Source organism: Anguilla rostrata, chromosome 2 (genome assembly GCF_018555375.3).
Source record: "Anguilla rostrata isolate EN2019 chromosome 2, ASM1855537v3, whole genome shotgun sequence".
Lineage (NCBI taxonomy): Eukaryota > Metazoa > Chordata > Actinopteri > Anguilliformes > Anguillidae > Anguilla > Anguilla rostrata.
The window spans coordinates 60377371-60506713 of NC_057934.1; the positions used below are offsets into that span (position 1 = coordinate 60377371).

Genomic DNA, 129343 nt, shown 5'->3' on the forward strand with positions numbered 1-129343 from the left:
CTCCCTCTCTCTACTTTGCTGAAAAGGTGGGTGCGATTGAGCTGATAAAATGAGGTCACGTATTTCTGCGGCAGGAGATTGCGGGCGTGCTGGAGTTGGGGGTGCTGCTCCCCAATGAGTCATTCATTATCGCCAGCGGCGCGGGTCAACAGAAGTCAAAGGGTGACCTCGTTTCGGGGGGGGGGGGGGCCGGGCCAGGGGCAGGCCCGCGATGCTCAGGGGGTGGGGGTTAGAAAAACCCGGGTACTCTCACTGGGGGCCCCTTTCATCAGCACGGGAGGCCAGAGTCTCTCAGACACACCCCCCCCACCCCAAAAAAAAGCCCTGAGTAAACATACTGACAGCTCGCCCTTCATACCTCACAGCCACAACCTGAGACTGTTACATCTCTCTTTCTCCCTCTCGCTCTCTCTCCCTCTCTCCCCCTCTCTCTTTGTCTCTGTCTCTCTCTCCCTCTCCCTCTCTCTCTCTCCTCTCTCTCCCTTCTGTCTCTGTCTCTTCTCCTCTCCTCTCTCCTCTCTTCTCTTCTCGTCTCTGTCTCTCTCTCCCTCTCCCTCTCTCTGTCTCTGTCTTTCTCTCCCTCTCCCTCTCCCTCTCTGTTTCTCTCTCTCTCTCTCCCTCTCCCTCTCTCTCTCTCTCTCTCTCTCTCCCTCCCTCAGTCTGATTTTTACCTTGCCCCAGTAATGAGCACATAGCCTCAAATTAATTTGACATGTTCGACATATTGCCAGCAACATGCCAAATGCCTTGAATGATATGGGAGGGTCTTCAAGCTCTGGCTTCTCATTTGAATTTGCCACGCTGATGAAGCTGAACCGAGCTTACAGCATCCGGTCCTTTACAAAGGTTCAGTTTTGGGCAGGAACTCAGAGTTTTGAATTTAAGTTCAAAAGAAGTTTTGCCTGTGCCTTAAAGCAAGACTGTAATTGTTCAGTTCGCAGCGAGCCCTGAACCAAGAGCCCCGTGCCGAGATGTTTGGTACAAAAATAAGCACGCCCTTACACCCCTAGTGAATGTCCCGTTACATTACCCCTGCCCCACCCTGTGTGAGGGCGGACGGGCCTGCGGAACAGCGCACCCGTAGCTGACAAACGACAGCAAGCGGCTCTCCTCTCTGACATGGTGGCCTGAGGAATTAGTGCCGTCTGGAGGGCTGAACAAACACACCCAGACGGGGGTGCGGGGGCGGGAGGGGTGAGTTTGGGAGGGACGGGGGAGACCCCGCTGTCCCCTGAGCAGGGCTGCGGGAGGCAGCGGGTGTGTTTTTACAGCTTGCGCTCGTCAGAGACAGAAAAGGCTGCTGCTGAAACCTCCGGAGGGGTGGCAAATGTCACCCTTTTGTCGCCACAGGCGCCCGCCAGCCGGGTCTCCACACCTGAGGTGCCCCCCCCCTGTCCCCCACCATCCCCCACCCTCGCACACCCCGTCCCGTCTGTCTCTGAGGAATTCACACCGGGCCGGGGGTCAGGGGGTTAAAACAACGTCTTGATTTGCGTTCAGCGTCCGACGCGCCCGCGGACCTGAGCTCTTTGAGCGCGGGCCAAGCGCAACACGCCGCTGCGGCGCTGCGATTCTGCGGCTGAACTTCCCCGTTATTTCTATTTATTTATTTTTTTCGTTCCCCGAGGGGAAGCGTTTTCAGCTTTTAAAGTGACTGCGTGTTTATTCCTCTCCGGCGCTGCCACGCCAGAGGGCCCGCCCGGCCTGGCCGTGTTGAATTGGAGCCACGGTGCCAGCACAGCGAGCCCGTTCGCTAGCCTCGGTTAGCCGCGGTTACGCCCGTATCTCTGCCCGTCCCAGGGGCCCCGAGTCCCGTAAGCACTCACCCTCCCAGAGACGAGGCCGGAGCAGTGCTGTTTACTCCAGAGATAAACCCTGGGGCTGGAGAGGCCGCATCCTTCTACAGGGCATGTCATGGGAATGCACACAAAGAGAGGCCGGAGATAAGCCGGAGTGCGTGCTTATGCTTGTGTGCGTGTGTGTGTGTGTGTGTGTGTGTGAGTGTGTGTGTGTGTGTGTGCATGAGTACCCGTCATGGCGCTCTTATCGGTCAGTACTCCTCCCAGTCTGTCAGAAACCCCTCTCCTATCAGGGCCCGGAGGAGAGCAAACATCTGTAGCTGGCTCTTGCTGGCACTCGCTGGCTCTTAATTGCTCGTTAAACTGGGATTAGGGCCTGAGTCAGACACCAAGCAGAGGCCTGATAAAGCCCTACGTTAGGTTCTGCTCTCCTCCCACGGTGTGTTTGGGTTCATTGCTGATAATAAGCCCCGGTAGTTGGCTGGTTGCTGGTCTGGCTAGACCTCTCATTGGTCGGTGGGGAGTTGCAGTGTGAGCGCCAGTGAGGGGTAACGGATTGCCAAACAGAGGGTTGTGAGTTCAAATCCCAGACAACAAGCAGAAGTATTTGAATCCAATTCACACTGCACTGGGGTAACCAGAGGGTTGTGAGTTCAAGTCCAGGCTGGATACGTTTGTTACCCACCCCTCCCCATGGTTCTTCTCTTTGGATCTTAAATTCTATTGGCTGACTAGGCAAAGGGAGGTTGAGCCCTTGAAAGTAGATTGTGGGTTTGGATCCAAGAAAGAACCCCACTGTTTCACAAAAACAGCAGCCCGTGGAAGAGATGTGAAATGTCGTGATTTGCGATGAATCTCGTGTCTGCTGCAGCCGCAGCTGGTTCTGGCGGAATTCACATGTGGCTTTGCTGACAGTGTATTCCGTCTGCATGAAGGTATGCAGCTTTGGAATGTCCATTTCAGAGTTTGCTCGATGTGCTTAATAGGAAAAAAAACATTACGTGAGCGTGTGTGAAAATGAACATTGATTGCCTCAAGGAAATCAAGCTAGAACAGTCCACAATATAACCGGTCCATTATAATAGGCAAATGGAAATGGTTACAGTTCAGCACTGCACCTCGGCTAAATTCAGAAATCAACCATTTTCATATGTGACCCATTAACACAAGCCATCACTAAACCAAAAAAAATAATAATTAATAAAACGCCGTCTCCATTCATTTGATACCAGTTTTCCCCTAACAGACGAGTGTGAAATCACCGAGGTCTCCTTGGAGCGTTTGCTTTTTTAGCGACCCTAGCAGAAAATTTGCTCTCGCGGACTAATGAGGGGGTCCCGGTGCCGGTCCAGGACGCCGGTCACGGGTTGCTGACGTTCGCTGTTACCCGGCGCGGATTTTTGTATAAATTTATTTAACCCGGTAGGTCAACGGAGAGCGCGATTCGGGTTTGCAGTGAAGACCTGGGGAATCAGAGCGGGAAGGAATGCAAAGGGCTCGCACAGCCAATCAGAGGCAGGCGGTGATCAGGAGGCCAGATGTGTAGAGAGGCCGTTTCTGAGGGAATTTGGCCTGGATTCCGGGGTTGACACCCCTACTCGCTGCAAAAGTGCCGTGGAATTTTTAATGACCGGTCCGCCAGAATCTCAGTTGAACGTCTCATCCAAACGATTGCACTTTGTACAACACTTTGTGCAGGCCTGCTGGGTTTCTGTTTGATCCAGAGGGTAGAGTGCCCCCTACTGGCCCATCAGTTCTTCTTCCAGCAGCATCCTAGGTTTCCCAGGAGGTGTCCCATGTAAGTGTTAACTAAACCCAAACCTGCTTAGCTTCCACAGCTAGCCATGAGAAGGGTACAGGGTGGAATGGCTGCATAGCTTCAGCAGTTAGCCATGAGAAGGGTACAGGGTGGTATGGCTGCTTAGCTTCAGCAGTTATCCAGAAGAAGATATTGCTGCTATCAGTAGATGAAGGCAGTAGATTAATTCAGTGGATTACACAGTAAATCTCTCCTGGTTTTGTAAGTCTGAGTTGGTAACTGACAACCACCAATAGACCCTTGGGTCACTGGAATCAGGACTGAGAACCATTGGTAACATGAAAAAAGGGGTTGTAATGTGTAATATAGATACAATCCACAATTTCGGCATTTTGCAGATGTTTTAACCAAAATGGACTTGTAAAAGTCATGTTATATTTAACATGGGAAATCAGACGAGTAAGGCATTAAGACTTGGATTTTACCAGGAAATGTAGAATGTATTTTCGGAGAGAAAGCAGTACTGAAGAAGTGCCCCTGCCTCAGGACTATAGGCACTAGCAGCGCCACGGGTCTGTCTGTTTCCACAGTGCCCGCTCCCAGGGTGCACCTCTTCAACTGTTATTTTCTAGTCTTGCAGACTCACATGCAAGCTTGCACTCTTTTTAATTTGAAAGGGAAATGCTGAACATGTGAAAGCTTTTGTAAACACTCCTGCAGAGTGACCTGTATCTGGGCCGTGCTTTTGTGGTATGGCCTTTGGGGCGGTGAAGGGGGGGGTGGGGAGTGGGGGGGGTTGTGTTGGTGAGCCTGTGTGTTGTGTTGCATTTCCTGTTCTGGAGTGCCCGGAAATGGCATCTCTATACTTTCTTGGCAAATCGGTCGCCTGTCTCATCCTGCTTTCCTGTTCTTCCCCTTCTCCTTTGGCCATTGTTGATCCCTCCATCCTCCCCTCTTTTCTGTTTTTTGAATAAAATACCTCTGACCACCCCCCCCCCCCAAGCCCCCCCCACACACACACACACACTTTTGCTCCATCTGCCGCAAATTCATGGAGCATTTATATTGTCGTAATCACATCGGAAATTCTTATACGCAAAATTGCTCAAGCACATGGAGTATTTGCTCATATGAAGATTTATCTTTTTTATTAATCAAAGGAGAGCCAACAAAACTGGAAAAGGGAGGGAAAAAAAGAAAAAGGACATGTTTGCTACCGCGGGTAACGGATTTGATGAGACGACAGAAAGAAGACAGAAAGAAGAGCGAGGATGTTCTGTTCTTATTCAGCAAAAAAAAAACTGGAGCAGTAAATCCTGCATTTCTAAAGTAAGGGCGCTAAGCATGCGGCAGGTTGACAGATAGAAATACAAGGTTTATGTGGAAACAGTGACACGGTGCAGCGGGGAGCTGGGAAATCATTTATAACAGGCACGAGCACCGAGCCACTTCCATAAGATCCCACCAAAGTGCCGAGGATCTGTGCAGTGAAGCAAGTGCGCCCCCTAGAGGACCAATCTGATCTGCGCATGCAAAGGGACATGGAAAGCTTGTGAATGACCTGGGTTTACCGTGAGCTGCATAATGCACATTATATTGTTTTTTTTTATGTTTGCTAATTTCCTCTTATTTGTTCATGCATGCACAAACAATTAAATGCATTCGTACTATATACCCAGACCCACCCACACACACACACATGCACATACACAGAAGCAAATAAGTACACACACTTACACTCACAGACATACATATCCATATAAGCTAACAGACACACACAAGCACACACACACACACACACACACAGCACACACAACAACACAGTCAAATACACAAGTCACACATACACACATAACACAACGTCACATACACACACAGTCACACACACTCACATACACACACAGCTCTCTCACACACACACACACACAGCACACACACAGTCACACACATAGACACACACACACAGTCTCTCTCTTACACACACACACAGACTCTTTCACACACGCGCACACACACACACATGCATATACAGAGTCACACACATAAACACTCACCCACAGTCTCTCTCTCTCTCTCACACACACATTCAAATACACACACACCTCACACACTCACACACAGCCTCTCTCTCTCACACATACACACACACACACACACATACTCACACGCACACACACTCACACACAGTCTCTCACACACACACACATACAGTCACATACACACAGAGCCACACACATAAACACACACACAGTCTCTCTCTCTTCCTCTCACACACACACACAGTCTCTCTCACACATACACACACACACACACACACACACAGTCTCTCTCACACATACACACACACACTCACACACAGTCTCTTTCACGCACACACACACAGGCACAGTATCTCTCTCACACACACACACACACACACAGTCTCTCTCTCTCTCACACACACACAGGCACACACAGTCTCTTTCACACACACACACACACACACAGTATCTCTCACACACACACACACACACACACACAGTCGCTCTCTCTCTCACACACACACACACACAGCCTCTCTCACACATACACACACACAGGCACAGTATCTCTCACACACACACACTCACACACAGTCTCTCTCTCTCACACACACACTCACACACAGTCTCTCTCACACACACACACACACTCACACACAGTCTCTCTCACACACACACACACACTCACACACAGTCTCTTTCACACACACACACACACACACACAGGCACAGTATCTCTCACACACACACACTCACACACAGTCTCTCTCACACACACACACACACTCACACACAGTCTCTCTCTCACACACACAGGCACACATGTGCAAACGGATGTGTGAACACCGCTGCACACAGAGAGTGGACCACGGGCCCCTCTGATCTGCAGTAGGTGGCCGGGCCCCTCAGGGCCAGGGGATGTCCGGACCAGGACTTTGTTCTCCCTGCGCTTTAATCAAGGACCTGACCACAGCCGGAGCGGTGGAGTGTGTGGAGTGACAGAGAAAGAGAGAGAGATGGGGGGGAGAGGAAGAGAGAGGGAGAGGGGTAAAGAATAAGAAGGGAGAAAGGGGGAGAATTTAAGAAAAAGAAAGAAAGAACAAAAGAAAGAAAGTGGGAGAGGAAAAGAGACATGGAGAAATACAAAGAGAGAGGGAGGTAGAGAGAGCAGGAATGAGGGAGACAGAAAGAGAGGGAGATGGATAGAAAAAGGCAGAAAGTGAGAGAGACAGAGAGATAAACCCTCACAGCAGCCGCGCTCACCCTTATTTTAACCCCACGCCACAGGCATCACATGACCACACAGCCGTGGCGGTGTGGCCACAGGGATCACATGACCACACCACCGCCATGCTTCTGTCTCCAGGGTCCAACATCAGGGGGAAAGAACGGGACAGCCCCATTCAGGGTGGGGACGCAGAGAGGGAACGGGACAGCCCCATTTAAAACAGAGACACAGATATAGAACGGGACAGCCCCATTTAGAACAGAGACACAGAGAGGGAACGGGAGAGCCCATTTAAAACAGAGACGCAGAGAGGGAACGGGACAGCCCCATTTAAAACAGAGACGCAGAGAGGGAACGGGACAGCCCCATTTAAAACAGAGACACAGATATGGAACGGGACAGCCCCATTTAAAACAGAGACACAGATAGAGAACGGGACAGCGCCATTTAAAACAGAGACACAGATATGGAACGGGACAGCCCCATTTAGAACAGAGACACAGATATGGAACGGGACAGCCCCATTTAAAACAGAGACACAGATATGGAACGGGACAGCCCCATTTAAAACAGAGACGCAGATATGGAACGGGACAGCCCCATTCAGAGCAGAGACGTGTCTCAGCACACACGTAGTCAGCCGGAACCGAACAGAAGCTTTGATGTGGTTCTGGGGTCCTTGTTCCTTGTTCCATTTTTTGGCCCAATCAAGAGCTTTTCGGGCCTGATATTGAACAAAGATACAGAACAGCGTCCATCCGTCAGCGCAGAGGGTCAAACGACAATCAGCACTCACCCCAGTGCCCTTATCTGTCCGGCCCTGCTGTTTACAAATCGGTCTGATGTAAGTTTGGATTGCCGTTAACTTTAATGGGGTCTCTGCTAGTTACCGGAGATATCCCGCTATCCTCTTACTTTGGCTGTGATCGTATCAGTGGGGAGTGAGGTCACAGCGTGCCTGAGCTGTCTATGCATGGGGTGCTTTATACAACCCCCCCCCCCCCCCCACCCCAAAAAAACCTGGGAGCTAGAGACACAGGTCCCTCCAGGGCTCTGCCAATCAGAGAGCCCGAATGCCTGCTGGCCCCGGCTACGATTACATCATCGTCCCCATCTGCCTGCTGCTAGTCATTACACACTCTGGGCTCTTTTAAACCTAAATGGGCCTAAATAAACCTCTCTCCCTTTCCTCCGTATCACTCCTTCAATCCCCATCACCCCCCACCCACTCTACCGTGTTTCCGTGTTGAGAAATATGGAATAATTATGAACATAAATTTACAGAAGAGCAACTGCAGTACAGGGCAGCTCTACCTGGCTGGTGTAGACCGTCCTTCGGGCCCAGGGCAATTTGACTGGAGCGGTGTGTTGCTGAAAACGGGCCTGTGTTTGTTCGCTAAAAGACCTGGATAAGAGTGTCTGCTATAAGCCAGTCATGAAACCACAGCCTCTGATGCACTTCCATCTGAATGGCACAGTCAAGTTTTCTTGTCCTTTTTATTGTTGCTTTTTAGTTCACAGTAATAAATACCACATTTTCTGAGCACATCCCTTTTGTCTCAATAGGGACGAACGTACTCAGGCCTCTTCCCCAGTCTCTCTCTCTCTCTCTCTCTCTCTCTCTCTCTCTCTCTCTCTCTCTCTCTCTCTCTCTCTCTCTCTCTCTCTCTCTCTCTCTCTCTCTCTCTCTCTCTCTCTCTCTCTCTCTCAGTCCCTCTCAGTCCCTCTCTCTCTCTCTCTCTCCTTGTCTCTCTCTCTCTCTCTCAGTCCCTCTCTCACACTCTCATTTACATTTATTTCCCATTTCCGTTTGCTTCATCGCCATCGCCCGACAGACATTTGTAGTGTGGAAGCACAAACACATATTTTTTTCTCCCCCTCAACACTGAATAAATAAATAAAGAGCTTTGAGGAGCCCTCCCCTCTAAGGCCTTAAGCACTGTGTCCCTCTCTGATGCAGAGAAGCTAACGGAGCGCAGTGAGAGAGAGAGAGAGAGAGAGAGAGAGAGAGAGAGTGAGAGAGAAGAGAGAAAAGGAAAGAGAGAGAGAGAGAGAGAGAGAGAGAGAAGAGGCTTTAAGGTGAATGGATTAGTGGGGGGGGGTTCAGCTGAAAAAAGAGCTCCAGCTCGCCAGGGCTGCTCCACATTGTCGCTGGTAAAAAAGAGGCCTGGGTTTCCGCACTTTAATTGGGGCGTGTTCTGCGCATTTATTCGGGTTCTGGGTTTCGGCAGGTTCCCGCTCTTGCCCTGCCCAGGGAGACGGAAAGGCGAGTGATTCGTCACCGCGGAAACATCCCGTGTTCTCTGGTGGCCGGAGAGCGGCAGTTGGCCGCGGAGGGGCAGTGAGCTGCATCGACGGCTTCGTGTTACACCGGGGGGAGCCAGCAATACGTGCCCTGCTTCCAGTCTGTTTCTTTTAAGTGAGGTAAACCTGGCTTGTGGGAAGTTCGGACAGAGACACCGCCAACGAAAAGTGACATCAGATCCTAACACAATGTGTGCGTATGTGTGTGTGTGTGTGTGTGTGTGTGGTTTATGTGGTGTGGGTGTCAGTGATTGTGTGTGCGAGGTGTGTGTGTGCGTGCAGGTGTCTGTGCGTGTGTTTGTGTATGTGTGCCTGTTTGTGTCTGTGAGTGTGGGACCGTGTGTGTGTGTGTGTGTGTGTGTGTGTGTGTGTGGCCACTATCATTATACATCATTTGAAGATGTGTAATTGCTATAAGTGCATTTAAACATCTTGTTAACTTGATATATCAAGGGCGTCAGAGTAGCCGCAGGGCGGGGGTTTTGATTGGCTGCTTGCCTGCTGCATAAATCAGCGGTCCCATCCCAGAGTGGATTAACCGTGTTCAGAGTGGAGCCAAAATCTGCCGGCACTCTGAATACCGACAAAACTGCATCAAAAGGGGGAAGATTAGACTTTGGCAGATGAACCCCCCCCCCCCAAATATCTGCACGTCCTCAAGCAGCTTTCCTTCAGCTGGGAAAAGGTCACCCTGCCCTGCGCGGACCCGTCCATTGTGTTCCACGGGACCCCTTCATTTTATCCTCCAAAAAACCTCTCTTTTTTTGGGTGATCAACCTCTCTCTTTGTAGAAGAGCCCTTCTTGAGCACACACCCCTAACTTTGACTTGAGAACAACAACCTACACTGAGACCCCCCCTCCCCTCCCCCTTCCCCACTGTCCCACCCCCAAACAGAAGGTTCCGGAGAGTTCCTGCATGAAGACTCTCCTTTTTTTACCTTCACCGTCTGATTTCACGCCCTGGCGCTGGTGACCCCGTGCGAGGGGGGGGGGGGGGGGCTACCTGGGAGGGGGACAATGGGGGGCTTTGCGCTGGGTGAGTGAGCTGGGAGAGTTTGGGGAGGGGGGGGGTGTATTGTGTCCCACCTCAGGCACCGCCAGTCGCCCCAGGAGAGAAAGGGAAGGGGAACACCCCGTAAAACCCCAATTTTCTGGAGATTAAATCAAATTAGCAGCAGGCGGCCGGTGAAAGGGGGAATCTCTTTGAGGGGTGTCCTCTCCTGTGACCCCCCCAGCCCCCTTCACTGCACAGCTGTTCGGCTCAGGAGTCTTAGCCTCCCCACCCCTCCCTGGGTCTCTCATTCTGACCACCCCCTTCTCCAGCGTGAGGATGCCCTCAGGGCACTGGGGCGTGGGGGTGGGGGGGGGGGCAGCACTGGGGCGTGGGGGTGGGGGGGCAGCAGAGCAGGTGGTAGGGGTGGATGGTCTCACTGGACTGGGGACACCTCCACGCTGCAGTCTCACCCGGCTGACTATAAGCCCCCACCCCCCAGTGAGCGGTCAGCTGGGTAGACGCCACCTCCTGGTTCAGAACACCCATGTGATGTCATTCAGCATGTCTCCACACATAAACACACACTCAAACACACACACACACATACACAATACACACACACATATATACACACACACACTCACACACACGAAAATATATGTACACACGGATACTCATGCAGACTGACAAACACAGACACTCAAGCATTTGCATGCACACCCACACATACACAAACACATAAATGCACGATAATGTAGATGTAGACACATGGAGTCCCACACACAAATACACTCACTGACAGGCAGGTGCACTAGGCCACATGCATAGATTCAAAGCATGCATTAACACATGTTCACTCACGCACGCACACGCACACACACACTCACTCCTATCCCTCCAGCACAACTTGCTTCCTCTCTGCGCAGGAACAACACACCATATTGCACCTCATTCCGCTTGTGCACAAGGTTAATGGCTTTGTGCTGCCGTTCATTCAAAAAATCCCACAGAACCCAACTGTGCGGAAGTAAACATATGGAAACGTGTGGCACCCACCTGCTTCATTACCTCATATCTGAGGATCGCAGCCCTCTGTTTACCAAACTGACTGCTGCCTGCAAGACAATGTTTTCCCAAAATCGAGAATGACTCAGATAACTCCTGGTCTGATTGACATGCCTTCCCGCCAAGCCAAACACCACAATCTGTCAAGGAATCACTCAGGAATGCTTGTTATCCTGGCAGGTGTGCAAGTGTGCTCTTTTCTTTAGATAGCATGCCAATGCCCACTCATAAAATTGCCTTTTTATTTCCCCCTCCACTGTCGCTGGGGGAGACTTTTAAATGCCTTTGCTTTGAGTAATCGAGTGTGTTATTGTTGCAATAAAATGAGTCGCCGTAAACGCGAGAGGTCCTGGCTCGCTACAGGGCGCGAGACACAAAAGCGCAGAGCCGTCGCGCCCCCTCGTCGAGACCGGCGTTCTTGGATTGCTTCGCGGACGCGTCGCCCCGGGGAAGAGTCTGTCTTCTTTCCGCGACAGCGACGCACAGGAAGCGGGGAGGAGGCAGCCTTTATCAACCGCGAAACAGAAGACCGAGAGGCGAGGCGAAGTCAGCGAACGCCTTTAGAAGCTCTTAAAAGATCATCCCTCCATTACAGAAACTAATCACATTAGCCCACTCAGGGCGCTTCTTGCTAATCTCCCGGTCCTTCGGGGAGAAAGCTGTCGAGCGCAATGTAAACCACCGCAATAAACAATCAGAGAAACTTCAGTTGAGAGCGGAATGGTGCGTGGCTATATCGATCCTAAAGTGCCTTACGTTTTTCAAAAACAGTTTCTCAACACCGAAAGAAGACATTATGACATTGTTACTCTTACTCTTGTTATTCTAAAATTAGGGATGCTGTCAATTATTTTCTACTTTTAAAGGGCTGCATTTAAAAAAAAATAAAATAAAATAAAACATTAAAAATAATAACAATGCTGAAAATTCATAGATGGTTTTTGGCTGGTTAAAGCTGGTCTGTGGTTAGTTAAAGCTGGTTAAGCTGGTAGAATAAACTGGGGACCAAACAGGAGGAGTCACTGATCATAGGCTGGTCAGCTGGTGAATAGCTGGTTGACCAGTTTAAAACAGCTAGAAGTGTAAAAAACAGTTTATAGCAGCTTGACATGCTTACGCTGGTTTAAACAGGGAAGGTATTCAAATGGTATTGAGTAAGGACTTTTTTTGCAACCTCCAAGGCTGTTTAATGCTTGCACTCATTAACCATTTTCTTGCAATATCATTTATCTAAACAGTGTTGTTATTTATCTCCTTGTAGTAAACTTCATATGTGTACAAAACTCCTAAAGACAACAATAACTGCTCAAATGTATGTTACACATATGGTTTATCATTTAGTTTTTTTCCATGATCCAATCAAGTACAATATAAAGCAATGAACGAAGGCGTGAACCATAAATTGTGCAATTGTTCTTTGTTGAATAAAACATCTGAATTATTGAAACCATTCACCTGCTATTTAAAATGTGAATGACTTTACTCTTGGTTATGTGATGAAGAGAGCCAAAGGGACTAATTACTAATTGACAGCAACATTTTCAGTGTTAAATCGACTCTGACAAAGCGTATATGATTACATCTCACATTTACATTTTACAGTGTGAATTGCGCAATTCCATTTGAATGTCTCAAGTTCAATACTCTCCTGCTAAACTACATCATTGCTATAGACCCAGGGTATACAATATGTTAGGCCAACCTTCAGAGGTCTCATCACCACTTACACTGAAAGAAGTCTGATATAGTGTGACTGTGTAATTGCTAGGTACTGCCTGAACATTACTGCAATGTCTTCCAAATGAAGATCATTCCCAGGTACTGTGCATGCTATGAGAATGTAAAATAGTTTATTTTTTGATAACTAAGCACAGGTTATTATATTTTTAAGAGTTTTTGAGTGAGATTATTATGATTTATCTTCTATCTTCTTCATCTTACTGCCCGTAATGCTATGTGGTTTTTTTGTCTTTCCAAGATTGGTACAAGTCTCTCTGGGTGTGAACGTCAGTCAAATAAACACATAAAATAGGTTTCACTTAATCTTCTTTCAGGGTTCAACTTTCTGAGTGAGGTCATTTTTTAAGCAAACTGGAATCAAACGAGGAAGAAAATGTATCCCCAGAATGTTCTGCGTCTGTTTAGAGAGAGAAGTCTACTTCCTTGGTTACAATGGAAATGAGGTAACAAGGGAATATTTGGCTTGCGTTTGGGGGGTTGAGGGGGCGGTTAACAGCCCTTGGGAAATCATCTATGACTATCTGAGCCTTATTGCGAAAGAGACGCGAGCAAACACAAGCAAAGCATCCACACTAAGATAGGGAAGGTGCCATGCTGTTCAGAGAGGCCAGGGAGGCCGGCGTCACAGAGAGACTGAGATTACGGAACGTTAAGGCTGACGACATTCTATTGCACCCCATTGTTCTCCCCCTGTTTTGTTCGGTCATGCAGAAGAGCAGCGCGGGGCTTAAAACAGGCAACAGGCCGGTGGGTCTAAAGCGGAGCGGCACCTGCTCGCTGACGTTGTGCTATACTGCCCCCTACTGGCTGTCACCATCAATATTTTTTTTGGGGGGGGGCAATTAGTTCATTTATTTTTATTACACTCAGTTCTTTACAGGAAAGAGGGAGGGGGGATACACTCATCTACTTTGTCCTTAGATTCACACCAATATAAAACATGAACACTAGTAGGGCCTCCTTAACTCATAAACTGACAAGCCAACCAATACACATGTACACTTAAAGACAGGAAACCATTTTGTCCGGCACCTGAAAAAATACACATACCTCCCATACTGCAGTTGGGGAGTGGGAGCTGTCACACAGTAGAATATATATTTATACAACACTTAGCAATGCACACATGATCTTCATTGGCTTTTTGGGAGTTAGTGAACTGTGATATAATAACAGTGAATTAAGTGCATGGTGCTGGCCTGGAAAACTCAGTGCTGATAAATCATTGTCACTATCACAATCGCCTCGTTCAGCACAGGAAGCCATCAGAGTCCATATGGACATCTGAGGGGGGAAACAGGTGTGGAGACCTGTGTGTGTGTGTGTGTGTGTGTGTGTCTTCTCGTTCACATGTGCGTTTGTGTGTGCGTGCGTGTGTGCGTGCGTGTGTGGGTGTGTGTATGTGTGATTGTATGAGTTTCAGATGTATGTACCAGGACCCAACTCAGGGGCGTGTATTTGGTCCTCCTTCCTGTAGAGGGCGCAAGGCAGCCCTTTGGCCATCATGCGCCAGGCCTTCCTCCTCTGCATCTCCTCTCTGCGGCGCTCTCTGGCGCGCGCCTCCTCGTGCTCCCGCAGCACCTCCCTCTCCCGCTCCTCCTGCTGCCCGGCCGTCAGCAGGCGGAACAGCGAGCGCTTCCGGAACGGGTCGAAGGCGGCGGCCTGTGTGGGGGCGGGGTCAGAGGGCGCGTCGAAAGCCACGCGGGGTCGCGGCCGACCGGAGGGGGCGCTCATCAGCACGCACCGCTCCGGGATGACGTCCCGCTCCGCTGTGGTTGTGAAGGCCCCGATTTTGCACACCGTTTTCCCACACCCCAGCCCGTACGGGACCCCCGACTGCTTATTCCCCGACTCCACGCTGGGGCTGGGGCGGGGGTCGCCCAGTCCCTGTCCCGTCTGGGAACGCCCCACATTGGGAGCGGCGGTGAAAGGGCGGTTCTGGTAGCCGTGTAAAGGACGGCGGCGAGGAAAGGAGGCGGAGCTGGGAGCAGGGGGCGTGGCGGGCTTCGTTGTCCCCGGCAGCGGCGCTTTGGCCCCCGGTTGCGTCCGAAGGGGAGAATCGGGGGACCCCCAAGCTTCACACACACCCACATTAGGGTGAATGCTGCAGCCGGGTCGGTTGCACGGCCAGGGCTGCTGGGATACATTGGTCTCCAAGGGGGCGTGTTTATTAGTGGGCGATTGACTGAGCACATTCTTTTTGGCCCCTCCACTGAGGGAACACCCAAACTTCACCGGGATGACGGGCTCTCTCACTGTGGGAGGGGAGGGGTTACACAGTAAAGGCACTGTTTACACTCATATCCAACACAGTTCTGTACACCCCATACATGTGACTGGAGAGACAGGAGACTGCAGGCCTCACCGGAGCAGGACGGGGTGGTTTTGGGCCTCTGCCTGGTCCTGCTGGTGCCTGTCCTGGGACAGAGGGCCGTGGGGGGCTTTGCGTTTGGGTCTGGCTGCAGACCGCTGTAGGCCTGGCTGTGGGGGCGTCCTCGGAGCACCGAACCCGTGGCTGGTCTGAGAGGCCTCTGCTGAGCACCTGGAAGAGCGACTGATTTACAGCTCAATCTGAATCATCACAATGCGGTTAATCTCAACAGAGCATGATTAATCACAATACAGTGAAGTTCATCTCAAGTTCATCTCTGTGTGATTAATCTCGACACAGTGAGTTTAATCTCAACACAGTGAGGTTAATCTCAACAGAGCATGATTAATGTCAACACAGTAAGGTTAATCCCAGCACATCCTCAATGCTCAGTGTGAATGGATTGTGAGGAGCACTTACTCTTTTCCCGCTGCATGCTGGGAATGGACAGGCAGTGAGCGTGATGGGAAATTGAGTCCTTCTCAGCCTGCTTCCAGTTGCTCTGGACCATCCCACTGTTGGATCCCGTCTGCGCCGCACTCTGGGGCAGGGTGGGGGAAGTGGGGGAGTGGGGGTGACTCCTGGGGGAGTCCCGCTCCGCCTCGTCCACACACTCACCCTCCGGGGACTCAGAGAGCTCCCTGCCCTCCTGCCCAAACTGGAAGAAGAGCACGCTGGTCCTGGTGTTTATCACAATGCTGGGAACAGAGAGGACAGGCCAGGATCACAGCGGAAACACTGTCAGAACCACAGCAGCTCACTGCAGGCACTGCAGGGCAGAGAGCAGCATCTGCCATCCACCCACTGATCCCAGATCAGATGAAAGCATGAACAGTGTTTCAGTTCTTATAGTTTAAATGGGATGGGGGCAGATCTGAGATCTGTCATTTGAGGGAATAAAGTACCCACAAGCAGTACAAGCAGTTGTTTGGTGGCAGACTGAGTCGAAGGTAGAGAGAGCAAGTGGGGGCTGGGGGGGGGTGTAACTGGTGGGGAAGACAGGTGACTGACAGAAATATGGAGAGGCAACAAGCAGGGAGAAAAAAGCAGTTTGGGGGTTGGGGGTGTGGTCAGGATGATGGAGGCGGAGTCTTAAGGACTCAGGGGAGGAGTCAAAAGCATAGAGGGAGGTGCGACAACACTGGAAAGGTCAAGGGGCGGGGTCAGAGTTACTTGTTGTCGTGTATGTGCAGGGAGAGCACGGGGCTCTGCTGGCTGTTGGAAATGATGACCCTCAGGCAGTTGCCCGTCAGGAAGTCAAAGACCCGGATCTTTCCGTCCGCACAGCCGGTGATGACACGCAGGAAGAGGAACGTCAGGGTCAGCACCTCCCTAGAGGACGACAGCCTCACCTTCAGCCCCACGAAAACCCTTTCTTCAGCTCCAGTGCCTTAACCATTAAGTAGGTTTTTATTGGAATGTTTTATTCTTCCAAAATTAAAGCTCAGTGTTCCAGAACTCCATTGCTTTCAGTCACCAGCAGTGATTGTTACATCAGCGTTAGAACATTCAGTTAATAACACTGTAATCACATATTTGAGATCTTACACCTAACCTTATGTAATATTAATGTTAAATCTCATAGTAAACCATGGTCCTGTGGTGAGGTTAAATTGTAGGTCAGTTGTAATGGACCTTGGCTCCACTCTCCAGACCCTGTATGAACACACAGCTTTAGGCCGAGCCCCCTGCCCCCTGCCCTGCGCCCCGCCCTCACCTCGGGTGGCGGTAGGTCATCAGGCTCTTGGTGTGGTCCCTGCTGGTGCTCCAGGCCATGACGTACCCATCCGCTCCCCCCGACAGGATGTGCCACTCGTCCAGGTGCAGGCACTTTACTGACCCCTGCTGGCTGTCTATGAGCTGGCGGTGCAGAAGGGGGGGAGGAATGGGTCAGGACTGCCCTCCATACTGACTGCATCAGTACAGCCCATACAGCACAAGTCACATATTGTCCATGTCAAGAAAAACACATATCTGCGAACCCAAAGTGGTCCAATAACCCAAATAAAAAGACCATAATGGTCACTAGTAAAGGGAAAATATAAGCAGTCTGTTCCTGAGAATTTCAATGTAGTGGAGATGAGGTATATGCATGGCACTGAGGACATGAGGGTGTGAGCCATCTTCATTCCAGGTCTTGACAGGCCAGACGCTCTGCTGGTTCTGTTATTACATTACTTAATTGATCAATAAAAGTAGCTGATTACACAGTTAACTCATCTCACCTGGTTTTTTTTGGGTCTGAATTGGTCACTGATATTAAAGCAGGACAAATAAATTGTGGCCCACCAGGACCAGGATTGAAGATCACCGGTGTGTACAGCCATGGCTCAGACATGTGCCCCCCAAACGGGGGCTGGGCCCTAAAATAGAGCAGCGGTACCGCCCCCACCTTGAGGAGCCCCCCAGTGTCCATGTCCCAGAGCTTCAGCAGGCCCCTGTCGCAGCTGCTGAGCACCAGGCCCCGCCCCGCCCTCACGCTCAGCACCGGGCCGTCGTGCCGAAAACGCAGCCTCGGGAAGCTCCGCCCCGTCCGCAGGTCCCACACTGCGCCGGAGAGAGAGACACGCGCTCAACCTCACCGCCCACGCACGCGTTTACCCGCCACGGATACCCATGAGCCCCGCTGCCCCGGCCAGCCCCATTCCCGCTCACGCTCACTGACACACATACATGCTATGCACAGATTAGTCATACGCATTGACACACATGCATGTTATGCACAGTGAAATAAGTCACTCTCACTGACACAAAAACATGTTATGCACAGTGAAATAAGTCACACGCACTGACATGCGTACATGAGCTATAAATGGGCAAAAGTGTGGCTGTTGACTTTGTGGACCCCTTCTCTTGAATCAGGGGTGCACAACTCCAGTCCTGGAGGGCTGATCTGTGCACTGGTGTCTGTTCAAGACAATTACCTTTTAGTTTTCAACAGCTCTATAAACTACGCTGGTTCACTCCTTTACTGGAGCACAATAAAATCTTTAGGATGTGTTTCAGGATACATCTGTGTCTGTAGCTGTTGCTGATAAAATGTCAGATCTGGCTGTGATCGATCTAATTAAATAATTGAGAGCAGAAGATGGCACAAAATCCTAAAATGGATCAGCCCTTGTTGTGTACCCGTACCTCAAATCACAGTAATATGCTCCCCAGCGGGCCGCAGGTGCATTAACAGTCACTAGGTGGAGACAGCAGTTCTTCCATACTAATCACTTGGCTCGGAAAAATATTGAGGCAAATTGAACACATTGAAACTAAGAACGATGAAACTGAGAAAATTCTGCACACCAGGAGTGGCTGCAGGAGGTCTTTTCACATTTTAAATGGGGGACATATGAAAATGGTAGAAAGGTACATAACAAGGTAATTCTATGGTGGTACTCTCAGAACAAACAAACCGATCGTAAGGTTTGTCCTCACTGTTGTGTCTCTTTACGTCAGGGAATGACAAAACATTTGAAAACCGTGACTTGTAAAAGGTGGTCTGATAGAGCTTCATTACATTACATTACATTATAGGCATTTAGCAGACGCTCTTATCCAGAGCGACTTACACAACTTTTTACACAGCATTTTTTACATTGTATCCATTTATACAGCTGGATATATACTGGTACAACGGCAGCGTCCTAGCCGGGAATCGAACCTGCGACCTTTCGCTTACAAGCCCAGTTCCTTACCCACTGTGCTACACTTCGTCCTTCACACTGAAAAGCCTGAAGGTTAAAGCCCTTTCTCTCACCTTTAACCCTGCAGTCCTTGGCCCCAGACACCAGCGTGTTTCCATGCAAATCCAGGCAGTTTATGGTGCCAAAATGGCCGCGGAACAGCATCGTGCAGACGCCAGTCCTCAAGTTCCAGCACCTCGGGGGAACGAGAGAATGAAAGAATGGAGGATAACAAAGGCTCATTTCACTCAAAAGTAAAGATTGGGCACTATGATAATTCAGTTACTGAGCTTGTTGGAAATGTTATTTTTAAAAATAGAAAGTATTACATATCTGTTTGACATTTGAATGGAGCAGATAATATTATATCTGGCACTATATCCAGAGCAAAGATATGACTGTCATTATATTAAGGCTGCTGTTTTCTTTTTAAAATATCTTACCTGGGCCTAAGAATGATCTTAAACTTTGGCAAAAAAAAATGTCAATGTGAATATTCCCTAAAAGGAAGTGGATGGTCTAGGTCAATCTGAGGCCATAGCTGTATGTTCAGAGAGGAAGTTGGAGGTCTATCTGATGCCGAATTTGTAGCATATGCTGGGTGCGTCCCAGTACACAAGAAATGTATCCTCCTTTCCTCCACTACCACGTCATCTCCTCCGTGCCCCAGAAACCAATCTTTGTGTCCTCTCTCCCTCCAGTGTCCCAATATTGGAGGAGACGAGCAAACTGCACAGAACTGTATTGGTGAAGCGGCTTCAAGCTTGTCCCCTCCCCTCCTTTCCTCCACATACTTCCAGGTAGGAGACGAGTGGTAGTGGGGCAGTGGAGGGAAGGAGGTGAGGAGTGAAAAGTGAGGGGACGTGCCCAGTATATAGGTTATATGGTCTGGCAGGAAGCGCCAGGCTCAGACAGGAAGTGGGCGTTCTCACCTGATGCTGAGGTCATAGCCAGCGCTGAACACCAGGCCCCGGTCCTCACACAGATACACGGCCCTGATGCTTCCAGCGTGGCCGTGCATCACCAGCGACCGCTCCCTCATCGTCTGCACGTCCAGCAGGCGCACCAGCCGGTCCTGCGAACCCACGGCAACCAGCTGCCCTCCACTGTAGTGCACCACTCTGGAGGAATCCTCCCTACCAACCACAGGGAAGAAGACACCCGGACTCAGCCATATTTGCTTTAAGTTTCTGGTGCTGGTTCTCAGTCTTTCCTGCGCCACCTGCTCAAGAACCCAAATCTACACAATCTGATCAGGGGTGCCCACACAATGTCTCCCCAAAGTAGAAAGCAGAAAAAGTATGAGCAAATGTAGATACCACCTCACCCATTAAATAGACTTAAAATCGTATACATTGATACACAAGCTTTTACGTTTGCAGGCAGTTGAATTTCAAAATTTTAATGTAGCCAAGGTATGTAGTGTACATAAACTCTGTGTACAGGCAGGGGGCGCCAGTGCATCTGTTACGACTCGTCAATCCGATGCCAGGTCAACGCTCACCTGTTAGACACTGGGCTCTAACACATATTTTAAAAGGAACTCACTTGTGGGACAGCACCAGGATGTTGTATGCCCCGCAGAACATGTTTTTCTCCTCCATTTCCACTGTTTTTGTTGTGCAGCCGGAATAGGCGGACTCAAAGCCCCTGTCCTGAGGGCCGAGGGGTGAGAGAGAGCCCAGAGGTGAGACAGAGTCAGATTTGGGATTTGGGTGCAGACGTAGTACACCAGGGGTGTCTCCTGTCCTGGAGGGCAGCAGTGTCTGCCGGTTCTGATGATTTCCTTTCAATCAGCAGCCAATTTAGGCCTTGGAAATAAGATACACAGACTCTCAATGACTTAAATCAAGCACTTAAGTGCAGGAACACATCTAAAAAGCCAGCAGACACAGCAGCCCTCCGGGATCTTGCCCTCCAAGAGTTTGAGATCTCTGTACTGTATTCATTAAATATTCGTGAATCATTGGCTGGACTATGACACGTTACCGTCCTGACTTCAGAAACAACGCCCTCCTGTTTTTCGGCTGCGGGGACGAGGACCTCCCGGATTTTGCTGTACGCGGTGTTGGCGCACGCTTTGGAGCTGCCCTGAGGGGTGACGGGGCAGGTCGTTACGCAAAATCCATCAGCCAATCACAGCACTGGTACGTCACAAACTCCATCCACACAATGCAGAGTTCATACAAACCCCAGCGTCAAGGCATAAGCAATTTTTTTCATGCCACAGCACAATTATCTGATTTAAAAGTCAACTCTTAACTGCATTTATATGAGTCACGTGTATCCTATTACAGTTAAAAGTACTCCATCAGAGATTGTTTTGCACTGAATATTCCACTGGCAATGGTTAAGGGACACAGGGCCGACTTCAGTGCTGGAAGAAATCACTTCGCTACACTTAAAATGTACAAACTGTACCACAGTATCCGAGCACATTTTCCATTCTCATGTTTTACACAATGTGAGGTGTCAGCACATTTTTCATTCTACTTTGATGACCGCCTGCTCGTTGCGCATTTCCGCGAGCACGCAGCCAGAGCTCGTTAGCTTATCTTTTAATCTGAACCCATGCGCCTGCAGGAGATATCCCCGTTGAGTTGTGCTGAGGGAAGACAGCCGTTACCCTCAAACTAAGATTAAACGAGGAAAAAAAGATTCTGTTTCTGTGGGGAAAGAGCAAACATTTCTTCTCCTACTGTACCACTATTTTCAACTTTTCTGAATGATGCACAGGGATATAATGACCTAAACAAACACAGAGATTCAGGTACCCACTGAAATTCTTGTTTTTTAATTATTATTATTTTCTGCACGTACCTGTATAGAGGCTACAGTGTAGAATTCAGCTGCCGCTCCACTAACTGTACCTGCATTATCATCGCCTGGTTCTCCACCATCCTTTTGGTCTCGATCTCTTCCTGGACCTCCTCGGCCAGGAAGCGCCAGTGTTTGGACACGTGGTGGCAGTTGAGGAGCGTGGCTCTGTCCAAAAGGCCTGAAATACACAGCACAACACCGCTAACAGCACCAGCTGGGTCCTCCCAAAATTTACACTGCCGCTCCAGGCACAGCTGTGGCTAAATGAGTGTTGATTGGTGCAAAGCAGCGCAAATACGGGTAACATGCCCAGTGTGGGTCATTGTACAAATGACATCAGCCCGACACAACAATTATTTAAAAACCAAAACTGAGCCATGTGCAGGCATGATGGATTTATGCAAATTGGTAAACAATCTACCCTGGCAGACAAATTACAGTAGAACAACTTCCAAAAACATTAAAAATACATTTTGACAGTAAGGACAGCCAGACACACTGTCTGTACTTAACCGCCTGTAACCGTCTGTCTGGTTAAACGTCTACCTGTCCGTCCATTTAAAAGGGACGCAGGGAAATGAACAAAAAAAATGAATAAAACGTTGGCGGTTTCAGCACCCCAAGTCTAGTCTGAGTCAGAAGAGGATGAGCCTATAATCCCTTATTGCATTAGCTCAGCTCATTACTGCCTGCGGCGCCCTGTTCAGGTGGGCGGCGGCGCGAAGTTAGCGGGTCCCTGAAGGCCAATGCTGCAGTCTGTCGATGTGCCGGAAGGGGAGGGGGGGGCTTTCTCAGGTTGCTAGGGTGTTTTGTGTGTGCATCCTGCGCTCCCAGAGCAACAGCACATGCCCAGCACGGCGTCAGTGAGAGAGGGAGCTTAATTACCCAGTCCTCGGGAGGTAATAAAGTCTCCGGCTTTGAAGCCGTGCCCCCACAGGCTTAATCCGCCTCTCAACGGGGCCGATTCACCGCCACGTCAGCGGGCACTGTGGTGCCAACAAAACGTGGCACCGCTGCGACACAGAGCCTTCCTTCACCAGAGCGAAAGGCATCACATGACACGAGGGGATAGTGAGGCGTACGAGGGTTCACTGGAGTCCGTGAACTTGAAAATACTAAAAAAAAATCACTCCTAACTGCACATTTAAATAACAAAATGGCTCCGAAATGTAGTGCCGGTGTTTTGTGATGGCCACACCAGGGGGAGCCAAACCAGGGACTTTGTGCCACTGCTATTATGCTACAGAACTCTATTACCCAGAATCCATTTGGCCAGGTGGACAGGAAGGCTCCGGATGAAGTCCCGGTGACGGCTGACCCCAGACAGGGACGCGGAAGTACCCGGGACCACGTTGAGCGCCGGCTCTTCCGGGTACGGAGTTTCAGTCCCACGTCCGCCCTTCCTTCTCTCTGAAACCCCTTCCCTGCAGCCCAGCGCCTCTAACCTGGCCCAGCGTGCTTCCGTGGGGGGGCACAAGCCTGCAGCACAAACACGACACAACCATGCAACAGCAGGAAGAGGCCGCAAAGATCCAGGTCGCATCTGTGCAATAACATATAAGCTGCCAAAAAATTATACATAAATGCATGCATACAGTCTATATAATTTATGATTTTTAATATTCTGAAATGTCACATATACACAGAGCGCCTCTAAATATATCATTATATTTTTATTGGGAGTTTTATGATAAGGGTTGGGGATTTAAGTCTTAATGTCTATTCCTCTGCTGGGACAGTGATGAATGACTCCGATTAATCATCTCAAAGTAATAAATGAAAAATAAAAAGCATGTCTCTTATCACTCATCCTATGTATTTTTAATAAAAGAATGTAAGTATTAAAATCCAAGGGTATATATTTAAGGAGAGCAGCATACTTTCCCATTGGTCTTTACTGAGCGGCGAGTTTGACTGACTATCCAGTGGGACCTCAGGACAATCCGGGTCCCAGGTGTCACCGGGCAGGTCAAGCACCATAGAGGTGGACCTGGTATTCAAAAGCAGCTCGAGCTCAGGTCGACCCTCTGGGTTGAAGGAATAGTGGGATTCTGGGATGGAGGAGGTGTCATCCTCAAGAACATCCAGGACTCAAATGTAGAAGAACAGAAAAGAAACCAATGAGTCAGGGGTTCACAAACTGGTGCCGGGGGACTTCCCTGGTTCCGTGAAGGCCTCCCAGCATAAAGAACACAGCATAAAGTATTTTTACGCTAATTAATATTATGTTCATATCTTCATGTCTTAAATGACCTATTTGAGACTTCAGGTAAAGCAAACCTTGCACAGTTTTAAATACTGTAATTAATGAAATTATCAAATATTTATACTATTTCAGGAGATCCTGGAGTGACAGGGTTTGGGGTCCCTCATATGAAAGATAACATGAAAAAGAAAAACCATGAGAAGCGTTTTACCTCTTTAAAAGCAATCACACATTACAGTAGCCTAGTAAATGTTTCTTCTGAAAGTAAAACCTTCTGAAGATGATGATGAAAATAAGCATGTTCTCTGAAAACATTACCACCTACCAGAATCGTGCAGTAGGAAAGCCTGTCTCTCTCTCTCAATGAGTACCCGAATGAGATTTCCGAGAGCTTGAAGAAGTTCCGTCTCGCACAGAGATAGAAGTCCTAAAATGTAATTCGTTTTGACCCAATACTTGCTGCTGCTGAACCAATCCCATGTTTCCAAAACTTCCCGTGCAAACCATGTTCTGTCCATCGTTCTGTTGCGACTCGAAGTGGTCAGTTCATCCGGCACTTTTGGTTTTTGCCGGGATCTTGCGTAGGTGAAATCTTTCCCAAGTGCTACCTGTATAATCTTCCGAGTGTTTTCGAGAATACCTACGCTTTTACATCTGATGAGAACGCCCATAAGGAACTTCAACTTTAACGTCTGTCCAGCTTGGACGAGCCATTGCGTTGTGTCGTGCAGTTTATGTATACAGATGCACGATTGGCAGTTTCCGCATGTGCTGAATTTACTATCTTCGCGTCTGCACCACAGCTGGTTTTCAAAGTCGAGTCTGAACTGGCATAATTCCTGGTCTTCGAAGTGTTTCATTTTGTTTTTGCGGCCAGGTCTAACATTAACGACAATCAATTTGATCTGATTTACACATGTAGCCAAACTAAAATAGGAGGAAAAGGACTGCGATTTTTCAAGTGATTCTACTTAAAATGCATCCGACAGCTATATATTGTTCATATTATGTTCCCGTCTAATTCTGCGTCTTCAGCTCCTTTGAAGAAAAAAAATCTTGGTTAGTTGACAGAGAGCATCTCATAGACTGCACTGCATTCCTACTAGCTAGCCAAGCGAACTAGCCAAATCAGTTGTAAGATTAAAATGCCTTGTTGTCATGCTTGTTGTTTTTAAAGAGCGTCGTAGATGCAGTCCACAAGGCTTGCTTGCGTGCCGAAATGAACGTGGTTGTTGCTGCGTTGCTGTGCAACCTGACGCCGCGTTTTTCACCTCCTCTAGTTTCTGAAAAGTTGTGTAGCTCGTTTTGTCATTTCATGTACCCGTTTATTCACTTCGTGCAGGAGTAGTTCATTGTGTTTGCGCAATCGGATGAGAATGTTGGGTTTTACTGCAGTGTTATTGCTATGCATAGTCAGCAGGTTTGCTGTTTGGGCAAATACATCTTTTCACATTGCAAAAGTAAGTGCGCCGCCCGGGAATCGAACCCGGGTCGCAAGAATGGGAATCTTGCATGATACCACTACACCAGCGGCGCTTATGTGTCACTATAAATTATTGGTTCCTCTAGATTCTCTGCAATTTTTCGTGAATATATTTTCCCAGTGAACGTTAGTCTGAACATAGATGGAAAAGTTCAGAGATGTTTTAACATATATTTGCCAATTCCCCCTGTGTGAGGGTATTTTTCACCTGCAAGTTCATCATCAAAGTAGCCAGAATGGGTGGGAAATTCACAGACCTAGCAACACTGAGTCGATTGGAGCTCCGAAAAATTCTACCTAATTTCTCTTGAGTGAGAGATAGGCCAACATAACATGGGCGCCAGAAAAGCGAACACAGAACAACTAAACCAAGAAAGTAAGCGTAAAAAAGTAAATGAAGCTTAACAATTTAAACGTAGGTGAAACTAAGACTTTATAGGCTCGACAAGACAAAGAAGAAAACAAAAAGTAGGCTAATTGGTCGCTGCTTCTCTGTTCTTTTGCAGGCAAGTGAAAAAGTACAAACGAGATTGACACCGTTTGGTACATCGGTTAGCAAAGAAAAACGCTGACGGTGGACACAACACCTTAGCAAAGACCACGCTGTGTAACCTAGGCTACATCCAGGTCGGCAAGAGAGTTGCCGTGGAAAAGAGCTAATTACGCCAGAAGAAAGACATTGATTCAAGGATAAGCAAGGATTCAGTGGCGACGGACAGATCTAGATCCAGCAACCAGCTAAGGTCCAGGGTAGAAACGCTAGAATAACTAGATTTTAGGTAGAACAAGGTGCGTGTTGAATTGATTTGGCACAGCAAGCGTTTTTTGCTTTCTTTTCTTAATTTTCGTCAAGACGGATAATTGTGAACACAGCCAGGCACGCTCCATAGAGCTGCCAGGAATGACGGCAAGTATAGCTGCTGGTCCCTAACTTCTAGTGCACAAACTCTGAAACTTGACATTAGCCCACTGAGGTTCACATGTCTCACAAGGAGGTTCACAGGTCTCAGCATGATCAGGTTTAAATTTGGCATTCTTTATTTTTGATGGGAATACATTTTTTCACTTTATTAGTCTGGAGAGAATTTTTCCTGCACTCATTTCTTAATGCACTGCAGAAAAATGGTAGTGGGAATCGGAAATGAAATTGGGGTGGGATATGCTCAGCCCCACGCTGGAAACTAATTTTATGGGGGACAAAGAAACACAATCTTTTTTTACTTCAATGCTGACTAAGCATCTGCCAAATAAATGTAATGTAACTGACAGACGGGAGTGCGATGCAGGACTGTACACCTTCTCCAGTGGACAGTTCCACTTGCACAGCTGCTCGATTATGTTTCTCCCATCGGTCATATTAAGCTACAACGCTGGACAATATGTTCACTGCGTCAATTTTATTTGAAACTTTAACTGCAGGTGCACTCATTAGTCCCTTCTTGCTCAGACATTGTATTATCCCACAAGCAGTACAGTGATTCTTTTATAGCCTATAGGAGAGATAAAGGGCAGTTCGGGGGAAGTGTTCTCACCATAGATTTGTAGTTCTCACCATCTCCTGTGCTGCCCCCTGTTGCTGGGGGGGGGGGGAGTTAGGATGGTTCCAAGGGCCCTGACTGACCCTGAAAAAATATTATAAAATGGGATTTTCTGTGGTGGTGGAGCCCAATGTGAGGTCTTTTCATGGGGCCCAAAATTCTTCGTGGGGCCGTTGCTGTTGCTTTTCCCATGGAGTTGTTGGGTTCGAAGACTCAAGCCCATCATTCTTTACAGTGATGTCCATAAATCAAACAAAAAGGGTGCAGTCAGTGCTATACTGTACTAAACATTTCCTTATTGTCCCGCTGACTGCCCTTTTTTCAGATGGTAAAATGGATTTAAATTGCACAGCTCCCCCTCTTTATTAGATTCACAGGTGTGTGTACCAAACACACACTCTGATGAATACCTGACTGTGCATGGATTCATCCCATGATGCTGCTTCATTGGCCTTGGGGGGTCCTGGATTACGCTGTTTATCATGTTTCTTTGGCCCAAGCCTGTATCTACTATTGTGAGGAATCTTCTGAAAATGGCAGGAGCAGAGATGTGTTTTTGTTTTTCTCTGGAAAGCAAAAGAGGACCTATGCAGGCTTTAGCAACGATTGTATTTGTACTTGAGGGTATATTTTAACCACACACACATAGACACACACACACACACACAGATTGGAGAGAGAGAGAGACCTTGTATTACATTTTCAAAGACAGCTCCAGTTTCAGCATAGCCAGCTGACAGTTTCACTGAGGGGTAAAACATTTATACTTGACATATTACTGCTGACTCTGTAATGGCAATAAATTTATTCCTTATTGTGGGTATTTCCTGCGTACTGTTCTTCAATGTGACGAGTTAGGACATCTGTAATTCTTCCCATTCGGCGATGATGCAACACTGACGTGGTTCATGTGTTTGACCTTTGACCTATGAGACTGCAAGTCTGGGGGGGTGAAACTATGAGTGAAGTTGGGAATTATGGGGGTCAGCCTGTCTTGGAAGCGCCCATATCCACTGAACGCAGAATATGTTTGGTGGCAGTCCAGGAGAAACATTCCAAGCACTTCTTTTTTCCTTCAGTGAAGATTTGTGCTTTATTAGAGTCAATTAAACCTCTGAAGGAACCACATTCCCACAGGGAGGGGGTGGAGACTTACCCACAGGGCTAGTTAAAGGCACTGGCCCAATGCCCATGGACTTAGAAGAGGGAGCCACCCATGTGTGTTTCTGGATGGAGAACATGTAGCTTATTATAGTTCCCGAGGTCCTTTTCAGAAGAAGAAATCAGGAATGTTTTTAACTTAAACTTCAGCAATGCTAGGAGAGCATTGGTAACTTTGTTTTTTCATTTTTTAAAATCCTTTTAGAAGAGAGGAGATCCTTGAATACAAGCTTGAAACAAAATGTCTGTTCTTCATTACTTTTGGTCCAAGTATTTGTTGCGATTGTCATTATTGATTTCCTCCTTTGTCATTGGTAAAGGAGCTGTAATGTGTTCACTTAAGCACAAGGTGGCACTGTTTGTTCAGGATTGTCTCATTGTATTGCAAAAGGATAGTTCACTTTCTGGGGGGCTTTTGATACAATTTCGGGTTTGATGTATGTTTTTGATTGGCCCAGACAGCTTTTTTTTTTTTTTTTTTTTTTTGCATGATTAAGCATATTTTACAAGGGCGGGCACCGTGGAATAGTGGTTAGCACTGTTTCTTCGCAAGAAGGAAGTTCTGGATTCGAATCCGGGTCCGGGTCCAACCGGGTCCTCTCTGCATGGAGGCTGCATGTTCTCTCTGTGTTTGCGTGGGTTTACTCCAAGTACTCCGGTTTCCTCCCACACTCAAAGACATGCATGTTAGGAGCGCTCCTGCAGTTGCCCTTGACCGAGGCACTGGCCTCAGAACTGGAGTTGTTTCCCCAGGCACAGCACAGAGAGGCAGCTGCCCACTGCTCCTAGATAACTAGGATGGGTCAAATGCAGAGGACAAATTACCCCACGGGGTTCAATAAAAGTATATTGTATCTTATCTTATCATACATATACATGTCAGATATTTTCAGAAGCTTATAACGAAATGCCACCTTTCAATGGCTGATATAGGGACATTTGGGGGTTATTGATATAAAGCAAGGAAATACACTTAAAGTAATTACAAAGCAGCTCACACAATGATGTTAGTGTAAGAGAACCTATTATCGACCACCCGAGGGGGGGGACGTATATCGACCACCTGAACCGTGTGGGACATAGACGATTTCAGACCCATTTCCACCCCCCCTACAATATCTGTAGGCATAAGATCATTGCACACCTATCCACAACCCTACCCACTTTTGTGTGTGCGTGTGCCGTGCCGTGTGTGTGTGTCAATCTATGTGTCAATGAGAGACAGATAGAGAGAAAGAGAGAATTATTTTCCTTATTATTACAAAATGTTTAACTAAAATCAGTAGCTACTATTTTATTCGGTGATTGTGGCTTGGCCAAAAGGGAGTTGAAGTGTTAAAGGAATTTAAATGTGTTAATCTTTTCACAACAACACAACTTAAAAAGATAGTAGTGAAAGTGTTATTGCTGTTTATTTTTATTTATTTATTTATTTTTTGACTTTGTGAAGAAGAAAAAAATTCTGATTCATTGTTGTTTATATTTTGGCAATATGAAAATATAGCGGAATTTAGGGGAACTGAGAGAGAAACCATGCTAGGTTCATCAGTCAAAAAAAGGACTTTTGCTTCCAAAGCTTTTTGACAGCTTGTATAGAAAACTACATTTCCCATAGTGCGCTGGAGAGCAGTGTCTGCTTGTCGTGAGCTGTCATTCTGCCCGAAGAGGAGAAATTGGTCCAGCATCTCTGAGCAGAGGAGCAGGCGCTTGGAACAAGAAAATGCACTGAATTAGTTAATTACTTTTTATTTTTTACCTGTTTTCGACTGCCATGAAGGAGGATTGTTACAGAGTGGATTGTGTTGCAACGCACTGAAGGGTCTTGGTGGTTCGTCAATGAGAAATGCCGAGTCTTTTTCGCAATTGGGGTTAACGCAGAAAAATACAAGATGAAGAAGCAATTCAATCGAATGCGACAGCTCGCTAACCAAACCGTTGGCAGGTAAGGATTAAAACAAGAAAATTCGCTCGTCTGTAATAGCCTATGCGTGTTTGTTATTGGCACATTTCGGGGCTGTGTGAATGTTTGAATGAGGAAACATTCTTATGTGAACGGGTATGGCTGCTTTGGTACATTTCCAAGCAACTGGAAAAAGTGTTTGACTAAGCAACTGTACGTTTCAGTGTTCTCTATATAGTTGAATATCATGGCGAAACCTTAGTAACTATTCAACTGACCACAATCTAAAAAAGCGTAGGCTAATTCTTAATCGAAGTATTTATTAATTGGTTTAATTGACGTAATGATCACTGGATTGAATACTGCAGTAGGACTGTGGAGGCGCAATACTCTTGAGAAGGATCGGACACGAAAATTGGAATTGGAAAACCTTCAGTCGACCGAAAGAGACCTGAAAATCCAAATAGTATCCTTGCGATACGTGCAAATGTAGCTGCTTCAACTGCTGTCGTTTCTTTTTAATGGTCAGGATGTCAATGTGTAACACGGCTATTTTAAAATCTTGCGAGAGCGGACACAGCTGACTACGGGGCTATTGGCTATGCGTCGCGAGGGTGAATAAGGGAAAATATGCGATGTTTTCATAACGCGGTAATTTCAGCAGTCGGCTACGGAGGCAGACCCGTATTACACGGGGTTTAAAAGGGTATCTTTTGCCGCATTTGGCCCCAGTTTTAGACCCGGCGCAAAGTAGCAGCGTTGCAGTGCACACACACTGGCATATTTAAAATGACTTATGACATTTTAGCTGCCTGTGTTTGTATAATCATTCTGATTTAGTCCTTTTCTGAAGAGAGGTGTCAACAGTGCCACGCAAATGGACAATTTGCTGAAATTGATGCTTGCTTATCATAGGCTTATTTGTTGGAATTCAAGGGCAGTTATTTGATTGATGCAGTCTGCATGTCCTCTGAATTAAGATTCAGAATAGGTCGGTAGCCTATGTTTGAGTTTTACAGTAGCCTAAGTATGTTGGCTGCAAACTGCTTACTTCAAAGCGGGCAGGCCTGCACGTGGGGGCGGGGCGGGGGCGTAATGACATCTACACCCACCCCCCACCCCAGATTCAGTTTTGGACTATTGATGTTTGAAGTCATCAAAAGTCCGAGACAGGACGTGGATTAGTGATCACTACCTGCACAGGACGAAGTCTCGCCCCGACCATTAAGGATTTGACAGCTAGTGTCAGTTCTGCACCCAGCTATTGATGATATTGTGATATTTTAATGTTAAGATAAACATCTCTAAATGTATGAATAATTAAACTGGGATTGTGAGTCAGTGCTGGTCTCCTGGGGTCACAAGTAGCCTCGGAACAGCTGACGACTGATTGACAGTTTTCCCATGTGATGCTACTCAAATGCATGCTGGGATGCAGGAATGAGGCCAGACCCGCAGAGCTCCAGTTTTGTGCTTTTCTAATTAACTGTGGCAAATGTGGAAATAAATTTGTTGGCACAAAACGGAAGCTCGTTCTGGTTCTGGGGTGTTACCTCTCGGATGGCAACGCCAAAAACAAAAATGTAGCCTACAAATAGCAGAGTGCGCTGACTGCTCTTCACATTTTAGGGCTGCGGCTGGCTACTCTCAAGGGAGGATCTATGAAACCCAAGAACACTTTGTCCGTTACTACGGTAACAGGGGAGCTTGTGAGGTGGCGTTGTGTCATGGGATGGGGGTGTTAGGGAGTGAAGAGTTAAGTCTGTGGCTAAACCCTCAGGGCGAATTGGCACGGCGTAGAGGAGGACATCGTGAAACTGGAATATATTTGGCCTACATTCCCTCTGAAGCGAGCGGAATGTGCTCAGTTTTACTATTTTTTCCTCGTGTGGAAAACCGCACCCAGATCGCACATGGTGGACGTCTGTCAGGGACTCCCCCCCCCACCCCCCTCCCAGCCTGAGTTAAATCATTCTCTCCCTCCACTATTGCCAGAGCCGGTTGGTAAGAATCAACATTACACCTGCTTGGTCACATAGTATTGCATAAAGGTCTTGGAGCTATATCTTGGTTACAGCAAACATCTTGATGATTACAGCCTAGCAACCAAATGATCAAGGTACAGTTTGCCTTTTTGTGGATCCTGTTGCTAGCTAAATGGTTTTGCTTTAGTGACAGCTTTTATGCCAGTGCCTCATAGTTCAGTGTATTGCTGTGGGCACACTTCACTTTCTGTTGTTACCGGTGTCACTGGAAGCAGTGAGTACACCTATGTGCCCTTCAGTCCACACCGAGGGGTGATTTTCACAGGTTTATGAAACAGGATAGCCTTGTATCTTAGCCGATTATATCCTACCCACCATTGCATTACATTACATTCAGCGGACACTCTCAACCAGAGCGACTTAGGCAGGCTATGTTTTCACATACAGTCCATTTTTTTACAGCTCTTCCCTCACATCCACCCAGGGCTGGGGAATGCCTGTCCTGTTTCTTGGTGAGCTCTGCCCCTAACCCAGGCTAAGGTCCCATCAGCAGCCTGCTGGGCCGATCCAAAGACCCGTCCCGCTGTGGAATCGGGCGCGCAGGCCTGACTGTGGCGCGGTTTTGGTGGCCGCGTATACGAACCACCGCGTCGCCACCTTTGGTGCCGGTGACGTGTTTGCCTCCGCGTTGCCCGTGTGCGCGAGGTCACGCTTCGCCGCTGCTCTCCCAGCAGGAGCGGAGCGGTGCACAGAGCTGGCCCGTTGCCATGGCGTTTCGAGGCCCGGGAGGCGCGCTGGCGAGCGTCGTTATTTTCGGCCGTATGAAATTAGAGGATGAGTGATGCGTTAGTCTGAATGGAGCTGCGCTATGAATCACAATGATACCCCCCCCCTCCTCCTCCTCCTCCTCCTCCTCCTCCTCCTCTCTGGTGCTCACACGCACACGCACACATACAGACACACGCACACGCACACACACTCATGCACACACACACACGCACACATACAGACACGCACACACACTCATGCACACACACACGCACACATACAGACACGCACACACACTCATGCACACACACACGCACACATACAGACACGCACACACACTCATGCACTCACACACGCACACATACGTATACACACACATACAGTACACGCAGCCATGCACACACACACGCACATATGCATATGCACACACATACAGTACATGCACATACACACACACACACATACATGTGCTCACACACAGTACAGGCAAACACACACGCACACACATGCATACAGTACACATACACGCACGCACATACGCTATACACACACACACACACTCACACATACACTCTTATACAGTACACGCACACACTAATATGCGCCTCCTTTCCTTTTTTAACGCTCCTGCTCTATAAATGTCAGTTGATTCCACTTCACTCCAAGGTGACTGTGTCCTTCCTCTGCCTGTGATGTTTGAGGAAACTGGGTCCCCTCGGGCTGTACTGGCCTCAGCCTCGCACCCGAGCCTTCGCTCCGCAGCTGAGGCCAGCGCAGTTTCCTCCCCCTCCCCCCGCTGTCGTTTTAGCCAAGATCGCCTGCCCTGCTAGCACAGTCCCGAACTTGTATCGGATACCGCAGGTCAGGGGTCCACCTACCTCCCCCCCCCCACCCCTCGGTGAATCTGAGGAAACGACTTTGAGACTATCAGATTCACGACATTAAATTACATTCATTCATCAGACACTGTTATCCAGAGCAACTTGCACTGGAAGAGTCGCAGTGACATACCTGGCTCAGAACATTCCTAGAGCGGTGAGTGCTTCTGCAATGTCACATCACTAGAGCATCACTAAATATAAGTTCACAATGCTGACCTAGAACCATAATACAAATCCATAATACAAACGCAGACAGATACCGTGACCGTCTGTACCAAGCCACACGCTGAACCAGGCTCGGTGGGGACCTGCGTAAGTGATGTCCGGGCTTGGGCCTTACCGACCTCAGAGGCAAGCAAGGAGAGAGTAACAGGACACCTCAAGGGGGGCAACTTTACACCTCATTGTTGGTGATTGCTGTAACCCTGTGTGTATGTTTGTGCGGTGGGGGGGGGGGGTGGCCTGTAGCTGTCTGTTATTCCCAGTGGTGGGAGGGGCTTGTGGGTAGCCAGGATCTGGATGAAGGAGCACCAGGCTCTGTTTGGTTGGCAGTGCCACTGTAGAGTGGCAGTGAACTCAGCATGTGTGAGCTGCTGTAGGTGCATCCAGGGTGTGTGAGTGTGTATGATCGCTCCTGTAATACAGGGCTGTATGTGTGTGTGCCCATATGTATGTGCGTTAATGTATTTGTGTGTGTGTATCGGTGCACGTATGTGAGTTTGTACATCTGTGTGTGTGTGTGTGTGTTTTTCCTGTTCTTTTGCCAGGTGTAGGGTGCTAATGCTAATCTACTGTCTCCAGTAAGCATCAACATGTTGTCACAGCTGTCCTGTATGTGTGTGTAGGAGTGTGTGTGTGAGAGAGGGCTGTGTGTGTGCGTCTGTGTCTGTGTGTGTGTGTGTGTGTGCGTTTGCAAGGGACTGTGTGTGTGTGAGCATGTGTGTGTGTGTGTGTGTGAGAGAGAGAGAGAGAGAGAGAGAGTTAGCGTTAGCACGCACGCGTGTGTGAGTTTGAGAGAGGGCTGTGTGTGTGTGCGTCTGCGTGTGAGTGCGCGTGTGTGAGAGAGGGCTGTGTGTGCGTCTGTGTGTGTGTGTGCGTTTTGCGTTAGCGTGTGTGTTAGTATTCCCCTCACGCAGCCGGGCAGGCCGGGGACCCGGGGGGCAGTGCCCCGCTGGGGCGTAGCGGTGCTGTAATGAGTAATAACCTGCGTCCTGAACGGCAGAGCGGCCGCGCTAATTACCCCTGTTCAGGAGGCAGCGGAGCCGCCGCGGCGCGCCATTACCGCGCGCACGCTAACGGAGGAGGCGCTGTCGCCCGGAAACCCAGAATTAGGGTCTGGGAATCCCCGCTCCACTGCCAAACCTCCGTCTTCTTAATTCTCAAATCTATTTCGTATTCAATAATATGTCACAACACATGTTTCTGAGTAATGTGTTCATTATACGTGCATACGGTGGACATGCTGAGTAAGGGCTGATCACATTCTGGAGCTTCTGCCAGTGTCTGCCCTTAATTATGTAATTGGCCCCGATCGTTTATATTTATGGCATATTTTTTGGCTAAATGATGAGCTGCAGCTGTAGACTGCATGTGTATCCCTGATGAAACATTTTACTGTGGTCAGAAATACAGGAGTGAACCAGCGGTGGTGTCTGCAGCTCTTGAGAAATTTAAGCCAGAAGAGTACAATCACCCACCCTCCGGAAACCAAGCTGCACATCCCTGGTCTGGATAAACACGTGTCATTTCTGAGGCAAAACAAACTGAAGACTGTTCCTATTTATCTGTCTGTCTGTCTGTCTGCCTGCCTGCCTGTCTGTCTGTCTGTCTGTCTGTCTGCCTGCCTGCATGCCTGTCTGTCTGTCTGTCTGTCTGTCTGTCTGTCTGTCTGTCTGTCTGTCTGCCTGCCTGCCTGCCTGCATGCCTGTCTGTCTGTCTGTCTGTCTGTCTGTCTGTGTCTGTCTGTCTGTCTTATGCTGCATGCAGACTATTGTTCTAGTCCGGTGCCGTCCGTTGAACCGATCAGCTGACCACAGTCTGCAAACAAGCCCGGGAGCTCACAGAAAAACCTGGCTGCTCCCCACTGCAGCCCTCTTGGATGAGACACCCCCGCTTTAATTTAACAACACAAGCAGTCTGGCGTTTAGTACAAGGGAACTGTCACGTACCTTCTCCCCTGTTACACCAGTTCACTTCCAAACTATTTTTATGGGGTTATTGTAAGACTTAAACACACAAGTTCTGTGTCTCTGAGCGTTTTAACCGGAGGACAGCGACCAAAATCCTCAAATAACAGAGTTAATGCCTTGTAATGCCAGCTCTGACACCTCAGAAAACAGGAAAAAAGCTGCAATACAGAGTGCCTGGGAGTGGTGAAACTGACAGGAGGGTGAGTGTAGGCTAATCCTTTCAGCTGTTTATTTATAGATGTCTCCTTATTCACGTTTCTGTGTGGCCAGTTTTCTCCAGGGCCAGAAATCTGTCTCCAGTGTTTATGTTCTCTGGAAGGATGGTGTTGCCTCTTTAAGAAAAGATGTCCGTTCCTTCTGGGAGAAAAAAAAACCTTTATACTGTGTGTATATATATATATATATATATATATATATAGAGTTTTTTTTTGTTGCGGTTGTTTCAGTTACACTCTGCTGGGTCAGTGGAACAAGGAAAAAAAAAATGTTATAGCCGAAAAAAAGTTCTTCCGGGAACTTGCTAAAAGAGCAAGGGTCCCAGGCATATTACCTAGGAGATAAATGGGGAAAAGTTCTTCTTTTTCTTCCTCTTCTTATTATTATTACATGTTATTATTATTATTGGTATTATCATTTAGTAATCACTGCACTGATCCTGGAAGGCTCTGTGGATATTTCCTGTTTGTGAGACGCTGCTGAATGTAATCTGAGGCTGGATCATAAACACTGCTCCAGTCCAGCTGTGAAGGCCATCACGCAGCTCATTGCCCTCGTTGTTTTTCCTGTCTGAGCAAATCAGGGGTGATGTGGAGCCGTCGCACGCCATTAGCATCTCAGTGTGTGTGTGTGTGTGTTCGTCCGTGTGTGTGTGTGTGTGTGTTTGTGCGTGTGTGCGCACGTGTGTGTGTGCGTGTGTGTGTGCGTGCGTGTTTGCGTGTGTGTGTGCGTGTTTGCGTGTGTGTGTGTGTGTGTGCGTGCATGCGTCCGTGCGTGTGTGCTTGTGCGTGTGTGTGTCATCCTGACCTATCATTGCTCAGGTCAGAAAGGGTGTGGTCAGTCCTGAGACAGTGAACCCGGGCAGAGACTTAGGCACAGACCCAGACTTGGCTCAGAGTTGGTGTAAGTGGAGCATCACGGTGAGTTGGAGGGGGGGGGGACGGGGGGGGACGAGGGGTGGGGGTAGGTTATGGTGAAGCAGACACAGCAGACGTCTGTGGTATGTTGTCATCCCCGTCTGGAATTCCTGCCACACCTAAGCGGTAACCGGTCACACGGGTAGATACCGTCTAGAGCTCCGCCCCCCGACACCCAGAACTGACCAATCAGGCGGAAGTAGGGAGAACCCTTCAGGATGCGACTCCTCTGATTGTCTGTGAGCGGAGCGCTCGTCTTTGGGCCATTCCGGAACCCCGGCTGGGCCCTGTAGGGTTTGGGCGGCTCATGTTGCTGCCCCTCAGCCTTGGCTTGGCTCAGCGGCGGGACGCATGGCATGTGCTGGTGTCCGTCACAGATAGAGTTACCTCCGGCTTCTAAATGCAGTCACAATCCCTGCTCATACGCCGTGGGATGGGGAAGTCACATTTCTCATTGAGTCCAGCCCAGGGAAGGGGGGGGGGCGGGGTGGGTGGCGACCCTGTTTTTTTTGACTCGTCTACCCCTCTGACCCAAAGCTGGACGGCGTGGGTGACTGTGCGTGTTATCCTGTAGGTCTGAGTCACCGCGGTCGTCTTCTAGAGCTGGGGGATTTTTTTTGGGTTTTTTTCCAGTGGATTTTTGGTCGCATTCGCTTGGCCAGTCCTGATGTTGCGGGTGTAAGTCATGCAGCTTTACGCGTCTCGGGTCTGCGGGGGGGCCCCCCCCTCCGATCGTTTAACGCACGGCACTCCGACAGCGTCGACGTCACTGTGCGTTTCCTTGGCAACGGGGGAGGGGACGGTCGCTCGCGCGCGCTGCTCTCGGTTTCGGCGTGTCGTTCCGACGCTGATCCTTTTCCCGTCGCCGTTCCTCTCCGTCTCCGAGCGCACCGAGCCGCGTTCGCGGTCCGTTTCCCTCCGCATCGGACCCTACGCAGCGGTGCACGCTGGGTAATTTGGGGCCGGACGCAGTAGATCAGTGATGTGCGGAGCGTGTTTACCGCGGCTGCTCTGCGGTGGCGTGCCGGCGGTGTCTCGGCGCGCGGTAATGCACCGGGATCTCCGGTGATTAATCAGACGAAGCGCTCCGCTCCCGTGTTCACTGAGGGGCTCTGTCACGCTCACGTTTGAGAGAGGCAGCGTGTTTAGAGTGAGGGATTCTCCTGTGGAAAATGGCTGCTCCATTAATCACTAAGATGCTCCATGCAGCTCCCCCTCTCCACCCCCTGGGTCTGCTCATTGGATCATATTATTATTCCCCAGAGTCAGGACTCACTCATGAGGAAGAGGCTGAGAATGCCTCTACACATACACACACGCACACACACGCACACACACACCACCTTCATAAACATACACACACACCACCTTCATAAACACATACACACACACCTCACCTTCATACACAAACACACACACACACACACCCCACCTTCATAAACATACACACACACCACCTTCATAAACACACACACACACACACACACCCCACCTTCATAAACACACATACACACACACTCACACCCCACCTTCATACACACACACACACACACACACACCCCACCTTCATAAACATACACACACAGTGGTTGTAATCCGTACCTGTGACCTGTTTGGATGTCGAGGTGTGCGGGGTGAGGTGTGAGGTGTTTAAGAGGGTGAGGTGAAGCCATATTCTCCTGCATACTGTGGCGGTGCATTAAAGCTTGCTCTGTCTGTCAGCTCTTATCTGTAATTATGAGAAAATAAAAGCCATTCACAACCTGCCAGTAAGACCTGGGAGAGACGTCTCTATCGCTCTCCCCCCCCCCCTTTGCTTTTATTCCCTCCTTTTTATTTCATTATTGATCTTTCACTCAATTTCTCTCTTTATTACCATCTTTCTGCCTCGTTATCTTCCTCTCTCGCTTTCCTTCAGTCTCGTTCTTTCCCTGTATCTCTCTCTCTCCCCTCTGCGACACATTGACACACTTGGATATTTTGTCACCCACAGCAGTGGCCAGTGTGTCAGTATTTTGTCAGTGTGTCAGTGTTTTGTGACCCACACCAGTGTGTCAGTATTTTGTCAGTGTGTCAGTGTTTTGCACCAGGCTCTCCATTCACCAGATGCCCAGATCTTCCGGACGGGGGCTGGGGGTGTGGGGTTGGGAGGACGCAGAGCGGGGATTCCCCTCAGGGTGCTGCAGTGCATGCTGGGATAGTGATGGTTAAGGGAGCGGGGGAGGCCTGCGGCCTCTGCTGGTGCAGCGTTAAGAGTCTGTATTGATGCTAAAGAGACTTCCCTTCCCAGCAGCCTCTCTGGGCAGTGGCCCCAGGGCCCTTACAGGGTTACTAATAACCCGCAGTGTGGCTGCTAATGCGCCTGCTGGAGCCCTTAGCAGTGATCAGGGGGGTTCGGCTGCGTCCCTCACGCGTCCCGCCTTTCCCAGAGTGGCCAGAGGAGCTCCCGAGGCGGAGCGGGGGTTGGGCGGGGCAGCGGCGGGACAGCACCGCTAAAAACGCCAACGCTCGCATCGCGGGCGCGTGATGCCCCCGTTACCGCGGTTACTGTCAGCGGTGAGATGGTGTCTGGCACTCCAGGGAGACGCCGCGGTTCGGGTGCCGGACGAGGGCAAAGAGAGGGTCACACGGGCATTTCGGCATGGTGTCCCGTGGCCCGTCTGGGCTCTGGTCGGACAGGATTGTGTGCCGCTTGCCCCTGCTCCCGCCCCCCCACCCCCCCCAGGGCCCGTTCAGGGAGCTCTCGGCCGGATTTTGGCACGGCGTATTCCTGCTCCGGCTTCTGTCCTACCCACACCTCACTCTCTATGCCAGGCTGTGGTGGTGATGGGAACCACACCTGTCGCTGTGTTAGCCCTGTGTGCCCTGAGGACAGCCTGTGAGCCGTAAAGCATCAGTGCATTTGGAATATGTGACTTGGAAGTTATGCTTTCTGCACAAGCTGATACTTTGTTTGGTTCCCCAATTCCCTGTTGTCCAATGAGCTCCTCTCTTTGATGTTTTCCACATCAATGTAGCGTTTCCACTGTGTGCTGTTTTGTAATGATGCTGAAGGTGATGATGACGAAGATGGTAACCTTGGTAACCTTGCCGCCTTTCTTGAAGGCAGCGTAGAGGTACTTGGCGGCCACGGGTTCAGTGCTGCTGTGCCCTTGAGAAAGGAAATGAAACTTAACAGCTTCAGCTGTCTCCTCCTAAATGAATGAGCGGAACACAGTGTCTGCTGTGTGAGTCACTTGTGAAGGAGGGCGTGTGCAAAAGCAAATAAAGGAGAGGAACAGATGTCTGCGGTATCTAGCATAAAACAAAAGTCCGCTCGCCTGTTTACCTACTCCTCTACGCCCCGAAACCTCTAAATGGCTTGCGCCGAAGCTCAACAGGAAGTGACATAATGGTCCTGACTCTCCTTCGGATGACCGTTCTCGTCTCAGGCTTTCGTGAAAGCCAATCTCGCTCCGCGCCGAGTCGCCGCCGAGCGTGGCGTGGCCCGTGACCTCATTTCCTGTCTGTTTACTCCCTCCGTCTGCGGCCTCGTGTAGTTACTCACTCGTGTCATGTGACCAGGCCCCAGATTAGTCTTAGCTTCTCCAGGTTTCCCTTCCCAGGCTGTGAGTGCGGGAGCCTGGGAGCGTCTGTGCGGACGCAGGGACAGCTGCGGGGAGAACGGAGCCCTCTCTCTGCGGTTTGCTCACTCTAACGGGGTAAAGCCCGTTGTTGAAGTTGGGCAGGGGTCCATGTTTTTTGCCTCGTCTTTGTTGGAGAAGGGTTGCAGCGTGCTGTGTTATCTTGTGTGTCACAGACACACACGCACACTCCCTATGACTCATTTCTCTCATGAAAATAAGCAGCAAATGCTCTCATTGGTACTGTATGCCTGGAAGATGGAAGGACAGGTAAATATAGGTCAGTTAGGGCCTTTGGAAGCTGAAAGGGTAAACTGTCAGGGTGCATACGCAGTTAGGCTGGCCATATTTACTGTGATCTCTCTGTTGCCTCGGCTCCTGGCGCACGCAGGGAAGTTGTCCGCTGAAGAGATGGAGCGCTGAGGGATGCTGGGATTTGATAAAGGAGAGGGGGATGTGGATATCTGTCCCGGTTTTTCTAAATCAGGAAGAGCGTTCAATTAGCAGTCCGCTCGGGCCTAATGAGGGGCGCTGCCGGAGAGAGATGAGGGGTACCCCTGGGATTAGGGGTGCAGAACGCTGCTCCGCCATCTCGGATCCCTCCTCCCTGTCCTCTTCCTGCTGCGATGATCTCGAGCTGAGAGGAGAAGTGCCCTGTGAGCTGTGGCTTCATTTAGCCCTTTCTGCAGGCGAAACCGATGAGGCTAATGTTGTTTTTACAGTGCAGTCCTCTTACAGTATGCTGGATATTTACTGAAGCGGTTGCGTATTGAGTTTACCTAGCTTCTTTGAGGGTTGTACGGTAGTGCTGAACATGAGAATCGAACCTGCAACCTCACGAGTTATAAAGTCCCATTTCCCTCTCCCCCAAACACACACAAACAGTGTACTGCACCGTAGTCATCTGTAATTTCCTTGGTGTTTTATTAAGAAAACATGACCTTAACACTGGTATGGCGTTCATCAGCATAGAGAGAGAGAGAGAGAGAGAGAGAGAGAGAGAGAGAGAGAGGTGGGGGGGAGGTGGAGTCGCATAGTTTCCCTGTTCTATTGCCTCCCATTTCTTTTTGTATTATATTCCCCTCAGAGGAATTTGACATTTCTCTGTGATGGTGACCCCGCCCACCTCCCCCACCCCCCTCCCCACTGAGTGACATGCATAAAACCTCACAACCCTGGACACCTGCGATCACACCGTCTGGCTGATTCGCAGTCTGACGATATTCTTTGGTCACATTTTATTTGGTTGTATTTCGCCTCTAAGAGCAGAGCCCTGCAGTTCCTGTAAGGGGGGGGGGGGGGTGGCTGTATAAAAGAATGGCCGGGTATTTGTTGCATATTTAAATGATTATTCACCCTACATGTGAGTGCCGGCTCGGCATAGAGATGATGGTAATGATGAAAATGATTACACTGGCCAGAATATGTCATATATATTAATGTTCTTCTGTCGCAATGGCATCAAAATGTAAAATGGCACTTGTAATATTCATTATGCTCTGCACCCATAACTGCTGTTTTATTACAATCTTTGGTCGGGCTCAGAGATTTGATCACTGCATTTAAATGGAACATGGTCTAATACAAGAGCTGTGGTTTTTTCAACCATTAGATGTGTGTGCACGTGCGTGTGTGCATGAATGTGTGTGTGTATGTATGTATGTATGTGCATGTATATATGTGTGTGTGTGTGTGTATATGTGAAAGGGAAAGACACATGCCCTGGCCACACAGACAGGTTCTCATCTCACACTGACTCCAGCATCACTGGGGACACAGGTGAGGGGCTCTGTGTGTGAGACAGTAGGACACACAACTCCCCCACCCCCCCTCCCCCACCTCCCCACGCTATGCTACGCTACCTCCCTGTTAAAATTTAATGGGAGGTAAAACCACACCATGCTCGGATATCACAGGGACACAGCACACTGGTCAGAGTGTCACCTCAGGGGCAATGGGTGGGCAGGGGGGGAGGGGGAGGGGGTTACGGGTTCCAGTCCCAGCGCTACATACCCAGACGTGAACAATGGGGGGGTGGGGATAGAGGGCGGGGGCGGGGGGGGGGGGAACATGCTGTGCCGATAAGTGCAGTTATGCTAAAGATAAACTAATTAATTAGGAATTCATGTGTGTGCGCAGATGAGGCTTGCAAATGCAGTGTGCAGGTCATTTGTAGTGTTCTGAGTTAACGCGTAGCTAACAGCAGGTTTAATAACGAGGTCTTTTCCAGGCAAGGGTGGGGGGGGGGGGGCGAAAGAAAATGAGCTGCATTCTAATTTCCTTCTTGGTCTCAGCCGTGTGCAGTCAGACGTGGTTCAGCTCCTCTCACAAAGCCTGAGAATGAGAGTCAGTGTGTAAGCGCAATGAGAAAGAGAGAGAGGAGAGGGAGAGAGAGAGAAGAAAGAGGGGACAGCAGAGTGCTTGAAGGAGGAAGAGGGGACAAGTATGAAAGAGAGAGAGAGAGAGAGAGAGAGAGGAGCCTTGATGTTCACACCAGAGATCTTCCACATCCGTCAGCGATGGCTATCACAGGCTATCTGAAATAGCCATGAACACGTGGCCCAGGAGAACATCAAAGACCGGCCCCGCGCCTGTCCCGTGTGGCCCGGGATAAGGAGGATTAATGCAGGGAGCCCTGCCGAAGAGGGGGGGAGGGAGGGGGGAGGGGGGGAGGGAGGGAGGGAGGGGGGAGCTGGGGGACCACAGACGCTGATGAAAGTTGGTCGGGACGCGGGAGGGGACGGCCCCGTCGGGGCCAGAGCAGAGAGATGAAAGCTGTTATTCCCCCTCTCCTGCAGTCTGCAGAACAGCATTAAACCCTGCATTACCGCGAGTGTCCACCTGGGGAAAAAAACACACCTTTAATTAAACCTCACAGCCCGGTGCTCAGTGTTACACTACAGCGCCACGGACCCATTCCTGAAAGGACTTAGAGTACAAGAGCCAGTGCGTTATACCACTCGACAAATAATAACACACAACTTTTGTGTGCCAGTGTTTGTGTGTGCGATTGCGACTGTTAACCATGTGCATGTGTGTGTACGTGTGTGTGTGCCGTGTTATGTCTGACAAGGTTTTACCTCCGGCAAAGAGTTTATGGAATGACATTCTTTTGCCCGTTAGTCTGTCCGTTTGTCTGAATGTCTGTGACAGACAGAAAAGCAAAGACTAGATTGCCATGAAATTTGCCGTGCACATTCATGTTCCCAAGGGGAAGGAACCTTCTAATTTTGGTGACCTTTCCTCTAGCGCCACCATCAGGACAATCATCTCTTGCAAAGCGATGCCAAGGCATTTGCGGTGCACATTCACACGGGGCGAGCTAGCTGTGCCTTGGCAGAGGTCTGCGCGCTACTGAATGCGCTCATTCTAGTGTGCTCCTTAATCCGTTACTCTGGTGTTACTGTACCCCGGGAGGTACCTGATCCCTGCTCCGCATGCAACCTTTTAATCCCCTTAAAATCCTCCCACCCTGAACACGTTGGAGAGAGCAGCCTTGCTGCTCATACTCCAGCCGAGCCTAACCCTGACAGTGTAGCAGGGATGCTCACAGGACCAATCAATCAATCAATCAATCAATAAAATTTTATTTGTATAGCGTATTTTACAGCAGTTGTCACAATACGCTTTACAGACAACCCTGGCCTAAACCCACACAGGAGCAAGCCTAAGGCAACAGTGGCAAGGAAAAACTCCCTGTGGCAGATGGGAAGAAACCTCGGAAGGAACCAGGCTCAAGGGGGAAACCCGTCCTCCTCTGGTCGGCTCAGGGTGCCGACTGGTGACTAACATGTCAGTCGGTCTTATAGGGTTTATGATGTGGCCGCAAGTGGCCAGGTTTTGGTTGAGGTGATTTTCTTTGAGCGCAAAAACCGGTTTTATCTCCATGGATCTGATGTTCTTAATCTGAACAGACGGAACAGAAAATTGAGATATGGATAGAGCGTGCTTTCAGAATGGCTGATGCATCCATTGCCTGTACGCTGTTTTATTCATTTCATTTTATTCTTTTCACCCCAGAGTTCCATCCAGGGGTGCTTTATTTGGGGGGGGGGGGGGGTTTTGGGGGCGAGGGGAGTTTAGGAGGATTCCAAGGGCCCTGACTGACTGGGGCCCTCAAAAAGTTGTGCTGTATCTGTGCAGGGATGGGGTGGCCTGGGGTGGTGGGGCCCAATGTGAGATCTTGTCATGGGCCCCAAAATCCATGGCAGCACCCCTGGTCCCATGCAGTGTCCATCTGTACTCTTACACAGCGAAGGAACTGATTTGAACCATAACTTATTCAGCATGTGTGTTGCTAAGCCCACGCAGCTACAGCCGTTTGCCATGTTCTGCACACAAACCTAATATGAGCACAAAACGATGGCCTGGATTCAGTCCTCATGTGTCCTTTCTATGGCTGTCCCTATCACAGGTTGGTGATTTCTAACAGGTTGTAAGAGGAACAGGTTGGTGTTACTGCACATGTGCCCGATGTTGACCCCGCCCCTCTCCCACAGGCGGAGGTGTAAAGTCCAGGGGTCGGAAATTAGAAGTCCTGCCATGTGTTCCTTCCACCCACAAACTCAGCCAGCTGATTTCACTAATGAGTTCTACCTCCTGGCTGGAGAACTGTGCTAATTAACAAACCCAGGCGGTTGGAATGAAATACTGGGGAGTATTTTTACGTTCTGAACCTGGATTTTCCAGCCTCTATCTGCAGGCAATCGTCAAGCGCTCTCATGACCTCGAAACCTGAGAGGGGGTCGGGGGGGGTGTGGTGGGGGGTGTGTAACTGTGACTCTCACCGCCCCGCTTTGTGAATAGTTTATGCGCTGCACCTTCGCACGCCACGCCTGGCTTATTTTAGCTTTCCCCCCCCCCCCTCCACCCCCCCCCTCCAGAACCAGCTCACGGCTGAACCCCCCACCCCGTGCCCTCCTTAGCAACCGACCCGGTTCTCTGCTTTAGAAGTGTCGCCTGATTGCCTGAAGGGGGGGGGAGATGCACGGTGGAGCGGTGTCTTAACGAACGCTGCTGTAATTATCACCGGGACGATGGCGGAAAGGAAAAGGGGATAGCGGTTTCACCGAGGCGCCTGAAGACACAGAGCTTTTGTCGCGAGCCTCGTTCTGGGTTATTTCGGGTTTTTCCCGGCTGGATTATTTCAGGTTTCGGCTGGGTTGTTTCCTGGTTTTCGGCTGGGTTGTTTCGGGTTTTCGGCTGGGTTATTTCGGGTTTTTGGAGGCGTCTCTGGAAAAAAAAAAAGAATTTCCTGTCTGTGTGAGGGTCCCGTTTTTTTTGGCAGAGCTGAAGTCGGGAGGGGGCCGTCTGCTGAAATATGTGCCCCTGCTGTCGGGAGCTTCGGGTGAGATTTAGGGACGGTACGGAATCTTCCAGAAGGAAGCTCTTCTTATAGACCCAGGTCCTAAATCACCCGGCGTCCTCCGCCGGCTCTCGGGCTCATGGGACGGCCGTGGCTGGGTTCCCCTCTTTTTTTTTTTTCTTTTTTTTTAGTGCTGACACAGAAGCCAAACCACAGGACGTCAGGAGCAGGACAGGGCGTCAGCTAAAATAAAGACCCTGTGGGGGGTAAATATATAACCCCCCCCCCGGGCCTTTTGGAAGCGAAGGGGTAGTGTCTGCGCGGCCTCGACTTCACAAGTGACCTTCCACTTGAGGCAGCCGGAACCCGCTGCTGCCCCCCACCCCTCACCCCCCAGCTGGCCTTTCCTCGCCCCATTTCCTGTCGTTCAGGAATGACAAACATCTGCCGACAGGAAGTGAGCCGTCCAGCGCCCGCATGCCTCGCTCACATGCTCCTGCCTGGGTGTTCTGGGTACTTTTTATGTGCGTGTGTGCGGGTGCGTGTGTGTGCACGTGTGCGTGTGTGTGTGTGTGTGTGTGCATGGCGTGTGTGTGTGTGTGTGTGCGTGTGTGTGCACGTGTGCGTGTGTGTGTGTGTGTGTATGCATGTATGCGTGTGTGTGTGTGTGTGTGTGTGTGTGTGCGCGTGCATGCACGTGTGCGTGAGAGCATGCCTGTGTGTGTACATGTTGTGGGCACTAATGAGACTGGTAATGTGAGTAGGCTGGCCTGGGCGGAGCTCACTGGTCTGAGGGGAGATGGAAGCACGTGAAGGGGCTGAAACAGGCCGTGAGCAGCGGGCCCTGCCCATGTGACAGGAAGGGGCCGGAGGGGTAAACAGGATGGGACGGGGGCGTTCAGGGGTGTCGCACCCGGGGATACCACCGTGCATGTCCGTGTGGATCGGTTGCCGTGGCGTCAAGGCCAGCTGCTTCACTTACTTCCTCCTGAACCCCTTTTTTTAAGAAAAGAGGGAACTGAGCCCTCCGATAAAGGACATCTGTCACCACCCCCCACCCCCATGTCACAGTGGTCGTGTGACCATGGTAACCCAATGAAACGAGACTGGCCAGCCTCGCTCCCGTGCTCTACTGTAAACCGGCTGGGTCCGCTGGCCCACCGGACCAATCAGATCTCACATCTCCCAGCAAAGTGCCCCGTACATCTGCTACCGCTAACTACTGACCGCTGAGTGCTAACCACTGACCGCTAACCACTAGCCCTGCCACTGAGTGTGTGTCAGAGAGTGAGAGAGAGAGAGCTCATCACAGTCAGTGTTCATTAGGAACACTGCTTTACACAGTGTATGCATGACACATTCATACAGCTGGATGTGTCCCTCCCCAATCAAAGTGTCTCCCGTGGAGCAGGGCTAAGATATTAGCCATTCTGACTGGGAACTGTGGAGACGCTGAGCTGTCCTGGCTAATTTTGTAAGATAGGGAGGATGAGAGGAGGAGTTACTGTAAAAAGAAATCCAGCCGTGTGAGTCATGCCAGCTTCATAACCCGCGCCCCCCTATCTGTGACATCAAGCAGTTCCGGAATTCTCCATGGAAACACGCCGAGTGTTCTTCCCTTCCGTCCTCCTTGTTTGGCATAGCTTCCAGCGAACATACTTCCTTTCCCCTGTCTTTAATTTAGTATCCTGTCCTGTTCTGTGTCTCTGCCTCACCTTTGACCTTTGACCTTTAATCCTAAACGTGCTGGGGAGTGTGTGCCTGAGCTGAGCGTTGGGTTCTTCAGATGGACCCCCTTGTATCTGTGAGATTTAAGGGGATTTCTGAGGTGAGCTATGCGAAGGCTGGTCCCTGTGAGCCCGAAGGGGAATGGTCTCCAGAATATGAGCAGTCACTGTGGATAACTGTTCAGAGCTCGCTCTCCACTGCCATTTCCTGCCTGTCTTCACTGGCCACTGCCTCTGGAAGTGTGTGTGTGTGTGTGTGTATGTACGCGTATGTGTATGTGTGTGTGTGTGTGTGTGTGTGTGTGTGTGTGTGTGTGTGTGTGTGTGTGTGTGTTGTACGCGTATGTGTATGTGTGTGTGTGTGTGTGTGTGTGTGTGTGTGTGTATGTAGCTATGTGTGTGTGTGTGTGTTGTGTGTGTGTGTGTGTGTGTGTGTATGTGTGTGTGTGTGTGTATGTGATGTGTGTGTGTGTGTGTGTATGTACGCGATGTGTATGTGTTGTGTATGTGTTGTATGTGTGTGTGTATGTGTGTGTGTGTGTGTGTGTGTGTGTATGTACGCATATGTGTATGTGTATGTGTGTGTGTGTGTGTGTGTGTTTCCTTGCAGCTATATTCTGGAATATTGAACAAAGCTCTGACCTAGTTTGCTGGCCAGCTAAGTGGGTTTCTGATTTGGTAGACCTAATTTCCCCTCTCTGTCTTTCTCCTCTCTCTCCCTCTCTCCCCCTCTCTTGTCTTCACATTGGCATGTAAGGTGTGTGTTTGGAGGCCTCTGTTCTTCCCGCGTGGGGAAGCTGCTCTGTGTGATAAGCGGTAAGCCTTGCTGTAGGGTTTCTGAGCGCTGGAGCAGCGTGGCTGGCGCTGATCCTCAGACCGCAGATGCTCCCAAACCGGCGCTGTGTGGCACAGCTGCTCTGAAGGGCCTTCTCACAGAGTGAAGTTGACTTAAATTGCAGGTTTCTCTGCGTGAGAGACAGCATGAGGGAGTCTGCTAAATGAATGTAGGTGTAGGATTGTTTAGTGTGGTTTTTCTTTTTCAATTTTTATGAAACCCTAATTAATCACCCCCCCCATGATCCTGACCAAAGGTTTTGTCGTGCCCCGATGTGAGGGATCTGAACCAAGTGACCTGTGCGGGTCAGAACATAGAGCCAGGTGTGTTTGAGTCCCGCAGCCTCCACTACTGTGTGTGTCTCACAGCTGCCAGCGGTGGTGTAACCCTCCAGCTAAAAGTGGAGTCCTGCCCTGCTATCCCCTCCCTCTTCCCACACCATCACCCCACCCCCCCACTCTGAGTGGGCATGAGAGCAGTACAGCTGCAGCTGGATGAGCACACGCAAATGCAGGCACCACACACACATATACATACACACACACACATGCTCACACGCACACATACACACACACACACACACGTACACAAACACACTCACACTCGCTTACACACACAGACACACACACTCACACACACACACGCTCACATGCACACATACACACGCACACACACATGCTCACACAGACACACACACACTCACACTCGCTCAGGGCAGAGAGATCAGCGGAGGCATCCCAGCATTCCTGCTGCTGGCACTTCTCCTTAATTCTCCCCTTTGAAAAGTGCTCGTTTGGCACTGACTGTATACCAGGGGTTCCCAAACTGTGGCTCGCGAAGCTTCTCTGGGGTTGCCTGATTTGAGGATGGGCGCACCTGAAAAAACTTGATCAATTTGGGAACATGTTGAACATCACAACAACCACAACTACAATAAAGCAATGAGGCATGAGATGTTGTGGTGCATCGCCAGTGTAGTCACAGCTGTTGTTGGGCACGAGGCGTGTGTGTGTGGGTGGGGTATTGGGGTCTTGTAAATTTGGGAACATTCATTTGGGATCGCACCACAAATACATCTTATCCATTTACCCCAGCTGTATACAGGTAAGTGTGGAGGCTTTGTAAAATTACTACATTGTTGTTATTGTTTTTCTATTTTATTGCCTTTTTAAAATTAAAAATACAATACTTGCTCAGAATCAGGGAAAAGTAGTTTTCTAGACAGACAATTTCTCACAGTTTTAAGTGTAAAAATACATGCGATAATGTATTTGTGTACGTGTAATAATCAGTCATTCTTGTGCAGGCAGTTGTAATAACTTGTTGTGCATGCTCCAAAAACAAAACTACATTTGCATGCAGCACTAATGATTAAAACATGCTTGAGCATGTGCCACTAGCAGTCATTGCTGTGCTTGGACCATTAATACTGTGAAAGGATTGTTGTTCTTTTACAAGTAATAGTTGCTCTGCAATGATCATTAAAATGAGTATTGTGCATGTACCATTAATAAGTAATTGTTATTCTTGCACAAATAAGTTATTGCGCTTTGTGCACCATTAATAAATGATTGTGTATGCATGCTCCATTAAAACTGTGAACTATTAATATGTAATTGTGATTCAACCATAAATAATAAATGACCATTAAAACACATTTAGTGCATTTAGTATCTCTGTTACTTTTGTACCTGGTAACCTAAAAGTAATGGAGCATGCTTCACTAATACTCAATGTTTGTGCACACAGCCATGCACCAGTATTGCACGATTACCCAGCATGCATCACTGATACATAATTACTGTGCATGAAATACGAAAAAAAAAAACATTTTTTGTTTGTAGCACTGAGAAAAGTGTTTGTTAAATCAGAGCAGGATGTAGCTTGCTGTAGCCTCGTGTGCGCTCCCGGGCAGGTTTGCACTGGAAGTGTTCCGCAGTCACGTTTGATTCAGTCAGCGGGGGAAGGACAGAGGGAGAGACTAGCCGAGCGCCACGGCCAGCGCTGTTAAAACGTTCAGTTTACCGTCTCCGGGAAACCCGGGCGGCGCGAGACGCGGCTAGCCCCCGTTCTTTATTAAAGACAACATCGAAAACCGAAGGAAGGACGCCTGGCACGGGGCACAGCGATCTCTCTCAGAGTTCAGCCAGCGGGATAACAAAAGAGCCGCTTTCCTCCTCCGGATTTCGCAGGACTAAGCTGGATGAAATTAAACTCTCTAATTCCTAATAGCCTATTTTTTTTCATTCCCAAAACCTCTGACTCCTGTGAGAAACAGCCTGCACTTTGGCGAGCAGGGTTGAGTCATTTGTCATCATCTAAAGCGCGGAGAGGGGAGTAATTTTGTGGTCTTGTGACTGAGACTCATTTTCGGGCGGAGCTCTGGGCTCCCAATCTGCCCCCTCGATCTCTGCACCGCCCACAGCATCCCGCTCGAGCACCAAAAAGCACATTAGAGCGGGACACTGTCTGGGATTATCAGTCCCTACGGGGCACTTCTCATTTCCATGGCCCTCAGCAGCAGTGAGTCAGGGCCCTGCAATGCTCCCAATAATTAATAGCATTTTATGTGTGCAAAATGGAAAAGTCATTTAGGAGCACGTGCACTAATTGGGATTGGTTACTGTGCTCCTAAACCTTTCAGTTTAGGAGCATATCTGGCCCTTTGAAAATGCTAGCGTGTAGCCCTGTAAGTGTGTATAAGTGAGCCTGGCTATGTGTGTGTGTGTGTGTGTGTGTTTATATGTGTGTGTGTATATGTGTATGTGTTTATATGTGTTTGAACATGCATGTGTGTGTGTATGTGTGAGTGTGTGTGCACGCACGTGCATGTGTGTGTGTGTGCGCGCGTGTGTGTGTGTGTGTGTTTGAGCATGCATGTGTCCGTGTGTTTTTATGTGTGCGTGTGTGTGTGCGCGTGTGTTTTATATGTGTGTGTGTGTATATGTGTGTTGCTACCACGTGTGTCTGATTCTCTGGCTCAGTTCAGTTCTCTGGGCTGCTGGGGGGAGGCAGTAATCCTCTCCTGTGGTTCTGTGGACAGAGAGTCAGAGCCCTGCTGGCACATCGATCCTGCTGCTCTTTTTCTCTCTGTCCCCCTGGCCCGGCATGCTTTAACCCTTTATGGTGTGAGATCACAAATATGTCATTAGAATGTTCTTAACTGACCATTCTAATGCTGATGTCACAATCACTGCTCGTGACTGAAAGCAATGGAGTTCTAGAACACTGACTTAGAATTTTGAAAAACACAAAATACCACCTTCAAGGGCCAAGCTGGTAAGCTCCATTCACCCCAATGGAGGAAGAGAAGGGTAGGCAATGGCTCCAGTCCCATTTCCAGCTCTCACCTGTAGATCTGGCAACCCCTGCAGTGCAGAAATGTGCACCTTTAGAAAAACAGCACACCACATAACTTTATTGCTTCCGGTTTTCTCTTTTTTTTTAAAAGACTTTTTTTCCTTGCCTTTTATGTCAGTGCTCGCCTCGATAACCAGATTTAGCGAAACCCTGATATCCTGAGAGGAAATTCCTCCGTCTGAGCAGGGGGGGAAGAGAGCACCGGGACCCGTCTGCTGAGGGTACTGTCTGTGCGCAAACTCTCTTTGATCGCGGCGCTGTCGGGGCTGCAGACAGATTGCCGTTAGCAGGCAGCTGTCTTGCATCACAGGGAGATCAGTCGCGCTGCTTCGCTCGTGTCCAGATTCACAATGAGTTGTTTTTTTTTTGTTTTTTTTGTAGCTTTGGAATGTGTCTAAGTATTATTCTTACGTTATTATTCTTACGTCCGCTGGTCACCTCGGGGCAGGATGTTCAGCAGTAACTTGTCATTTGGGATTCGAACCCAGGTCAGTCGGAGACGGGGAGATGACAGCTGGTCACCGTCACCCTAGTGATGGTGGGCCGAGCCTGGTGGCGCATACAGCACAATTTACAATTTAATTTAGTTTACAAAGCTTTTAGGCAAAGAGACTTAGAAAAGTGCATCTCGTATTGCAAGCTGCGATCTGGGTTTTGTATGAGCCTTTTATATGCCAAAGTGACTTGCAGTGCACTAAGTGCATTTTAAAATGGAAAGAAATTGCCACTAGAGTTAAGAAAAGCTTCTATTTTTTTCATTTCATTGATTTGTAGCCTGAAAAGGGGGGCGGGGGTCGGGGGGGGGGGGTGTTGACTCCCTCTGGGACGGTGATTGGCATTGGGGTGCAGTAAACCGCTCTGCAGGAAATGGGGCCGCATTACTGCGTAAAGGGTATTAATAGCAACGGCTATTACGTCGTTCTGCTGCCTCCCTGGTGTGTCCTCGCCCTGACGGAGGTGTGTGTGGCACAGGTGCTGCGGCACACCTGTGAGTTCCTGTGAGTTCCTGTTGAGGGACCAGCATGCACCTGCTCTTTTGTTTGGTGGTGCGCTGGGAATGTCCGCGCCTCTGCCCTCCCCTCCTTGTCATGTTTTGTTATTGGCTCTCCGGCTTGGCTTCACGGTGACTCACGCCTCAGGCATCCTGTGACCCAATTGCACAGCAGGGTGTGCAGGCAGAACACCTTGGCCCAAAGACTGCTGTGGCATTGTGGGTGTATGAGTGTGTAGTCCCGAGAGACTGCTCCCAGGGCCTACAGAATAAACCCAGAGCCCAGAGACTAACCCCAGGGCCTACAGACTAAACCCAGGGCCCAGATACTAACCTCAGGGCCCAAATACTAACCCCAGAATCCAGAGACTAACCCCAGAGCACAGAGACTAAACCCAGAGTCCAGAGACTAACCTCAGAGCCCAGGGACTAAACCCAGGGCCCAGATACTAACCCCAGACCCAGAGACTAACCCCAGAGCCCAAAGACTAACCCCATGGCCCAGAGACTAACCTCAGGGCCCATAGGCTTCTCTCTCTCTCTGAAACAGTCAGATGAACAGTGTGGCTCTCTCTCTCTGGTTTAGCCTGTGGGAAAGGTTGTGCAGTAATCTCCCTGGGTGTTACACACCTTCCTTCTGCTGCAACTTCTGTAGCACATCAATCACAGGCCTGGCTACAGCATAGCCTGCTAATGAATGTGTATGTATGTGTGTGTGTGTGTGTGTGCGCGTCTGTGTGTGCGTGTGTGTGTGTGTGCAGGGATATAGGAGTCCGAGAAGCAAAGCTGATGACTCACTTTTCATGCCCTTTGGCTGCAGAGACGGTCAGCCTCCCTGCACTGCACCAGGCTCAGTGTTAAATTGCTTGTGTGTGAATTGTTTACTGGTGGCAAGAGGGTTGAAGGTGAACAGGAGCTGATTGGCCGGCAGCGGTGTGCAGTGCACAGAGACGCGCTCGGCGCTCAGCCCTGCAGCAGGAGCGCTTGGAGCCACACGGCGGGCTTCTCTGAGCGGATCTGAACGCAGGCCTCGTTTCTGGGTAGTGGGCCGAGCGTTCCTGTTACCCCAGAGTCCCCCACGGAGCCTGCGGAACGGTTCTCTGCCGGGACGGGGATCTGAACCACGCCGGCTCCTTAATGCGAATCTCAGACCCTCGCCCCCGCCCCCCCCGAGGAGAGGCTGGGCCGCAAGCCAGGGGCCACCGCGCCAAGGAGACACCCCCCCCCCCACAGCTGCACCCCATTAACCACCCCACCTCACAGAGCCGCACCTCCCGAATGTGTCTGTGTGTGTGTGTGTGTGGGTCTGTGTGTGTGTCTGTGTGTCTGTGTGTGTGGGTCTGTGAGTGCGTGTGTGTGCATGTGTTTGTGTGTGTGTGTCTGGGTCTGTGTGTGCGTTTGTGTGTGTCGGTCTGTGTGTGTGTGTGTGTGTGTGCGTGTGTGTTTGTTTGTGTGTGTGTGTCTGGGTCTGTGTGTGCATTTGTGTGTGTCGGTCTGTGTGTGTGTGTGTGGGTCTGTGTGTGTGTGTGTGGTGTGTAGGTCTTTGTGTGTCTCTGCTTTTGTGTGTGTGTGTGTGTGTTTATACATGCCTGTGTGTGTACTGTGTGTATATAGCTATGTGTGTATGTGTGCGGGTACACGTGTCTCCGTATGTATTTGTGTGTGTGCTTGCTTTGAGTGTGAGTGCGTTTCCCCATGCGCCAGACGCTGAGTGCTCTAATGGTGCCCGCGCCTGTGCCTGTGCTGTGCGTTTTAGAGGCATTATCTGGGGATTTGGCCTGTGCGAGCGGCCCGGTGGCCTGTTTTGATGGAGCTTGCGGGGATTACGGGGAGATTGAGTCATTCCTGCGCAGCTTTGAAACAGACTCTCCCGCCGCGGGCCGCGGATGCAGCCGGCGGCCCCGCCAACCGGAGCCTGCACTCGCTGAGCAACTCCCATAAACCCCCGCCTCGGGGCGCGACCCGCGCTGCGTGGCGGAAGGCATCGGTTTCCATGGCTACGGGTTGGCCCGCGTTGTCGGAGTGAGGTCGCTGCGCTGGGACCCAGTCCATAAATGGGAGGAGCTTCTGTTCCGTCCGACTGGACCTGCCCACGTGCGGGAGGGGTTTTGGCAGTTTGACTTTGCAGTTTGACTTCCCTGAGTGTAGTTCAATAAATGAACCTCAATTTCCATACCGCAGGGATAGTAAAATAGTTATAGGACAGTCACGGTATTTACTTCCTTGTAGAAAACAAGAGAGGAGCTTGACCAATCAGAGTATGTTGAAGACAGCCGATAGGACAATGGCTTTCTGGCAACTTCCTGCTAAGTCCCACAAGAATCCTGGACATATTGCCAGAAAGTGCCCACCAATTACAGTCAATGATTGCTACCAACATAATCCACCAAACAGGGAGGTGACATTACAACAGTTGTACTCCTGATTAAACCCTTTAAGGCCTGAGATCATTCTAATACTGATCTGTACTGAGCATTCTAATGCTGATGTAGCAATTACTACTGGTAACTGAAAGCAATGGAGTTCTAGAACACTGAATTAGAATTTTTAAAAAGCATTCCAAAACAATTCTACTCTTCGAAGGGTTATTATCCCTGGTGTACCGTAGACAGGCTGGAGATTCTTGCTCTGTAAGTCCAGGTGCAGCAGTTGTGATGGCTGTGGTGGGAGGTAGGGGTGGTATAGGGGGTGTTGGGCGGTGTGGTGGGAGGAGGGTGGGGTAGTTCCACAGAGACGGGGTGGAGAGACGCCTCTGTGATGATCCACTTCCTGTGCAGCGAGGCTCAGAAGCACTGGGCACTCAGCGGAGAGACGGGCCGTGAGGGAGGGATGCATCCCGTATTTATTTATCTACTGTTATCACTCTCCTCTAACCCCCACCCCACCCTGCACCCAGCCAACCCCTTCTCACCACTGATATGAGTGTGAGGAGCATTGTTGTTATAACAACAAGGCTGGCAACAGGGGTCATCGGGGTGGTTGTATAGCAACACTGTGCTGGGACCACTTTGTGTGTGTCTACAAACACGTACCTCTCTGAACTCTCGCTTTCTCCGCCTCTCCACCTTCCCTAATTGGCCAATAGCAGTTGTGGATGGGTGGTGGCTGGCCAATCTGAGGTCATATGCAGGAAACATCAAGTCATTTGCTTCTGATTCTTCAGAGGCAAAGCAGGACTTTTGATCCCTTTGGTCTCACCAGTCAGCCTGTTATGAAGTCGCCAGGTTGTCTCGGTCATCGCCGTGACAACGCCGCTAATCTCTTCTCCCAGCACAGGTCTGAGGGCTCTTCTCCTCCCTCTCATTTCTCCTCTTTTCCTTCTATCTCAGATGCCTCTCTCTCTGCTCGGCACTCCCCTCCTCCACATCTCCAGCCCCTGCAGGAGTTTATGATCGAGCTGTTCTGCGTTAAATCTGTTGCAATGTGGGGTGACCTCATTTCCATGGTTTCCCCCACACCATTTGGCCTCATTATCGGGGTGTAAATGAGCTGCTCTGTTAGGGTTTCCGTATGTGCTGTTTCTCTGCCGCACCATTGGATAGCGCTGCTGTTTCTCTGCCACACCATTGGATAGCGCTGCTGTTTCTCTGCCACACCATTGGATAACGCTGGTGTTTCTCTGCCACACCATTGGATAGCGCTGCTGTTTCTCTGCCGCACCATTGGATAATGCTGGTGTTTCTCTGCCACACCATTGGATAGCGCTGCTGTTTCTCTGCCGCACCATTGAAAGCTGGTGTTCTGCCCACCATGATACGCTGCTGTTTCTCTGCCACCATGATAACGCTGTTCTGCATCAGGCAGTGCAGGACATCCCATCATGACCATCTCCAGTCACAGAACAGGAGAAGGACAGACAGACGTTCCTCCGCTCCTGCTCTGGGTGGAGCACGGCTCCACTAACTGTCGCTCCTCCTCCCTCAACATTGCTCTCAGTACCTCCTCCAAGTCCTCCTCCATCAACACTGCTCTCAGTACCTTCTCAAAGTCCTCCTACATTAATACTGCTCTCTGTACCTCCTCCATGTCCTCCTCCATCAACACTGCTCTCAGTACCTCCTCTAAGTCCTCCTACATTAATACTGCTCTCTGTACCTCCTCCAACTCCCCCTCTATCAACACTGCTCTCAGTACCTCCTCTAGTCCTCCTACATTAATACTGCTCTCGTACTCTCCATCCCCTATCAACACTGCTCCAGTACTCTCCAGTCCTCCTCCTCACATGCCCCTGTACCTCCCCAAGTCCTCCTGACATGCCTCGTACCTCCTCCACAGATGCAGGAATTCTGAGCGTTCTCCAAGTCCCATCTGTCTCCATACAGAAGCCTGGGAAAGAGAATCCTCCCTCCAAGCCTCCCTCCCATATGATGGCAGTTAAATTAGCTCATGATCAGATGGCAGGGAGAGAGAGTATGTGTGTGAGAGAGAAAGTGAGACAGAGAGAGAGAATGAGCGTGTGTGTATGAGAGAGAAAGAATGAGTGTGTGTATGAGAGAGACAGAGAGAGAAAGAGAGACAGAGTGAGAGAGAGAATGAGTGTGTGTTTATATGAGAGAGAGAGAGAGAGAGAGAGACCCATGATGTTCTCCTGCTGCAGGCTCCTCAGCTCGGCGTGTCACTGCTCATTGCTTTTGCTGGGCTTTCTCGTCTGCGTCCAAAATGACTCCTCTCTGCACCCGAGGGGAGAAATGGCATTCGATTACAGACCAGGGTTCACCATCGACTGGAACTAATGGAGCCATTTTACACAGAGTCGACGCTCGCTCGTTACTTCTACATCCTTCTACTCTTCATCTGAGAAAGAGAGGGAGAGAGAGAGAGGGAGAGACAGTCAGCCATTCTGTATACAGCAGAATTCGCTTATATAATACAGGCAATTTTTCAGCTTTTTCTTGTTGAAAAGGTGCTAGGCTGTTCCAAATTTTTGGGACTGACTTTCATAAATATGTTGGGTTTTTTTGGTCATGGTGCTGTGACACAATAGCTGGAAGTGGGTGGGTAGGCCGGGACAGGAAGTAGGAGGAGTTTGGCTTGATCGACAGGTGTCAGAGGTACCTAGAGCCCGTCTTCATACTCAGACAGGAAATGCAGTGACCATCCTCTTCCTCGCCGGCCCTGTCTGAGCGCCTGGTCCCCCGCTGAGGCTGGGATATTCGGAAAGGGAACACTGTACCTCCAGGTCCAGGGCGGGTGGACTTGGTCCGAGGGAGCGTCTCAGGAAATGGCTTCGGTCACACAGCCGGAAAAAGAGCACTCCCTCTTCCCTGTACGGGACGATAAGGCCGATCCGGCCCTCCGTCCCTTATCGGGGCTATCGGGCCTCGCAGCGGATGTGCAAACTGCTGAGGGCAGCTCGGGGGTCTAAACGATCACTTCCTGTACCGCCCAGTTGATTGACTCTGGGTCCGAGCGCTCAGCCGGCGGAGACGCGGGACTGTGACGCTGTGACGGGATCGTTTTTGGGAGCGTGGAGCGTTTGCTCGGCCGGCCTCTCTCTCTCGCCCGGCGTGGGCGGCCTCTGCTCTGGCGTGGAGGTGTCGCAGGGGCGTGGGAACTTCGGCTGGGGCAGGCGCAACCTGTTCCACCTGCAGGACGGGTGCGAAGATCGTTGAGCCGAAAGGGAGGCTCCTACCCCCCCCCGAGCTCTTGTGCCTGGAGGGAAGGGACTGTAAGAATAAACATCATTTCAGACGAGCGCCAGACATTCTGATGCAGGGGGTTTGAAATTTTTAGGCAGGATGGTGCGTGGGTGCTCATGTCGCTGTGTCTTTTGGGTTCTGTGTGTGTGAGTGTGTGTGTGTGAGTGTGTGTGTGTGTGTGTGTGTGCATGTGTGTGTGTGTATGTGCATGTGTGTGAGTGTGTGTGTGTGTGTGTGTGTGTGTGAGTGTGCGTGTGTGTGTGAGTAGTTGTGTGTGTGTGTGTGGTGTGTGTGTGAGTGTGTGTATGTGCATGTGTTGTGTGTGTGCGTGTGTGTGGATGTGTATGTGCATGCGTGGTGTGTGTGTGTGTGTGGTATGTGCTATGTGTGGTGTGTGTGTGTGTGGACGTGCGTGTGTGTGTGTGCGTGTGAGTGTGTGTAGTGCATGGTGTGTGTGTGATGTGTGTGTGTGATGGAGGTGTGCATGGTGTGTGTGGTGTGTGTGTGTGATGCGTGTGTGTGTGTGTGAGGAAGGATGCGTGGCTTGGGAGTGTGTGTATGTGCATGCGTGCGTGTGTGTGTGTGTGTGCTTGTGTGAGTATGTGTGTGTGCATGCGTGTGTGTGTGTGCGTGTGTGTGTGTGTGATAGAGAGAAAGAGACTGAGGGCACTTAGAGAGGAATGGGGGAGGAGAGTGATTCTGCCTGGGTGTTTGCACTGGCTGTCAGTAATGGAAAGGAAGTGAGCAGAGAGTAGAGAGAAAGGGATCGACAGAGAGAGGTAAAGAGGGGGGAGGAGAACGGGTGACTTTATTGACTGTCAGAGTAAATAAACAGGAGCAGAAAGGGAGAGGCAGGGAGGCTGGGTCAGTGACAGACAGAAAAGCAGCCCTGACTCCTGCCCGCCACGCCCCCTGTGTCCACACCGCAGAGGAGACGCTGGGGTGCCATGGGCCCCACTGTCCGCTTGCAGCGGCGGACCGTCCCGTCCCCGTCCTCACCCCCCCCCCCCCCACCACCCCCGGCCCTGTCCCCGTCCCAATCCCGTCGCACCACTACCCAAAAACGCGCAGACACAGGCCCCCTCCCTCAGAGACAGCTGCTGTTTTCACGAGAACAAGAACGTTTTTTTTTTCCACTCCCGCTGCTCTGCTGCACACTTGTGTTCCTTTCCCGTTCCAATTCCCACATTTTTATCGCATCTATTTATTATGCTTTTTTCCGTGAAAGACTTCCTCTCTCGTGCTGTGCTTTTCCGTTGGCGTGAGTGCATCAGTCCTCTCCCAGACATCACACAGCCAGGTGACCTTCGCCCTCATGCGATTACCTCACGCGGTTCCCCACCCTCACGTCAGCTGGATGACCCGTTTGATTGGGCTGTTGTTCTTTTTTAATGTGTTAATGTAATAGACTCTCTTGTCCAGAGAGAGGGGTATGGTTATTTTGATAGCGTGCTTTGGTGTCTAAAGGAGAAGGAACATTTCCGTTTTCCTATTGGTGGGTCCATCTTTGAAAGTCTTTGATTTTCAGCCATCCAGTTATGCTCAGCTAATTATCTTCTTTCCGCACTTGTGAAATCTCATTTCCCACACTTTTTTTTTGCGGAATTGCGGAAGAAGCACTGATGGTACTGGTCCTAGTTTATCTGCTGCCCACGTAACTCTTCCAGTTCTGGGGGCTGGGGAACAGACAGAACTCTTGTAGCTTAGTCAGTTCTGTGAGCTGGGAACAGACAGAACTCCTGTATGTTAGTCAGTTCTGTGAGCTGGGGAACAGACAGAACTCCTGTATGTTAGTCAGTTCTGTGAGCTGGGGAACAGACAGAACTCTTGTAGCTTAGTCAGTTCTGTGAACTGGGAACAGACAGAACTCTTGTAGCTTAGTCAGTTCTGTGAGCTGGGGAACAGACAGAACTCTTGTAGCTTAGTCTAGTTCTGTGAGCTGGGGAACAGACAGAACTCTTGTAGCTTAGTCAGTTCTGTGAGCTGGGAACAGACAGAATTATTTTAGCTTTGTCAGTTGTGTGAGCTGGGAACAGACAGAACTATTTTAGCTCAGTCAGAGCTCCCTCTTCTCCACAGTGAACTCAGTGACCCGGTGCTTGGCGGCATGCTCTCTGTCTCTCTCTGTCTCTCTCTGTCTCTCTCTCTCTGTCTCTCTCTCTCTGTCTCTCTCTGTCTCTCTCTGTCTCTCTCTGTCTCTCTCTGTCTCTCTCTCTCTGTCTCTCTCTGTCTCTCTCTCTCTCTCTCTCTCTCTCTCTCTCTGTCTCTCTCTGTCTCTCTCTGTCTCTCTCTGTCTCTCTCTGTCTCTCTCTGTCTCTCTCTGTCTCTCTCTGTCTCTCTCTGTCTCTCTCTGTCTCTCTCTGTCTCTCTCTGTCTCTCTCCGTGGAGCCGTTACTCCCGTCGGTAATTGTTCGCATTGCAGTTTCAGCTAAATCAGTAACCCCCTCCCCCACCCCCGCCCCGCTTCACCTCTGCCTCTCATCGCGGTCCAAACCGTCCGCGGCGCTGATCGTTTTAAGGCACCGATCCGGTTTTCTGGGCCCACCGGCCAGCTCTCAGGGGGGGACGCGCGAGGGCCGAGGTTCTTGGGGGGGACGTCCAAAAAAGCGAGTTTCGGGGGAACAAATGTTTCCTGTGTTCTGGACGCGAAGCAGCGCTCGGCCCCAGATGTTCCCAGCTGTGGGAAAAGCGCTCAGGAATGTGTGACGCGGACGCAGGCTCCGAGCGGCCAGGTATTTCTGCCTCGTGCGTTTAGTACGATAGCCAGCTGAGCAGAGACAGAGCCCCGGCTGCACCATATGCTTAACAGCGTCGTATATTACATACCATTAGTGCGCCGTTATAATAGAATAATAACTAATAATAATAGGATGATGAATTGTGATGATTATTATTTGCTTTGTGGTCAGGCATCCTTATCCACGCAACTTAATATGTACATTCTCTTCATTAATTCAGCTGGGTAGTAATGCAGTTAAAATTTCCCAAGGGAACAACAGCTGTGCCCCACCTGAGATGTGAACCTGCCGCCTCTACATGGCACAAAGGCCCAGTGCCCTAGTCATTACGCTGTGCTGCCACCCGTGGCTGTTGTTTCAGTATAATATTGCTATGGTATATACCCAGCTAACTCAAAACATTCCCACAATGCCATGTGGTAGCAATGTTACAACATTGACAAAACATTCCAGGAACATTGTGAGAACGTCTTGTGTTACCCAGGTATTATTTTGTGCAGTCGTTGCTCAGAGGACACCTGGATACCAGCTGACCCTGCAGGCAGGTTACACTGCTTCCCTCATCTTATCTCCGCCCCTCAGTGTTGGGATTGTTTGGTCTTCCCTGGATCCCCCCTCAGCCCTGTCTGAATTGCGATGCAGCGATCGTCTACTCTGGCCTGGATCCCCCTCAACCCTCACTGTGTTGTGATGCGGTGATTGTCTTCTCTTGCTCGGACCCCCTCTTAGCCCTTTCTGTATTGTGATGTAGTGATCGTCTGCTCTTGCCTAGATCTCCCTCAGGCCTCTCTGTAGTGTGATGCAGTGATCGTCTGCTCTTGTCTAGAGCTCCCTCAAACCTCACTGTAGTGTGATGGTATGGTCTTGCCTGGATACCCCCTCAGCCTTCTGTGTATCGTGATGCAGTGATCGTCTGCTCTTGCCTGGATGGGCCTTCTGTGTGGTTCTCATTAATCCCTCGTCTGTACACTCTGCTTATGTGCCACTCAGCCAGGCCTCAGTCTCCAACAGCCACACTTTTCTCTTTCAGTCCAGCTGCCCTGTAAATTACCTCTTTCACCAACGTCTTCCTGGACAAGATTTGTACCATTCAAGGTCTTACACAATGGGAGCTTGGTCATCCGTCCGCGGTCTTAAACAGGGCCAAGCAGCCGGTGTTAGTCAGTAAAATCGATGGAATGTACTGTCAGAAATCATCAGGAGTAAAGTGTCATATTTGTAAGGCTGACAGTGTGAAATGGGCAGCAGTTGAAATGATTAGCCGTGTGAATTCTGGGATGATGTTGAGGTCTGTGGCAGAGACAGGGAGAGCAGCAAGGTGGGAATTGCAGTATTCCAGGAAACAGGAAACGACCAGCACCTCTTGTGAGGATGGAGCCGGAATCTCCGGATGTTGTACAGAAGGAATTTCCATGTCCGATATATCACTGTGATGTTCTTGGAGAGGGACAGTATGTTGTCTGGCAGCACTGTGAGATTCCTCACAGATGAAGAGTTTGACACTGTGGTAGTGTCCCGGGCAAGCGTGAGGTCAGGCATGTGGGGGGAGAACGTGGCTGGGAACAGTACAGTATCTCAGCTTTACCCAAGCTGAGCTTTACCATCCCGCTGGAGATGTCTTGTAGGCAAGCTGAGATCAGGGGGAGAGGAGAGGAAGGGTTGTGTGTCATCAGAGTGAGTGTGAACACACACCACACACACACACACTTCTCTTTTCCACTGGTGTGCTCCTTCATGGGGCTTCCCACGGTTACGTGTACACACACACACACACTTGCACACAAATAGTTGCACACACACACGCTCCCGCACGCACACACAGGTTGCACACTTGCCCGGTGTATTTTTAGCAGCGCTGGAATATTGATGCTGTAAATGCACGTGCTATAAATGTTTCAGTGGTGTACCTCTCTCTCTGGCGATGTTTTCCCTGGGGCAGCGGGGGGTTCTGCAGAACGGCCAGCAGTTCAGCCAGGAGGGGAGAGGAGTACTGGTGTCTATGGCCTAAGTTGACCGCTCACTGAAAGGAAACACAGAGTCCCTGCAGGATTTTGAGAGCCACCTTTTTGAAGGAAGGGGCTGCTGAAAGGACACGGGGGGGGGGTGCTTGACCTTGCCTCGGGCTCTGAACCCCACGCGCCTCTCAGCCCGTCGGCGTCAGGTCCTGGCCCCGCCCCGTTTCTTGTGCTCATCGTGCTTCCGGAGCACGCAGGCCTCTCGGATGGAATTCTCCAGACTGTGACGTGACCTGCGTTTCATGTGCCTCCGGTGGGCTCGGCCGTGAGGTCATAAAGGGAACGCACCATGTGTTCCGGAGTGGGGGGAGGCGGAGGGGGAGGCGGCAGAAGGACCGTACCATCCAAGGTGGAAGTGGCAGGGGTAGAGGTCTTTGAGTGCATCTCATCCATTTTTTAATTGTTTGATTGATTGATTCATTACCCAGTATTACAGTCCAATATCGATAATGAGAGCTGAGTGCTTGAGTGTGCTGCTGCTAACAGACTGCCATTCCTTCACATTTCCGTTTATTTATCCCTGTTTGTTTGCAAACACTGACTGAAAAATGCAGTGCATTCAGGGCCCGAGGGCTGTGCAGAAACCCCATTCAGACACAGCTGAGCTGCACAAACACGATATGCAAACAGCACCTGGGCACTGTCAGGCACTGTAAGACCAGGGTTCTCCTGTCCGTTTCCCCTTCTTCTCACCTACCCAGCTAACACAGAATGGCCTCACAAATTGTTCCTCTCAATGTGGTGGCAATGTTACAACGTTGACAAAACGTTCCAGTAACGTGGCGGGAACGTTTAGCCGTGTTAGTTGGGTATTGGCGAAAGGCCCGTGTGTTTGGGTAACGTTACGCCTCCTCCTGAAGAGCGTGCCGCGCGTGCAGAAGCAGGGGGCCTCGGAGACGGTGCGGACGCAGGGATTGGCGGGGCAGGTTGCAGCTGTTTTCAGGCGCGGCGGTGAAAGGGTGGTGGTGGGGGGGAGGGTGGCACGTTTCTCACAAGTTAAAATAGTGCCCTCCTGTATCTTAATGCAACGTTTACCTTCCCCCTCCGAGATTTATTTTTATCCGGCCCCCATCGCGCAGAGCAGGCTGCCATGGCAACCCCTGCGGGCCGTGGGGATGAGGCATGCTGGGTATTCCTGCTTCACCTGGAAGGGGCTCTCCTGGGACCTCGAGTCCATCAACTGCCTTCTGCACGTCACGCCGCGTAGCGAGGCGCGTCTCTCTCAAATCACCAGAGACAGAGAGAGAGAGGGAGAGAGAGAGTGAAAGAGGGCATGTGGGAGAGGGAGAGAAAGAGAGCCGAATCACAAGGAAGTGAGAGAGAGGAAAGGATAAGGGAACTTGAGAGAGAGAGAGAGACAGGGCAAGAGAAAGAGAGAACATGAGAAAGAGAGAGTGAGTAACTGAGATAAATATTAACAGGGGTGAGCTCCATTGCTTTCCGCAGCGGTTTTAGTGCCTGTAGCCCTGTAGTGTTTTTAAGAAAGCCCCCCCTCCCCCCCCCCCCTTATAGCAGCGAGTCCAGGGTTTGTGCTGCTCCTGTGACCCGTGCAGGTGACCTGGAACGTCCTCCTGCCTGTTTTACTGACCCCGGAGTCAGGGCAGGGGACCTTCGTGTCTGCCTCCCCGTGATTAACAGGGTTCTGGGTGAGAGTACGAGGCCGAGCCAGCGCCCGCCAGGGGGGCCGGACCCTAAAACTGCCTGCCGTCCTATAAAACACCACCGCTCCCTCCCAACGCTGGCTCCTTAAAGCGGGGGGGAAACATTTTTCAGCATTCCCTGTGGGCTGTCCTATTGCTCCAACCCCCCCCCCCCCCCCCCGAAATCCCCAGGTCCCACCACCACCCACTTCCCTCGTTCTTCGTTATGATTGGTTCAGTGGAAACCTCTCAACTCCCTTCCATGGTAAACTGGATTTCCCAGAACAGTGTGGGGGAGGTTGGGGTGAATGAGTTGGTAGGGGAAGATGGTAGGAAGGGTGAAGAGTAAATAACTGAGAGAGATAGGAATTGTGATATAGAAAAGGGAGAGAGAGAGAGAGAGAGAGAGGGGAGGGAGGGGGGAGGAAGGGAGAAGGAGGGAGGGGGGATGCTCATTTCTGTCACAGTCATTAGGCAGCTCACTCCATTACTGTACGGGGTGGGTATTAAAGGAAGTGCTCGCTGCATGCCTTGGGTTGGAGGGGAGGGGGGATGGGATTATGGGATATCTTTTCTGCGGCAGACTCATCCTTGAGCGTTATTCCATTCCACAGCCCCACAGGAACCAACCCCCCCCCCCACCCGGCTAATAACCATTTCTGTAAATGTGAGCGTTCTCTCTGTCTGCATTGACTCTATCACAATAAGACTGAGCTCTGGTCCCGCTTTGGCACAGGCCCTAATAGTGCTGTTTATCAGATTCCCCCATGAAAGGGCTGCTTTGTAGCACTGAGAAGCCCGTGGAACTGCGTCTCCAAACGCTCTTCGACAGAACGCAGGGAAGACGATGTGTCTGAGATGGTTAAATTAAGGGAAGCGTTCTGGGCCCCTCCCTCCTGTCGTCATCCTTTACATTTACACCTGCATGCAGGCATTCGGCAGATAATCTTATCCAGAGCCACTTACATGAGTGTATTACACAAAACGGTTTAGCCAATGAACAGATGCCAAGTCATCTGGGTCAGATGGGGGGAGACCCTGATGATGGGGTCTACCCCCTCTCTTACTCCCCCTATCAATTTCTACTACCCACCCCACCCCCCCGTCTGTCTGCCAGAGTCAATTCAGGACAGGGGGAAGAGATTTTTGTGGGAACTGTTTGGATGCTGGGAGAAAACGGTGCTCAGTTTCGCCTAGCCTAGGTTCTGCCCCTGTGCAGCCCTGCGGTCCTTCTAGCGTGGAGGCTGCTCCCAGGTCCGCTGTACAGGCGAAGCCGAACCGACGGTCCTGTCGTGCCACAGACGTGCGGAACCGAGGAATTGTAAGTGAGACGTATGCGACGCGCGAGAGCGTGGGACGAGTTGGCAGCCGGATGTGGGGAAGAGGGGTTTTTTTTTTATTCCTCCGTTTCTCTCTGTGCTTCGCACGGTTGACTGCAGAAGAGCTCAGTGGCTTCGCGAGCCTAGCGTCGCGCGCGGACGGCGCGACAACATCACAGCCACCCACTGAGCTGACTGCGTTTGGAGAACAGGCTGGGGGGAGGGTTTTGAACAGGAGTTTACGGTCCCTGTCTTGATTCGTTCAGGGGGGTGGGAGCTGGGAATTCTCCTCCCCAGGACGGAATGTAGCGGTGCCCTGTTCCAGCAGAACGCCGGCTACGTCTCTTCCTAATGTTTTTAGGGCGTCGATCGGAGACGGCCAGCTGTTCCTCACCGATTCTCCGCGCTGGAGTTCTGGGGTTTGGTGCCGTCAGGCGGTCCGCGTTGACGTGCTAGTCATGCGCTTTTCTGTCGCCGGGCACGCCCCTTGTGTCATTAACAATCGTAACGCGGCGGTAAATCACACCCGGGGTTTTCACTGTTCGGCGCGCCGAGCCGTCGGTTCGGTAAATAAAGAGCCCGTGACGTTGGCCCGCTTCCTGGCGGAGCCGAAGCTGTGAGCCAAGGCAGAGTGACGCGGCGCTGCGTCCTCTTAACGAGCGCGCTGATCTCCGACAGACGCCGCAGATCGCGCGCTACGCTCAGCGGGGCTGCCGGAATGAATTTTACCCAAATTTTGTGTGCGCCGTGTGAAAAGAGACCGCTGCGGTGCCCTGTGCAATACCTGTGGATGGAGACAGGGGGCGGTATTGCGGAGGGAGTGGAAGAAGGGTGGGTTTCCGGGATGTGGAACAAGGTTAGACTAGTCACCTTGTAACACCTGATAAAGTACATCTGTCATAGCATTGCATTTTGGCACCAGGACAGGGTGTTTGTTTGCAGAATCGTTTGGGACCTGGGAACGCCAAAGCTGCCGGTTTGATTCCCAGGTGGGGCACGGTATTTGAGCTAAGTTATTAACCCGAAATTGCTTCAGCAGATTGCTGTCCCTTCTCTCTGATATCCCTTACGGGTAGGTCACCCCAGTGTCAGATTAGTTCTGTATGACCAACTTATTCTGTCGTTCGGTTGGCTAAGCCCTGCTAGCATTCCTATCCCTTCACATGCCTGGGTTAGCCGTACGGAACTGCTCCTATGGTAACTGCTCCTGTGGTTCTGTCTTCCCCCCGTGCTGCACTGTCGCACGATTGGCTGATCTCTGCCTGCCTTCGCACAGCTGGGTTGTCCATATGGATCAGCTCTTACGGTCAAGGCCCCCCCGCTGTCGGATCGGCTGTGTTCCCCCGGCTGCGGGTTCGAACGCAGCGCAGCGTCAGAGGGCAGGGTGATGTCATGAGAAAGGTTAGCTTCAGGGGCGCTGGCCACTGTGCCAACCCCCGTCTTCAGTTCAGAGGCAAACCCCTCAGGGTGAAAATGCCTGTAAAACACACAGCTGTGTTCTCTCTCTCTCTCTCTCTCTCTCTGCCTCTCCGCCTCTCCCCCTCACATTCTCTCTCCTTCCCTTTTTCTTTTGCTTCCCTTCCTCATTACCCTCTCTCTCACTCCTCCCCCTTCACCCACCTCATCCCTCCATCTCCACTCTCGCTTGCTTTCCTCCCACCTCTGTCCTCTCATTTTCCTTTCTTCAATCTTCCTTCCCTCCCCTCCCTGCCCCCTGTCACCTCCTCTCCATCACCCTCTTCCTCTCTCTCTCTCCTCTCTCTCTCTCCTCTCTCCCTCCCCCCTATCCTCCACCGCAGTGCATTGTGGGTAATTCTCATTCAGCCCACGTAGGTACAGCCGGCACGCGTAACCCCTGGGACCCTGAGGGGGTGGGGGGGTGGTGGGTAGGTGAGGCCGCGCTCCTGTCGGCACCTCCATCCTCCAGAGTGTGTGCTGACCCCCGTCCTCGCAGCGCTGAAGCCGGCCTGCCGGCCGCAGGCCTGCCCCCCCCCTGCAGCAGCTCACAGTGTCTCTGACTGCAGAGCGGCAGCAGCTCGCAGTGTCTCTGACTGCAGAGCGGCAGCAGCTCACGCTGTCTCTGACTGCAGAGCGGCACCAGCTCACGCTGTCTCTGACTGCAGAGCGGCAGCAGCTCACGGTGTCTCTGACTGCAGAGCGGCAGCAGCTCACGGTGTCTCTGACTGCAGAGCGGCGCAGCCGCTCTCGACTGAGGTGGCAGTCACGTCTCTGACTGCAGAGCGGCAGCAGCTCACGCTGTCTCTGACTGCAGAGCGGCAGCAGCTCACGCTGTCTCTGACTGCAGAGCGGCAGCAGCTCAAAGTGTCTCTGACTGCAGAGCGGCAGCAGCTCACGGCGTCTCTGACTGCAGAGCGGCAGCAGCTCACGGCGTCTCTGACTGCAGAGCGGCAGCAGATCACGGCGTCTCTGACTGCAGAGCGGCAGCAGAACACGGCGTCTCTGACTGCAGAGCGGCAGCAGCTCACGGCGTCTCTGACTGCAGAGCGGCAGCAGCTCACGGCGTCTCTGACTGCAGAGCGGCAGCAGCTCACGGTGTCTCTGACTGCAGAGCGGCAGCAGCTCACGGTGTCTCTGACTGCAGAGCGGCAGCAGCTCACGGTGTCTCTGACTGCAGAGCGGCACCAGCTCGCGGCGTCTCTGACTGCAGAGCGGCAGCAGCTCGCGGCGTCTCTGACTGCAGAGCGGCAGCAGCTCACAGTGTCTCTGACTGCAGAGCGGCAGCAGCTGCTGGTCTGTGGGACGTTTCAGTCTGCAGAGGCGGTGTTGAGTTTCTCCCTCTCTCCCGCTGCAGAGCTTCGCACTGAAGCATATGCGCGTGTGGAAGAGAGAGAGAGAGAGAGAGAGAGAGAGAGAGAATGAAGGAGAGAAAAAGAGAGTGTGAGACAGAGAGAAAGAAGGAAAGGAGTATGGGAAATTTAAAAGCGGCAGGTGATGGATTAAAGAGAGATTGTATTGTGCGTGGGAAGATATCTTTCCTTTCTCTCCTCTTTCTACAGTGACCTTGGAAACACAAATCTGCACGAGAAGGACAAGAATGCAGAGATGTAGTCTTCATATGATTACCTCACACACACACATACACACGTACGCACACACACTCGCACGCAACGAACACGCATGCATGCACTCAGACACCCACCTACGCGCACACACACACTCACACACATACACACACATTGAAGCCTTCTCACAGGCACACACAGACATACGCAAACACGCTAGCACAATACACTACGCTAACAAAACTAAAGCACATGTACACACAATAACACACATACTCCTACAAACATATGCGCAGCCTAACACTGACATCCCTTCACACACAGACACGCACTCACCTTCACACACATTCCCACGCACATATGCTCAGTCATTCTGCAAAGGGCTGAATGTCTGTCCCTATATGACATCTCTGGGAGCCCTGTCCTGTTGTCCATAGGGCGCCCCTCTCTCTGATTGGGCAGAGCACACCTGTCCTGTGCTCTTCTGACCCGTAACCCCGCCCTGCTCTGGGACAGGGCTCCTGTTCTCATTTAGGAAGCTGCCACCTCATCCGCTTCAGCACATTCCTCAGAGTCTGTGTTGATTCGTCAGAGCAGCGTCTGCTCCTTTCCCTTAACATACACACCTCTGTCTTTGACTCTGTCTCAGCCTGGCCCCTCCCCCAGGCTCCATGTGGCTCCTCCCACAGCCCAGTTTGGCTCCTCCCCCAAACCTTTCATGTAACTTTTAAGATATTTAATGAGGCTCCCGGGAGAACTAATCATGTACGTCCCTTCGTGACTTGTATTGCTCACAAACAATGGACTGCTTAGCATGCTTGACTACATTTTTTACGTCTGTGCATACCTTTGGCTTCATTGTTATCTGTTTGTTCCATTAAATGGACGCGCCTTCTTTACAAATTAAGTTATTTCTTGGGTTGGGGCAGTTTTGTTTGTTTCGCATGAATGCAGTTTTGAACATCATTTCCACGAAAAAGTGAATGAATAGAATGTGTTTTAATCGCATTATGTCTTGCCTGCGTCTACAGCGTGCAGGCAAAATAATTGGCCATTGTTACAGAAGTATGCACGTGTCTGGCCGGATTTCATAAATCGGAGTATCAGGCCCTCCCCAAATTTGACTTGTCTCCTCCCCCTGTCCGATATGGCCCCTCTCCCATTACTCCATGTCGCCTCCCCCATTCTAGTATGTCCCTCCTCCAGTCCCACATATCTCCTCCCTCAGTTCACTTTGGCCCCTCTCCCATTACCCCATATCCCCTTCCTTGGTCCTTTGTGTGTACCCCCTTCCATCTCTACATATCTCCTCCTCCAGACCAGCCTGGCTCCTCACCCATGTCCAAAAGCCCCTCCCTCCAGCGCCCCACATGTCTGTTTATAAGCTCTTGCTGTCGGTGCTTGTTGAAGAATATGAAATAGTCACCCTGTGCAGACCCACGCGGTTTCAAAGTTAGATTTTGTTTGTCAGGCCTGAACAGAAACATTTGTGCTGGTCTATAAAGTCCAGATCGAGACTCATCATTTTCAGAAGGTGCTTTGCTGTGGACGTGTGGACAAAGAAATGTGCTTGTTTAGTGTCTACGGTGTTTATTAACATTCGTTTTTCGCCTCTTAAATGCATTTGAACGGGCAAAGAGCAGAAGGGATGGCGTTTGGTTCAACCCTGTTCCTTTTGGTTTCTCTCGTGCGCTCCTGTGACAGTGGAGCCCCTCCTTGGGATGGCTGCCCCCTGGTGGCAGAGTGTGGAAGCTCTTACGTGACAGAATTCCTGAAATAGATATTCCCCTGGGAGGCTGCTGTCTTATTGTCCAATCAGAATGTTTCAGGGTCCTGCTGTTGAATCTGGGTTAAGGATGTTTTCATTTCACTCATCTACTTCTCATCATTTAGATTCACAACTGTGTCAACTGGAAGAGCACCCTGCTGCATTTCAGCACCCTGCTGCATTTCAGTTGAAGCCGGGCTTGTAAAGCACTGTGAGGCTCAACGGTGACGTCCAGTGTCTGTGGACCAGATTTTATTTTTGTACGCTTTATTATCTAAACTATGCTTTGTTCATTTTTTCGGCTCTGGACCCATCTGGAATAGCACTGAGCGTTGACTTCAGGTGCATTAAGTTTCAATTTGGGTCGTTCTCAAAAAGCAGAAAGAAAGTCAAAATCTTTATAACGTCTCAAAAGTGATCCAGACCTGTGTGCTTTGTATTAGGGCATACAGATAGCACTATAAAAGCAATGCATACATCACAGACGACAGAAGAGATGGGGTTATGCAGAGCAGATGGCACACACGTTATTTCATTACGTTACAGCCACTAAGCAGATGCTCTTATCCAGAGCGACTCACAGAAGTGGAGTACATCGGTCTTATTTTCAGGAAATACATGTACGTATGGGAGAAAAGCATGTATACGATATTAGTCAGTCTTCTGTACAGCAGAGGTTAGCGGTATATTAGCCAGCCTCCTGTACAGCAGACATTAGCGGTATGTTAGCCAGCCTCCTGTACAGCAGACATTAGCAGTATGTTAGCCAGTCTCCCGCACCGCAGATGTTAGCGGTATCTTGGTAGCGGTGCTGCTGCTCGTCCATCACGACGGTCTAAAAAAAGTAACGACGCGTCTCCTTGGTCTCGGCCTGGAAAGGCGTAGGCGTTTCGAGCGCCGCACTGCTGCCATTCATCACACGGGCGGGACAGCCACGCCTCGTCTGGCCGCCTCAAAAGCACCTCCGTCTGTGATCCCTGTGTGTGGGCTGGGAGGCTCACTGGGGTCTGTGCTTCTGTTTGTGGTTTAGTCAAAGCGCTCTATTGGGGGATGATTGTTTCTGTCTGCACCACCGCTTTGGCTGTAGAGTTTGTGGGGTTAACCCTTTGAAGATTACGTTTTTTGGAATGTTTTTTTTTCTCGAAATTCTAAATCAGCGTTCTAGAACTCCATTGCTTTCAATTGCCAGTAGTGATCGTTACATCAGCACTAGAATGTTCAGTTAAGAACATTCTAACCACACATTTGTGTTGATACTCACACTCCTGTAAAGGGTTAAAGCAGGCCCACGTTCTCCATGCCAGCAGCCAGAGCTGTAAGTCTGAGTCACCCCTTTGTGCTGCACTGTGGCTAGGAGGTATTTCAGTGCCCAGACTCTCCTGATTCAGTGGCCAAGTCCACCATTATGATGAAACTGAAAGCGCTATAAAATCTTATAATGCCGTTCAGCGCTGTATGGGGTCTGTATGAGACCGTGTCAGAGTCTATATGGGGCTGTGATATATATACATGGGAGTCATGGGGCTGTGGGCTGGTTGTGACCCCACTGTAAAATATGGCTGTAAGACAGAAGACCCCCCCCCCCCCCCCCGCTTCGCTCCACTGGCTTTCCTCTCTACTGTCCGCTCCAGCCCTTCACAACGATCTCAGGTCCCATAAGGCTGTGGGTGAGTAAAAAAAAAACGGCGCCACGAATTGGGGAAAACTGGGAAATCCCAGGAAAGGGAAGAGAGAGGAGCGGCGGGGTTTCCCGCGCCGTAGCGGAGGGGATGAGGGGCGGTGGGCAGGGACACTGATCGCTAATCGCTGCGCTCTCTCTCTCGCTCTCTCTTGCTCTATTCTGCCTGGTCTGGCTCGGCCTGTTTGTGTGTGTGTGTGTGTGTTTCCTGTGGGGGTGGGGGGATGACCTCGGGGTCAGAGTGAAAGGACCTGACAGTCAGGTCTCATTCCGCAGACGCTTATCTTTCCTGGAAAGGCCGAGCGGTACTCCGCTCCACAGACCACATGCACAACACACCAACACCGCAGCAGACGCGCACACACACCACGCAGCACGCAACGCACACACACACCACACACACACACACACCGCGCACGCACACGCACGCAGCACGCACGCACACACACGCACGCACGCACACACACACCACGCACGCACCAACACACACACACACCACACACACACACCGCACACACACACACACACGCCACACACACCGCACACACACACACACACACACACGCACACACACACACACGACACACACGCAGCACGCACACACACACAAACACACACACCCAACACACGCCACGCCAGACACAGAAGACGACGACCAAACACGCGACGCAGCACGTCACGCAACAGCCACTGCACCTGCTGATTAGCACGACACGCTACCGCGCCGCGCACGCACGCACCACACAACGAAGCCGCCCCCATGTGGTGAGTGGCTGTGTTGTAGAAGCACTGCTCTGTTGTGTATTTTATGTAGAAGCCCGGCTGTGTTGTATATTTTATGTAGAAGCTCTGCTCTGTTGTGTGTTTTATGTAGAAGCTCTGCTCTGTTGTGTGTTTTATGTAGAAGCACTGCTCTGTTGTGTGTTTTATGTAGAAGCCTGGCTGTGTTGTACATTTTATGTAGAAGCACTGCTCTGTTGTGTGTTTTATGTAGAAGCCCGGCTGTGTTGTGTGTTTTATGTAGAAGCACCACTCTGGTGTGTATTTTATGTAGAAGCACTGCTCTGTTGTGTGTTTTATGTAGAAGCACCACTCTGGTGTGTGTTTTATGTAGAAGCCCGGCTGTGTTGTGTGTTTTATGTAGAAATGCTCTGTTGTGGTTTATGTAAGCACTCTGTGTTATTTATGTAGAAGCACCACTCTGGTGTGTATTTTATGTAGAAGCACTGCTCTGTTGTGTGTTTTATGTAGAAGCACTGCTCTGTTGTGTGTTTTATGTAGAAGCACCACCCTGGTGTGTATTTTATGTAGAAGCCCGGCTCTGTCATGTACAGTCTGCAGCTCTCCTGTCTCTGTGTTGACAGACGGGAAGTCTTGCTGAAGTGTTGAAAGCTTGTGTACGTCTGCAGTGTGTTTGGCATACCTCAGCTCCGTGATGCATGCAGTTCTGCAGGGTGACCTCACTAAGGTGTGTGTGTGTGTGCGAGATCACCTTGCGCACACGCACACACACACACACACACACAGAGACACACGCACACACATGCTGGCCCGGTCCTGACTCAGGCCACAGGTAGACTGGCCTGATCCACAGAGTGTTCTGCTTTCATTCTATGAATATCTTTCTCAGTGGCTGCTGTCTGAAAGGCAGGTCTGTGGGTCTCCTGGCCCAGGGTTCGACACCACTCTGGGGGGACTGTGAGGGACATGCAGGCCTGAGAGTTTGTCTCAGTGACATTGGTCCTGTCCATGGTCAGGCTTTCATATGGGCCTGGTGCTGCATACTGTATTTATCTTCCTGCAACATTAATGGTGATCTCAGTGATCACAGAACCAGAGCAGAACCCAAGGGGAACCCAAGGAGAACCTAAACAGGACCCAAACAGGACCCAAACAGGACCCTGATCATTCTGGGTTAAGCCTAGGGCAAAGAGGCCCCAGGCTGTGTTTCCAGGAATGACAGACAGGGCGGCGATAGTGCTTTCTAATGCAGACCGCCCCCGTTCTGTATCAGGGAAGGCCCAAGTCTGTTCCCTCACTGCTAAACATTCCAGTAAAAAGGGAACATTTTATTCTCTTTAATCATAAATGTCAAACGTGGTGCGCGGGGTTGTGGGGGAGGGGGGGGGTGGGGTGTGCTGATATCTTGACATGAGTTGACATCATAGCGGCGGAGAGTCCCAGAAGGTTCTGGATCTAGTCCGAGAGAGGAAGACCCTCCCCGGGAACGGGCGAATGGGCCCCCGTGTATAACACGGTCACACGGCCTGTTCTCCCAAAACCCAGAACATTCCGTTTTCTCACGAGCGAGTTGCTCAATCCTACAGAAAAATAAAATAAGTTATGAGCATTGTTGCAGCTTGATAGATTCATGACAACAACAAGGGATGTTATTCAGGCGAATAAAGATTCCAGGCAGTGTGTCATTCCACAGTTTCCATGGCTGTTTTAAAAAATCATTTTATCATTCAATTTCTTTTTTTTCCTCTTCATTTCAGGGCAGAAAAAACAGAAGTGCTGAGTGAAGACCTGCTACAGGTAAAACATAATTTTCCCTGTGTGGAGCCACTCGTTTACCACTCATTTAGAGACGCATGTCCTGTCTGTTAAAGCGGCGAGTTTGCATTGGAGTCAGGAGCTAATCAGCCTAGGAAGGAAGGGGAAACAGGGGATTAATGTCTCCTGTGATTCAACCTAATTAGCTACAACTGCATGGGAAGAATATATATTTATATGGAACGTCTCTCATGTTAATGGAATGTACACTGAAATCAATTGATGTATAATCCCTCCCCTGCTGCAAACTGTGTGCATGTGTGCGTGTGTGTGCCTGCGTGTGTGTGTGCGCGTGTGTGTGTGTGTGTGTCTGTGTGTGTGTGTGTGTGTGTGTATATAAAGACGAGTGAAGTAGCTCACAGCACAGTCATTAAAATCATCCCCCCATGTGTGTGAGGGTCTGGAGGCCATCAGCAGGTGCTTCTGAGCGCGCTCAGTGGCGTTTTGTTCCTGAACCAGGTGGAGAAACGGCTGGAGCTGGTGAAGCAGGTGTCCCACAGCACCCACAAGAAGCTGACCACCTGCCTGCAGGGACAGCAAGGGGTGGACGTGGACAAGCGCTCGGTCCGCTCGCCCTCGGTACGTTCGCCCGCCTGCCTGCGGGCCTATCAGCCTTCAGTGGGTCACGTTCCCAAGCAGTGAACACACACAGCGCCCCCCGGCCGAGGATCGGCTGTGAACAGAATTTAAGGTGCACAGAGGTCACACAGAGGTCACGCATACGTGTTTAGAACGTTCTTAACTGAACACTCTAATGCTGATGTCACAATTGCTCCTGGTGACTGAAAGCAGTAGAGTTCTAGAACACTGACAAAAAAAAAACATATTCTTCAAAGGGTTCAAATAGGCAGGGAAGGGTTCTGACAGCAGAAGACCGGGTTAGTGCTGATGTGTAGAATTGTGGAATAGCAGGAGGCTGTAGTGCCGGTCTGATGTGATCAGGCCTGCTGGGTTCATAAGGCTCTGACAGGCTCTGAAAGTGGGGCGGCATGGGGGTGCGGCGAGCTGCACTGTCGCCTCACGGCAAGAACGTACCCCAAATCCCGGCCGACGGCCTCTCCGTGCGCACGTTCCCCCAATTTCTGCATGGTTCTGCCCGAGTACTCCAGTTTCCTCCCACTGTCCATAGACAATACAGGTTAGGCTAATTTGAGAGTCTAAATTGTCCTTGGTGTGTGAATGTGTGAGTGGTGAGATGCATTGGTGACCAGTGCAGGGCCCGGTCCTGCCCTTCCCCCAGCGTATGCCACGATAGGCTCCGGCGTTCCTGGTTTTTAATTTTATGGCTCTGTTGTGTTTTATTGAGAGAGCTGATGTGCACACAGTATAAGCTGAGAGTCAGAATGATACCCATCTCCCCCTCACGCAGAAGAAGCTGCCACTGAGCACTCTGGCCCAATGTCTGGTGGAGGGAGCCTCAGTGCTGGGAGACGACTCTCTGCTGGGGTGAGTCTGTGCACACACACACACACACACACACACACACACTCACTTATACACACACACACATACACACACACACACACACCAACCACATGCACCAGGGCATAAACACATGCTTACCATCTCCGTAATTAAAGATTGATCTTGTGCCAATTCCATCCTGCTTCTTTCAGAAAGGCCTGACATTTAATGGATCATAATGTCAAGGAAATGGACTGTCCCTGATTTATGGCCTGCAGTCTGGAACCACTACTGAGCTACCAGTACTGATCATCGAACCCATTACACACAGTGCTACACTGACCTTGAGCTTTTAAGTAATTACAGAAAATGTACTGTGTCCGCTGGTCGCAGAAGAAAAAAAACATTATTAGTAGGCTTAGCCATCCGATATGGCTGTACTGTTGCTACAATATGCCTTGTGACATAATGTATAACATAACAAAAAGAACAGGCCATTCAGTGCTTGCCATTTTCCTGCCATTAAAGTGTACCTAGTGTAGAAACCTACTGTAACGTATGCCTCTGTGGGCTCGACTGGGATTTGAACCCGCGACCTCTCGCACCGAAAGCGAGAATCATACCACGAGATCAACAAGCCCACGTTAAGGTCTGGTAATTCCTTGATGTAAATGGCCACGACATTTCTGGGTATTTTACTGAAGGGATACTGGATAAGTGCCATGTTTAAGGGTACAACAGCTGAACTGAAGCTGCAAAATCTGTGTTACAAGCACAGATCTCTAACCGTTATACCACACCGCCTCCAGCCTCCTGACGGTCATCTGCTCACCGTGTCCCAGCTTTCAGGACCACTTCATTTTGTGGAACCACCGATTAATAACGTCAAGCAAACAGGGGTTTTCCCTTTCTGCTCCCGGATTCCCTCCCCATTGGCCGTGTCCTGGTTGAGCTCCGTTCTGATTGGCTCTGCCTACCTCCTCTGCCTCTTCATTCTCATTGGCTATGACACGGTTTTTGCAGGGTTGCGATTGGCTGTGCCCTAGTTCTGCTTTGTTTTGACTGGCTCCACCCACCTTCTCTGCCTGTCCGTCCACACTGGCGGCGACGCGGTTTTGCAGTGCTGTGATTGGCTGTGCCCTTGCAGGAAGATGCTGAAGATGTGTGGGGACACGGAGGACAGGCTGGCCCAGGAGCTGATCCTGTTTGAGCTGCAGATCGAGAGCGACGTCATCGAGCCCCTCTACGACCTCGCTGAGGTAAGTCGGGGAGTGAGATCCCAAACGCAGACTTTGCAGACCCCTCAGAACAACATCGAACGTTCTCCCTCCAAAACCAGTCAGTCCAATTTCATGGTCTCGCGAATGCTTTTAAAGGAGCGTGACCTTGGTTATAATACTACGGGAATGGACCCTCTGTTCTGTAGTGTACTTTAGCATTGGAATCTGTAATTACGACCTGTGCTGTCTTCTCACTAGGAGATAGAGAGGATCGAAGCAATGTGGGAGTTGGCCCGTCTGGCCTTAGCTATGGAATCTGTGAGCTGACCTCCATCACCGAGCCTCTCACCACTATTCTTTATGTAAAAAAGCAAAGCTCAAAAAAACGTGGAGGTTTTTTATGCGGTCTACCCTCCCAGCACTTCCAGAGCTAATAGCTTTGTTATTGGACACCTCTGCCAATCAGGCTCCCAAGCCAGGTGTGCGGTTCTTCTGTATTCCCACACGGAGGTGTGACAAAGGTACATGTTGTTTTCTGTGTTTTACCTCCCAAAGGGCTGTTAAATAGGAGGCTTTTTTCCCCTCTTCCTGTTCTGTTTGCTTTATGTTCCCGCTTACAGGTGGAAATCCCCAGCATTCAGAAACAGAGGAAGCACTTAGCCAAGCTGGTCCTGGACATGGACTCCGCCCGCACGCGGTAAGAGGGGACAGTGTGCTTTTTTTCGTGTGGGGGGGGGGGGCGCCGCTGCAGGAGAAACCCCATCCCCTGTGAACTGGTTGCCGGGAGGAACCGCGTGCGGGGGCTGGGGGAAATGTCAGGGGGTTCAGGTTACACGCGGTCCCGCCTGGTTTCGGCTTCTCCGGTAGTACCGGGGCACCGCCCTTCTCCGTGTCTCACTCCGGCACCCCCCCCCCCCCCCCCACCAGTCCAATACCACCCCCTTTTTCCCATGGTCAAAGCTCAGATAAGCGTTTCATTGGGTGGGAGTAGATTAATGGGTTTCCATGGCAATAGGACAGGTAGGGTGTCCTGATTATAATAATAGGTATTGGGGACTACTCTGTATAACGTTCAACAGACTGCCAGGATGAGAGTTCAGGTTAGCATTTAGCATAAGGGAGTTTCGTTTGTTAGCAGAGGGGTAAGCAACAAGCTTGACTTCTTGGGGTCAACATGAAGCAGTCGTTACATTACAAAAGAAAAAATACATTTTTTTTAATGAAATGTAAATGAAATACAGTATATATGATGTAAGAATAGAATCCTTATAGAGTGATTTCACTATTAACAAGACATGAGAAACGTACTAGTGGAAAACATAAAAGCAACACAAAGGCAAGACAAAAAAAAATAAAAAGAGTGAGCTTCATTGAGGAGGAGGAGGGTTTGAAACAGCAATCCCGTCACTGGGAGGATTTATTTTACAGAAGTCGTCAGTGATTCTCCATCGTAGCTGAGTACACTGTGACCGCTCTGCACGTTTCCCCCGGCGACCGCGGGGGCACTGGGTTCAGACCAGCCGTTAATGGGAGAGGCTCTCTGGGAGGAGACAGGGGAGGTGGGGGCTGGCGGTGCAGTGACTGGGGGGTTTTATATTAAAGGAAACGCGTCGGAGGTTCTCAGACGGCGAGGACGCTGTGCCTCTCCCGGTGACGGTGACGGGGTCTGGCACTGTCCCGCCACAGGGAGGGGACACGTCTGGGTCGATGCGTCTGGGCGCTTTCAGAACGTTCAGGGTGGGGGAGTCGCGTCCCTGCCTGTCACTGTGAGCGGGCTGCATGGAACAGGGTCACTGAGGTGGAGGGGGTTGGGTTATTGGGAGCTGAAACAGGGTCACTGAGGTGGAGGGGGTTGGGTTATTGGGAGCTGAAACAGGGTCACTGAGGTGGAGGGGGTTGGGTTATTGGGAGCTGAAACAGGGTCACTGAGGTGGAGGGGTTGGGTTATTGGGAGCTGAAACAGGGTCACTGAGGTGGAGGGGCTTGGGTTATTGGAGCTGAAACAGGGTCACTGAGGTGGAGGGGCTTGGGTTATTGGGAGCTGAAACAGGGTCACTGAGGTGGAGGGGGTTGGGTTATTGGGAGCTGAAACAGGGTCACTGAGGTGGAGGGGGTTGGGTTATTGGGAGCTGAAACAGGGTCACTGAGGTGGAGGGGGTTGGGTTATTAGGAGCTGAAACAGTTTGGAGGGGTGAGGTGTAGGGGGTTAGGTTATTGGGAGCTGGAACAGGGTTGTGTGGTGGAGGGGGTTAGGTTTTTGGGGAGTTGAAACAGGGTGGAGTGGTGAGGTAGAGGGAGTTAGGTTATTGGGAGCTGAAACAGGGTCACTGAGGTGGAGGGGGTTGGGTTATTGGGAGCTGAAACTGGGTGGAGGGGGTTAGGTGATTGGGAGCTGAAACAGGGTTGTGTGGTGGAGGGGGTTAGGTTTTTGGGGAGTTGAAACAGGGTGGAGTGGTGAGGTAGAGGGGGCTGGTTTTTTGGGAGGTTTTGTGTTTTTCCTCCCGCTGCTGGCCCGCGTCCTCTAATAACTGTGAGTGAATCTGCCCCTCTGTCCCGCCACTATCCTGGAGGGAAAGGGAATGTACGCTCAGGCCTGGATTCAGGGTCTCCACTCGCAGTGTTTACTGTTCAAATGGCCTTTAAAATGTCAGGCTGAATTCTGTACTGTACATGCCCCCAGAATCTTCCTGCATTAAGCATAATGGCTGAGCTCAGAATCAAGGAGAGAGAAAGAGAGACAAAGAGAGGGAGAGTGTGACAGTGTGAGAGTGTCAGAGACGGAGAGAGCGAGAGAGACAGAGAGAGGGAGGGAGAGAGAGTTGAGAATCAGAGAGAGAGAGAGAGAGAATGAGAAAGGATAGAAGAGAGACGCAGGGGTGTGAAAAGAGAAAGAGAGGGACTGCGGGAGGGAAGTGTGTGTGGGCGTGTTGGCGAGAGTCGCAGCACAGGGCCCCTGTGTTTGGCCCTGTAATGTAAGCCGCTCTGCTGAGTCACACCTGAGAGTGATGTGAAGGCCGGGCTGTGTGAGGCGGGGAAGGGCTCAGCTTCTCAGCAGCGGCTCTGAAATACAGCAGCTGCTCTCTCTCTAATGACACTCAGGGCGTGTGGCTCATCAGCGCAGGGATACTGTCTCTAGCGGGGATCGTCCCCGTCGTCCTGGTGCCCAGACAGCCCCCCCCCCCCCCCCCGTCTACCCCCTCCTCTTCATTCCTCACAGTTGTCTGGACTTAACGACGCTCCAGTTCCTCTCAGGCCAGACAGCCGCGTGCGTCACAAAACTTTTTTTTCTTTTCTCATTGCTTCCCGAGCCGGACGCGGTTGTGTGCAGGGGACCGTTCACGGTCACTGCCCTCCGACGGGCCCGGGCGCCCGAGCGCCGCTCGTTGGGAAGATTGGCCTCGGTCACGCCTGACCCCCCTGTGCTGAAACAGGAAGCGCTGAGTCCTCCTCTCTGAATGTGTGTGTCCGTCTCTCCCCGCTGGACCGGAACAGACTGCTCTGGAAGGCTTTTGTTTAAGTGTGAATGTGAATATTTCAGGTTCATAGAGTTAAATAATGTGGATATACATACTACCTGTTACTTTGTGTGTGTGCATCCATGCATGTGCGTGTGCGTGTGTGCGTGTGTGTGTGTGTGTGTGTGTGTGTGTGTGCATGCATGGGTGTGTGTGTGTGTGTGCATGCATGCGTGTGTGCGTGTGTGTGTGTGTGTGCATGCATGCATGTGTGTGTGTGTGTGTGTGTGTGTGTGTGTGTGTGTGTGTGTGTGTGTGTGTGTGTGTGTGTGTGTGCATGGTGTGTGTGTGTGTGTGTGTGTGTGTGTGTGTGTGTGTGTGTGTGTGTGTGTGTGTGTGTGTGTGTGTGTGTGCGTGGTGTGTGTGTGTGCGTGTGTGTGTGTGTGTGTGTGTGTGTGTGCATCCCCTCTGATCTCCAGGCTCTCTCCGCAGGTGGCATCAGTCCTCTAAGTCCTCGGGTTTGTCCAGCAACCTGCAGCCCTCAGGAGCCAAGGCCGACGCCCTAAGGGAGGAGATGGAGGAAGCAGCCAATCGCATGGAGATCTGCAGGGCAAGCCACTCTATCTCTCGCTCTATCGTTTAATTTCAGTTTCAGTTGCATTTTAAGTGCCATGACATGCACAGTGTTGCCAAAGCAAGAGTTACAAAGAACAACGGTTAATAACAAAAATAGATAAATAAATTAATTTAATAAAAAATAAAAATGAACTCTACAACCTATATACTATTTTCACATATTACTCTATCACTCTGTTTTTCTTTCCCTCTATCTCTTTCCTTCTCCATTTATTGCTCTCTCTATCCCTCTCTCCCTATTTCCCTCTTTCCCTCTCTCTGTCTCTCTTTCTCGTGCTCTTTCCCCCTCTCTCTCTCCTCTCCTCTGTTAGCTCTGCCCTCTCCTTTTCTAAGCCCCTGTGCTCTCTCTCTCTTTCAAAATCTGAACACTCATTAAAATCCTCTCCTGAATGTCCTTGTCTTTCAGTAGTTTCCTTTGGTTAAAAATGATGTTTTATTGCACTAAATGTAATGTTTTTTTCCCTCTCTCCCCGCTCCCCCCACCCCCCCCCCCCCCCCCTCTTTCTTTAGGATCAGTTATCAGCGGATATGTACAACTTCGTGGCCAAAGAAATAGACTATGCAAACTACTTTCAGATGGTGAGCGCGCGTCAGACCCCACAGACCCCCCCGGAGAGCCGGCCGGCGCATCGTTAGCGGTGCTCTGAACGCTAACCCTGCCCCTCCTCTCTCCCCCCGGCAGCTCATCGAAGTGCAGGCCGAGTATCACAGGAGGTCGCTGGAGATCCTGCAGAACGTCCTGCCCCAGATCAAGGCCCACCAGGGTGAGTGCGCCGCGCTGCGCTACGTAGCGCCGCTTCCTGTCACGTGACGCGCCCCCCCCCCCGGGACGCTCTCGGTGTGAGGTCCTGTCGAGCGCCGGTCACCGCGCCCCCGTGTGTGTGTGCTGGTCTGCGGTTCGTCCCGGTTGGGCGCTGTGAGTGTGTACTGTCTGAACCTCGGCGTGTTTATTCTGCACCGATTACGCACTGATCTTGTGTTGAGTCCTGGCTTTGGAAGTGTGCACAGGGTTTATGTCGATCCCTGTGTGTGTCTTAGTTTCCTGATTGTGCGGTGTGTACACTGACCTGCGTCTTACCCATCACCCTCATCGTGTTTGGGAACATGAGCTTGTCTCTTTTTGGATGCAGTGTCCTGCCCTTCTGGAAGTGCCCTTTTGAGTGCCGGGATGTTTGTGTGCGGTGTCTGTGTTTATGTGTCGCTTAATGCTGTGGTTAGATGCAGTTTGCGTGTTTGTGTTTGTGTTTGTGTTTGTGTTTGCGCAGTTTTGTGTGTACTGCCCAGCCCGTGGCTTACACAGGATCTGTACTGTGCGCAGAACACTAGCTCGACTCTCTGGCGTAGTCTGCTGGTTGTAAGTGTCTTACATGGCACAGCCCCTCTTGTTGTGTGTAGAATACAAGCTGAGCACTGTTTGATGTAGCGCCCTGGCTGTCTGAAAGCGTGTAAGATTATCTGTATCAGGGGCGCTGTGGTGGTGAATAGTGTACACGTTAGTCTCTGTCTCACTTCACGTCCTCGTTGTGCAGTGCGTATACTGATCTGTGTCTGACATAGGTCTCTGTTGTGTGTGGAGTATCAGTTGATCTCTTTGATGTAGAGCCCTCATTGTGTGTAGTGTGTAACTGATGTAGGGGGGCGCTGTGGTTTTGTGGTTGTGTTTATGTTAATCTCTGGGTGAATTAGTGCGCTGTCTCAGTCTGTCTGTGTGTGGCTTGTAGATAAATGTGAACAGTTCCCTCTCTGTACATTGACCAGTGTAGATTGAGAGTTTTGCACGGTTGTCCTGGTTACATGTAGTGTTTATTAGGGCTAACTATTGTCAAGATTTCGTCGATACCAGTACCAGTACCAAAGCTTCCTCACAGTTCCAGTACCTGGAAGGTATGGATACCAATGCTTGTATTTACAGGATCACATGTAATTTCCTGTCAGCATAATTTTGAAATGAATGTGGTTTGATAAAATGACATATTTAATTGCTAAGCATCTGCAAGAAGGAAACCAGAAGTAATTTGGTGTTCTGATTAACTTTCGTTTTTTAAACAGAGGCAGAGAACATTTCTCTCCCTCTCTCTCTCTCTCTCTCTCCCTCTCTCTCTCTCAGTGCATTGGTCCTCCATTAGATTGATTCCATAAATGACCAAGTACTTCATCATCTTAGATGTGTTCTCTCTCCATTCTCCTGCTTTAATGATTTCACTCTGCAATGCCATTTTGCTTCTGAGAATGAAGGCAAGCTTCCAGCCCTTTCTGCCTCATTACCCTCACTGTCATTCCGTTATGAAGCAAGGAAGTAGCGGACAAATCAGGAAAATAATTTGCTCTATATTTTGCTGCTAGAAGTGCTGGGAAATTAACCAGTAGCTTGATTGACTTGGCTGAACATTATATTGACACTACAAGCTCCTATGTGTTTTTCTAAGGCTTCCATATAGGCTAAGTATGTAATTATTGTTTTTGAACAGTGTGATTGTTCAGGGCTGGTACGATGTAATGAAGTTGGTCCAATTTAATCAGGAAAGTAGTAGCACTTCAGTGTACAGAGTGCAGGTGTTTCTGTGCACTGTAGGGTGTGTGTGTGTAAGACAGTGTGTAACACAGTGGGCATGTATTACTATCTTTGTGAGAACCAAATGTCCCCACAAAGATAGAAAGATGAGGAAAATTACACAAGGTGGGGACCTTTTGCTGGTCCCCACAAGTTCAAGAGGCTGTTTTAGGGTTAGGACTTAGGGTTAGGGTTACAGTCAGGGTTAGGTTAGGGTTAAGGTTGGGCATGTAATGGTTGGGGTTAGGGTTAGGGTTAAAGGTTACGGAATGACTGTAAGTCAATGGGAAGTCCTCACAAGTATAGCAATACAAACATGAATGTGTGTGTGTGTGTGTGTGTGTGTGTATCAGTGTGTAACTCAGTATGTATATGTGTGTGTATGTGTGTGTGTGCAGAGGCCTGGGTGGAGAAGCCCTGCTATGGGAAGCCCCTGGAGGAGCACCTGTCCATCAGTGGCAGGGACATCGCCTTCCCCATCGAGGCGTGTGTGACCATGCTGCTGGAGTGTGGCATGCAGGAGGAGGTGAGAGCCGCTCCCTCGCTCAGTCTGCCGTCCGTGTGCGTTTAAAACGAGCCGCTGTCCTTGCTCTCGCTGCTACTCTGCTCAATGAAATGGACATTGGAAGTGAAAATTGTCCAGCCACTGGGAATTCGTCTGATAGTGATGTGGTTGTAATGACAGGGACGCGATGCCTGCGGTTTGTCGACAGTAACCGCCTCGCTGTCTGTGCCCCCCCCCCCCCCCCCGCTCCCCCCTTCTCAGGGCCTGTTCAGGGTGGCCCCCTCGGCCTCTAAACTGAAGAAGCTGAAAGCCTCTCTGGACTGCGGGGTCCTGGACGTGCAGGAGTACTCGGCCGACCCCCACGCCATCGCAGGTGAGCCCCGCCCACCCTGCTGTTACCATGACGACAAGCACCCCCGCCCCCCCCTTTTTGTTCTTCCCATCTGTGCCTGTGTAGGCAGTGTTGGCCCCGCCCCCTGAGCAGGAGAAACCAGCTGTGGAGCAGTGGGAGCTTCAGCTGATGAGGGCAGTTTTGGTGTTGACACAGTTGATGGGAGTAGTCTCAGTGTTCACTCTGCACACCCTGAGTCTCTTTCTCACACACACACACACACATGCACACACACATGCGTAAAATCGCACACACCACATATGCCACACACTATGCAACGCACATGCTTTCATGCGCATACTATACACATGCACACTCTCACACACACAAACACATTCATGCACACGCAAATTCGTAAATAGTCACAGTTCCTACAGTGTAAACCCTGTACGGAGCAAATAGAGAGGAGGTGCTTCTATGTGCAGCCACAGCGGGCTCCAGAGGCCCTCAGAGCGATTGAAGCCTGTATGATTACCCTGGTTAGGCCTGTTAATATTAATAACCCGGCACCAAACGCAGAGCCATTTCTGGGCCTGTCCCAGAGGGAGAGCCCTGTCAGCCTGGGCTAATTTCCCACGTGCAGCACGGTGAGTCACGTAGCCTGGATGTGCCGCTAACCGAAGGGAAATCTACTGAGTAAATTAGACATAATTCAGTTTAATGTGTTTGTGTAGCGCCCACGCACAAAGCGAGAGCCTGTGTTCACACGTGGGTGCACATGTACTCGCGCACACACACACACACACACACACACACACACACATGAACACACACACACACACACACACACACACTTGCAGACCCCATTAAAAATTCAGACACTCCGGAGCCTCTAGTGGCGCAGCCTGTAGAGCGCTATCAAATCCGACCGCCAACCTTTGTCACACGTCTCTCCCTCTCTCTCCTCCTAGTACTTCCTGTCTCTCTACGCTGTTCTATCCAAATAAAGCTGAAAAAAGCCCAAAAAATATATTTGAAAAAAAAATTCAGACACTCCAGTGCTATTTCTTCACATTATAGTGGTTTATTTAGCACTCATACTGGGCCTCTTACACACTCTCATACAGGGCCTCTTACACACTCTCATACAGGGCCTCTTACACACTCTCATACAGGGCCTCTTACACACTCTCATACAGGGCCTCTTACACACTCTCATACAGGGCCTCTTACACACTCTCATACAGGGCCTCTTACACACTCTCATACAGGGCCTCTTACACACTCTCATACAGGGCCTCTTACACACTCTCATACAGGGCCTCTTACACACTCTCATACAGGGCCTCTTACACACTCTCATACAGGGCCTCTTACACACTCTCATACAGAGTCTCTTACACACTCTCATACAGGGTCTCTTACACAAACTCTGCACTTACTCAGGGCCTTCTACATACACTCTCACCAGGTCTCTACACCACTCTCAACGGCCTCACACCCAGGTCCTACACACTAAGCCTAACTCCACAGGGCCTCTACACACTCTACGGGCCTTTGACTGCCCATCTGTTATGTTGCAGGCCAGTGGAGTCTCCACAAGTCAAGTCATCTCACCCGGACCTTGCACAGTGCCACTAGAGCCTGGCAGTCGGCAATCACCTCTCACTCGGGGCGGAGTGGATGAGTCAGGCAGTAGAAGTACTGTCTCTCGCCACGCTATGCTAATGGAATCGCTCTCGCTCAGCTGAGATGAATGGTGTTAAGCGGTAGCCAGCGCGACGCGCGCGGGACTGAGTGTGTAAGTCACAGCACGGCCGCGTCGGAGCTGAGGTCTGGCCAACGAGCTCATCTGACCGCAGGCTTGTGCGACCCACTGCCCCACTTAAGCCCCGCCTCCCCGCCCCCTCTCTCCGCCACCCCTCGTCTGCTAGTCAGAACCGCAGCCGTCATGTTATTTATGTACACATTCAGCTGTGTAAGTAATGTTATGTAAAGTCCTGGGCTACAAGCTTCCCCCCCCCACACCCGTCTCTCTCTCTCTCCCTCTCTCCCCCGTAGGTGCTCTGAAGTCATACCTGCGTGAGCTTCCTGAGCCTCTGATGACGTTTGAGCTGTATGAAGAGTGGATCCAAGCCTCCAAGTAAGACTGGAAAACATTAGCGCCACCTATGCACCCACGCCTGGTAATGCGCTCCACTGTAAAAGCATCAGATTACTGTTATTAAACCTGCACCGTGTGTCACACAAGAGTAGCACACAGTGGAAGACTGTAGCCAGGTGGATTTTGAATGGGGTTGTATTTCTGTTATATCACTGTGTACGTCTTCTTCGTATTACACAGTACATATTGTTCCATTGTCACTCTGAAATGGAACGGTAGGTGACAAAGTGGGCAATCTCCATCTCTGAAATAAAGAGAGATGTTTCCCTCTCTCTCTCGTTCTCTCTCTCTGTCTGTCTCTCTGTTTTTCTCCCTCTCTCTTTCTGTTCCCCTTTCCCTTTCCCCCCCTTTCTCTCTCTCACTTTCTCTCTGTCTGAACCACCCTCAGCATTCAGGACCAAGATAAGAGGCTGCAGGCCCTGCTCACCGCGTGCGAGAAGCTGCCCGAAGCCAATGGAAACAATTTCAGGTGAGTTACCCTCCCTCCGACCCCCCTCCCCCCTCCCAATTTCCTCTCTCCCTCTCTCATCTGGGCTCCCTCGCTTTTCTCTCTCCTGCCCCACATTTTCATTAGAAAAACACAATCATAGCAGCCAGCCCCGTTTTATTTGGTTTGGGGCTCGTAAAATAAATGTCACGGAGGCTTACACAAGGGCGAATTTCATACGAGCAGCCTAAGTTATATCAGATCATGTGACATGAAGCACAGTGATGCCATGGCAACCGATACAGTTACAGATGGCGAGGTATTATATATATCTTATTTGGTGCAGGGAAGAGGAATTGGAAGGACACAGAATCTTGTTAACTTAATAAAAAATGAAACTGCGACTGAATGTAACCTTAACCTGTGTAATAATATGCAGTGTTGTGTAGTAAGGGATTACCTGCAATCTGAATAACGTAATCATATTACAAAAATTAAGTGACTAGTCAAACAGGATTTTTTTAGCAGACACCCTAATCCAGACCCTGTCCAGTCTTATGCAGCTGATTTATCTATTACTTACTGGTGTGTGTCCTTTGTTCTTGGCCATAATGGCAAATCCCCATCTGGGAATTAAACTTGACACCTCTTGGCAAGCCAAGTTATATCATCACTACAAGACACTGCCAGACTGATGGACAGTTTTCAGTAGCAGGAATTAGCCTGTGTGTGTGTGCGTGCGTGCGTGCGTGCATGCGAGTGTGTGTGCGTGCGTGTGTGTGTATGTGTGTGCGTGTGTGTGTGTGTGTGTGTGTGTGTGTGTGTGTGTGAGGGAGCGGCTCAGATAATCACAGCCTGGGGAAGCAGCAGGGAAACACATTAAATAATATGGCGGTGATATTCCGCTGCCTTCTCAGTGTTTTAAATAAGCGAGGTGGAGTCCCGTGGGCCCAGTCAAAGCAAGGGGGGGGGGGGGGGCTCAGCTGCGTGATTTAGGGAGGGGGGCTGGCGTGTGCTCCGGGTGTCCTGATCAAACGCGTTCTCCGGATGGACACAGCCGCAGATGCACAGCCAGCGGTGACGTGAGCTGGAGGGGAGAGCCGGGGGGTCACTGACGTCTCCTGGAGACCGTGACACTGTGACCTCACAGCTGAACTGGCTGTGTGTCCAAACACACCAGCACAGATGCAACACTGAGAGAGACGGAGAGAGAGAGGGGTGCTGGAGATACAGAGAGAGAGAGTGAGTGGGGGGGGGGGGTAGAGGGAGAGGGAGGGAGCAGGAAGAGGGAAAGAGAAGAAGGGGTTCATGAATATAGTGGGAAGATGAAGATAGAGCGTGAGGGGAGAGAGATGGAGGGAGGGAGAGAGCATGGTGAAGGAAAGGGGGAGAGAGAGAAAGGGAAGAAGGGAGAGAGGGAAAGGAAAAGACAGGAAGGAAAAAATAGGCTGATGAGAGAGAGATGGGTAAAGACAGAAAAAGAAAATAGAAAGGAGGGAAAGAATGAGAGATGGAGTGTGAGGGAGGGACAGAGAGGCATATGGACAGTGAGTAAGGGAGTGGGGGAAAGGGGGAAGGAAAGGTCATTGAGAGGGAGAACCACACCCCTGGCATCACTGAATCACACCCAGGCTTATTTTTAGCCCCCTGCGCCTCACTCTGCCCTGCGTGTCTGCACCTGGCCCTCACTAACAGCCCCATCAGAGAGAGGTGACCGACCGGGCCTGCGCTTCCCCCGGGGAGGGGGGTGCCTCCGGGACCCCCGTGTGCAGTACGAGGCTGCTGAGCTGGCACTGGTGCACAAATACCCTCCTCACCAGCCCCGTAGCATCAGAACACACACAGAGCAGGAAGCAGAGGAGTCAGTACACACACACAGAGCAGGAAGCAGAGGAGTCAGTACACACACATAGAGCAGGAAGCAGAGGAGTCAATACACACACACACACAGCAGGAAGCAGAGGAGTCAGTACACACACATAGAGCAGGAAGCAGAGGAGTCAGTACACACACACAGAGCAGGAAGCAGAGGAGTCAGTACACACACACAGAGCAGGAAGCAGAGGAGTCAGTACACACACATAGATCAGGAAGCAGAGGAGTCAATACACACACACACACAGCAGGAAGCAGAGGAGTCAGTACACACACATAGAGCAGGAAGCAGAGGAGTCAGTACACACACACAGAGCAGGAAGCAGAGGAGTCAGTACACACACATAGAGCAGGAAGCAGAGGAGTCAGTACACACACACACAGCAGGAAGCAGAGGAGTCAGTACACACACATAGAGCAGGAAGCAGTGGAGTCTCCTGATTCAGGACACTGCAGACATCCGTGGTTCTCCTCTGAAGCCCATGATGTGACCAGCTGCTTCTTTTCACGCCGCAGACTACAGCTAAGCTCGCCTAGAGTGGAGTCAGGGGAAGACCTTTCATATGCGGCTTTAGCACCAGATGTGCATGTACCCATTTGACTCGGCATCTGATTGGCCCACTCTGCTTTACCAAAGCCTGGTTGGCCCGCACTTCTTTATGGCAACTGTGACGGCTCCAGTGACAGGGCCACCCACTGCACGTCAGCTTGTTCAGTAATCCTGTACTTTCTCTGTTTCGGCCTCCCACCCACAGTGAGGACAGGCCTGTGAACGCAGTTTATTTTTACCAGTCAGAGATGCTCACGCTTCATAACCTCTGTACCACGTTTTCTCTGTCTCTGTCCCAACACAGATATTTGATCAAGTTCCTGGCCAAGCTAAACGAGCACCAGGACGCAAACAAGATGACCCCCGGCAACATCGCCATCGTTCTGGGGCCCAACCTGCTGTGGGCCAACACCGAAGGGTAGGCCCCGCCCCCCTGGGCCCCCTGTGGCCCACACCACACTGTGCTGCTTCTACAGCGCACTGTTTTCTATTGGTTTATGTTTATTATTTTAAGTTGGAGTGAAGGTTGTCATGCATAACAAGGAGTGTTGAAAAGGTCCTCATGTTCCTAGTAGGAGAAGCTTCGTTGTGGAGTAGGAGAGAGACTAGTTGTCTTATCAGCTGCCCAGCAGCGCTGAGTGCTCGACATGCTGACATGCTCCTCTTGAGTGACAAGTGTAGTTCCCCAGATATCGGAATGGAAGCTGCCTCTCTGAAGGTTGTCTGTCCGTCCACAATGTCCGTACAAGGTCGCCTTGGCGATGCCGGATTTCCCTCTGCTTCTCGCAGGAACATCACGGAGATGATGACCACCGTGTCCCTGCAGATCGTGGGCATTATCGAGCCCATCATCCAGCATGCTGATTGGTTCTTCCCTGGAGGTGAGAGGGGAGGGGCTTGCCCGCTCCCAGCCAGTCAGCACACAGGCTGTCTGAAGCGCGCTGTCAGTTACTGGAACCTACTGAATAATGGAATTTTGTACCACCCATTCCCCACAGTGTGAAAAACTGGCTCATTTCTTCTGTGACATTATAGGCACACTCAGAGAGAGCCAGAGAGAGCGTGCTCTGTGCTGTATTCTATCAAACTACCCCTGACATGAAGTCAGTAATTTATGTCTTATTAAAAATATTTTTGTCACAATGTGTTAGTCTGATACACATGGTGTTCATCAAGGTTCCCATACTTTATAAGTGCAAAACCCACTTACTGTGTGAGTCAATAGAGCTTCTGTGACCAAACCCTAAATAGCATGTTGCCTATTATATGTACATAACTAATATGAAAATGTTACAGTTTTAATAAGTGTGATGTGCAGTACATGTAGGGATTTAACACAAACAAACCATTTATGCAGCTGGATATTTACAAAGTCGGGTCAGGTTAAGTACATGCTCAAGGGCTGTGCCCCTCTTATGAACTAAACCTGCAACCTCTGTGTTACGAGGCCTGTTCTCAACCATTATACTACAACGCTACCCCTGGTGTAAGAGGAATAGTGTTATTTCATATTGCTCTCACGACCCACCCTGTCTGATGTAATCCTGCCTCCCCCCCCCCACCCCGTCTCCAGAGATCGAGTTCAACGTGACTGGTAACTACGGCAGTCCTGTCCACACCAACCACAACGCCAACTACAGCTCCATGCCATCGCCGGACATGGACCACGCCGACCGCAGGCAGCACGATCAGGGCCGCCGCCCCCTCAGCGTCGCCACGGACAACATGATGCTGGAGTTCTACAAGAAGGACGGGTAGGGTCCCGCCCCCCCTCCAATTTATTCCCCCACCTCCCTCCCCCTGTCTCACTGCATCACTGACTGCCCCCCCCCTACACCCTCTTCGCCCTTATCCTCCACATCACCATCCTCATCCTCATTGCATCACTTGTCTCCTGGCAACACACTGCCATGGCAACACGACACAAGGAATTCAGAGGAGCGCAGTAGAACGTGTCCTTAGATGACCCAGCGTTCAGCTCCCGGTGGCTGTGTTGGTGGAGATTGGTGGAGTTTTGTTTGAAAAGGGGAGGCAGTAACTGACTGTAACCGTAAACCATGTCGTTACACAAACGGTATAAGGTGCCTTTTTATGATAAATGCTGTTGGATTACTGGGGATTTGTATTCAACACTGGGATGCATCACATCAGTACTGCAGGAAGAACATGGGGAAAGCACTGCGCTGCTCAATGCAGATAGAAACCCCGGTGAAGACCTTATGGCCTGTGCGTGACCGAGCCGTCGGGGTGTGGTGGCCTGTTTAACCCTCCTGTTATGTTGCGGGTCAAATTGACCCTTTTTAAAGTTTGAAAATCTAGGAAAAATACTTAAAATTCTTTTTTCAGTATGAAACTTCTTCTACTGGCCTTAATTAGTGTAATCAACATTTTAAATGAAAATGGTTCATTTCATGTATTTGCAAACCCCCCCCCTGTATGGGGATTGACCCGGGAACATTTTTGCTGTACCTAAAAAATGAACAGAACAGGAGGGTTAAGTTCCTCTGTACCGACTGTTCCTGTTTTGGGTGGAGCTCGGAGCCCCTGATGGGGTGTCTGTGTCTAACTGCCAGGCGAATGCACACTGAAGCCTAAAGTGTGTCAGCGCTGCGCTTGATGCTGCTACATGAGGTCAGGTGATCCCCTGAGTTCCATGTACTGGATGTGTCTCGGTGCCATGTGGCAGGGCCATGCAGAGATCTGTGTTCCCATTAAAACGGTCCCCTCTCCTTTGATAGGCCCCTACAATGGTTCCGCCACAGCAGTGCTCAGTTACAGGTTGAGCCACAATGGCTTCTGTTTCTCCTCCCAAAGACTGCGTCAGTGTGACCGATTTGGGTTTGGTTGTAAGTCCTCAGCTTTGCATTACTGGATCCAGTGCTCCATTCAGGCTCCGAACCTGAACCAGTCCGAACCCAACATTCAGCCCCTGGCTGTAATGGAGAGGGGGGGGGGGGTGTAGGGAGAAAAGGGGGGGGGGTTGTTGACATTGTAAGAGGCTGCAAGAGGGAGAGAGAAGAAAACGGTAGTGGAAAGACTGGGAGATTAGGGGAGAGAGAAAGGGGGGAGGTGAGGGCAGAGAAGGATGGATAGCAGAAAAAACTGATGGAAAGTAGATTGTGAATTGGAGATAGAGAGAGTGATAAGGAGCAAGAGAGAGAAAGAGCAAGAGAGAAAAGAGGGGGGGAAGGGTTGTTTGTTGTTAACGTGTGAAGCGAGCAGTTATCAGTCCGCGCTGGAGGATTAGCTCTCGGTCAATCAAACGGCAATCGCCTTCTCTCCTCCGATCTCGCTCACCTTATCTGGCCCGCACCAGGAGCTCCGCACCTCTCAGCGTCCAGCCAGAGGCCCCAGCCAATCAGGGAGACCCTCTGCTCCACCGCTGCTGCCGCTGCCGCGCTCACAGATCAATGCAACCCTGTGTTGATTAGAAAGGGCCTGTGCTGACCTGAGAGAGCTCTCTCTCCCCCCCCGTGCTCTGACCGATGGGCACTGAATCCTTGTTCCGCTGCTTCGCGCAGGACCCCCGCGCTCTCTTTCTGGCCTGTGAGTATTCCGGTGCCGCTTCTAAGAATAGCAGCGGTAATAAATAAAAAGCCGAAGTGAACTGGTTTCTTAGACGGCGGGGCGGTTGGAGGTGTGGCCGCGTGCGAGAGCGTGTGGCCGTGTGCGAGAGAGAGTGTGACGGCGTCGACGCCGTTGTGTTTCCCCGAGTACGAAAGTGAGACGCTCGTTTATTTGCACCTAACCGCTGCTGCATGTCGCCCTAAATCTCCTTTGTCAGTTTTTTTTTTTTATTTCCGTGGAAGCAGGGGGTTGGGGGGTTCGTTTGGGGTTTTACATCCCCTGAGTAAGGCTGCCTTAAATAGACTAATTGAATGGCTAATTGACTCTCAGCAGTAGGCCACGCTGGCAGCGCTTTTGGGAAGGCACACCCTTCACCCCTGGAGATCCCTCTCCTCATTACTCCCAGCATGCTTTTCATCTCGCACAAGCACACACACACACGTACCCCGCCCCCCCTCCTTCTGCCAGTACCCCGCCGCTTCGCCATCTTGGCTCCGTGTCCCGCAGTCGCCGTGATTGTCATGCTGCACAGAGGCAAACGGGTGCTCTTTACAGTCTTGCTTATCTTTACCCTTGATTCTGGTGTTTTTGTCCTACCAACTGCAGCATCAGGAAGATCCAAAGGTATTGTATGTCTCCTTTATCCTGTCTCTCTCTCTCTCTCTTTCTCTCTTTTCTCCCTCGTTAGACTGTAGAAGGGTTGTTGCTTTAACCCATGTTAGTTTTTCCACCTCGTTTTAGGGGGGGAAGCCGTGCCCCCCTCCTCCCCCCCCTCCTCATTTTGACGGGAGGATCCGTCCGCGATCCCGACCCACGTGGCTGTTCTGTCTCATACACTTCTATCGCCGCTGGTAACAGTGACTCCCTCTCCCGCCCCTGCATCCCGGGCCCTCTCTGATTGGCTAAAAATTGTCATGTGCTCCTTAAATGTCCTCATTACACCCCTGGTCTCGTCCAGCCCGTCTCTCTACGCCTAATTGACTATCCCGATTTTCCCCTCAGTCATCAGCCCGTGAAAGGCCCCCCCGTCCACCCCAGTGGGTGTTGGGGTACCCCTCCCGTTCACAGTGGCTGCAGTGTTTCTCCCACACTGCTGGAGGCTGAGCTGAGTCACTGTAAAAAGCTCTGTGTGTGAAAGTCGCTGCTGTTATTAATCGCAGAGTTACCCCTCCATCCCACAGAGAGGTAGAGAATGACCTTGGTCAGGGCCTGTCTGCTCAGTGCTGCCCCCTAGTGTTTGTGTGCTGTGCATCAGGCTGCCTGTGACTGCAGAGAGGGAGGTTCCTCCCTCCCCCCCTGGAGGCAGACAGTGGGGTGGAAATGATGCAGCCTCGCTTGGGAAGGGGGGTGGAGCTTGAGAGTTTACCCCCACCCATTTTCCCTGATCAACCGCTGGTGCCTGTACGAAACGGACCAGCTTAGATGGTCTCCTCACTCATTATGTGCCAATACTCATCAAAGTGTCTGTGGGGTGGGGGTAGGGTTTTTATTTATTTGTTTTTTTCACTGGGCGCGGTTTGGCCTCGGCGTTCCCGCCCCCCCCCCCCCTCTCTGATTGGCCGCGTGTCTCTGCTCTCGCCGCAGCATGGGCGTGAGGGTGATGGACACGTCTTGGGTGTCCCGCAGGGGCTCGTCCGTAGTGCGTAAGACGTCCTCCACCCCCCCGAGCGTGCAGCCCCCCGCCCCGCCCGCCGACTCGCTCATCCCCGAGCAGCCGGGCGAGCTGTCCGCCTCCCCCTCCCCCACGCCTCCTCCCGCTAGCGGAGATCGCGGCAGGTAAGGCGGGCGCTGTGGCCTCTTCTTCTTCCTCCTTCGTCCTCCTCCTCCTGCTCCTCCTCTCTTCCTCTCCTCTTTCGCTGTCCGCCTTTCCTGTGGCTGTCCTCTGTCCTCTCTCTTTCTCTGTCTTTCTTGCTCTCTTTCTACTCCCTTCTCTTCTTTACTCTGCACTTTCCTGTCGTTTGCAAACCCCCCCCCCTCCCCCCACACACAGACACACACACACTTGTTTTGCTGGGATTAATGTATAACAGCTTGGGTTTTTTGTGGGTTTTTGTCATTGTCATTGTTGCTGTTGGTGTTGTTCCTGTGGTTGTCACTGCTGTTGTCTTTGTTGTTGCTGTTTTGTTGCTGTTGTCAATGTTGTGTTGTTGTAATTTTGTGCTGTGTGTTTATTCCCCTCTCTTTGGTTTTAATGGAAGAGACTACTAAAATTTGGGTTTTTCTCTTGCTTGTCTGTTAATTTTGTCCCTGATTGAATTTCGATTACTGGCAGTTTGAGGATGTTTAACCTGAGACAGAAAGTATTAACGTATTTGCTGGGATCTTTTAGCATGGCTTGGAGTGTTGCTTCTGGCTAACTAATCTTTGCTCATTTCCTGCCCAGTAGAAATCTGTTCCATTCCTCTCCACAACACTGTCTAATTTCACCCTTTGCTAGTTGATTTTTTTTTGTTTTGTTTTTATGCTCATAGTTTGTGTGTTCGGGTGAAAGTTGTACCGTATAAATTGTGCTCTTTTGGGACTGCCGCAGGAACCTGCTGAAATGTTGGGGGGTTTTTTTTGGGCAGTCCACAGACAGTGGAATGAATGATCCTTCCTTTGCCGGCGCTGCTCTCTGTGTAAATCTGCAAAGCCGTCGAACGGGGCTTTGCGTCCGACGCACCGCACCAGGGCACGGCTTTTAACGGACGCAGGCGAGCGCGTTCATCGTCGCGCCGCTGCCGCGATTCGAGGGGCGCCCAGGCGCCGCCGCTCCTCTGCCTTATTGGTCGTGTGCGTGTGACGTCATAGCGGAGGCGGGATTTACGAGTCCCTCGCTGTCCGATACATACGCCGCAATATGAAGTGTTTTTTTTTCCCCTCTCTGGTGCGGTGTGCGGACACAAGCTCGTTCGCTGCGCTTCACTGGCGGCCGCCAGCGCCGTGCACGCCCTTTCATTTCCGCCTCGTTTATTGGGGAATCTGAAGGGTTTTTTTTTTCTTCTTTCTTGTTTTTTTTTTGTTTTTGTTGGTTTGTTTTTCGTAAACCTGCGTTGTGCTCCTTCCTTCCCCGAGCCCTTCCTTCCGTTTCTCTGCACTACTTCTCCGTCACGCACGCCCCCTCACCTCACCGAAAGCTCCTCCCCTTCGTAGCGCACGCCCGATTGGCTGAAATACAGCGGTCGCGTCCCGTCACTCTCAATAATAAGAAACCCCACTAATGATGTTTACGCGTGGCGCGTCACTTTTGTCTTGCGGCCTGAACTGTGCATCCCCTGTACTTCACCCTCAAAATAATAATACATTTAAAAACCAACAGACGTTTTCTCTCTGCCCCAGATCAACCCGTCTCCTTGTTCAATCATTGTTGCTTTTTTTTTTTCCTTTTTCTGTTTTATTTTGTGTTGTTTTTTTTCCCCAACACTTGCAGCTCGGATGATGCTTCGTCGTCCAATTGGTCGGACTCCTGTTACGTCTACCCTTCCCCAGAGGAAGAGAGACCGCCCCCTCCCTACCCCGCAACCTCTTCCTCCTCCTCCTCCTCCTGCTACCCCCCTCCCTACCATTTCTACCCCAAAGCACAGCCCTGCTCCAGGCCCGTAGCCCCCGGGCCCGAATCCGTGCCCCCGGGTCCTTCCCCTCCCCCCTCTGACTGGACCGTCCACGCCTCCCCCCTCCCGCCTCCGTCCTGCCCCCCCTGCCAGCAGTTGGACATCAACTCTAACCCCAAACCCGGCTCCCTGCACAACCCCAAACAGGGCGCCCCCTCCGAGCCCCCGCATGCCCTCCCGTCCGAAACTAACGTCTCACCCCTCTACATCAAAACCCCACTGGCCCTAACCCGACACGACCCGTCCATCTGCAACCCCCCTAGCCTCCCCCCGTTCGCCCCCTCGCAGTGGGCCACAGGTGCCTGTAGCCGAGACAGAGGACCCACCCTGACTAGGTAAATACACCCCCAAACCTCCCCCCCCCGGCTTTCAGCTTTCAGAGAGAAAGAACACCCACAAAACTATACGACCCTAAAACACTCACTCAGAGGGAGATGGGGAATGGGAGAGAGGAAAAGAGAGAGAGAGTCAAAGAGGAAGGTGCTTCCCTCAGTAGTACCATCTTGTTTCTGTTTTTTTCCCATTTCAAGTCAAGTCATTTCGTTTCTTTACTTTGTTCGACCAAATTTCAGATTCTCTCCGGCACTCTCAGGCTGGAGTAATGTGGCTTGCTTTCATGTGTGCAACTAGACTGACTCTCCACCCCCCCCCAAAAACCCCTGCCTGCCAGCCCATCGAGTTTAAACACCCAAAACGCCATGCGCGATTGCACACGCAAGTCAGGCGGTGGCATTCCGCACTGCCTGGTGATACCTTATGCAGGGTATCACTGTACGCCTGAGGATGGAGGGAGTGTTGCTGACTCATTGGGTAAATGAACCTGCATCCTCGTATTCAGACTCGCGTAGATGTACATGTGTACATCCAGCTTCTGCTTGCTTTCCCTGCGGAAAGAAGAGTTTCGTGGCTGGCTTTTGTTTTTACGGGTTATCGTCGCTTTTCTTTAACATTTTCTTTGGGTTGTTGCGGGTGTAGGAGAACTTTTTTTTTGGGGGGGGGGGGGGGGCTGTTCATTCAGCTGGGTTTGAAACCAGCTGGGTTTTGGTTTGAGATGTGAAAGGGTTTGTGACAATGTGTAATTAAAAAAAAATAAACTCTAGAATAGCCATGAGGGATGTATTGTCTGCATAGCACAACCCCCCCGACTCCGAACCTCTCGAACCCTGAGCCGCCCCTACGCTCAGTGTGATCTGGAGCAGAGGCAAAGGCTGGAGCTGTTGCTCGGAAACGATGCTGTCTGTGACCTTCGCACCAAACACGTCTGGTGTCCTCTTCATGCCCGTCACTTTTTAATATCCACATCTGCGTGGGCGTCTCCAGGGCCCCGATTGGCTGATTGGGCGTCTCCAGGTCCTTGATTGGCTGATTGGGTGTCTCCAGGGCCCTGATTGGGCGTCTCCATGAGTCATGTTTAGCGTGAGCTACAGCTGCAGCCCTTCGCTCACATCTGTGTTTGTAGAGGAGAAGATGGGGGGAGGGTTTAACCTGTTGAGGTTTAAAGCTCAGGGGCGCCCCCTGGGTCATCTTGCAGCGGTTCTTGTCACATTTCCTGACGTTTCCCCTGGGAAAAATAAAGTTGTTCTTTTCTATCTGCCAAGGTTTTCTGAAACTGTTTTCTAGAAGAGTACTGAAGGGTGATAGCTGGAGTAGTTTCCGGAATGAGAGCGTATGCATGACCTGTATGTTGTGGTAAAGTGCCGTTGGTAGAATTGCCTGTTTGCATGGTGGAACTACGGAGGAACACGTTAACACACACACACAGACACTCGCACACACATACACTCACGCATACACACTCACACACACACACACGCACACACACACACACAGACCGCTGCGAGTCTGAGAATTCTCCAGTTCTGCAATCCTCTTATCACGTGCGTCAGTGAAAATATCTTGATTCTCAGCCCAAGCTCAGCTTTTTCCAAAGACTGCGTGACTCACACTGGGTGGTGGATGTGAACATGGACAGAGCCCAGCTAGAGCAGGTGGCGGTCCCACGGCCTGGACTGCACGTTGCTGCGTTGCTGGAATGTTGTGGGAATGTTGTGGGAATGCTACGCTGCAGCTCCTGCCCGCGATGACACTGTTCAGGAAAACAAATGAATCTGTGGATTCCAAACAGCAGAAAAGGTCAAGCTAGTCCAGTCTCAGTAAGCTGAATGCAGGATTGTAAAACAAAAATTAATTCAAATTACGGTTACTAAGCTGATTCACTCCTTTTAGTCATTGGTTAACATTGACCATTTGTGATGCGGGCTTTCCAAAGCACCAGCGGTTACCTCTGACTCAAGAAATGAACAAGTCCTGTTATTTTCCTCTATTCGTGTTAGTCATTGCTTTGACCTCAAGTGTCATTTTCCAGCACTGAATTTATAAACATACATACAATCAACACCTTTTTTATTTTATGTTATTTAATTATTTTAAACCTGCCAGTGCATGAAGTAATACTGGTGTATGGTACCCGTTCAGGAAATGACATCACTGTTCTAATGGATGATCTTATGACTCACTTTGAAAAGGTCTGCCCTGCCTTGCTGGCCTGTGCAAAGGCGGCAGAGACCAGAGGAGATGCTGGGAATGACCTTTTCTGTCTCCTCCTTCTCTCTTTCTCTCTCCTCTCTCTCTCTCTCTTTCCCTATCCCTTTCCTCTCTCTCTGTCTCTAGTACGTTGAAGAACAAAGAGTTGTCTCCTGTGATTGGGCAGAAGGCTGTCCAGATTGTGGGTCCTTCGACCAATAGCGGCCAGGCCAATGACCAGAGCCCTCTCTCCCTACGCAAAGGTAGTGTCCCCTTCCACATATTACAGTCAATTCTTAAATTTGTTGCTTTTGAAATATAACTTCAGTTATATGTTTTCAGAAACATGATTTCACACACATTCACAGTATATTACAGTGCATTCCATCTGCATAAGGTATATCAGCAGAACGTCATGAGATGTTGAAAGTTCAGAATGAAGGTTGAAGACTGGGAGGGTGTTTCATAGTCAGGAAAAAGAGAAGTAGAGTTGGGAAGGGTTGTTTTATATGTTCCTGTGTCCACCTTTACGCTACATTCGCTGAGCTCTTATCCAGCACGACTTGAAATTTAGGAGAACGTTAGCGCATTCATCGAAGTTATATGAGAAATGGAGACCTGGCTAATAACATGCCCAGACCGCCATGATAAGTGCATATAGAGGATCGCAAAAGCGCTAAATTAAATTTCACTAATCTAGAGCCATAGTTAGAACCGTGGTTACAGATAGATGGCATCCACTGCAAGGCGATTTCTCACTGGTGTTCATCTCCAAATCAAATGCCCCTTATAGCAGCCCCGTCAGTGAGAGGTAGAGCACAAGACGAGAGCGAGATCCTGGGTTGGTTGAGAGTGTGACGGAGGCTGTACTCGTCATGTGACTCGTCTTTAAAACGTTTCTTGGCTCGCGTCCCGTCGTCTGGGCGATTGATGGGTCTCGGCGGCGCAGGTGTGGGGAAGCGTCCGGCTCGCAGAGCGTTTCCACAGCCGCCCCGTCTCCCAGCGCCGGCCAGCCAGAGGGAATAGAGGGAATTTAAAGGAAAACACAGAAACACCAAAGGGCCATTGGGGGGGGGGGGGGGGCGGCAGTGGAATATTTTCCCAGGAAAGATGGTGCAGAGAAGCTGCAGGAAAGCTGTGGACTGTAAGCAGATGAAAGTTTTCGTCTGAACGCTACAGCTGGTTCAGACACCCCCTGTGAAGCAGCGTTAAGAGATTCCAGCACTCGCATGATGTTTGGGCCTTTATGAATCTTTTCCACATTTTATTTTTACCCTTCAAAGTGTACGACCACAAATGTGTGATCAGGATGTTCTTAACTGAACAAGCACTACTGGTAACTGATAGCAATGGCGTTCTAGAACACTGACTTAGAATTTAGAAAAAAATGTTCCAAAAAACCTACTCTTCAAAGGGTTAAATATACCGTATCTCTACTATGCTATATATATATATATATATATATATATATATATCTGCCAGGCCATAACTAAATTAAAATGCGATTATAATGCCAACAGTAGAAAGCGTGTCTGAAAATAAAAAGTGAAAAATTAACTAAATTAATTAATTAGAGAATTCAGCAGAGTGCTGGCATTTTGTTTTGGCTGAAGCACCCAAACCGCATTAAGAAGAATCATTTTATTGCAGTCTTTAGAGCAGCCCTGTATAAAGCAACCTGCACACTCTTCCTGCTCTCTAATGTACGCTCTGTCTCCATTGCCCCACAGCAAACAAAAAACTGGCCCCCACCCCGCCAAAGGTGGGTCAGTCTGGGGGGGTGTCGGACCAATCGACAGGTCAGCCCTCTCCGGTCAGCCTATCGCCCACCCCTCCTAGCACCCCCTCCCCGTACGGATTCAGCTACCCCCAGGGGTACGCAACCATCGCCTCCCCGGGAGGGGCCTCGTCGGGGACCACCGCCTCCCTGTCCTCCCCCCCGTCCCTGTCCGGCACGCTCACCAAATCCCGACCCACCCCCAAACCCCGGCAGAGGCCAAGCCTGCCCCCGCCCCAGCCGCCCAGCACCCCCGGACTGCCCAGCTCTTCCCCCCAGCCTCTGGAGCACGGCCTACTGGATGGACTGTCTCCTGGGGAGAGCATGAGCACAGGTAACACTCAGTACTCACGTCGTTACACCCTTAAGTACTACATCCACACACAACACACACACACACACATCTACACCACACACATATACACACACACCACATACACGCACACACACACACACACACACACACCACACATACACACACACACACACACACATACATATCACACACACAACACTACACCAACACACACACACGCATATACACACTCCATATACACACACACATAACACACTACAACACACACAACAACCCACACACACGCATGTACGCTCATACACACACACATACATACACACACGCACATGAATACACACACACACACGCCTACTATTTTTCCAGGTGGTGGGGCTTTTCAGTTCCTGTGTTTCGGGGTTGGTTATTTGCAAGGGCTCAAGCCTACAGTGGAAAAATCACAGTTTGTCTTCTCAATTTTGCTGAATTTAAAGTCCAGCATTGGAAAATTATTTCATTTCTGAAATATGTTAGACAAATTAATGTCTTTTTGAGCTTTATCTATTCTGCATGATTGTAATTAAAATTCTATTAGTGTTTAAATATTTCATTATATAATTGTAGGACATTAAACAAATATCCAGCAGTTTCATTTCATATGTAGGACAGTGTGTTAGCCTGTTAGCATTCAGCGGCTTGTAACCCTTTTCCTGTATGAAACTAAGGGGCCTCTTTACTAAGGGTTCTTACCAATGTGACTCTTCAGGTGGCTTCTGGGGACAGAGGTCTAGTAGTTTGCTTCTTTTGTTTCTTGGAGGAGCACAGTATTGGATGCACCACACTATTGACTATTGCAGGGTGTGGGCAAGCAATATTATTTCTGATTCCTCAGGGAACATATTCATGGTTGTACCCCACAACCAGTGTGGTCAAGCAGTTCATTCCTGTTGACTCCTGGGGGAATGTATTCCCAGTCGTGCCACACTATTGCGCGGTGTGGTCAAGCGGGGCCACGTGCACACCCCTTACCCAGAGTGCACCTGTCTTACACAGGTGCTCCCGAGTCGCCCCTGTCCCGGCAGGAAAAGGGTTAAAAGGCCGTCCTCTGTGTCCACTGTATTCCGCCTCTGAATCGCTATTCATTTATTTTTCTTCTTCTTCTTCTTTTGTCGGTTGTATTACTGTGTGCTTGCAGCTGTGTGAGGCGATTGGTTCAGTGTGGGCTAAATGTGAGGGGACTCACAGGGTAAGCCGGAGCCACTGTGCGAAGCCCCGCCTCACCGCTGTCTTTGGCACTCTGGCTAACTCTGGAGCTGGCTCCAGCCTGCTGTGTGTGTGCATATACCTGTATATATGGAGTGTATGTATGTGTATATACCTGTATATATGGAGCGTATGTATGTGTGTATACCTGTATATATGGAGCGTATGTATGTGTGTATACCTGTATATATGGAGTGTATGTATGTGTATATACCTGTATATATGGAGCGTATGTATGTGTGTATACCTGTATATATGGAGCGTATGTATGTGTGTATACCTGTATATATGGAGCGTATGTGTGTGTGTATACCTGTATATATGGAGCGTATGTATGTGTGATATACCTGTATATATGGAGCGTATGTATGTGTGTATATACCTGTATATATGGAGCGAATGTATGTGTGTATATACCTGTATATATGGAGCATATGTATATGTATATACCTGTATATATGGAGCGTATGTATGTGTGTATATACCTGTATATATGGAGTGTATGTATGTGTGTATACCTGTATATATAGAGCATATGTATGTGTGTATACCTGTATATATGGAGCGCATGTATGTGTGTGTACCTGTATATATGAACCGTATGTGTGTGTATATACCTGTATATATGGAACATATGTATGTGTGTGTATACCTGTATATATGGAGCGTATGTATGTGTATATACCTGTATATATGGAGCGTATGTATGTGTGTATACCTGTATATATGGAGCGTATGTATGTGTGTGTATACCTGTATATATGGAGCATATGTATGTGTGTATACCTGTATATATGGAGCATATGTATGTGTGTATACCTGTATATATGGAGCGTATGTGTGTGTGTATACCTGTATATATGGAGCATATGTATGTGTGTATACCTGTATATATGGAGCATATGTATGTGTATACCTGTATATATGGAGCGTATGTATGTGTATATACCTGTATATATGGAGCGTATGTATGTGTATATACCTGTATATATGGAGCTATGTATATGTGTGTATACCTGTATATATGGAGCGTATGTGTGTGTGTATACCTGTATATATGGAGCATATGTATGTGTGTGTATACCTGTATATATGGAGCGCATGTAGTGTGTATATACCTGTATATATGGAGCATATGTATGTGTGTATATACCTGTATATATGGAGTGTATGTATATGTATATACCTGTATATATGGAGCGTATGTATGTGTGTATATACCTGTATATATGGAGCGCATGTATGTGTGTGTACCTGTATATATGACGCGTATGTGTGTGTATATACCTGTATATATGGAGCATATGTATGTGTATATACCTGTATATATGGAGCGTATGTATGTTTGTATATACCTGTATATATGGAGTGTATGTATGTGTGTATACCTGTATATATGGAGCGTATGTATGTGTATATACCTGTATATATGGAGCGTATGTATGTGTATATACCTGAATATATGGAGTGTATGTATGTTGTATATACCTGTATATATGGAGCGTATATGTGTGTATATACCTGTATATATGGAGCGTATGTGTGTGTGTATACCTGTATATATGGAGTGTATATATGTGTGTATATACCTGTATATATGGAGCGTATGTGTGTGTGTATACCTGTATATATGGAGTATATGTATGTGTGTGTATACCTGTATATATGGAGCATATGTATGTGTGTGTATACCTGTATATATGGAGCGTATGTGTGTGTGTATACCTGTATATATGGAGCGTATATATGTGTGTATATACCTGTATATATGGAGCGTATGTGTGTGTGTATACCTGTATATATGGAGTATATGTATGTGTGTGTATACCTGTATATATGGAGCATATGTATGTGTGTGTATATGTATGTGCGGACATATCGGCTGTGTGCAGTCTGGCACTAACCCGTAATGGCGATGTGGCCTTTGCATGATGGAGCTGGTCCCGAGCGATGCATGGCTTAGGGATTAAGAGTCCCGCTCAAGCACCGCACAGCACTCACGGCGTTTGCTTTTGAGGGGCCCCCTGCCCCCCCCCCCTCAAAAACCCACTCTAGATCCCACTCTCCCGCCCCTTCCCTCCCCGCCCAACACCACCCAATCCCAGCAGCACCTGTCTCACGTCGTGTCTACGGTGTCCCGGCCGCAACCCAGTACCCAGCAGTGCAGTGGCTTCATCTCCAGTTGAGATGTCTCTCTTTCTCTCTCCGTGTATATCTAGTCTGTTTCTGGTCTCTCTCTAATTATCTATGTCACTATCTCTGTCTGTCTCTCTCTCTGTGTCTTGGTCCCTTTCTTTCTCTGTCTTTTTTTGCTCTGTCTCCTGTTCTCTCTCCTGCTATCTCTATACCTCTCTCTGTCTCACTTTGTCTCCCTTTTCTGCCCTTCTATTCTCTCCATCCATCTTTCTGTTCCTTTCTCTTTCCATCTCTCACCAGGTCTCTTTTCCTTTCTCTGTCTGTTGCTCTCCATCTTTCTCTCCTCTCCTCTCTTGCCCCTGTGTCATTATCACACTGGTGATGTCATCACTCTCACATGATTCTGAGGAGTCGTGCAGGCAGCCAGCGCTGCGCTCCGTAAAAGGCCCGTTCCCCTTCATGGTCCCGCCCTGGAAGGGCTGCGTTAGCCCTCCCGCCAGAATGCTCTTTAAAGGGAATCCGTCACTTTGGTATACTGTAACACAGGTAATCACGTGGAGCTTACCCCCATTGTGTTTACATAGCATGAATACTAGCAGCATCAGCTGTGTCTGCTGACCGTTAACAGCGTCGCCGTCCCTCCTGGTTGTCAGGCTCCCAGTTCACTGCCATTCATTTTCTCAACCTCGCCAAAATGAATCGGGGAGCTGCTAAAGCCTCAGCGTTTTCTCTCCTGCCACCCCTTCGGTTACAGTTTACTGTTTGTGTGCACAGCTGTGTAATGCACAGACCTGCTCCGACACAGAAAGCAAGAGAGGATAATATTGTTGCTGTAAACTGTGCAGAGATTGTCCTACTCTTTCCCCTTTTAGGAATGTCAATAAGAAAACCTTAGCGGCACCCTCCTCCTTACTCCTTTCTGGAATGTCAGGGATCCGCTGTAAAATTCTGAGCCATAGGCGAGGGACAGCGCCCCCTGTGGGCAGTCGGAGAAGCGCTCATTGAAAGCTCTCTCACGGAGCCTGTGCTTGATGACGTCTCCGGTGTGTGATGTGTCCGTCAGCGCCGGTGTTTCTCCTGCTGCCGCAATCCAGTGTGTGACGCTCTCTGTCCCTGAACCCAACCCCCCCCCCCCCCCCCCCCACACCCCACACACACACGACCCAGCTGACACCTAACCTCTTCTCTCTCTCTTCTCTCCTCCTTCTGGGACTCTCATCTGTTTTGGGGCTCTCATTGTCATCGTCCTCGTCGTGGCGATGATCTTCGTCACCTTCAGATTTTCCCTTCGACCTGGAAATTCCCACCATCAGTGTGGAACTGGACGGGCTGCTGGACGAACCCTTGGGCGACCCCGACAGGAACTCTGTGGCGGTGGCAGACCCCCCCGGCAAGACCGAGCCTGAGGAGGATACTGAGATCACAGCACTATGACACCATGACATGCCCCGCCCCCCTGTTCCCTGGCCCCGCCCCCTGCCCCAATGCCCTGATGCTCTACCCCCCCCCCCCCTCGCCCCCCTCCACCCCAGCTGTCATAGAGAATCTCTCACAATCACCCAGCGACATAAGCAGCCCTCTCCTACTATTATGCACTGACTGGAGCAGCAGAACTAGACCAGCCTCATTTGCTTCCCATTCTATGGAGTGAATGAGAAGGGAACCATGTTAAATAGGAACCAGTCAAATGCTGCAAGGTTCATTTGTAGTTTTATTGTGAAAAGGGACCGACTGCTTAAATTGTATTAAAAATGAAACTTTATATTGTTAAGGTTTTTGTTGTTTTTTATTTTAATTTTCTTTTTTCCTAAAAGTCTGCTTATTGCAATTTGGTCAATTTAAGTTCATTTTACAAAGAAACTTTTTATTGTGGCATTCAAGGGGGGTTCCTTTGGGGTCGTTGGTGTATGTAATCCCTCAAAAAAAGTACTGCACTGTCTTAGTTGAGTCTGTCTGCCTTCATTGGTCACAAAGAAGACACTGACTGGGTCACGTGAGTGGTAGAGGGCCTTCCATCAGAGGGTAGATCCTGACTGGTCAGTGGGGCAGTCTGTCTGAGGGGGCAGCTGCAGTGAGGTGCAGTCCATCCCTGCAGGAGACGGGGCAGACTGCACTGTACTGGGGTCAGTGAGGTGCAGTCTGTCCCTGCAGGAGGGGAGCAGACTGCACTGTACTGGGGTCAGTGAGGTGCAGTCTGTCCCTGCAGGAGGGGAGCAGACTGCACTGTACTGCGGTCAGTGAGGTGCAGTCTGTCCCTGCAGGAGGGGAGCAGACTGTGCTGTACAGGAATCAGTTAGATGCATTCTGTCTGTGCGGGAGGGGGGGCTGAGGTGTTTCCTCACACTAACCCAGGAGGTTTTGTTGCAGAAAGTGCACCCCCCTCCCCACCTTTGCCTACACTACCTTGCATTACTCTGCCCCGGCCAGCACAGGTGGGCCCAGCCACGTGTTTTAACAGTGGTGCTCTGAGACATCTCTGTGACTACGGCACAGCCTCTCTCCTCCTCTGTGTTCTCCCCACAGCCTCTCTGCTCCTCTGTGTTCTCCCCACAGCCTCTCTGCTCCTCTGTGTTCTCCCCACAGCCTCTCTCCTCCTCTGTGTTCTCCCTACAGCCTCTCTCCTCCTCTGTGTTCTCCCTACAGCCTCTCTCCTCCTCTGTGTTCTCCCCACAGCCTCTCTCCTCCTCTGTGTTCTCCCCACAGCCTCTCTGCTCCTCTGTGTTCTCCCCACAGCCTCTCTGCTCCTCTGTGTTCTCCCTACAGCCTCTCTCCTCCTCTGTGTTCTCCCTACAGCCTCTCTGCTCCTCTGTGTTGTCCCTACAGCCTCTCTCCTCCTCTGTGTTCTCCCTACAGCCTCTCTCCTCCTCTCTCCTCCTCTGTGTTCTCCCTACAGCCTCTCTGCTCCTCTGTGTTCTCCCCACAGCCTCTCTCCTCCTCTGTGTTCTCCCTACAGCCTCTCTCCTCCTCTGTGTTCTCCCTACAGCCTCTCTCCTCCTCTGTGTTCTCCCCACAGCCTCTCTCCTCCTCTGTGTTCTCCCCACAGCCTCTCTGCTCCTCTGTGTTCTCCCCACAGCCTCTCTGCTCCTCTGTGTTCTCCCACAGCCTCTCTGCTCCTCTGTGTTCTCCCACAGCCTCTCTCTCCTCTGTGTTCTCCCACAGCCTCTCTGTCCTCTGTGTTCTCCCTACAGCCTCTCTGCTCCTCTGTGTTCTCCCCACAGCCTCTCTCCTCCTCTCTCCTCCTCTGTGTTCTCCCTGAAGCCTCTCTCCTCCTCTGTGTTCTCCCTACAGCCTCTCTGCTCCTCTGTGTTCTCCCCACAGCCTCTCTCCTCCTCTCTCCTCCTCTGTGTTCTCCCTGAAGCCTCTCTCTCTCTGCACTGACAAAAACATACAAATGATATCATGTTTTGAGTTATGTTTTCCGAAAGCAAAAGAACATTCTGATGTTATGTTACCAGCAATAACAAAGCGAGAGGCGGAACGTATTTTTTCGTTAACGATAACATCTGACGTCCGGAGCGAGTCCCGGAAGAGCGGCGGAGCGGCGAGCAGCGCCCCTGGAGCTCGGGGCAGCTGTGCGGGAGCGCGGGGAGCGCTGACTCAGAGCCCGCGCTATGCCCGGAATGCGCCGGGCGTAACTGACTCCGCCCCTCCGCGGTCCGCGAACAAACAACGACCTCCGCGGTCTTACAGGTCTCCAGGGGAAGAGTTGTTTCAGTCCCCCCCCCCCCCCATCTCGCCTCTGCATGGGTCTCCCTCAGTCTCTGGCGGGGGGGGGGGGGGCATGAACATTTTTCTGCTTTATTAGATACACCCCTGGGTTTTCGGGGCAGCTGCACAAGGCTCGGCGTCCTCTCAGAGCTCGCCCTGTGTGCCGTCGGTTCCTTTCCAGCCGCAAGGCTGCTCTGGCGTTCTGTGGTTTTCTTCGTGTCACAGATCCTGTAGACACAACCAGATGGCCAGCTCCTGCGTCTTCCCATCCCGGCTACTTCTCAAAAACCGGAGGTTCAGTTTGGAAACAGGGTTTTCCAGTGCCTCATTACAGTACAGTACGGAGCATGATGGAAAGTGTTGGCTTTAGCTGTTGAGAGACAAAAGTGTCAGTGTTCATCACCGGAAGTGTTTGGGCCCTTTCAGTCTGCATGATTGGTTGACAAGGCGGCTCACTTTACTTCCTGTTTCCCGTTTCGTCAGGAAGCCAACTGAAATTAATGTGCCGGACAAGAATCTCCTTGGAATGTATTGAAATATATTTATGCCTAATTCTGGAAGAGTGTTATAATTACTTTTTAAAAATATATTTTACGAGCCTGTTTGCTTTAATATTAGCCTGACATTCTCACACCTCAGTGTGTGTCTGTGTGTCAGCGCCTCTGATTTAAAATTTTAAAAAACCTCCAGAACCAAATCATTACAAAGGGGTGAGCAGCACGAGGTACAGGGGAAGGGGAACGTGTGCTTTCTGAAAGAACCACTACCAAGCTGTTCATCTGACAGACTCATGAATCCATATGCCCTTCCTGGATGTTACAACGCTGCTTCTTTATTCAACCTTAATTCCCCTTGTTTTCAAGTGCTAAATATCAGACTCACCACAGTTCTGTTGTAAATATAAAATGAATGTACATAGATATGTGTATATATACATTACAGTACTTGGAGGGGGGAAAACAAATCTATATATATATATGGAGATAAATATAAATTATATATAACGTGTTGTTATTTTGTATTGCCAGATACACCATTTAAAATCTGCAGTAACCGTTTGCACAGTTAACAGTTATCGGCAAGCTTTATAGTTCTGGAGGAGAGAAGCTAGCTCACCATATTTTGTAGGACTTTCTATGTAGAAATGCTAACATTTGGGATGCGCAGTTTTATCAGCTTGCAGCCGGATTGCGTTTTGTAGTGCGTCGCTTTCTTCCAGTAGGCAATACCTGACGTGACAACAATCGTATCGCTTTCACTGACGCGACGTCAGGCAGTGCCGCGCGCTTAATGTCGCCGGCACAAAACAGCTCACAGTTCACTTTTTTTAACCAGGTAAATTACTGAATTGAACCGGATAACGATCGTTACAAACGACAACCACCGCACGTTTCAGCTTTTTTAATTAAACGTACAGTGTACATGCGCTGTACAATAGATTAAGATGGTATGTTGCTCTTTTCAGCCACGTACCGCAGAAATTCCTGCGAGCAATAAAATTCAGCCCAAGGAAAACAGTGCCAGATTTAAATGAAAGCATTAAAAAACTCAGAAGGTATTTACAATAAAAGTGCAATTAAGATATTTGTTAACAAACAAACAAAAAAAAAAACAACCTCAGAAAGCCGGAGGGGCCAAAAACTCCAGGGAAAATCTGATTGGTCCGTTCTAATCAGACCGGTGTGGGTCTTATTTCGTCAGTCCTTATTGAATAGACTGCCATCCAAGCAGACGATTTCATGCCTTTCAAAGCAGACTGGATTCTAATTAAATTATATTGATACTAATAACAATAAAGTATATATATATAATGCAACGTGTCCTTAAATTGGTTGTGGGTGTGTGCACACGGTAATGGTCAGTATTGTCTTTAACTGGACTTTTGTGTGTGATAATTAGCTGTTCTATATTGGGGGGGCAAAGGGTTGATATTTATGAAGAGGCAGTTTGTATATACTGATGAAATACAAATTTTGTATTTGAGGTATTCCCGAAGTAAAATATGAGGCCTCCCATGAGCCAAGACTTTTCAGATTTGAAGACCTTTTTTGTTTGCTTGTTTGTCGTCGTTTTTTGAAGCATGTCCATTGAAAGAAGGTGGAAATGAACTTTTCTCGGTGTGTAGACGGAATGTAGTGGTGGTTACCTTGGTGATGTTTGCCTTTCACCGTAGGCAGCTTTTGAATTATGAAAATGGAGTAAATGTGTTTTGCTGATATGGTAAAACAGGGGGTTGAAGGATCTGGTAAATTATAAACAAGATGGCAAGTCAAGACTGGACTTCTCACGTCTCATAATGTCATCAGCATGCGTTTGGTCATGCCTGAAAAATGGTTTCATATTTTCATTCCGAATAACCTGTGTGTACCATACATACTTCATACATCCAAGAGCAATGAATAGTGAAGCAGCTAATGAATTCAGGCAGAAACACTTTTTATCTCTTCACATTACCCTGTGCTTTAGGCAAATACTAATTCAATTTGAATTGACAAAAACCCATATAATTAGCTGCCAGCTTGATGTAAACCACATAAGATAATTTCTCAGCATGATATTGAAGTTCTGGACAAGGTTGTACTGACAATGAAGTCTTGCAGTCCAGTATCTGGTGATTGTTCTTAATCCCTGTCATACGACAAACCAGTGGGGAAAAGACAGTGATGAGAGAGAGTAATGTTTCATGAACCCCATAATGGTTTAAGCAACAACGAGCTGTGAATTGATGACTTTGAATGGTTTGAACCAATCAAAAAGTTTTCTCTTGCCACAGCAAATCAAAATGATTGGTTGAAACAGCTCACACAATGGTGGCTCCACCCATTCTGGTTTTATGGAACCTTTCTCTCGTCAGTGTTCTTCTGCAAAGAAAAACCAGCCTTATGTCCTGAGGTGTGGGGATAGAGGGCAGGCTTGGCTGCTTACAGTCACAGACTCCGACAGCTGAGTCCCACACCTCAGTGTGTACAAATGGGCTTTGTCCTTTCTGGCCTTGTAACCTAGAGGTTGCAGGTTTGATTCCCGGATAGGACCCTGCCATCGTACCCCTGAAGCAAGGCACTTAACCTGAATTGCTTCAGTGCATATCCAGTGGAATAAATGGTAAACATTGTGCACGTTGCTCAGGATAAGAGAACCTGCTCAAATTCTGTTAGCGTAATAATATGATGTACAGAGAGCATCAGCTTCCACCCAGTCACATGAGCCTTTAAGCATCATCTGCCGACAGTTTGCAGGACACTCCCAAACCAGCCCACTCTGTGTCACTTGGAGCCGGTGATGCTAATTGGGCTCAATGCAATGCAGACGGGAGTACAATTATTCTGCCAGTCAGCAGGTATGGGGAGATGACCTAAACTACTCCCCAGCATCTGGTAACAAGAGCTGGTCTTTCTTTCCTCCACCACTCCCCCCCAACCCACCACTTCTCCGCCCCGCCCCCCGCCCCCCCCCAAAAAAAACACAGGTCACCCTGTTTACCTACATGTGCATTTGTAAAAACGAGGGTAAAGGAAAAGCTCTTACATTGTGCTGCATGCTCAGAGTTGTGTTGTTTAAAAATTCGAGGACATTGTTCTGTCATTTTCTTTTTCTTTTTTTTACTTTTGCATTTGGGCTAAAAAAAGGCGTCCAAAAATAGCTGATGAAGCTGAAGGAGAGGTGTCACATTGATCTTTTAAAAAAGGCCCTGTGCATCCTGAAGAGTGGAGGTATGGGGGGGGTTGGTTAAAATTTAAAATAAACACTTCCCTTGGAAATATTCTGCCCCTTGTATCCGCCCCCCTTCCCCCACCACCACTCTCTCCTCCCCTTCCTGGGTGGTGCCCTGTGTGTACTGTAAGATCTGCAGCAGTCCTTATCAGAATGTCAAAATGATTAAAAAAACTACATTTTTAACTCTTTAGTCTGGCCTGTGCTTTTTTACTTAATCCTGCCTGGTGATGTTTGTGTGTGTACAGTATGTGTGTGTGTGTGTGTCTGTGTGTGTGTGTGTGTGTGTGCATGTGCAGGACTCTACAGTGTTCCCATTTTAGGAGCGTTTGCTCCTGAAATTTGATGTGTGTGCTAAATGGAAGAAGACCAGGTCAAAAGCCAGTATATGGCTGGACCGGCCGACCAATGGTGTGACGTCATAACTCGGTCGACCAATGGTGTGACTTCATCACTCACTCAGTCACTCAGTCAGTCACAGACATTCACGTTTGTAGGGCTGGCCCCACTGTTGCGGTCCAGCCAAAAATGACTTAGAATCTACTAATTGAGATGCATTGATGTGCTCCTAAATTTTTCAACTTAGGAGCACATGTGCTCCTTGGAAAAAATTTTTGTGAAGAGCCCTGGTGTGTGTGTGTGTGTGTGTGTGTGTGCAATCCTGATTTCTTTGCTGTTCAATGGTAAGTGACTTGTTTACCTGGCTGACATCAAGCTACATTCTAAACCAGGACAGTGCAAAGCGCAATTTTTTTTTTGTAATTTAATGTTTGTCAAGAAACAGTCAACTTTAAATCTTTAAATTTCACTTCCACAAAATATTTTTATGCCATGGGCATGTCATTTCCCTCTCATGCCAGAAGGTGTCAGCGTTCAGCTACACAGGGTGCACAGAGAACACAAGACAGCTATGCTAAAAGTAAATGCAGTGCATCAGAACTCCCATCTTCTAGGGGATTACACGGCGTACACTTTCAAGCCATTGGAAATTATGATGGTGCTTGGTAGACTATGATAACATGATGGATCTCACGACTGGACTGCTTTTAGATGCATGACCTGTCACCTCTGCCGTTCACTGGACCTTGTGTCTCAGAGATCAGGGCCCATAGAGCACTGACCTGGGATCAAGCCTCTTCATCCATATCCTACCCCTGTCCATTATGACCTAAATGACAAAACTGACCCAAGATCAGAATTCCCGCTCCGAGGTGCTTTAAACCAGGATGGTCCTGCCCTGGGCTTGGATATCTGTTGTCCTGTAGGTTTTCACTCCAACCCTGATTTGGCCCACCTGATTCTGCTACCGTTCAGGAGCTCAATGAGATCTCTAGGGCAGTGTCCAAAACAGCTTACTTCCCTACTATTGAATATATAAGTCGCATACAAGTTCAGTGAGATCTCTAGCTGTTGAACGATGTGGGTTTTTTTAGGGCTGGAGTGAAAATCTACAGGATGGTTGGGCCATTGGGCAGCCCTGCTTTACAGAATACATTCCCTGGTGAGCATCCATTTTAAAAAGGGAAGAGCTTCAGAAACGTAGTTCAGAGTTCACGAGGAATCACCGCATTGCAAAAATTCTGATTCAGCAGGAGTGATATTATTATAACAATGGCCTGAATGTTTATAGCATGGGGTTGAATTTACACAACCGCAGATCTGAAAGAACGTCATAGGTGGGGTGCAGCTGGGGTTCAGTTTTGCTTACTCTGCTCAACCATAGTTAACATGAGGTGCCCATCTGGACTGTGAACACCAGCCATTTTTCACCGGAAATGTCATTGGGTGGAGAGGGAGCGATTCATTTTCCAGTTAAATGGGGGGGGGGGAGATCAGACAGCTGTACAGAGAGTTTGACCAGGACACTGGGAACCCTCCTGCCTTTTTTGAGTGCCATGGGAGTCAGGACTGCAGTTTTACTGCCACATGATGAAATTATGACCAAAATTTCACTGCCTGTTTTTTTTTTAAGTTCACCTCTGGGGACAGAGTTATATGCGTCTGAGTTGCTATGAGCCCTGGTGTTTTCGTGGTCCCATACTGGCCTGCTGGCCTTCAGTATCAGCATTGGTTTTAGCAGCAGGTTTGCTTCGTGCTTCAGCGTGATGTGAGGTCCACAGACAGCTAAACTATGTTTGGACAGAAGCTTCCAAATGTGTGCCCTGCAACCAAGATGGAGAACAGGTTGTGAGTAAGGACATTAAGTCAGTCTTTCTCATTGTTATGGAAGTATAAAACAGTGGGTGAGTGGTAGGTACCTGAGTTTAGGGGCATGTGGATAGGTGAGTGGTAGGTCTGTAGGTACCTGAGTTTACGGGCATGTGGATAGGTGAGTGGTAGGTCTGCAGGTACCTGAGTTTACAGGCATGTGGATAGGTGAGTGGTAGGTCTGCAGGTACCTGAGTTTATGGGCATGTGGATAGGTGAGTGGTAGGTCTGCAGGTACCTGAGTTTACAGGTATGTGAATAGGTGAGTGGTTAGTCGCAGGTACCTGAGTTTACAGGATGCGGATAGGTGAGTGGTAGGTCTGCAGGTACCTGAGTTTAGGGCATGTGATAGGTGAGTGGTAGGTCGCAGACCTGAGTTTAGGGGCATGTGGATAGGTGAGTGGTAGGTACCTGAGTTTAGGGGCATGTGGATAGGTGAGTGGTTGGTCTGCAGGTACCTGTGTTTATGGGCATGTGGATAGGTGAGTGGTAGGTCTGCAGGTACCTGAGTTTACAGGTATGTGAATAGGTGAGTGGTAGGTCTGCAGGTACCTGAGTTTACGGGCATGTGGATAGGTGAGTGGTAGGTCTGCAGGTACCTGAGTTTACGGGCATGTGGATAGGTGAGTGGTAGGTACCTGAGTTAGAGCATGGATAGGTGAGTGTAGGTGCCTGAGTTTATGGGCATGTGGACCGGTGAGTGGTAGGTCTGCAGGTACCTGAGTTACAGGTACGTGGATAGGTGAGTGGCAGGTACCTGAGTTTAGGGGCATGTGGATAGGTGAGTGGTAGGTCTGTAGGTACCTGAGTTTAGGGGCATGTGGATAGGTGAGTGGTAGGTCTGCAGGTACCTGAGTTTACAGGCATGTGGATAGGTGAGTGGTAGGTACCTGAGTTTAGGGGCATGTGGATAGGTGAGTGGTAGGTACCTGAGTTTACGGGCATGTGGATAGGTGAGTGGTAGGTCTGTAGGTACCTGAGTTTAGAGGCATGTGGATAGGTGAGTGGTAGGTACCTGAGTTTACGGGCATGTGGATAGGTGAATGGTAGGTCTGTAGGTACCTGCGTTTACGGGCATGTGGATAGGTGAGTGGTAGGTCTGCAGGTACCTGAGTTTACAGGCATGTGGATAGGTGAGTGGTAGGTTTGCAGGTACTGCTGTGGGGTGAGGAGCTCCTTGCGCTCGATGAGCTGGGCCAGGACGTCCTGCGGGACGATCAGCTCTGGCACCTGCTTCAGGAGGGACTCGTCAGAGACGCTCGAGGTCTGCCCCTTGGAGAGGAAGGAGGAAGGAACCATTACCCAAAAAAATGAAGGGAGCTGAGCCCTGATCTCCAGTCACAGGAGTCAGAAGGAGCCTTTTGACCTTCCCTTTCTGATGTTATTCACTTTTTTTTCCTTTTTGTAATGGCCAATCATATTTGCAGACCCACACAGTCAAATCCCTCACTGTGCTCAATTCAAGTCTCAAAGCTGGGGCTCCTAGGATTGTTGTAATCTATGACATCATTGCAGGAATTCAATATCTGATATGTATGGAGTGTTTTATTGAGCACAGTGATCAAGGATGGTGTGCAGGAAAGGCTGTGGCATGCTATGTTATGGGAAGTGGATCATATATTTTGCCCCAGTCAGGATTCATCCGGGTCCTGGGCAGGGATAATAAAATAGCAGTAGATCATCACTTTTCACCTCAAAAACATAGAAGAGCTTCATCAATCACAGAGTACATGGTTAACAACCACTATTACAATATATCAGTATAGTCATTGGTGGATATACTTCCCGGCAGCCTGTGGGTATTCAGGAAGTAGTATCTACCAATCAATGTCCGCATTGTTTTGTTGGTTGTTACCAATATACTCTGTGATTGGTGGAGCTCCTCTGTTTTCTACAATTTAGGTTTACATCACAACGGTCTTATCACTATTCTACTTTTCCTGGTTCTAAAGTTCTGGATTCTGCTTCTGACTGTGTTTCAAACCCTACTCCGGATGGCCCACCTTGCTCACTTTCTGCAGATGGCTCCCCAACTTGAGGATCAACTTGAGCGTGCTGATGACCAGTTTCTCAATAGACTCCTGCTTTCTCCTGTCAGTTAGCGTCGTTGCCGGCAAGTCCAGCACCTTGTAGCTCCAGTCCTGGAAAAGCCTGCTCTGGATGTCATGTGACACCACCAGAATTCTGGACTCCAAAATCAGGCCACTGTTCGCCATGACGACAGAAACAATGGAGAAAATCATAACAATGGAGGCAATAAAATTCCGACCAAAGAAGCCTTGAGACAATCTCCTACTAATCTCTAACACCCCTTGGTAACAAAGAAAATATAATGTTTTTAGTTGTTAGGATGCTCCCGTGAAGGACGGCAACTGTACAAAATAAATAAATAGAAGTGTCAGCACAGTGAACTGAATGTGAGCTAATGAATACTCCATTGTGTTATTATAAAGGGAGCATAAACGGGCAGTAGCCAGTCGAGCGCAGGTGGCTACAGGCGCTCTGGAGCTTTCTGTGCGGTGTAACATGGCTCACCTGTGAGGTCTCGTCTGGATGTCGCACAGGTCCCGGAGCACGTACACCAGGACTTCACTGGACGACTAGAAAAAGAGCAGAGGCCTGAGCAGAGCTGACCACTGATAGCTTGCGAGGCTTAGCCCTGATAAAGGCCATTTGAAAAGGTCCGTTGGGCTAAATAATTGTATTATGTTGTGGCCCAGCACTCAGTTCACTGGACTCCAGTGGGGGGGGGTGACAGGGTCATGCAGACTTAAAACTGAGCAAAGCACACTGATTTTTAAAAATAAATAAATGCCAGCATTATAACTCATCCTGTAGAAGAGCATCTCCAAAATATATTACCAATTGTTTTAACCTTTTGAAGAGCAGGCTATTTTGAATGTTTCAGTTAAAAAATTCAAGTCAGTGTTCTAGAACTCCATTGCTTTCGGTTACCGGTACTGATTGTTGCATCAGCATTAGAATGTCCTGGGAAGAAAATTCAGATCACGTATCCGTGACCTCAAACCGGAAAGGGCTGAAAGAATCCACATCCCCTGCGGTTGCCTTTGTTTGACGCTTTCTCAGGGCGCAGGAAGCGGTTGGAGCCGCTCGCTGAGTGACTCACACCTCAATTACGGCGCATGAGAGCGGGCACAGCGGGCCACCGTAATCACCGGCGCATTCTACCCGCTCCACCGCGCCGAATGCATTCACGGGGCTCAGCAGGGTGGCGCGGTGAGCCAGTCGAATGGAGGGGCGGTCACGCTACAGCACGCTTCCTTCATTTAGCGGGCGTTTTTATGCAGAAGCGTTTACCAAGCAAAGGGGCCAAAGATGGCCGCATTACATTAGATTACAGGCATTTAGCAGGCGCTCTTATCCAGAGCGACTTACACAATTTTTTACATAGCATTTTTACATTGTATCCATTTATACAGCTGGCTATATACTGAAGCAATTTCGGTTAAGTATCTTACTCAAGGGTACAACGGCAGTGTCCTACCCGGGAATCGAACCTGCGACCTTTCGGTTACAAGCCCAGTTCCTTACCCACTGTGCTACACTTCGCCTCCCTGCTGCCCCGCCCGCGGGGCCGCTCCCCTACCTCCACGACGTGCACCACGTGGGACGGGTAGAGGAGGAGAAGGCCTGTGAAGGCGTCCGCTTGGTAACCCAGCTGCAGGCGCTGGGATAACTTCTCATAATGGGCTGCAAATTGCAGGGGAGAGAGCAAACAAAGCGGGGCTGTAATTTCAGGCCTTGTCAAATGAGTGGCAGTTTACAGCCGCAGCCAGAGCCCACGGTTAAGAATAGAAGTGAAGGAAGTGAACTCACCAGTCCCACTAAAAAGCTCACACAATAATTCTCTAAACAGCGTGCTGCTGAGAGCTGAATCATAATGACTGTATTATAAAAGCTGCTAAAAGCTAATCTTGGATTCTATAAATTGTTAAATAATATGATGGTTTCTAATAATAATAATAATAATAATAATAATAATAATAATAATAATAGCATTATTTATACAGAATTTTTCATGCTTATAACCTCAAAGTGCTTAGCATTGATACATCACATAATGGTCAGTTAATTATTCTGTGGGCAGTGCTGGTGTTTTGCCGATCTGCAAGTTTTTCTCTGTGCTTCACCAGTTCCAGATTGATGGTCACATTATACTGAATTTTTATTCAAACCCATAATGGCCATTTCCTTAGGCCATTTCTCACCATAGCTCTTGCAACATGAGCCAAAATGGTAGATCGCTTCTTTATGTCCTTGAGCCTCACCAGCTGCTTCAGCGCTACTGACCCCCAGAACATCATTAGCATTTTAAAACTCTTCTGGAGGCCTCCTGCACCCGCCCACCTTGTTCTGTACGCAAATGAATGCAGCCGCTCGCCAAGCGGTCCGTACGCTTGGAAGAAATCCTGCCGCTTCGCTCTGACCCCTGGGCTTTGGGCCAAGAGACTGTCCTGTCTGGTGGGGGGTGGGGGAGTGGGGGGGGGGGGCGGTGGCGAGTGAGCAGCACTCACAACAAGGGTCAGTTTGCTGTGGAAACACCCACAAACTGCATTATACGACTGGCCCGTCGGCAAAGTCCGAGCAAGGCAAGGGTGCCGGCAGACCCAGGTTCAGCCATGACACCGATGCGCAACCATGTCCTAACCTTTGACCAGGTAACCAATTTAAGCAAGTGCTGCCATTTTATTTTCTGTTGGGCTTGTGTATTAAAAGGTTCTGAAGGCGATAGTTGCTGTCAGCACGGTGGAGGTGTGTTGTAATCTGCACCACCAGACACCAGAGCTCCTGCCTCGCCACTCGAGCGACGGCTCTGATGGGTGTTGTGCGGTGACGGCAGGCCCACCTCCCAGGTCTCTCTTGTCGGCGAGCTCCGGGGAGATCCTGCCGACGACGACCAGCCGGTGCAGCAGGAACTTCTGCAGGAGCAGAGAGCGTCGTCAGACGGTGGGCTTGGAGAGTGAGGTCGTAGGTACTGTGGACAGGTACTGGAACACAGTACAGAGACACACCCCCTGAACACACGCGCACACACACGCACTCACACACACACACACACACACACACACACACACGCACACACACACTTCCCATACACATGTCAATCTGGATGCATGTACTCAATTTGAACTCGATGTAATTCAATACTATAAAACACTATGTACACACATACACAAAAACACACACCTTCACTTCACAACCCACTTCATATATGGACATCTGTACTCGTATTCTCTAAGACAAACACTCACATGCACAATTGTGCACAATCTGGACATACATATTCAATTTGAATCCGATTTAATTCAATACCACGAGACACAGAGCTAAATAAAATAACCAGTCCTGACTGACACTTAAAAACTTAAAAACTTCTCTAAACCTGAAAATATATCTTCAGTCACCCAACAATACTACAAGCAGAACAAATACATTATACCAGTTACTTACCCTGAAAAACTTCTCTGTACACACAGAGATAATACTGCAGTAAAACGTGGCTTGCTCCTTTGCAAAGTAAAGACCAGTAACAATCATTTCTGCCCCAGGAAAAATCTCTCACAGCATCCCTCCTCTTTCAAAATCAAACACAATTCAAGATTTTTCACCTCAGTTTCACCCACCTTACAGTACTGTGAGTACATAAATCAAACAAAACAAGCCTGTTGTTAAATAAAGCTTTTTTTAGCGCTGTATTCACAAACTTTGAATGATTTGGTAGAAGGGAAGCGCGATCTTCATGAGACAGTTGATAAAAATGTGAAGATGGACAGAGGAGTCCATGGCAGTTGCTGACTCCGGTACTGACCATCTCTTCTTCGGGACTCAGGATCATCCTCTGGGCCAGGCGACGGTGAAACAAATTCGTCCTGGCCTTCTCCTCCGAGCTCTTCTGCTTTTTGTCCCTGCCGCCCTGCTCCATGTCCGTCCGTACGTCCGTCCGCCTGCGGTGACTGGGCCAGTGAGGGCTGGTTCCTGGCTGTGGGGCTGGGTCCACCCCTCTCCCTGCCTTGTTTACCTCACTCGTGCCGAAGACATATCCTGGAGACCCGCTGATCCCCCCCCCCCCCCCCGGCGCAGTAAAGTCCCCCCTACTCAGCAGCTCCGCGTCAGCTTACACGCCCCACAGCCGAGCAGAAAGGCTTCCCCCCGCCCACTCATTGGGGATGCTGGGACCGTAGGTCCCCCAGGCTGCCTGGCTATGGGGAGCAATGACAAAGAGTGGAGGGGGGGTGAATGGCATGTTTTACCAGGTGGGGGGGCATTGAGGACAGCTTTGGTGAATTTATACACAAACCCCCCCCCTTTCCCCATCCCCTCCCCTCCACTGGCATTCTGTTTGTTCTGTAGATTGCCTGTTGGGGAGGCTGAGTCGCTATGACAACGGAGATCGCATTCCCTTTCGTTTAGTGGCTTGAGTGTCTCATTTGAATCTGAAAGGAGGCCTGGGGTCGGTCCTGTTCGCAGGAGCTTGTACACTCTGCCCGACTAGACCGACGGCTTTAAGAGTCGCCCGCTCTCCTGTATATCCACGGCGAGTCTGATGTCTTTGTCATTTCTTGTGAAATTTGGAGAGAATCAATACAGATAAACCACTTTATTTCTCCACACCTATGCAGTTCCAAGCAGCTGGTAGACCTGAGAGCTAAACTGAAAGCCTTGAACAACACCTGATCACCAGCACGGCACTCAAAAGCATCAAATGCGCTGTCATTTCTCGCACAAATGTGACGATCTACGTTTCTGCGGGACTCCTCGTGCACTATTGCTCTAAACTGAGGGCGTTTCTGAACCCTCCTGACCTGCAGCTCAGGTGGACAGGCAGAATCAGAGACCCCTCAGCAGCTACAGCTGCAGAAACCAGTAGCGAGACTGCTGTGCTTCTGTGTGTGTGTGTGTGTGTGTGTGTGTTTGTGTGTCCCTGGGCAGCCATATGTGTTTACAAAGCAGTCACGGATGTCAGAGACAACAAACCTTTCTAAGAGCTCTGCGTGAGTCTTCCAGTTTCCTGTAGAGCGACTCTCTCTCCCCGAAGGAGTTCTCCATGTCAAGGGGAGTCACACGGGGCTGCTTTGATCTGCACGCCATGATCAGAATTTTTGTTTTGGCTTGTTCCTAGGCAACGGCGGGTTAAGGGGAGTGGCTGAAGTGCCAGCTTTATGGGCTGGGGGACATAACGTGACTGTTAAAGGTGAAGGACTCCCATTGTCCTATTGTTTGCGCTTACACCTGACTACGCTTTAGTCTTCTGTTACTCAATGCCGTAGGCTCATTAAATAACAGCATACACTGTGGGCGTCTACATTTCTTCTCATAATAACCTTTTACACAACGGCGGTGTTATAAGCCATTAAGATTAAGTACCTTGCTGAAGGGTGAAACCGCAACTCTCACATGCATTTCCACTCGTAACCTTGCGTTTATAATTTCACTTCATTGCGTAATTATTTCTGTCAGAAAAAAAATCTCAATTATATTTTTAACATAAATACATACGTGTTCTGTCACATCAGTCCTCAATCTGAGGGACTTTTGCTGCCTTATTTGAATCAACTTTCAGCCCAGTTGAAAGTCATAGATGAACCCCCCCCCCCCCCCCCCAACTGGCAGCCCAACCTGTTTCTGCAGTACAGCACTTTTCACTGAGATGCTCCACCAGCTGTTATTACACAAAGGGCTTAAAACACAAAGGGTTAGGGTTAGGGTTAGGGTTAGGGGGCAGTTTCCAGATTGGGCATTTCTGTTGTACCCTTGAGCAAGGCACTCCAACTGAATTTGCTTCAGTAAATATACAGCAACAACCTGTGAAAGGTATTTGCCTCTTTCCTGATTGAATCTATTATTACAGTTACAGTTTGCTTCAGTATCTGTTCTTGATAAATTAATTAGTTAATTGATTAATTGGTCTTATAAAGCCTTGGAAATGTGCAAGAACAAAAACCAGCAATGCACTGTATCTGAACTTCTGGGAACCAAACCTGATACTCAAAATATATTTGGAATATTTCAGAAAACAAAAAAGATCTCTTCTAACTTTCTTTTCTCTTTTTGCCTTCTCTGTCAGTGGAAAACTGAGCGATATGCTCCACATGCTCATTGTGTCCTCAATTTAAATCTGCAATTAACATGTTAGTGTCTAAAATATAAAAGCCATGTTATCATGTTCCAAATCCTCAATGTCTTTCACGTTTGTCTTCTGTACAATGTTCTAGTGCTGCACCCTGGTGGCCACTGGAAGAACTGTTGCCTGTAAGTTGCGATATCCAACTAAATGTACACAAGCACATTTTTTAATATAAAATAATGTAATAAACGGATTCACATTTGTTTCTTTCAATGGCAACCTAACATTACAAAACAAATTCCTTCGAGGATCTGCTGAAGGGTTCTTCCCATTACCCGCCAGGGAGTTTTTCCTTGCCACTGTTGCCCTAGATGTGATCTTGTGGGGTTCAGGCCCGAATCTCAGTAAAGCTGCTTTGTGACAATGCCCTTTGTGAGAGCTATACAAATAAAATTGAATGGAAACTAAACTGAATTCACATGGAGCCTGCATTCCTCATATTACCGTAATTATAGTCCCCTTGGCAGGAGCCGTCCAGCGCACAGCTCAGTAAATGTAGCCTGCGCGGTTTTGGCGATGACGATACACATGCCAATCCACAGCGTATCCCAGATGTGCTATTTTGAGTTTGTGTTGGGTGGACAGGGTGGCTAATGCATAACACACATGCTGTTTACAAAGGTCTGGCTAATGCAAACCACTTGCACTGTAGCTGTGCACTGAGGATATCGTTTTATGCCAGGGTGAATCAAGGAGTCGTGGACTATGAGCCACGACAAGGTCCGTTACTCCTTAATTCCTGCTACGATTTAATAAAGGCACCAATAAGACATTTTTTGCTGTCTTCATTGCCACAAATGAAATAGTTTCCTGATTTCAGCTGTGTATGTACACTAACACGTTTTTTTTAATGATTTTCAGAGAAATCCAAGCACAACTGCACCTGTTTGCTCTGTTATTTGAGGTATCTTAATTAGTTAAAGTGTTGACTTGCTTAAGTAGAGCCACTGTCACAATTTGCATTCCCATAGCAAATGTTATATCCATTGCCAATAATTGTTCATTTGCAGTTGAAAATTAGAAATGAATCTGACTATGAACGCAATTTTGTTTCGGTGCTTACAAAAACCTTGGTGAGAAACTTGCACTGTACAGTACGTGAGACTGCATTAGTTTAGGCTTATGTTTATATAGAGCAAAATCTAGGTTGAGCATAGCTGACGACTGGCATTTGTAGTGGATTTGAGTAAACAATACGTGATTGCGTCATCATAGGGGGTTCGATGACGTTATGGGTGATGTCATCGCGTGGTCTCGAGTGTGCCGGAAGCTGTGCTTGTAACTCCCTGGAGTCAGGCTGCAGTTTTATTTCTAGTGAACGCTAGGAGACGACGGGAATGTATTAAGACCGGGATACGCGGATACACTACCTGGAAATGACAAGGTTGTATAAAAATATATATTAATATGCCTGTTTTGGCTTTGTGATTATTTAATGATCAAAAAGAGTAAAACCTATGATGTTGTTAGTCGTATTTTTCAGCTGTGTAGCTTGAAAGAAGACACGACGCCGCCGTATCTGTTGACAGCCGACTTGTTTCAGTTTGACGTGTCATGCACCTCGGTATTACATTCGCTAACTGAAAAGCTAGCTGAATAGTCATAGTTTTTATTTTAGTTGGTAATATAAACATTTAGCTTGTTGTGTTTAGAATCACTCTGTTAAAATTAAACGTATAATTTTATCCAAATCAGTCCAATTTTACAGCATTGTGCTGTTTGAGAACGCGCTACCGGGCGCAAGGGTAATGCCAGAATTAGCCATCTCCACAGTTGATATTTGTGGGATTAGCTATCGTTTGCTAGGTGTTTCTAGCAAGCTCAATTCACGCGTGAGCAGCGTCTGGCGTAAGGCCAAGTTAGCCTGTTAGCAAGCTATTATCGCTAGCTGTTTATCGTACAGGATGTATGGCTGGTTATACACTGTTGTCGGTTATCTATTAACAATTGATTTACTAAATAAATCGTGCGATATACATAGCTAGCTAACTAACGTTCATAGCTATTTGCGTAGAATGGCATCACGTTATCTGGCTAGCTGCTAAAGAAAGCGATAGTCTAGTTCTTAGATGGGTACCTGTCAGATTTAAGGACCCAACGTTTGCGTAATCAATGAAATGAATATGTTCCCAGTTTTGACATTACACATTACCTAGTTAGCTACTTCATGTTTTTCAGTGGCTATAGTAGTAGTTAGCAATCAACTATCAACTAGCTGTCAAACTAACACCCTAAGATAACAAAGATGTCTCATTTCTTTTGGACTAAATGATAAAAATAGCTTGTTTGAGCTAGCAACAGCTCGTCGCGTCCCGTAACAGCTCTGAGTAATGCGAGAAAACGCATTCTCGGCCACTGATTAATTATATACGTGTGTTTCCGTGTGCTTCCGTTTACTACTTTTTCTTTGCCTAAGATTTTCTTTGGACACCACAGCGTTAGAAGCACAAGACACGACCAACGAAATTATTTGGCTAGATTGGAACAAATTTACATATCAATTTGTTTTATCTTCAACATGAAGAGGTTGAAAAAAATGGGTTGCCTTGTGATTTGGACTTTAGTCTGAGCATATATCGATAATCCACGTAAGGAATGGGTTGTTCCTGTGGTTTGAATTGCACTGTTTTTTATATTCATATGATGGGTATAATTGTGGCTAACGAGTATTGATCTGGGGTGAAAGAGTAGGGGTTTTCCTACGTGGTGTCTTGGCTGAATTCCCATTCCTATAGCTGTGAATCTGGATGCCAAAGTCTCATATCTAACATGGCTTCATAAACCATTTTATGTGCACTCCGTTCTGTCGGTACAGCTAGTGTTTATTCTAGTGTAATTGACTCTCGACACTAATGCTGTCTTTAGGCTATAAATTGGTAGTTCGCAAACAGAGTCAGATTATCTGGAAAGCATTTTTGAGGTTTGTGGATGTGTGACGTTCTATAAACTCATACAGTATAGTGTTATGTGATTCAGACAGATGTGTTGTGCAGATTCTGGACGCATATAGCCTGTGTCCACCGATGACTGGGAACCACATGCAGTTCTGAAACAATGCGAAGGCTATTTAGTCACAAGTGCTCTTGAAATAATCACCATGACTGATTCATTCTCCTCCACAAACTGAGTGTGAACAGCTGCAGGCACGATGGCGGTTGTGTTTCTGAAGCTGGCTCTCGGTACGGAGCTCCAGGCGGTGTTGTTTCAGTGTGAGCTGGCGTGTGCGCTGTGCAGTCTGTGGCCCTTTAAGGTGGCCCCTGAGCTCTGACCTGCCGGCTGTTGCCCCCCGACGGGAACACGGGCTCACCTATCGCCCTCCGCCCCGGGCACACGTGAGCGGGGGGGAGGGGGGCGCAGGGAGCGGGGAGCGGGGAGCGAGTCTCATCCCTAAAGCATGCCCCTTCACCGCCATGACTCACCGCTTTCTGCGAATAGCGCGCAGGAGAGCCTCCAGTAGGAAATGCCAGGCGAAAGCCTGCTCACTTTTTCCCCTCCCCGCCCTGCCCCGCTCCGCTCTGCTAACGCCGGCCAGATGGGCCCGGGACAGGTCATCCCTTTCCCAGCACGCTCCAACCCCCCGCCCCCCCCTTCTGGGGCTCCTCTCGGGTGATGCAACCGTTGCATCATGTGAGCACGTTTGCGCAAGCGAAGGTACTGACCCGCAAAGTCAGTTCTGGGGCTTTTAGGGGAGTGACAGCAGCACCACGTGTTGTCTCCTCGTTGGGCTACGCATTAGCGCTCGGCTCGTTTGGGTTCTGTTCCTCTCAGCGTAAGGCGTGCGCTCTGTTCCTCTCCCCCGTTAATAATTCATCGTGCTCCCGGCCTGCGGGCCGCTCGTCGGCCCTCTCGCGCGCAGGGTTCATTCGGAAACAAACCAGGGCTGCGGAGGGAGGGGTATTTATCGGAGGAAGCTCCATGGCAACGGCAATGTGCCCCCCCCCCCAACCCCTCGTCATTGCGGAGCTGAGGTATGTCGTACGTCTGCGTTCGGGAGCAGAGGGACTGAGGCGCCCCCCCCCCCCACCTCTCCTCTGGGCTCACTGGCTATGCCTGCTATGAGAGGCATTTCTCCCCTACGTCACAGTCATCTGTTTCTCTCAGACCGCCCGTCTCAGAGTTCCACAGAGCGGCCTCCTCTCCCCCCTCTGTGTCTCGAGCGTCTGTTTCTCTCAATCACCCCGTCCCTGGGTTCCACAGAGCGGCCACGGGTCTGTTTTTACCCCCCGTGCCCGAGGCTATTTTAAAGCTGCTGTTGCTCTGAGTTTAGCTTCCACAGCGAGGCGACGCTAAGTGGCTCACAGGTGTGAGGCCCTGTGAGTGACATGGAGATGATGAACGGTGATTAATATTGACTTTACATTTAGAGTGATGATAATGTTGACTTTTATGAATGGTAGTGATATTTGACTTCATGTGAGAGATGAATGATATTGACTTCATGTGATGATGTGAATTTCCCTTTGTGAGGAGCACAATTTGATATGCGTCTTGATGGCTCACGTAAGCGGTGTGTTTAAAGACAGTACGCCGCACTCCTCTGGGTGGGCACCTGTTAGAAAAGAGCTGCCTGCCCTCTTTAAATGCTGCCTGCACCTCTGGGAGTTGAAGGAGATGCGGTCAGTGATGAATCAGTGATGCTACATCACTGTGGTGCTGTGGAGGCCTCATGTAAGCCAAGGCCATTTGTCATCGTCATTTTTGCAGTCTTTGCTAGTAAGACGAGTGGGGGGAAAATGTAAAAAAAAAAAAAATAGCCTAAATAAAATATATTGTACTTTTGCTTTTCCTTTTATGATCGATGCCCCCCTCCTGCCATGGTTGCAGTGGCTGTTTAGCTGTTTAACATGTCCTGTGTCCGGACTCTGACTCCTGCTGTAACTGCTCACTCCGTGACCATGTCCCGCACCCCCCCCCCCCCCCCCCCCCGCCACGCTCGTAGCGAGGCGCGGTACGGCGTCGTCCGAAACAGAGGAAGGAAGTGGAGCGCAGGCGCTCGCACCGCCAAGTCTGCTGGACTTTCCGAAGCCATTCCGGTCTGCAGCCCCCTGCGTGGGCTTCAGTGACCCCTAATGCTCTGAATCAGCGGTGACCAGCCCTGTTCCTGGAGAGCTGCAGTCCTTACAAAGCACAGCTCATTCAACAGCTGCAGATCTTGCTGAGCTGCTAATTAGTGCAGTCAAGTGTGTCGAATTAGGGTTGAAATGAAAACCTACAGGGCAGCGGATCTCCAGGAACAGGGTTGGCAGGGCGGCAGTGTAGTTTAATGGGTAAGGAACTGGTCTTGTAACCGAAAGGCCACAGGTTCGTTTCCCAGGTAGGACGTTGCACCCTGGAGCAAGGTACCTAACCTGCATCGCTTCAGTATATATCCAGCTGTGTAAATGGATGCAATGTAAAAGTTGTGTAAGTCGCACTGGATAAGAGCTTCTGCTAAATGCCTGTAATGTAATGTAATGTAATGGTTACCACTGCGCTGAATAAGTATACAGCGTCAAAGCTGAGGCGAGGGTTAGCTTCCCCTCCCTGAGTTTAACATGGAGGCCGTGCGCTTGTGCTTCCCCCATGGGCGCAGCTGGCTTTGCATCGGGTGCGCTGTGCTTAATGGAACTCGACTCAGTCTGGCAGGGCACTCCAGCCTCTCCTCTGTGCAAATGGCAGGCAAATCTCTGGAAAGGAGCTCTGCGGCGTGCAGGGTGCAGGTAGAGCCCTTCCAGGATCGCTGAGTTTGTCCTGCACTCTGGAACCTGTCTCTGTCCGTCCCGGGCAGGAAGTGGCTACCATCTTGGACGTTTCTCAGGTTTTTTTTTTTTTAGCTTTCGGCTTTTGTCTCGTTTGCTTGTTTAGCGTGACAGAAGCACTTTTTGCTGGGGAGCGACGTCGAGCTAAAAACCCCCAGTCAGCCAGGCACAGGTGCGGTTAGCAGGGACTGGTTAGCTGGTGTTGCGTTTCAGCATGGGGCCTGCTGGCCGCATGCAGGAACACCTGTCCTTCACCTGTTTATCCTCCCTCCCTGCCTGCTCGAGGGACCCCCGGGTCTGAGGGAGAGGGTGGGAAGCGTCGGCAC

At 49.8% G+C, this 129343-nt stretch overlaps 4 protein-coding genes and 1 non-coding gene across 13 annotated transcripts in view; 2 read left to right on the forward strand and 3 right to left on the reverse strand.

Moving 5' to 3' along the window:
• Positions 1 to 13733: 13733 nt before the first annotated feature.
• On the reverse strand, positions 13734 to 25527 carry fbxw10 (F-box and WD repeat domain containing 10). Of its 2 annotated transcripts, none has more exons than XM_064323520.1 (14): positions 24311 to 25527; positions 23660 to 23869; positions 23037 to 23258; positions 21830 to 21957; positions 20958 to 21050; positions 20508 to 20614; positions 19892 to 20095; positions 19034 to 19155; positions 17675 to 17829; positions 17000 to 17142; positions 16456 to 16614; positions 15703 to 15980; positions 15277 to 15453; positions 13734 to 15166 (listed from the first exon to the last, which is right to left on the reverse strand). In XM_064323520.1, the coding sequence occupies exons 1-14, from the start codon at positions 24843 to 24845 to the stop codon at positions 14331 to 14333; spliced, it is 3369 nt and encodes a 1122-aa protein (XP_064179590.1). In that variant the 5' UTR covers positions 24846 to 25527; the 3' UTR covers positions 13734 to 14330. The 2 variants fall into 2 exon arrangements, with proteins under 2 accessions (XP_064179590.1, XP_064179589.1); XM_064323519.1 differs by having other exon boundaries at positions 20949 to 21050.
• On the reverse strand, positions 25451 to 25521 carry trnag-ccc (transfer RNA glycine (anticodon CCC)). The gene has a single exon. It is a non-coding gene; the product is annotated as a tRNA-Gly (tRNA).
• Positions 25528 to 29794: 4267 nt separating the features above from the next.
• arhgap44a (Rho GTPase activating protein 44a) lies at positions 29795 to 107020 on the forward strand. 7 transcript variants are annotated; one of them, XM_064323534.1, is made up of 23 exons: positions 29795 to 30109; positions 75183 to 75222; positions 75700 to 75819; positions 76610 to 76686; positions 77792 to 77903; positions 78485 to 78561; positions 81812 to 81929; positions 82466 to 82534; positions 82638 to 82719; positions 84905 to 85032; positions 85273 to 85384; positions 87404 to 87485; positions 87895 to 87975; positions 90663 to 90776; positions 91148 to 91239; positions 91932 to 92112; positions 94532 to 94549; positions 95510 to 95701; positions 97335 to 97850; positions 100186 to 100301; positions 101769 to 102149; positions 103303 to 103353; positions 106786 to 106925. In XM_064323534.1, exons 1-22 carry the CDS (start codon positions 30057 to 30059, stop codon positions 103308 to 103310), a joined length of 2769 nt encoding a protein of 922 aa, XP_064179604.1. In that variant the 5' UTR covers positions 29795 to 30056; the 3' UTR covers positions 103311 to 103353; positions 106786 to 106925. The 7 variants fall into 7 exon arrangements, with proteins under 7 accessions (XP_064179604.1, XP_064179601.1, XP_064179602.1 ...); XM_064323531.1 differs by lacking the exon at positions 103303 to 103353 and having other exon boundaries at positions 106786 to 107020; XM_064323532.1 differs by lacking the exon at positions 103303 to 103353 and having other exon boundaries at positions 76613 to 76686; positions 106786 to 107020.
• Positions 107021 to 113728: 6708 nt separating this feature from the next.
• Positions 113729 to 121342, reverse strand: tex47 (testis expressed 47). The gene is made up of 7 exons (XM_064323549.1): positions 120964 to 121342; positions 120001 to 120073; positions 118741 to 118844; positions 117669 to 117733; positions 117137 to 117338; positions 116243 to 116405; positions 113729 to 115087 (listed from the first exon to the last, which is right to left on the reverse strand). Exons 1-7 carry the CDS (start codon positions 121075 to 121077, stop codon positions 115050 to 115052), a joined length of 759 nt encoding a protein of 252 aa, XP_064179619.1. The 5' UTR covers positions 121078 to 121342; the 3' UTR covers positions 113729 to 115049.
• A 3165-nt stretch (positions 121343 to 124507) lies between these two features.
• The window catches only part of LOC135248691 (nuclear distribution protein nudE-like 1-B), a 28134-nt gene continuing 23298 nt past the window's right edge, over positions 124508 to 129343 (forward strand). For both annotated transcript variants that reach the window (XM_064323546.1, XM_064323545.1), the window contains exon 1: positions 124508 to 124663. The gene's annotated coding sequence lies outside the window, so the exon portion shown is untranslated. The remainder of the gene's footprint in view (positions 124664 to 129343) is intronic.

What these genes read in the sequence shown, in the direction of transcription:
- fbxw10 (XM_064323519.1), bottom strand. Translation starts at nt 24,845, where the DNA reads ATGAAACACTTCGAAGACCAGGAATTATGCCAGTTCAGACTCGACTTT. An exon ending in TTGTTTCTGAAGTCAGGACG is followed by an intron (nt 20,615 to 20,948) that starts GTAACGTGTCAT and finishes CTCGGCCCTCAG; the next exon opens with GACAGGGGCTTTGAGTCCGC. An exon ending in ATGACCTACCGCCACCCGAG is followed by an intron (nt 16,615 to 16,999) that starts GTGAGGGCGGGG and finishes GTCGTCCTCTAG; the next exon opens with GGAGGTGCTGACCCTGACGT.
- arhgap44a (XM_064323531.1), top strand. Translation starts at nt 30,057, where the DNA reads ATGAAGAAGCAATTCAATCGAATGCGACAGCTCGCTAACCAAACCGTT. An exon ending in CCAGATCAAGGCCCACCAGG is followed by an intron (nt 82,720 to 84,904) that starts GTGAGTGCGCCG and finishes GTGTGTGTGCAG; the next exon opens with AGGCCTGGGTGGAGAAGCCC. An exon ending in AGAGGACCCACCCTGACTAG is followed by an intron (nt 97,851 to 100,185) that starts GTAAATACACCC and finishes CTCTGTCTCTAG; the next exon opens with TACGTTGAAGAACAAAGAGT.
- tex47 (XM_064323549.1), bottom strand. Translation starts at nt 121,077, where the DNA reads ATGGAGCAGGGCGGCAGGGACAAAAAGCAGAAGAGCTCGGAGGAGAAG. An exon ending in CGACAAGAGAGACCTGGGAG is followed by an intron (nt 118,845 to 120,000) that starts GTGGGCCTGCCG and finishes TGCAATTTGCAG; the next exon opens with CCCATTATGAGAAGTTATCC. An exon ending in ATCTGCAGAAAGTGAGCAAG is followed by an intron (nt 116,406 to 117,136) that starts GTGGGCCATCCG and finishes TTCCTCTCCAAG; the next exon opens with GGGCAGACCTCGAGCGTCTC.